Below are 141,138 nucleotides of genomic sequence, written 5' to 3'. Positions count from 1 at the left end.
CAAAACAGGATGACCCCTGTCTTCATTTTTTCTTGGTCTCTGCATCCCACAGCAAGTTTTTCTGTACTCATTATAGACCAGCTGAGATTCCCAGGTCCATCGATAAAATTGTTAAATAGTCAGGAATACTCTGAAGCAGTTGAAATAGGCCATAGTGGGAATATTTACACCATAGAAATTGGCATATGCTACAAGTAGGGCTCCGCTGACTGTGGAGAGCTCATTGTGAAAGCACACCCCTGGGCAGGTTCTAGCCTCTGATAGAGATTTCTGTCAGAAAGTGGCAGGGGGATGACTGCCCTGACTCTTACCTTACCATCCCCACTTCCATGGAGGAATGCTCTAGAGAAAACTTCATTGCTCTGGAGACTGTCATCTGGGAGGAAGAGGCTCCCACAGGCTGTAATGACAACTGCTATCATTTAGTGAAGACTAACCATTGTCAAACATTGTTCTCAGTGCTTTACATGTAGCACCCGCTTCATTTTCATAACAACCCTATGTGGTATATATTATGCATGCATGCTAAGTGGCTTTAGTCATGTCTGACTCTTTGCGACCCTATGAACTGTAGCCTACCAGGGATACAGTAATCTTTTGTCCGTGGGATCTTTTGTCCGTGGGATTCTCCAGGCAGGAATACTGGAGTGAGTTGCCATGCCCTCCTCCAGGGGATCTTCCCGACCCAAGGATTGAACCCACATCTGTTGTCTCCCGCACTGGCAAAAGAGTTCTTCACAACTATCACCACCTGGGAAGCCCAGTATATACTATATTCTTACCATTTTCCAGATGAGAACACAGAGGTTCAGCAAGCTTAAGTAACTTGCCTAAGATGATGCAGCAAATGACAGAAGCAGGATTTGAACCCAGGTGTCTGGCTTGCCTTTTCATACTGTTCATGGGGTTCTCAAGGCAAGAATACTGAAGTGATTTGCCATTCCCTTCTTGGAAGAAAAGTTATGACCAACCTAGACAGCATATTAAAAAGCAGAAACATTACTTTGCCAACAAAGGTCCATCTAGTCAAAGCTATGGTTTTTCCAGTAGTCATGTATGGATGTGAGAATTGGACTATAGAGAAAGTTGAGCACCAAAGGATTAATGCTTTTGAACTGTGGTGTTGGAGAAGACTCTTGAGAGTCCCTTGGACTGCAAAGTGATCCAACCAGTCCATCCTAAAGGAAATTAGTCCTGAATATTCACTGGAAGGACTGATGCTGAAGCTGAAACTCCAATACTTTGGCCACCTGATGTGAAGAACTGACTCATTAGAAAAGACCCTGATGCTGGGAAAGATTGAAGGGGGGAGGAGAAGGGGATGACAGAGTATGAGATGGTTGGATGGTATCACCGACTCAATGGACATGAATTTGAGTAAACTATGGGAGTGGGTGATGGGCAGAGAGGCCTGGCGTGCTGCGGTCCATTGGGTCGAGAAGAGTTGGACACAATGACTGACTGAACTGAACTGATCTGGTTCGCAGGTCCACTATTCTCACCAGAGGCTTTTCCTTTGGTAAACTTGGGTCCTTTCCAGAAGGCATACTCAGCATTTCAGGACTGGAAATCTGCTTTGTCAGGCCACTTGGAGTGACTACATGTCGCTTTGTGGAAGACACTCACAGACCAGGTCACAGGAACCAGAACATCTATGAACACATTTGCAGTGAGAAACAAAAGGTCAAGGTCAGGAGGCTCTGGTCCATTCATTTGCACATTCTGTCTTTTACAGAAATTTTGCATGGGGGTGGGGGAGAGAGTGAAAGAGAGATTGAGGCTCTCCCTTATGGGAGGCCTACCTGCCCCTCTTATGGGGCCTGGGGACACTTTGTCCTGTAGACACAGAGCCATTTGGTGTCCCTAGACCTTCTGTTCTAAAAGAGCTTCCTCAGGAAATACACTTATCTTCAGAGACGGCTGCAGAGATTCAGAAAAGCACTTTGAATCCAGACCCTGGAAAGACCAACCTTGGGATAGAGGTGAGGCCCCGAAGTTTTTCAGGGAATCCTGACCCAGAACTGTGGTTGATGGTACCAGCTGGATGAGTAGAGTCAGCCTGGAAAGTTATCCTTCACTTCTGCAGTGCGATAGTCCAGTTCCTCCCACCAGAACCAGCTTGCTTATCCTCCTTAAGATGCCGAGGCCCAGAGGAAGGTCAAGCATGCTGCCCAGACCCAGGGAGCTACTGGTCCCACGCCTGCTGTTTTTCACAGGCCTAAGCTCAGCCCTGAAGGCCGTTGCATCCACAGTGGTCATTGCTCTCCCCCAACTCTTGCCCGTAGGGGCTGCCTGCAGAATGGCTTCTGACAGTGAGTGGCAATGTGCTGGAAAAGGCTGAGCCAGTGCAGCGGTCCTTTAGGCAACCAGGCCTGCTGTTGGCACTTGCAGCCCCAGGATGGGAAGTGGAAATAGGTGAGTGAAAAAGTGAAGTGCTAGTCGCTCAGTTGTGATTGACTGTTCGCAACCCATGGAGTATTGTCTGCCAGGCTCCTCTGTCCATGGAATTCTCCAGACAAGAATACTGGAGTGGGGAGCCATTCCTTTCTCCAGGGGATCTTCCCAACTCAGGGATCAAACCTGGGTCTCCTGCATTGCAGGCAAATTCTTTACTGTCTGAGCCACCATGAAAAATCTTAGTAAAATGCCCCTTCAGGAGATCCAACTAGAAAAGGCAACACTTCTGGCCTGGCACCAGGAAGTCTGTCTAGGAGAAAGCCTCACACCAAGGGCACTGAGCTCACAGAATGTCTGGATTTCAGGCCCCGCCCCCTTGCCTGCCCAGCCCTTGTGCAGTGTACAACTTGTACAGCCTTCAACTCTGGCCCCAACTGGTCTGAGTTTCTGCCAGGCTCAGACAGATTCTGCCAGTGGTGACAATTGGGAGAGAAGTTCCTACAGCATCACGCAAGAGGAAGTGGGGAGAAATAAACAGGGGTAAGGATGGGATGTGCAATGTCTGGAGACTTCCTGGAAGTGGTTTGGGGCTTGGCATAAATGATTTGGGCAAGAGGAGGTGGATGGATCATTGGGAACAGGTGTGTGGAGGAGACGTGTAGGGCATGCTCAAGGACTAGGAGCCAGTGTGACTGGGGCTTAAAGGTGCCAGGAGGGGAATGGAAGTAGGGGAGGAGAAACACTGCACCCCATAAAAGGGGCAGAGGTGAAGGCCTGGTGAGAAGTGCTGAAGCAGAAAACACCCCAAAGAAGGAATGGAGGCCCTCAGTGTGGAGCATAGGCTCTGCTGCCCACCTGAGAGGGTGTCCCTGCCACAGGAAAACTTTTTGGCAGGTATTGGTGGCAGCAGCTCTTCCAACCCATGCCCCATGCCCTCTGCCCCCTGGGTGGAGCAAGCCTCCTGGAGCTTGGGCCCACATCCCACACCCCAGCCTAGTTCTCAAAGCCTCTTTGTTCCATTGGGCCAAGCTTCGGCCAGCCCAGATCTGATAACGCCAGGTAGAACAGATAACGGCCCCACCCTGCAAGCCTCAAGCCACACCCAGGCTGCCTCGCACGCACACATGCACGCACATCTCTTCTGCCCCAGAAGGGCCTAGATGCAGGGACCTTCCCACCCACACCAGAGTTGGGGAACCTCAACCTCTGGGCTGGCCTCCTCCTGCAGTCCATTCAAGACCCCTCTCATATGCATGCGTAAGCAGGATAAGCGAATTACCTCCCATTTCAGAGAGAAATAAATGAAATGTCCCAGAGGGAAAATGATTTGCCTGCAGTTATTTCTTCCACAATCAGGAGCATCAATTGCTAGCTCTGCTCTTTATGAAAGTGAAAGTGAAGTTGCTCAGTCATGTCCAACTCTTTCGATCCCATGGACTGCAGCCCACCAGGCTCCCCTGTCCATGAGATTCTCAAGGGAAGAATACTGGAGTGGGTTGCCAACCACCCCAGGGACCGAACCTGGATCTCCCGCATTGCAGTCAGACTCTTTACCCTCTGAGCCACTAGAGATGCCTCTGCTCTTTATATTATTTTTTAAAACCCTAACATTATGTGAAGTGAGGTTATTCTCAGTTCTTTTCTGGCAGAGAAGAAACAAAAGCCCAGAGAGGTGAAGTTACTTTCTTAAGGTCACACAGCACATTCCAGAGCAGAATTCAGATCCCCTGCAGCAGCAAACTGAGAGAGATAGGAACTGACGAGTTACCCACCCCAGAAGGAGAGGCATGCACTCCCAGCCTTCATCTAAAAGATCTGATGGGGCTGGGGGTGGCCAAGAATCTCCAGGAGGGTGGTCCTGGAAAAACAACACTCTAGATGCTATGTGTGTGTGTGTGTTAGTTGTTCAGATGTGTCCAACTCTTTGCAACCCCATGGAGAGGATCTCATTTTTATGCAAGTGGCAATGTTTAAAATATGTCCATGAATTATTTGATACTCGTCTCCCCTTGAATCTGGCCTGAGACTAAGGTAGGAAAGACCATATAGCTTCTGTCTGGATCTACCCTGAGCTTGCCAAGTTTGAAAGGCTATGGATAGGTGTTCCCAGCCCTCACCTAGCTGAGCTCCCAGCCAACAGCCAGTATCAATTGTCAGCTGTGTGAGTGCACCATCTTGGATATCCAGTCCAGTGGAGCCTTCAGGAGGCTGCAGCCCTGGCCAACTCCTAACTGCAATGGCATGGGAGAGTCCAATTGAGAACTGCCTGGCCAAGCCTGTCCTGAATTCCCAACCCACAATATCACAAGCAAAATAAAACGGTTGTTTGGAATCTTGGTGTGCTTTCTTACACAGCAATGGTAACCAGAACAAAATGCAAAGAGGAAATGGGATTTGGTGAGGACAATTTTGGAGGCTTTCCAAAGCCTTTAATACACTTTTACATGAAAGCTTTTTAAAAAATGAAGTGTGCATGAGGCTGGGAGAGGGGCAGTGCTTCTCCATCTTCTAAAGGGGCAGAGTGAGAAGACATACTGACGGGATAAACTCGGAGCAGATAGAGACAAAGGGAGGGGCTGGATAAGCTCATCTCCACACTCAATTGGTTGAAAGAATGCTCCATACCTACTCTGGTAGCAGGTCTCTGGTGACAGCAAACTTGGAGGAGTGGAGAGCCTCTGGAAGGAAAGGAGTTTCTGCATGTGGGCTAGTGGGTAGCAAGGAGTCATACACAATTATAAGGAAGGCTACTAGAAGTTTTAAAAACCCAAATGTTAGATGCTGAAGAAAGTGCTCAAAGTTTGGGGCCAGACCTGAGAGAGGGGCTGGACATTCCCATGGATGGTTGGACGCTTACAGGGCCTTGACAAGAAGGTCCATGAAAATGAACTGAGAGGTGCACTGTTACCCTCATCAACTCCCCCTGTGTCTGCATCTGGTTTTTAACATATGCCTCTGAATGCCCAACATAAGAAAGCTACTCTGGGCATTCCCTGGTGGTCTCTGCATTTTAGGTGGTTAGAACTCTGCCCTTTCACTGTTGAGGGCCTGAGTTCCATCCCTGGTCAGAGTACTAAGATTCCACAAGCTGCATGGCATTGCCAAAGATAAAGAAGTAAGTAAAGGTGTGTGTGTAAAACTCAGAGGAAGGTGACCAGGCAGGTCATAGGGAATGGTATTTCTCCATGGAGTGATTGGAAGAGTATAGATGGATAGGTTTCTTGGTTCTGAACGCTTAATTCTAGAGAGGCAAAAGATAGGTGTGTTCAGAATCTAATAAAGAGGAGGAAAGTGCAGTTTATGGTACAGAATCCTAGCAGACACCACTCTAGTCAAGTGATCAAGCTCATCACCAGTAATACATGTCGACAAGGTGTACCCTCTGATATTATGCGCTGAAAAGGGCTTATAACTCTGTTATGCTTCCCAATAATGCACATCTTACTCTAATCACAAGAAACGAACCCAGATTGAGGAATATTCTACAAAATAATTGACTGTACTCTTCAAAAGAATCAAGATCATGAAAGACAAGGAAAGATTCAGGAAATGCCCAAGGTGGGATCCTGGATTGCATATTGAAACAGGAAAAGGACATTACTGGATGAACTTGTGAAACCCAAATAAATTCTATACTTTTCTTAATCGTATTATTATATCAATGTTAATTTCTTCTTTTTGATAAGTGTCCTATGGTCATGTAAGAGGTTAACCTAGGAGGAAGCTGGATGAAAGGTTTTAGAGAACCACCTGCACTATTCTTGTGCATGTCTAAAATTAACTCAAAATTTTTTAAATTAAAAAAAAAAAAACTAATAAAAAGAGAATCTCATGGACCAAAAAAGGTAGGCTTCCTTACCATCTCTAAGTCCAAGTCAACTTCCATAACCAAAGGAAGCCAGTTACACTAAATTGGTGGTCATGCTATAACATCTTTACTTGAGAGAGGGCTCTAGTCAGATAGGGATTGGAAAAGGGTTTGAGGAATTAAATAGGGTGGAAAGTCACAGAATAATGGTGTTCTTCATTTATTCAAAACATATAATGAGTCAGGCTCTGTGCTAAGTTCTGTAAACCTTTTATCCCACTTAAACCTCATGACCTTTGAGGCAGCTGTTAGAAGTTCTTGCTGTTTACGGAAGAGGAGGCTGGATCTTACAGAAATGAAGGAATAAGATCAGACAGCTGAGGGCTGATGGAGTTGGGGTTTAAATCCAATCTGATTTACTCCAGAGCTTGCTCTGAACCACTCCACTGTACTGTCTTCTCAGCTATTATCTGCATTCAAATCATGCCTCAGGGTTTTGCACTGGTGTGGGTGGGGGAAGAGGAGAGAGGAGGCAGGAGGAAGGGGATGACCTAGGATGGAGCTGTCCATGGTTCTGGACAGAAGGACGTGGAGCTGGGGAGCCTATTCGGAGACGGTGCTGAGGAAGACAGCTGGGAGATAGTGCAGAAAAGGAGCCTGCTCAGACTAGAGGGAAAGAGCAGTCAGACATGGTGGTAGCTACCAACAAGGAGGAATGAGAGACAGACTCCAAGCTTTGGCTTAAAATAAATAACCACATATACAATAGCTGGTAAGGTAGGATTTATCCTCAGGTCTCACTTGCAGCCAATACACCAGTATTATCCTGTGTAGCTCTACTGGTTGTTAAAATCTGGAAGTACTGTTAGTGGGTGCCCTCAGTCGTGTCCAACTCTTTGTCACCCCATGGACTGTAGCCCACCAGGCTCCTCTGTCCCTGGGATTCTCCAGGTGAGAATGCTAGACTGGGTTGCCATTTCCTTCTCCAGGGGATCTTCCCAACCCAGGGATCAAACCTGAGTCTTCTGAGGCTCTTGCATTGGCAGGCAGATTCTTTACCACTGAGCCACCTGGGAGAGACCCACTTTGTTACTAGTTAGCAGATAGTCACTGACTTGAGTTCTCCACTACTGTGGCTGCTCTCCACACTTCACAACCTAACACCTGAAAGGTTAAGGCTGGCACAGTATGGGTTCTCAGGACCCAGCTCTGGCTCTAAGGCTCCCTGGTATCCATTCTCATAGGTCAGTATGCATACTGTACCAATTGTATTTTGAATACTGCCCCTGTTTGCCCCCTTTTACTGATGGGGAAAATGAGGCTCTGACATGTTTAACCATTTGCCTCAAATTGTTCAGTTCTTAAATGGTAGAATCAGGACTTGAACTTAGTCTTCTGGGATTGAGCCTCATATCCTTTTCCCTCCATCCCCCCTACTGTTGGCCTTGTGCCTATTTACCACTTGGTATGGGGTCGCACAGAGTAGGACACGATTGAAGCAACTTAGCAGCAGTAGCAGCAGCAGCAGCAGCAGCGGACAATGAGGGAGCAAGTTGAACAGGTTTTTTGGGTTGGCACAGGAGAGTTAGAAAACCCTATGGGGTCCCAGGCTCTTTCCTTTGAATTGTATTGCCATGTGGCATCTTCCCCAGCCCCTGACAATGTTGTATCCTGGAAGCCCTTTCAGGATGGGGGTGTCATCAATCTCGATGCTCTCTCTCCACACCCAGCAACTTTAGGGGGCCATGGCAGCTTAAGTGAAGAGGAGCTAAAAAGCCTCTTGATGAAAGTGAAAGAGAAAAGTGAAAAAGATGGCTTAAAGCTCAACATTCAGAAAACAAAGATCATGACATCTGGTCCCATCACTTCATAGGAAATAGATGGGGAAACAGTGGAAACAGTGTCAGACTTTATTTTTCTGGGCTCCAAAATCACTGCAGATGGTGATTGCAGCCATGAAATTAAAAGACGCTTACTCCTTGGAAGGAAAGTTATGACCAACCTGGATAGCATATTTAAAAGCAGAGACATTACTTTGCCAACAAAGGTCCGTCTAGTCAAGGCTATGGTTTTTCCAGTGGTCATGTATGGATGTGAGAGTTGGACGGTGAAGAAAGCTAAGCCCTGAAGAATTGATGTTTTTGAACTGTGGTGTTGGAGAAGACTCTTGAGTCCCTTGGACTGCAAGGAGATCCAACCAGTCCTAAAGGAGATCAGTCCTGGGTGTTCATTGGAAGGACTGATGTTGAAGCTGAAACTCCAATACTCTGGCCATCTCATGCGAAGAGTTGACTCATTGGAAAAGACTTTGATGCTGGAAGGGATTAGGGGCAGGAGGAGAAGGGGACGACAGAGGATGAGATGGCTGGATGGCATCACCAACTCGATGAACATGGGTTTGGGTGAACTCGGGGAGTTGGTGATGGACAGGGAGGCTTGGCGTGCTGCAGTCCATGGGGTTGCAAATAGTCAGACACGACTGAGCGACTGAACTGAACTGACAGCTTAATGCAGAGAATGCTACATGCCTGCTCCTAGATGCCCTCTTATCCATAGTCTTCTCTTCACCTCTCAGGCTGGGCTTATAAGATTTACCCTACTAATTTTGGAGGTCAGGAGCTTCTGTGGGAGGACCTACCACTTCATTTCCTTTCCCAAATGTAAATACATCTTCTGATTTCAGAAGCAACACTGGAAACTGAGTCGGAGTTGTAGGTGAAGAAAAGTGGGAGAGGGCTCTTCAAGTACTGGAGCTGGCTGCTTTGCCAACTGGACAGTAGATCATCCTGGCATGTCTTTCTGTCTTTCTCTACCCTAGAGCCACAGGCAGCCTCCTTCTTGGAGAAACAAAAGAGGAGAATGTGGAGAGGAGACAACACTTTTGACCTCTCCTGTGTGCAGCAGAGAGACTGGGAGATGGGAGGAGGTGAGGATGCACAGAAAGCTGAGTAGCAAAATTATAGGGACCTTCCACTTAGCAGGGAAGCCCTAGTGGCTCAGTGGTAAAGAACCTGTCTGACAATGCAGGAAACACAGGAGATGCAGGTTTGACCCCTGGGTTGGGAAGATCCCCGGAGGAGGAAATGGCAACCCACTCCAGTATTCTTGCCTGGAGAATTCCATGGACAGAGGAGCCTGGTGGGCTACAGTCCATAGGGTTGCAAAGAGTTGGGCACAACTGAGCAACTGAGCACACACCCACTTAGCAAGTGACCTTCCAGTGTGTGTGTGTATATGTGTGTGTGTGTGTGTGTGTCTATCTCTGTTGACAAAGTATGCATCAAATACTTTACATAACTGACCACTCAGTCCCTATGTGGGCCTTTTGATAATTATCCCCAGGGTAAAAGATAAGGCTCAGAGAGGTCATGGGACCTGCCCAAGGTCACACAGCCAGTAAGTGGCAGTCAGTCTGCCTGATGAATTTATCTCAGATCTGTCTGATTTCTCAGCCTGAAGTCTTCTGTATTTCACGGGAGGGATATTGGGGGGAAAAGCTTAGAAAAGATATTTTTGTGTGTGCTGAAGCCCAAATCACCGAATGTGCTTTATCTTTATCACCCTTGGCTTCTAGCCAGGAGGATTGGAGTCTTCCCATCCTCCTTCCTCCCTTTCTTCCACATCCTGGTCTTCATCCAGGTACTGAATCATCACCTACCCTCGTTCACAGCCTTGAACAAAACAGCGCCCACCCTGTCATCTTTCTTGAGTCCACGAAGGAGATGGTCCCCAGGACCCAGCACCCATTGTTCCCCACAGGTTCTGGAATCCTGAAATGAGGGACTTCTGAGGCAAGCCCAGCTTCCTCTCCCCTTCTCAGTTTCATCCATTGCCACACCCCTTTCCATGCTATTTGCTTCCTGGAGCTAAGTTCAGCTTGGGCCTTTCCCTGGGAGTCCACCATGCCGGTCAAGGTCACTCATCAGCAGAGTTCCCAGGAGGCAGGCAGAACCTTGTAGAAGTAGAGCCCATAAGGGACCAACCAAGAATTCCCTCTCACTGTCCCAAGCCCAGAAGCCACCACTGATTGGACAGACCAGCTCTGGAGGGACACTCCTTCAGTGAAGAGGCACAAGGGTGTGTGGCTCCTAGAATAAGCTTTTCTAGCTCTAGTCTCCTTAGGGTTTTCTCGCTGGGATTTCTGAGGCTACCACCGAGCCTTGCCTCCAGAGTTACTGCTCCTTATTTTTTTCTGGCCTAAGAATAGACAAACAGGTCCCTTTCCCTGTTCTTCAGGTTCAGCTGAGTCAGGCTGACCATTTCAAAAAGAGCTTAAAGGAAAACAAAAAGGAAATCATTATAGAAACCACAAACAACATAGAAGTGGTAATGTCCAAAGTGCAGGTTTCCTATTCTGAGAATAATGTTAAAACCAGTGAAAAACTCACCGGGTTCCACATTCCTCAATCCCAAGAAAACTCCAGACCTAATTGTGCTGGCATAACGTAATAGGCCCCTGGCCTGACCCTTCATTTCAGCCTCTGGCCATGTGATCTCCCAGGCCAATTAAGGCAGCATTGTCATCTAAGTGTATCTTTTACCTTTAAACTCCAACTTTCCCAAAATGAGAGTTTATTTTCTGGGTTTACCCCTAGAGTCTCTCCCTCTAACACCCAGCCTTCAGCACTGTCCTGGGTAGTGAAGCATCTTTAATTGCCCATAAATGATCTCAGATTTTCAGCTTCAACCACCTAAGGAGTCTTCACCAAATGAGACTCTTCCCTTCAAAGGACAAACGAACAAATGAACCAGTGGGCTTCCAAAAATCCATATTATGTGAAATAATGCCTTCTTCAAACATCCACCTTCAGATCCCTTCAAAAGCGTTAGCTTTGTGCTGGGCTGGAGGAAATGCCAGGAGAAAATGCCTAGGAGACATTCCCTTCCACCTGCAAAAAGAATTCATTTGCAATGCAAGTAAGAAATAACTACTGCTTTTAAGTTAACAATTGTAATCACAGAACGAAGTTCTCGGAGAGATTCTGACTCTGTCACCAAGGGGTATCACAAAAGAACAGAAACGACTCCCACTGCTCTGACAAGTCCTTGGATTACCCTCCTCCGAATTTGCTCGTCAACTAAAGCCAAGATTTCGGGGACGTCCCAACAACTGTTGCAACTGGTAGAAGACAGTTACAGCCAGCAGGGAAGTTGGAGAATAAAAAATAAGGGTGAACGTTGAAGTTGGGCGGGGTCTTCGCTTTCTCTGATCCATGACTCATGAGGGTAGCCGTCGTTGCCCTGGGAAACCAGGAGACGCCATGACGCTTGCGTCTTGTATCTATAGAAACGACAACATGGCGACGGTGTGAGTTCTGAGCGTTGGTCCCAGCGACCCGGCGAGCTGCGCGAGTGGCCAGAGAAGGTATCTGTCTTAGGAGACTGTCTCCTTTGGGAAGTCGTGACGGGGTGCCCTCAGTGTCCGTCGGAGAGCCCTGAGGTACTAAGACTTGGGTGAGATCAGCCTGGAGATCTCTTAGAGGTTAGTGAAACCGCTCTAAGTATATTTTATTTCTTCTTGGCAACCCGCCACTTTTTACACTGGTCATCTTAGGAATTTTTAGGTTGGAAATTAGGCAAATAAAGGAAGCTGATGATTTTTTTAAGGTTCTCAAGATATAAAAAAGAGACGAAAAAAAACACCTCCCTTGCCCAGTGTCCTTGCAATGATCGCAGTCTTTGGAAGAGTAGCACATGCTAGTGTGGAAATTATCATTGTTAGTTATAGTAACATAGGTTTGCCTAGGGCTTTTTCAAATTCTCTGTTTCTTTCAAACTTAGAGTCAATTTTGTGAAATAGGATAACCTTCATTTTACAGGTGAGGAGACTGAGGCTTGAGGAGATGGAGAAACTTGCCCATTTCAAATGAATCGGAGCAGATGCTGGAACCCAACTTTTCTTGCTCCAGGACCAGTGCTCACTTCCCTAAGCCCTAAGCCCTGGTCTGGACCAGGGTTTTACCCTGTTATCTCTCTTTTTTTTCCAGAAATGTTGATCAGAGATTTTTTTTTTCAGAGTCCAGAGGCAGAGGCTGTTTGTAGAATGCCCTATGGTTACAGCCATTACTGAGCCAGGGAAGTACTACAAAGCCATCCAACAGCAGAAAAGTAATGGGGCCTTCCTCCCTGTCTCACCATCTTGCATCTCTTTGATTCCATCTGAATGTTCACTTCCAATTGAAGGTAGGAGCCTTACCTGTCCTGTCTGGGCTAGCACTGGTACATAGCAGGCATTCAGTAAATGTCTTGTGAATGAATGAATGAGTGAATGTAAGATAGTCCCCTGCAGAGGGTTTGGTTGCTATTGTTTAGTTGCTTTGTTATGTCTGACTCTTTTGTGACCCCACGGACTGTAGCCCACCAGGCTCCTCTGTCCATGAGATTTCCCAGGCAAGAATACTGGAGTGGGTTGCCATTTCCTTTTCCGGGGGTTCTTCCCAACCCAGGGATTGAACCCACATCTCCTTCTTGGCAGGCAGATTCTTTACCACTGAGCCACCAGTGAAGCCCCTAGACGGTTTGGACTTGTTGCCAGTTAGGAAAAGAGTACATCAACAGAATATTTTGGTCTGGATGAATGGTGAGAAGGGTATGGGAGAGTGTCTGATGGAAGTGTGGAAATTTCTAAAGGGTGACCATACAATTGTTTCCTAAAGCAAACTATGTTATAATAAGGGGCTGAACCCCAGACTTGAAAATAAATAATTTCAGGCCAAATAAAAGATGACTCACATCTAATCATAAATTGTTATAAGGATTAAAATACATGTGAAGGACTTACAGCACTGCTTGGCACATGATAAATTCTCAGTAAGTTTTCTTAGAAGTTGTTATTATTTTGGAAATTGTTATTCAAAGAGGTGGGGGAAGATACTGAGTAATCTTAAATATGCACATATGTTCAAAAAAGGAGTACATTAATGCTTTCAAATATGGTAGCCACACCAGGGTGTATGTGCAGAAGGAAGGGGGATTTGAGATGGAGCCAGAGCCAGTTTGGGACCCTTGTGTGTCCAAAGCAGGGCCAAGCACCCTTTTGAGCATTTGTTGAAAGCTGTGGACACTCTCCCTAGAAAAGAGCACATGCCCATACCCATGAAATTTGCATATAATTTGCCTATAACATTTGTATATAATTTCCAGACACAGACTATGACTGGATCCCTCTGCTTTAGAGGTTGATTCATTTGTCCTTGGATTGAATCATCATTTCAGTGAGTTCAGTTCAGTTCCGTTGCTCAGTCGTGTCCAACTCTTTGTGACCCCATGAATCGTAGCATGCCAGGCCTCCCTGTCCATCACCAACTCCCAGAGTTCACTCAGACTCATGTCCATCGAGTCAGTGATGCCATCCAGCCATCTGATCCTCTGTCGTCCCCTTCTCCTCCTGCCCCCAATCCCTCCCAGCATCAGAGTCTTTTCCAATGAGTCAACTCTTCGCATGAGGTGACCAAAGTACTGGAGTTTCAGCTTTAGCATCATTCCTTCCAAAGAAGTCCCAGGGCCGATCTCCTTCAGAATGGACTGGTTGGATCTCCTCGCAGTCCAAGGGACTCTCAAGAGTCTTCTCCAACACCACAGTTCAAAAGCATCAATTCTTCGGCGCTCAGCCTTCTTCACAGTCCAACTCTCACATCCATACATGACCACTGGAAAAACCATAGCCTTGACTAGACGGACCTTTGTTGGCAAAGTAATGTTTCTGCTTTTCAATATGCTATCTAGGTTGGTCATAGCTTTTCTTCCAAGGAGTAAGCATTTTTTAATTTCATGGCTTCAGTCACCATTTGCAGTGATTTTGGAGCCCAGAAAAATAAAGTCTGACACTGTTTCCACTGTTTCCCCATCTATTTCCCATGAAGGGATGGGACCAGATGCCACGATCTTAGTTTTCTGAATGTTGAGCTTTAAGCCAACTTTTTCACTCTCCTCTTTCACTTTCATCAAGGGGCTTTTGAGTTCCTCTTCACTTTCTGCCATAAGGATGGTGTCATCTGCATATCTGAGGTTATTGATATTTCTCCCGGCAATCTTGATTCCAGCTTGTGCTTCTTCCAGCCCAGCGTTTCTCATGATGTACTCTGCCTAGAAGTTAAATAAGCAGGGTGACAATATATAGCCTTGACATACTCCTTTTCCTATTTGGAACCAGTCTGTTGTTCCATGTCCAGTTCTAACTGTTGCTTCCTGACCTGCATATAGGTTTCTCAAGAGGCAGGTCAGGTGGTCTGGTATTCCCATCTCTTTCAGAATTTTCCACAGTTTATTGTGATCCACACAGTCAAAGGCTTTGGCTCATTTCATTGAAGGCTTCCTTTAAACCTGGATTAAAAGCAGAGACATTACTTTGCCAACAAAGGTCCGTCTAGTCAAGGATATGGTTTTTCCAGTAGTTATGTATGGATGTGAGAATTGGACTGTGAAGAAAGCTGAGCACCGAAGAATTGATGCTTTTGAACTGTGGTGTTGGAGAAGACTCTTGAAAGTCCCTTGAACTGCAGGGAGATCCAACCAGTCCATCCTAAAGGAGATCAGTCCTGGGTGTTTATTGGAAGGACTGATGTTGAAGCTGAAGTTCCAATACTTTGGCCACGTAATGCAAAGAGCTGACTCATTTGAAAAGACCCTGATGCTGGGAAAGATTGAGGGCAGGAGGAGAAGGGGGCAACAGAGAGTGAGATGGTTGGATGGCATCACCAACTCATAGGACATGAGTTTGAGTGAACTCCGGCAGTTGGTGATGGACAGGGAGGCCTGCGTGCTGCGATTCATGGAGTTGCAAGGAGTCGGACACGACTGAGCGACTGAACTGAACAGGTTGTGTACTGATAAGAGAAAACTCAGAAGCCCAAGAAGCCTTCAGTCTCATTTGCCTTTTCTTTGTTCCTTATTTCTCTTCTCAGAGGAGGCCAGCCATGTTCAGAGGCAACAAGTAGAGAGTAAAAGCCAGGTAAAAGCAATGCATATGCTTCAGTGACATGCACTGGGAGTTTACTGAGAAATGCCACGTGTGGCTATGGAGGGCAGTGCTGCATGGGCCTCATCCCCAGTTCCCTTTTCCAAATGGCCTTTCCTGAATGGTGAGCCTCTAGGCTCCCAGACGAAGCCCTGGGTCTTGTATTCAGGCTCGTTTCTCACGTGCCACTTCACACCTGTTGCCAGAGCTCGGAAGCAGGCAACTCTCCATGATCACAGTGCCCATGGTGAGTCTTCTCCATTGATGTCTCTCTCATGCCCCTCCTGTCTCCTCTCTGGTCTCTTTCCAGCTCCTGACTGGCAGGAACTCTTGGCTTAGCCAGAGAGCTTCCTTCGGACTTGTGTTCCTGGCACCCAGTGCTCATTGAAGCAGCCCTCAGCCTCCTCATGAGGACTAGGGACAGCGGGGACTGCACCACGAACTCCGGATCATGCCTGAGTGCCAGCACGGTGGCCTTTCCCACCATCACTGGCAGCAGCATGGCCATGAGTGCCTCCAGCAGCAGCAACGCCAGTGCCTTTGTGAGGACGCCTGTGGGGCCAAGTGGGGTGGATGGGCAGCAGGGCAGCAGGGGTCGGAATCTGGGAGCACCCCTCTCTCCTGTCCCAACCCCATTACTAGACGCTACATACACGGAGCCCCAGGCCAGCTGGAGCGGTGGCAGCTGTGAGCATGACGACGGAGAGAAGAATGTTGGGGAGATGGGAGTTTGCGGCTGATAAGAGTAGCCTGTAGTTCTCTCTTCCTTCGAAAAGCTCTTCTGATCTTGATGCCTACCTAGGGCCTTGCATTTGTCCAGTGGGTGGATGTTTGCATTTTTGCAGCTCTCAGGGTTCTCTCTGTGTGACAGCAGCGGGTCAGGGTGGCCAGTGCTCGTCTAGGGAGGTAACGTAGGGGTCTGACTGCGTTTTGTGCAGCACATGTCTGTCATGTGGGAGTTCTTGGGTTGCCTTAAATGTGATGGTGGTTGCATTTGCCTCCCTGTGGACCATGGTCATCTCTCCCCTGCATCTGTGCCGTTCCAGGCCAGTTTGCACACAGATTCATTCACTGCCCTTCCCAACTCTGCTCTGAGCTGGCTGAGAATAAAGGTGGGAGGAGGGGAGAAGCCCAGATACGTCTCTTCTTCCCTCCCTGCTTTTGACAGTGTCTCGGTCGGCTGTGTCTCGCTGTCACTCCCATCGGCACCAGACAGTGCTCTGGGTTCTGAGACCCCCACCTACAGCAGCACCTTCTTTTTAAAATTATATTAATTAGTTTATTTTTTTTTGGCTGTGCTGGGTCTTTGTTGCTGCACGTGGGCTTTCTCTAGTTGCAGTGAGCAGGGGGCTACTCTTCATTGTGGTGCACGGGCTTCTCACTGCAGTGGTTTCTCTTATTGTGGAGCCCACGTTCTAGGTGCACGGGCTTAGTAGCTGTGGCACCCGGGCTTAGTTGCTCCTCGACATGTGGGATCTTTGTAGACCAGGGATCAAACCCATGTCTACCGCTTTGGCAGGCTGATTCTCAACCACTGGACCACCGGGGAAGTCCCTGGTGGCAGCTTCTTGATGTTGTTAACTTTGAGGTTACTTCACTAGCCCCTCGTTGTGCATTGAATTCCTTATTTTAAACACCCAGAGGGGCTTATGTTTTTCTGGTTGGACTCTGATCAATGCATCAACTGATGTTTATAATAAATGACCTTCGGCCACCCATGTCACCTTTCCTCCGTGGGCAGTTCAGGCCATCTGACATTCTGTATATTTTGAAACAGATGTAAGCTCCTAGAGAGAAAGGATTTGATGGTCTCATTCACTATTATAGGCCTGGCACTAACCTCTACAGTGTCTGGCGCATCATAGGTAGTGAAGCACATATCTGTTAAACACATACATTTATCCTCTGTTGTTGCTCAGCCATTAAGTCGTATCCCCACGGACTGCGGCATGCCAGGCCCCCCTTATATAATGATATAAAAACAACCCTTGGTCAAAGCTAAAGGAAAATGGCAGTGAATGTAAATTCACTGCAATGAATGGTATAAAGAGACACCTGGTTCCTCCTCCCTCCATCTTGCTGCCCCAGAAGTTGTCCATTCCCCTCCCTCCTCAGATAGTTAAGGGTTAGGGATCAGCCGGTGAAAAGATTTGCTGTTATAGACAGGGAGTGTTGGTACAGTAAACCTCTAGCATCCTTAGGAGCAGTGGTTGGAGTGGCCTCAAAGCCAAGGCATTGGGTGTGGGTTGGCCCCAGGCAAGTTGGCTCTGTCCTTTGCTCCACCAGCTAGGTGAGGGATGGGAGAGGAAATGGTGGAATATCCCTGTGCCCTGGAGAAGTTCCAGTGAGGGACGTCTTAGAGAAGTTCTCTACAGGCTTCTGTAGAGAAGGGGTAGGATGGGGAGGATGAGAAGGCAGCATCTGAATAGAGCAGTGTCTGAGGGCACACGGGAGACAGAACAGGCCAGCTAAGGCTGCTGAGTGTGCTGGGCTAAGGGGCCGATAGAGCGGTCCAGGGACGGCTTCAGGGGCAGTATCTCAGTGAATCTAGTTGGAAAACCATTCGAGTGACCTCAGAAGAGGTAATATCAGACTCCAGGGCCTCCCTGCCTCTCACCTTCTCTCTCCAGACCATCCCCCATGGGGCAAGAAGTGGTGTAATTCATTACCTTCTGGAGGTGGGGCGATCCTAGCCCATTCTCTGGGTCTTTGAATTCTTCTCTCCTTTCTCTCTGCCAACCGGACAGCCTGCCAGCTCCATGGACACTCAGTTGTGCTTCCCAAAGAAGCAGGACAAAGTGAAGAAGAGGGTCATCTGGGACATTGAGGTGGCTGAGGAGCTACAATGGAAAGGCTGGGTGTTGGGGAAGGAGATCACCAAAAACCTGGTTCTGAAAAATCTCTCCTTGAAAATCCAGAAGATAAAATACAGGTACCAGTATGAGGGATCAGAGACTAAGTCCCTGAGCCCTCAACCCCTCAAAGCAGCCACTTTAAAAAATAAGTCATACAAAACCAAAAGAGTGTGTAGAACATGTATAGTTTGAACAATTGTTGAAAGTGGAACCCGTGTGACCAGGTTAATTAATGGAGTAATAACAGTGTCTGAAGCTCACCTTCTCTCATCATGTGTCCCCCCAGCCTTGGAACACCTTCCCTACTGATAAAGGTAACCACTGTTCTGACTTTCATGATAATGATTTTCTTGTTTTTCTCAAAAGGGCTTGCCACTTATGTTTGCATCCCTAAATGATATAGTTTGTTTACCTTCTTATGAGCTTTATGTAAGTGAGATAACACGATATACTTTTGTTGTTGTTGTTCAGTCACTAAGTCATGTCTGATTCTTTGCAACCCCATGGACTGCAGCATGCCAGGCTTCCCCATCCTTCACTATCTCACAAATGCTCAAACTCGTGTCCGTTGAGTTGATGATGCCTTCCAACCACCTCATTCTCTGTTACCCGCTTCTCCTCCTGTCTTCAATCTTTCCCACCATCAGGGTCTTTTCCAGTGATTCAGCTCTTCACATCAGGTGGCCAAAGTATTGGAGCTTCAGCTTTGACGTCAGTCCTTCCAATGAATATTCAGGATTGAATTCCTTTAGGATTAACTGGTTTGATCTCCATGCTGTCCAAGGGACTCTCAAGAGTTTTCTCCAGCACCACAGTTCAGAAGCATCAGTTCTTCAGTGCTCAGCCTTCTTTATGGTCCAACTCTCACATCCATGCATGACTACTGGAAAATCCACAGCTTTGACTCTACTGAGCTTTGTTGGCAAAGTGATGTTTCTGCTTTTTAGTATGCCGTCTAGGTTGGTCATAGCTCAGTTATGTTCATAAGACTCATCCACACGCGTGTGTAGTTTATCCTCTTTCATCACAGAGTAATAGTTCAACGTATGCTTCTGTGTGTTTATGAATTCTTCTGCTGAGGGACGTTTCGGTTGTTTCAAGTTTGAGACTGTTATCAACATTGTTCAGCTATTGCACAAGTTCAAGTTTTTCTAGGGTAGCTACAAAGGAATAGAACTACTGTGACTTAGAACATGTACCCGTTTGCTTCTTACAGATGTTTGTACATGTTTGCCAAACTCGTTTCCAAAGTACTTATACCCATTTATATTCCCACCAGCCACATATGAGTATTCCCATTCATCTTTACCAACAATTGATGTTGTTTAAACTTAAATTTTTTGCCAATAATGCTAATTTGTTGTAGGTTTAATTTTCATTTCTCTGATTACTATTACAATTAAGTGTTTTTTTCCTGTGTTATTGGCCATTTCATTTGTGAAATTCCTGTTTAAGTCTGTGCTCATTTTTCTGTTAGATTATCTTTTTTCATTTTTCAAAAAGAATTAAAATGTAGCTGATTTGCAATATTATATTAATTTCATCTGTATAGCATAATGATGTAGTACTTTTATAGATTATACTCCCTTAAAAGTTATTACAAGATAATGGCTATCATTTCCTGTGCTATGCAGGATATCCTTGTTGCCTAACTATTTTATTTTATTATTTTAAGTTTAGGTTTGTTTATTTATTCTATTCTTGGCTGTGCTGGGTCTTTGTTGCTTTGCATGGGCTTTCTCTAGTTGCGTCGAGCGGGGCCTACTCTTCCTTGCAGTGCTTGGGATCCTCATTGCAGCGGCTTCTCTTGCTGTGGAGCGCAGGCTCGAGGCACATGGGCGCAGTAGTTGCGGCTCGAGGATTCTCGAGTGTGGACTCAGTAGTTGTGGCACAAGGGCTTAGCTGCTCCTCGGCATGTGGAATCTTTCCAGGGCAGGGATGGAGCCTGTGTCCCCTGCATTGGCAGGCAGATTCTTATCCACTGTGTCACCAGGGAAGTCCCGCTTATCTATTTTAAATTTGGTAGTTTGTTTCTCTTAACCCCATACTCCGATCTTCATCTTGCCCCTTCCCACTTCCCTCTCCCCACTGGTAACAACTACTTTGTTTTCTGAATCTTTGAGTCTGTTTCTGCTTTGCTATAAACATTGGTTTGTTTTAGATTTCACATACAAGTGATATCATGTAGTATATGTCTTTGTCTGACTTACTTCACTAATTATAATATTCTCCAGGTCCACCCATGTTATGGATTTCATTATTTTTTGTGGCTGGGTAATATTCCATTGTGAGTGTGTGTGTGTGTATGTGTGTATGCCACATCTTCTTGACCCGTTTGTCTGTTGATGGTCGCTTGGGGTGCTCCAGTATCTTGGCATTGTAAATAGTGCTGCTATGAACATTTGGGGTACGTGTATCTTTTCCAATTAGTATTTTTCTTTTTTTTTTTCCTGGACATATGCAGAGGAGTGGAATCGCTAGATCATATGGTAGTCCTATTTTTAGTTTTTTTGGAACCTGCATACTGTTTTCCAGGATGGCAGACCAATTAACATTCCCACCAATAGCATACCAGGGTCCCCTTTTCTCCACATCCTCGCCAATGTTTATTTGTAGACTTCTTGATAACAGTGCAAGGTGATATTTCATTGTTATGATTTGCATTTCTCTAATAATTAGCAATGTTGAGCATCTTTTCATGTACCTGTTACCTATCTTTACATGTTCTTTGTAGATTGTCTTTTTTTAATAAATGTTCTTATTGAAGATACTAATTCTTTATCAGTTATGTGCTGTGAATATTCTTCTCCCACCTTGTGATTTGTCTTTTCTTCTATCATGTATTTTGAAGAAAAGGCATTCTTAATTTCAAAGGAATCGAATGTACCAATATGTTTTCTTTTATGGTTGATATTTGCAAGTTCTTCTCTACCCTTATCTAGTTCATGAAGATTTTCTCCTATAGTATCTTCTAAAGACATTATAATTTTGCCTTTCATATTTGTCTTTTATCTACATGGAATTGATTCTTGTGAATGGTTTGAAGTACGGAACCAATGACTCTTTTCCCCTCAAATCAATGTCCAGTTGTCCCAGCACCATTTATTGAAAATTTGATACTTTGCCTTATGATCTCCCTACCACTGATGTTTATCAAGTGTCCATACATGTAGGAACCATTTCTGAACCCTGTTTTGTTCTCTTGCTCTATTTGTCTCTCCCTGGGCCAATAAATATCATCCTGAATTGATTATTAAAGCTTATATATAAGTCTTAATTATCTTGTAGTGTAAGTCCTCCAACTTCACTCTTACTCAAGATTGTCTTGGCTCTCATTGGACCTTTTAACTTTCATAAATAGCTTCAAATCAACTTAAATACATACAAGTAGACAACTTTTTGGAGAAGGCAATGGCAACCCACTCCAGTACTCTTGCCTGGAAAATCCCATGGGCAGAGGAGCCTGGTAGGCTGCAGTCCATGGGGTCGCTAAGATTTGGACGTGACTGAGCGACTTCACTTTCACTTTTTGCTTTCATGCATTTGGAGAAGGAAATGGCAACCCACTCCAGTGTTCTTGCCTGGAGAATCCCAGGGACAGGGGACCCTGGTGGGCTGCCATCTCTGGGGTCACACAGAGTCGGACATCACTGAAGCGACTTAGCAGCAGCAGCAGCAGACAACTTTTTAAGATTTTGTTTAGGATTTAGTTGAACATATAGATCAATTTAGGCTTTCCAGGTGGCTCAGTGGGGTAAAGAGTCCGCCTGCAATGCAGGAGACACAAGAGACACAGGTTTGATTCCTGGGTCGGGAAGATCCCCTGGAGGAGGGCATTGGCAACCCACTCCAGTATTCTTGCCTGGAGAATCCCATGGACAAGAGGAGCCTACAGTCTATAGGGTCAAAGAGCTGGACATGACTGAAGTGACTGAGCACACGGGCATACACACATAGATCAATTTGGGGAGAATCGACATCATTACAAATTGAGTCTTTCATGAACATGGTGCCTCTTTATATTTCTTTAGGTCTTCTTTCATGTCTTTCAATAAAATGTAACATTTTCTCCATAGATGTCTTACACATCTTTAGTTAGATTTATACCTAAGTGTTTAAAATTTTTAATGATGCTGAGTATGATATCTTTTAAAGTTGTTTTATTCTTCTGCTTATTGCTGGTTTTTTAGAAAGTCATTTTTTAAAAATATAGATGTTTTGTCCACACCGTTGTGCCCAGCAACCTTGACAAACTTTCTCGTTAATTCTAATGATGTGTTTGTTAATTCTGTTTTCCATGTACATGTTCATACCTTAAATGAAAATGGCATTTTTTTTCCTTCCTTTCCAATCCTGTATCTTTTCTTTCTTTGTCTTTCCTTCCTGCACTATTGAAAAGGAAAGTGCTGAACAGCAGTGGTTATAGAAGGCATCCTTGTTTTGCTCATGATCTCAACGTGAAAGATTCCAGTGTTTCACCATTAATTTGCATGTTTCCTGTAGTTGTTGTTTTTCTTCTTTTTTTAGACTTTATCAGGTTAAGGAAGTTCCCTTCTATTCCTAGGTTGCTGAGAGTTTTTGTCATAAACATATGTTGAAGTTTATTTAATGTTTTTCTTTATTGAGATGGTCATTTGTTTTTTTCTCTCTTAATTTGTGAATACAGTGAATTACATTAAATGATTTTTAATTTTCTTTTTTTTGACTGTACCACAGGGCATGTGGGATCTAACCTGTGCCCCCTGCAGTGGAAATTTGGAGTGTTAACCACTGAACTGCCAGAGAAATTCCCTGATTTTTAAAAAAGTTAATTAATTATTTTTTGGCTGTGCTGGGTCTTTGTTGCTGCGCATGCACTTTCTGTGAGCAGGAGGCTTCTCTTGTTGCAGTGTGCAGGCTCTGGGGCTCAGAGGATTCAGTAATTGTGGCCCACAGGCTTAGTTGCCCCGAGGCATGTGGAATCTTCCCAAACCAGGGATTGAACCCACGTCCCCTGCATTGGCAGGAAGATTACCAACCACTGGATCATCAGGAAAATCCATCCCCACTTTTTTTTTTTTAATGTTAAACCAGTGGTGTATTCCTAGAATAAGCCCCGCTTGTTCATGATTGAGTGTTCTTTCTATACTCATTGCTAAATTGTTTTTGCCAATATTTTGTTTATGGCTGGTACTGGCCTGTAATTTTCCTTTCTTCTCATAACTGTCAGGTTTTGATAACAACATTATGATAGACTCACAGAGTATTTTGGGGAGGGTTTCCTTGTTTTCTGTTGTTGGGAAGACAAGGCTAGAATTATCAAGTGCTCCATACTACTTGCTGCGAAGCCATCTGGCCTGGTCTTTTCTTTGTGGGATGATTCTTTGACTATTTATTCAATTTTTTGGATAATTTTAGGTTAGGGTGGCCACAAAATGTATAATTCTTGAGTCACTTTTGGTCAATTATACATTCCTAGAAATGTGTTTATTTTATCTCAACTTACTGGTATAGAGTTTTTGGCAGTATTGTCTTTGTCTCTTTTTTTTTAAGTAATTCTGTTTATTTATTTATGCACTTTTGGCTGTGCTGGGTCTTTGTTGCTGCGCGGGCTTTTCTCCGGCTGTGGCGAGCAGGCGTCACTCTAGTTGTGGTGTGTGGGCTTCCCCTCGCAGCGGCCTCTCTCGCTGCAGAGCGTGGGCTCAGTAGTTGTGGTGCTCGGCCTTCGTTGCCCCACAGCATGTGGGATCTCCCCAGGCCAGGGATGGAACCCGCGTCCCCAACGTTGGCAGGTGGCTCCTTAACCACTGGACCACCAGGGAAGTCCACTCCTGTATCTTTCCCTTCAGTGCTCTGACATCCTGGAGTGAAGGTTTGTAAGAAAAGGGGTGGCATGCAAGAGACAGTTCCTACTGGGGCATAACCCCTGTGTTTCCCCTTCCACAGTCCCACCAGCTGCTTAGCTTACCAGGGTCTCCCCTAATCCTTCTGTCTCTTCTAGTTTTCTGATCCCAAAGTGTTTATTCCTTGGCTCCCTCCCACAGGCCCCCCAAGACCAAGTTCTTCTTCACGGTCGTCCCCCAGCCCATCTTCCTGAGCCCAGGCCTAACCCTCTCACTCCCTGTCATCTTCCGCCCTCTGGAGAAGGTAAGGCCTGCCGTGGCGAGTGAAGGACAGGGAGGGACATGGGCACAGTGACCTCGGAGCAGAGGGCCAGGCCAGAGGAGTGAGGAGCCCCCACAACCCAGCCACCACACCCACATCCACACCCACAAACTTGGAGCCAAAACTCATTGGACAGAAGGGGCTTCCAGTTGGATGTGTGGGGTGGGGAGGGTGGGGCAGTGGGGAAAGCGGTGCTACTCTGTTAGCCATCAGAAAGCCCTGTATTCCTTGGCTTCCTCCTGCTCTCAAAATATTCTCCCCAAACTTTGCCCCATATCTCTGAGACCAAGATGGCGCTAGAGCTCAAGGAACTGACTTTGTCTTCAGAGACTGAGATGGAGGAGGGCCGTGGCCCAGCCCAGCCCTCCACGGTTATGTTGGGGGGATGGCCAGGGCCAGGGTGAGGTGGGTACCACCCGAGTACCACTGATCAGTCACTGCCTCTGCCTCTCCCCCCCACCGCCGCCTCCACACACCACAGAAGGAGTACGTGGACCAGCTGTGGCTCGAGAAAGCAGAGGGGATGTTCTGTGTGGACCTGAGAGCCACCCTGCCCTGCCACAGTCTGATCTGCCCACCGTCCCTGCAGTTGCCCATGTGCGCCATGGGGGACATGGCTGAGGCCTGGTTCTGCCTGGAAAATGTGGGGTGAGGGCAGAGGCTGAGGCTTGGAGGCGGGAAGCGCGACAACTGGGAGGAGGATTCCTGGGAGCAGAAGAGACGGGCATGTGGGGTGTGGGAGTAAAGGGGGCATCTCTACCTGTCTAAAGCAGGGGCAGTGGTCAGAGGGGGCAAAGTGGCTCTGATCCGCATCCCCCCTCCCCTGCGCCCTACCCCCAGAGACCTGCCTACCTTCTTCACCTGGGAGTCCCCCAGCCCATTCCAGATGCTGCCGCCCATGGGGCTGCTGGAACCAGGCCAGGCCTGCCGGGTCAAGGTGACCTTCCAGCCCCCAATGGCTGTCATCTATGAAGCCCAGGCCACGTGCTGGTATGGGGAGGGCAGCAAGCAGAAGAGCAGCATCCAGCTGCAGGCTGTGGGTGAGGCCCAACCTCTCACCTGTCCCCAGAGCCCCCTGCTGCACCTCCCTGGGAAACAAAGCCTCCAGTGTGCTCCCCCCACCCCTGCCCTGGCCTGGCCCCCAAGGGACCTCCATCAGCCTCCCGCCCTTCGCCGAGCCCCACAGGCTTTGTCATCTCTTTGTTTCCCTTGGTGCCGCAGACCAGTGTTCCCCTGGGGACCCATGTTTTCCTTGAAGGGGCTATTCAGTTTGGGGCCACAGAGGCCCTGGTGGGTTTCTCCCCAAGGCTGTCCACTCTCTGCCCAGCCAAATGCGCCCAGCTGCTGGTGAGCATAAAGCAGAGGCGCCCGGAGGACCAGGATGCTGAAGGCTTCCAGAAAGTGCTGCACTTTGGCTCTGTTGCTGTGGGCTGCACCGCTGAGAGGCAGATCAAGCTGTATAACCCGTCAGCAGTATGTGTCCTGTGCCTGTGGGGGGAAGTGGGGGCAGGGCTCAGGGACCACAGCCCCGGGTGCGCCTAATACCCACCCCTGTACAGAATGTTGCAAGCCTTGCATACCTATGTCTGTTGATACACTCATGTCAGCAGGGGTCCCCCCATCATCTCAGCTGGGGGCTGGGCTGGACTATCCCTTGACTTCCCCCCAGAACAACCCCAAGAGCAGCCCTCAGGTGTCCTGATGCCAGGACCACTGCTAGCCTTCGTGGTACCTTTGGGACAAGGCAGAGGTACCCACTCTGGGCAGTCCCAGTGCAGGGCACATGGCTCAGCCCCTTCCCTCCTCTGGGCCAAGGCAGCCTTGCTCCACAATCAAGCTGGTGACTGAGGCAGAGGCAGGGCTTCAGCTGGGAACCTTAGTGATGACGGACCACCCCACCCTGTAACCGGACCCTTCCTGGCCCCGCAGGTGAGCGCCCCCTTCAGGATCGAAGTGGCCCCAGACATGCTGGTCAAAGACCAGGCCTTCTCGTGCCCCACGGCCCATGGCATCGTGCCCCCTGGAGAGAAGAAATTCGTGTCGGTGTTCTTCCGCCCTGAGACCTTGGACGTCAGGACCATGGACTACTTGTCCATCGTGCCCTCTGGCTGTGCCTCTCAGACCCTGCTCAAAGTCGTTGGTTTCTCTAGAGGTACTGGCAGTCCCAGCTCACTGCACTGCCTCCAGAGACAGGAGCAGCCCCTGCTTACAACTGACAAGCCTCTGCTGCTAGACGCCTGGGGCCTCCTTACCCTCAGCCTGGGTGTCTGCTGCCCCCTGGTGGGCTCAGCTAGGAATCAGTTAAGGTCACCTGGAGATACTGTCCCCATACTCACTCTCCGACTCCCAACCCCCCACCCCCAACCGCTGCCCCTCTACTACCCAGCCTGGTGGTCTGCGCAGGCCGCAGGCCGCTGGGGCGCCAAGCCTTTCCAACCCAATCTTCTGTCTCCAGGCAGCACCACCTCCCATCGGTGGGACCCTTGGAGACCCACCCAGGTGGCCAGGCCCACTCACAGCGACCCCCCACCCCCGCCTCCTCCACCCAGGTCCTGCCCTGTGGCTGCAGCACCACTGCGTTGACTTCAGCTGGGTCAACCTCGGGACCCGCTCAGAGCAGTCCCTGCGGATGGAGAACAAGTCGGACTGCACAGCCTACTTCCACTTTGACATCGACTGTCAGGAGAGCGTCTTCAGCATCAGACCTGCCTTTGGGACCCTGGTGGGCAAGGCCTGCATGACCCTGTGCTGTGTCTTCCAGCCCACTCAACCCATCATCTACTGGCGGCGGGTGGCCTGTCTCATCCACCACCAGGTGAGCTGTTGGGGAGGAGCGAGGCCGGGCTCCCCTAGGAGATGGAGGGGCCAATCCGAGGCCCAGTCATGAGGACAGGGCTCGGTGCTCAGTCACCTGTATTCTGGAACTTGCAGGATTTTCTCCTCCAGGGCCCCCAGCCTGGCTTTCGGAGCCAGAGGTTGGCTAGGGGCATGCAGAGGCTTGTTTTGAGCTAGGTGGGCGGACCGGTCTTGCTCTCACTGCTGCCAGCCCGGGACTTTGGCCCTCACCCGACGCAGCACGTGGAGGGCAGAGAGCCTTGAGGTGACAACCCCCACCCGGGCCCCCGGACCGGGTGGTACACACTGTGCCCTGACGAAGCCAGTCTCTGGCCAGGGTGGTGAGTGGAGGCTGAAATCTAGCCTCACACAGACAAAATGTTGTAGGACCCACTGTTCCTGGACCTGATTGGGACATGCCACTCAGAGAGCACCAAGCCAGCCATCCTCCGGCCTCAGCATCTCACGTGGTACCGCACGCACCTGGTGCGGGGCCTGACGCTGTACCCGCCTGACATCCTGGGCATCATGCTGAGGGAGAGGAAGCTGGAGCAGGATAAGAATGGCGCCCTGATGCTCCCCATCGAGGTTCGATGTGTCCCTCTGGGACCCAGGGGGGCCGTCCACCCTACCAGGTTCACGCCCCCCCTTCTCTAGCAATCCTTGGGCAGTCCTGCACTCCGCAGTGCCATGGGCATCGTTCGTAGTCAGGGGGTGTGACATGTGCGGAGCTCTTGTAGCCTTTTCCGGAAAGGAGCACAGAGATGAGGGGCAGCAGCCAGAGAACTGGCCCCCACCCACCCGTCTCTCCCCACGCAGGACTCAGAGGACATACCGGCCCCGCAGTATCCCCTCATTCCCCCGATGACTGAGTACTTCTTCGACGGCACCAATGACGTGGCCATCTTTCCCCCGCCCGTCAGCATTGAGCCCGTCGAGGTGGATTTCGGTGCCTGCCCCAGGCCCAAGGACCCCAGCCCCATTCCCCTGTGCCTCATGAACCACACCAACGGCAAGATCACCGTGGCCTGGACACGCAGGGCTGACTGCCCCTTCTGGGTGACCCCAAACACCTTTGATGTGCCCCCTCTCAAGTCCACAGCCCTGCGCCTGCACTTCCAGCCGCCTCACCCCAATGGCCTGTATGCTGTGGAGCTTGAAGCCTTCGCCGTCTATAAGGTGTGTGTGGGCAGACGGGACAGGGGAAGGTGGATTCTCTGCCCTGGAGCCTGAACGGCAGGGTGCGGGGTCGGAGGGGAGGGTGGGGTGAGGTAGGACCTGTCCTCTCTGTGCCGGGCTCTGCTCCCTCCTTTCCTTGTCCCCTTGGCTGGACTTTGGCCTTGGTGGTCTGTCTTTCTCCCAGGTTCATGGCCTGCCTTGGCTGAGGGGCTTCTTGGCCCAGCTGATTATGTCTCCCTCTCGTGTGCCTCCCACCCTCTCTGGAGGGAGAACTCAGTGGGGCTCAAGCCCTTTGGGAAATTCTGGTGCACGTAGTTTCCTGGGCCTCCTGGCTGGGGGGCTCCTGACCTCTCGCTGGTCCTTGAGGTAGGAAGTGGTCCTTCTGAAAGAGCTGAGGGCAAGAACTAGGCCCCAGGGGGACAGAGCCTGGGGCACCCAGTAATTACGTGCATGTAGGAAGGGGCTTCTTGTCCATCTTCCCTTGACCAGGTGGTCAGTCCAGCCTATCAGCCCCAGACATGTTGCTCCCTTCACATTTCCAATCCGTCCTCCCCTTTCCCTCCTTCTCTGCTCTGCCCACCTTGCTGTTCTTGCCCAGTGGACGAGTGCTGGGGCTCAGGGAAGAGCAGAGCTGTGCAGTCAAGATCAGAGTCCCTGACCAGCTCCCTTACCTTGGGCTCCTCCCTTAATGTATAGACCCCTGAGCTGTCTTTTCATCTATAAACTTGGGAGCATATCCAAACCTTTGAGAAGTTTTTCCAAAGCTGAGTCTTTAGTTGCCTCTGTTCTAATATCTTGGCTGTGCAGGAACTCAAAAGTTTGTAGGAATGAGGTTGTGGACATCTGGCTTGGCTGAGCTCATCAGACTTTTAGGCTACATCTTGCAGTCGTAAGCTGTCCAATATGCCAACCACTAGCCACGTGTGGCCACTGAGCACTTGAACTGTGTCTAGTCCAAACAGACACGCTGTAAAGGGAAGAGACACACTGATTTCTAGGACTTAGCACAAAAAGTATGCAAAATGCCTCCTGCCTCATGTATATATGCACCATATATGGTGATGCCATCATGTGTGTGCATGCGTGCTCAGTCACTTCAGTCGTGTCTGACTCTTTCTGACCCCATGGACTGTATTCCACCAGGCTCCTCTCTCCATGGATTCTCCAGGCGAGAATCCTGGTGGGTTGCCATGCTCTTCTCCAGGGGATCTTCCCAACCCGGGGATTGAACTCACATCTGCCTGCTTCTCCTGCATTGCAGGTGGATTCTTTACACACTGAGCCACCTGGGAAGCCCAATGCCATCGTCTATATGCATCATATACATATATATGTATATGTATGTATATATATATGTATATGATGGCATCACCAATGCAATGAACTTGGGCAAACTTCGGGAGATGGTGAGGGACAGGAAGACCTAGAGTGCTACAGTCTAGGGGGTTGAAAAAAGTCAGATGACTGGGCAACTGAACAAGAATACATACACACACAGATATATATGGGCTTCCAAAGCGGTGCTAGTGGTAAAGAACCTGCCTGCCAGTGTAGGAGATGTAGAGAGGTGGGTTCAGTCCCTGAGTCAGAAAGATTGCCCTGAAGGAGGAAATGGCAACCCACTCTAGTATTCTTGCCTGAAAAATCCCATGGACAAAGGAGCATGGTGGGCTACAGTCCTGGGGTCTCAAAGAGTCCAACACGACTGAGTGACTAAGCATGCACACACATATATATGCATGCTTAGTCATTCAGTCGTGTTGGACTCTTTGAGACCCCAGGACTGTAGCCCACCATGCTCCTTTGTCCATGGGATTTGTGTATGTATGTGTGTATATTGGAGAAGGCAATGGCACCCCACTCCAGTTCTCTTGCCTGGAAAATCCCATGGACGGAGGAGCCTGGTGGGCTACAGTCCATGGGGTCGCTAAGAGTCGGACACGACTGAGGGACTTCACTTTCACTTTTCACTTTCATGCATTGGAGAAGGACATGGCAACCCACTCCAGTGTTCTTGCCTAGAGAATCCCAGAGACAGGGGAGCCTGGTGGGCTGCCGTGTCTGTGGTCGCACAGAGTCGGACACGACTGAAGTGACTTAGCAGCAGCTGCAACATGTGTGTATATATATATATATATATATATACACACACACATACATATATAATGTTGAAACAATACAATTTTGGATCTACTCAGTTAAATAAAATATACTGTTGAAATAAATTTTACGTGTTTTGCCTTGTCGATGTGGCTACTAGAACATTTAAAATGATGTTTGCGGCTCGCACTTGCGGCTTGCATTCTGTTTCTATTGGCCAGTGCTCTGTGGGCACATTCCTGCAGGATGAATGCTGCTTTCACTTCCCAGCCCCACCCTCGTCCTGCTGGGAGGATTAGAGAGCGTGTTTGCTGACTGCTTGGTGCTGCGTGTTCAGTGCGGGGCCTGGCGCACAGCAGGAAGGGCTGTTATGGCTGCGGTTCCCCCACTGTCTTCCCAGGGGGCCCCGTCCCCCTGGGCCCCATGTAGGGTTCCTGCAGTACAGGGGGCAGGCTGGGGTGCCCCACCAGGTCAGACACTGCGGTCATGGGTATGGTTGTCCCACAGGTCCTGCAAAGCTACAACAACATCGAAGAGGACTGCACTGTGTGCCCGTCCTGGTGCTTGACACTCAGGGCGCAAGGCCACAGCTATTGCCCTGGCTTGGAGCACCACATCCCTCAGTACACCCTGCACGCCCCCAAGGTGAGCATGGCCCCAGCCGCAGGGGAGGTGGGACAGAGGGCTTGGCTCTGCTGTCAGATCCCTCTCCCATCTCTGGTGGCCTCAGAAGCACTTCCAGTGCTCTCCCTGGCCGTCCCAACCTCCCCACCATCTGCCCCTGGGGCTCTGCACCCATCCTGAAGGACTATCTCCTGGACCGCTGCAGTGGCACCGCAAAGAGTCTGGGGCTTGGACCACTGGCTCTGGCCTGCTCCATCTGAAGTAGTTCCCCGGCCCTCTCAGGCTCAGCCTTAAAGTCTCCAGCTCCTCTGTGTGCATGTTAACTGAGTGCCTGCTGGGAATAGGACCTCCCAGGCCACGAGCCCCTGCCCTCAGGGATCAGCCAGCCAGCAAGTGTCTCAAGCCTGGCCCTTCAGCTTAACCCTGTCCTGAGGGAGTCATCATTCCCAGGTCTCTCCAGCAGGGCCCTTGGAGGCCCTGTCTGACCTGAGCCCCGGGATGACATAAGGTTGAGAAACACAGACTCTGGAGCCAGATGGCCAAGTGGCAGTTCTGGTTTCCCCTTCGATGCCTCTTCCCAGCTTCTGTTGCCATCATCAGTCTTTTCATCCAGCTGCTGCACCCTTCTGTCTCATGCTTGCTGGAAAGACATTATTTTTGCGCTGTGTGTTTGGGGGTGATCTTGCCCCCTAACTGTTACACTGCTGCTCAAGGGCACCCCTTCCCACAGCCCTCCTGACTTCCCTGGGGTCTCCTCATTGACCACCCCCAGCCCCCGCCCCTTTCCCTTGGCTGGTTCCTTACAGTCTGTGGCCTTTACTGAAATCCAGCAGAATTCTGGACCCATGTTGCCCACGTACCCCTCGCCCCCACCTCAAGCACCTGTGCTCTTTGTCCCAGCTGGAGGGGGCCCCCCGGGCCAGCGATTTCGGCTATCCATTTGGTAGCCAACCCAGCTCTTTGCCTCCTGCTGGCCACACCCTAGATGCCTGAGGGATGTTTGGGACTGCTGGGGCTTTCCCTTTCCCAGAGTGGGGCTCCCCTCTCCCCACTACCAAGGCTGCCTGCCTGAGAATAATCTAGAAGGGGCTGCTTACCCCAGAGCTTCTGCACCTGCTTCTATGAAACGGGGATCTCCAAAAGATTGTGGGCACTTTCAGAGCCCTGGTGGCTCAGGCGGTAAAGAATCCGCCTGCCAATGCAGGAGATGCAGGAGATATGGGTTCGATCCCTGGGTTAGGAAGATACCCTGGAGGAGGAAATGGCAACCCACTCCAGTATTCTTGCCTGGGAAATCCCCTGGACAGAGGAGCCTGGAGGGCTACAGTCTATGGGGTCCCAAAGAGTCGGACACAGCTGAGCAACTGAACAACAGATGAAAGAAACTTGCGGTGGTGGGGCCCGGGGTCCTCAATTTCCTGGAGCCAGTCCCTGTGGCCGCTCCATCTTGCCTGGAGGTCTCTGGAGATCAGAAGCATTCTGGGGGGCCCAAGCTGTGTCCCTCCATTCCCTGCCCCCAGGGTACTGACCGGGTTGTGCAAGGGCATCTTGGGCCTCCTGGGAGACGGCTTCACCCATGCCCACACAGACCACCTGGAGTGTGCGTGTGGGGTGGGGCTGGGGAGGGCGTGCAGATCTGAGCCAGAGCCCCTCCTCTCGCACCCCAGCTCTTTCCTGCAGTGCCCCCCAGCGAACCCTCCTACCGCAGCCTGCTCCTCGTCAACAAAGGCTCCATGCTGCTCACCTACAGCCTGGGCCCCAAAAGCAGCTTGGACATCTCCCTGCGGCCCTGCTCGGGCCTCCTGGGCCCTGGGGCCCACAAGGTCCTCCTCACCTATACCTACCCTAAGGGCAGCTCCTGGAAGCAGCACATTTTTTACCTGCAGTTCAATTCCTGTCCCCAGTATCTCAAGGTAGGTGGTGGGCGTGGGGACTGGATCCTTGGGAGGGGGCCAGAGTCTGGGGCTTCCCTTTTCAAAGCCGCATACTGGGACTGGCCTTTAAAGCTCCCCTAAAATAGCTCAGGGGCTGTTCCCCGTCCAGGCAGTGGCACGGCAGGGAGAGGATCCCTAGGCCATGTCTGGGAACAGCTCTCCCCAGGACCCTGCCTGTCCACTTATAGGATCCGGAGCAACAAAAAGGTGTGCAAAGGTCCCCAAGGAAGGAGTGAGGGCAGCCCAAGACTCATGACTACAGATGGTAGAAGGGTGTTTGGGGCCAGGCCAGGGAAAGGGTCTGAGGTTTTTAGACTCACTTCTGGCCAATGAAATGGTCTGTACATCCTTTTTCGGTCCCTGACGTCTTTTCAAGAACCATCTCCTGTTCAGTCACTACATACGTACTCTGCCTTTGACAGAACCTTGCCTGTACCCAGGGCCCAGGGTGGGGCACCTTTTGCTGCTCTCTCCTAGGGAGCAAAGCTGCCCACCTGTGATCTTTGGGGGAGCCAGGGCTGCAGGGTGATGTCAGGGCATTATCCTCCCTTCACTGGCCCCAGGAGGTGACCATGCAGAGCCGCGAGGAGCCGCTGCAGCTGAAGCTGGACACCTGTAAAAGCGTCTTTTTCAAGCCCACCTGGGTGGGTTGCTCCTCCACCAGCCTCTTCACCTTCCGAAACCCCTCCCGTCTGCCACTGGAATTTGAGTGGAGGGTCTCCCAGCAGCACCAAAAGATGCTGGCTGTCCAGCCCGCCAGAGGGATTATCCAGCCCAATGAGAGCCTTGTGAGTGCCCTGCCAAGACCAGTGACCCCAAGACTGGAGGGAAGGATACCCATCATCCTCACCTTCGCAGCATCTCTTACTCACATCTCTCTGGGGCCAGGCTCACCCCTCCATCTAAGCCACAGTCATTTCTTCCAGCTTTATGCGTAGCTATGACTGTTACCATCATCTTTACCCCCATTTTACAAAGAAGAATTGAGACTTGGGTTGGGGGAAAACCATTTACTAAGACTGTGAATTAAGAGGTGCAGAGCTGGGACTTAAACCCCGGTTTCTGATGTCAGTGCCCAGGGGCAAGTCCATCCTTCGTCCTCAATCCCCCAAAGCTGGGAGGTGGTGCGGAGCAGCTGGATTTGGGGCTAATGGGTGGCTATCATTAAGGAGTGAGGAAGGGAGCTTCTGGAGGTCAAAGTCGTAGGTCCTTGGAGCGGGGCATAGGTGAGACCCAAACTAGCAGAGCCCCAGCCCTGGTTTAGGGTCTTCTAGTCTAGGAGGCCAAGCTTGAGCCGAGAACCACCAACGCATGACGTCTGTTAGAGCCCAGGGATAGTACTCTGTAAGGCGAGTGACCACACAGACTCTGGAGTCCAGCCTCAAGAGTTCACATCCCCAGCTCCCCCCAAGTGCCCTCGTCAGCTGTGTGACCTTGGGGGAGTTACCCGGCTTCTCTGCATCTCCAGTTTCTCATCAGACAATGAGACACTAAAATAATACCACTTACCTCTGGGGATAAGTGGTTGAAGGCCCGAGGGAAATGACAGAGTACACAGTGCGTGTAAGTGCCTGGCTCAGGGAAACACTCGGAAAGTTTTTCTATAGCTTGATGTTATGCAGTGAGACCTCAGACATCCAAGAGCTGGGCGGGGGTTCCCAGAGACCCCCACGTAGGGATAATGTCTGTGACCCCAGACGCTGACCTGGACCTTCAGCCCCCTGGAGGAGACCAAGTACCTGTTCCGAGTCGGGATGTGGGTCTGGGAAGCCGGCCTGCCCCCAAACACCAAGCCCTCCGCCACTACCCACTACATGCTCCGGCTGGTGGGCATGGGCATCACCAGCAGCCTGTCCGTGAGTGGGAGGACCCTGGTGGGTGCGGGGAAGAGAAAGGGAGGAGGGGCAGGGCCCAGATGGGAGGGAAGGCCCCGGAGTACCTGACCCCAGGGGATGGCAGTCTTCTGGCCCCCTGGCTCTCCTTGCTGGATCCGCTCTTTGGGGACCCTCTGAGGCTGGAGTGGGGGGCAACATATGGGGCCGTGGGCCTGGGGGATCCCCCACCCTGGGCTGGCTGACTCTGGCCCTCAGGCACAGGAAAAGGAACTGGACTTTGGGAACATGCTGGTGAATGGCAAGCAGACCAGGATGCTGGTGCTCCTGAACGATGGCAACTGCACCCTCCACTACCGCCTCTTCCTGGAACAGAGTAACCCCATGGCTGTCGAGAATGGTCCCCTCGGTACTCAGGCCTGGGCAGGACTGGGCCCCCGGGGCAGGAGTGAGGGGCACGGGTTAACCGGACCATTGTTTGGGGACAGGGCTTGAAACTGGGTGCTTCCACTTGCTAGATGTGTGGGGTTGGAGGGTGATTGTCCTCTCTGAGCCTCAGTTCTCTCATCTGTAAAATGGGGCTACTGGTGGTGCCTACCTCCCAGGGCAGCTGGGTGGAGCAAAGTGCTTAGCAGGTGCCAGTGACCCCAAGACTGGTCCCCACTGTCTTGGTCTGGAGGAAGCTCTCTGCTCCCCATTTCCTGGCTCAAAGCCTGCTTTCTAACCAGAGCTCTGCTGGCCCAGAGGAGAGTGTCTGGGACTGGGTGAGAGGAAAGGCCGGGCCTCTCTAGGCTGCACTGGGGGCCTCCTCTGCTCCTGACCCCACCCGGCCGCCCCTGACGGCCACCCCTGAGCAGCTCTGCAGCTGGACCGCACAGAGGGGAGCATGCCGCCCCGGTCCCAGGATGCCATCTGCCTGACTGCCTGTCCCAAACACCGGTCCCAGTACTCCTGGACCATCAGTTATGCTCTCGTCTCCCACAGAGGTACCTGGGCCATCTGCAGGGATGTCAGGGCCAGGGAGGAAAGGCGGAGGGCTGTGTGTGCAGGACTTGGGGTGGGAGGATGCCAAGGGTCCAGACAGAGCTGGCAGGATGGATGAGAACGTGCTAGGATGTGCTTTTGGGTGTCTAGTGTACATGCTTCATACCAACCACATCTGTCTATGTGGGTGTCCACATGTGCGTGCCTGAGCTGTGGGGGACTCAGTGTGAAGAGTTGGGCACTGAGTTTACCTATTGAGGGATCTCAGGTAACTCCTCAGCTGCCTTGGGTCTCAGCTTCCTCCCTCATAAAACGAGGTTGTTAGCAGCCTGCCCCGGGGCCACTTGGTGGGAGTCCAGGACAGTACAGTCAGGGGAGCACAGGAGAGTGAGTGGCTGAGAGTGTGGGGTCCCTGGAATTGGATCCTGGCCCCAGCAGGATGTAACCTCAGCAAAGTTGTTTAACTTCCCTATGCCTCAGTTTCCACATCAGTAAAATGGGGATAATAATGGTGCACTGGCGAAAAATAATAAAGCACAGACGCATGTTACCACAGGGGCAAACCTCGAAAACATTATGCCGAGTGAAAGAAGGCGGTCACCAAAAGCCACACATTGTATGATTCCATTTATGTGAAATACCCAAAATAGGAAAATCTAGAGACAGAAAGTAGATGAGTGGTTGCCAGGGGTGGGGAGAGGGGTGAATGGAGAGTGACAGCTACTTAGTACTGGGTTTGTTTTGGGAGGACTGAAAATGTTCTAAAATCAGTGATGATGATTGTGCAACTCTGTGAATATACAAAAAAAAAAATCGCTGAATTGTGTGTGTTGAAAGGGTTAATTTGGGGGACTTCCCTGGTGGTCCAGTGGTTAAAGCTTTGCACTTCCACTGCAGGGGGCACCCGGTTCGATCCCTGGTTGGGGAACTAAGACCCCACATGCCACATGAGGCAACCAAAAAATTCTTTTTAATTTTTTGGCTGCACTGCATGGCATGTAAGTTCCTATTTCCCTGACCAGGAATCGAACCGATGCCCCCTGAAGTTGAAGCACAGAGCCTTAACCACTGGACTGCCAGGAAAGTGCCCCCTAAAAATGTTTTTAAATGGTTAATTTTATGGTATATAGATTATATCTCAATAAAGCCATTAGTAAGTTTGAAAATGAATAAAAACACACATTAAATGCAGTGGTGTTTGCCAAGCGCTTAGGACAGTGCTTGGTTCATGTAGAAAGTATCAGATAAGGTTTGCTGTTGCTGGAAGCGTCCCTGGAGTCTGCTCCTGACTAGGGTCCTGGGGCAGGTTCCCCAGGACCCCTGCACCCACAGTGTGCACTCCCCTCGCCAGGGGAGCTGGGAGGTGAGCCCACCCCTCTCTCCCATACCCCCACAGATAACAAGGCTGGGGAGAAGCAGGAACTGTGTCACGTGTCCCTGACGGCCGTGTACCCCCTCCTCTCCATCCTGGATATCTGCTCCATGGGCAGCGCCGAGGGCATCACCCGGAAGCAACTGTGGCACCTCTTCTCCCTGGACCTGCTCAACAGCTACTTGGAGCGTGACCCCACACCCTGGGAACTCACCTACAAGGTGCCCACCCGGCACAGGTGAGGTGGGCCTGAGGGAGAGGCAGAGCCTGTCTGGGAATGTTCTTGGAGCAATGTTCCATTCATGCCCCCAGCACCAGGCCCTGTCCAAGAAGGGGCTCCCTATCTGCCCCCCACCAATGTCTGCCCATCCTTGGTGGGGCCTGGAGAAGGCTGAGATTGACTTGAGGTCTCAAATGCTGACCCACCCCTGTGCCTGAATCCCAGGTTCTCCAGTTCCCCACCGTGGGGAGATGGGTGCCAAGCCAGCCACCCCTGGACTCCAGCCTGTCCTCAACCCTGTCCCAGACCGTTTTTCTGCTCCACACAGCACCAGCCAGATCCCCCCTGTCTTCACCGCTCTGAAGCTCAATTTCAATTTTGGGGCAGCACCGATAGATGCCCCACCCTCCGTGGTGCTCCTGGCCCTGAAGAACAGTGGCATGGTGCCCCTGGACTGGTACGGAGTGGGGTGCTGGGGGACAGGGGCTGGAGGTGTTCTCTTGTTGGTTGTAGCCCTGGCTGCCTGATGTCCATGAAGTGAGCCCCCGACCCCGCGCATCGATTGGATGTAGACGCCAGGGTGGGACTAGGGTCGCCCAACAGGACATCAGATCTGGCTGAGTCGTGTCCATAGGCTCAGAAGTGGTAGACTCACCCTGATGGAGACTGGCAGTTGTTTAGTCACTAAGTCGTGTCCGATTTCTTTGCAGTCCCATGGCCTGTAGCCTGCCAGGTTCCTCTGTCCATGGGATTTCCCAGACAAGCATACTAGAGTGAGTTGCCATTTCCTTCTCCAGGCGATCTTCCCCACCCAGGGACGGTACCCCCATCTCCTGCATTGGCAGGCAGATTCTTTACTGCTGAGACTGGCAGGGGCATCATCATAGTTTAGCGAGTGAGAAGTAGCCACCACGCATGCGCCACAGCTGGCCACTCGGACCCTCTTCTCCGAGTCTCACACCAAGCCTGTGAAAAAATCCTCCTCCACTGACTGTCTCACAGATGGGAGGCTAAGGACTCAGCCAAGAGCTCTCAGCCGTTAGAGGCAGAGCCAGTTCCCACCCAGATCTGTCCAGGTCCAGAGCTCCCACCTACACAGGTTAGTCAGCAAGAAGCTACAGGGTACCCTGATCTCTGAGCTAGATAAATGCTCGGGCAGCCCTGACAGAGCCCCAGGCCAGTGGGGGCCGGGCCTGCATGGGGCGAGTTGAGGGTCTCTGGCAGGCTCTGCTGCCACCGCGTCAGTGTCAGGGAGATGGCTGAGCTGAGCAAAGCCACGTGGGGCTGCAGGAAGAGTCGGGGCTGGACACAGAACAGCTGCGCTTCCCGGTCACATGGGGCCCAGGCCTGGAGACCGGAGTCTGCCATGCTGGGCCCCTCCTGTGCTTGGCTTAACTCCCACGGGGGCCCCAAACTGGTGCCCAGTTAGCATCCTGTCTCCGTGCCAGCACCATTTCTTTCTTTCCTCCTGCCTCTGCCACGCGCCTTCATTTCCCAGTAAACTTCCTTTTGATGACTTCCAACTTTGCTTGGCTAGACGGAGGTGAGAAAGAAGTGTCCCCATCCGGGTCAGGCTTGGGAGGGGTGGGAAGAGAGCCAGGGGCCCAGCCTGGGCGTGGCAGTGGGTGGATGAGAGTGGACATATGCCTCTGTGATCTCAAGAGCCTTGGGGTGCATGTGGGTGAGACTAGCGGGGGAGGCTGTACTGTCCCCGGTGCAGCGGCCTCCCCTTACTCTCTGGGTTGTCCTGTCCCTCCCTGTGGTGGAGGAGGGGGAGCTGGTTCATTAAGCAGCTTTTGTCTGAGAAGGGCCGAGACTGTGAGTAACTAAGGGCTCCTGGCCCTGAGTGACTGGGAAGCTTGGCAGGCTACAGCCTGGTGGGGAAGGCCCGGGGCCTGCCTGGAGCACTGCGTCAGCCATCCACTGAGCTGTTTGAGTGGCCAGGAGCCAAGGCCCTGCAGGGCTCAGGAGTAGGGGCAGGAGAAGCGGCCTTGGCTGGTGTCCTGGTGTGGAGCAGTGTATTTTGGTGGACTGTTTGTGCAGGAGCACGCCAGCTCTCACTCTCAGTGGAGAGGGTCCAGGTGGCTGGAAATCGGGCAGGAGGAAAGCCAGGCAGAGTGCCCACTGAGCCAGGCCCGTCCATCAGGGGATCGTCTGAAGTTCAGGAAGGCAGTCCGTGCTTCTTCCTAGATTCCAAACGCAGGGAACCTTCCTAAGAACACTTGACTCTCCTCGGCTTTTTGCGTTGTTGTGTTTCCTTTCAGTTTCTTAGAGGGCTATTTTTGAAAGTTCTAGCCGAGTCTCTGCTAAACTCATAAGGAACAGACTGAAGGTTTTATTCCTGCCAAGATCAGTAAAAAACGGGGAGTGTGGGCTTGGCCTGGAGGCAGCAGCAGGCAGGACAGAGAACCCCAAGTGGGTTTGGGGGGAGCATTGGTGGGGAGCTGGGAGCCATGCTGCTGCCATGCCCCCACCAAGCCTCCTCTGCTGCCTTTGCGCTTGGCCCGGGGAGATGTTGAGCCGTGCGTTTCAAGGGTGATCTGTCACAGGTGTCAGGGGCACAAATTAACGTCGTCTGTTCCCTCATTCATTCATTAAGCCATTGGCCAAACGTGGACTGGGGCTTCCTTGGTGCAGGCCTCAGGCCCGGAGCTCAGAATAGGAAAGCTGACGAGCCTAGGCCCTGCCCTCCCGGTGGGCAGACCGGCCTTGTGGTGCATGGTGAGTGACATGCTGCGAAAGACCCTTGTGCAGCGTCAAGAGCTACTTCCCTCGGATTTAGAAGTGGTGGGAGGGTTTGCGCACCTCAGAAGCACTTCCTGGAGAACGCTAGACCTGTAGGCCAGGGAGCAGAGGCAGAGAGCCTTCAGAGAGCCTTCTAGATGGGGGCCTGGTGCAGACATGGGTAAAAGAAAAAAGCACAGCGTGGCTGTAACGCTAAGGACGTGGGCAGGGCCTTGGAGTCCTCTGGTGGGCATGTAATTCTTCTCCTTCTGAGGAGGATTAGCGGTTCGAGGCAGGGGGACAGGCTGGCAGGTTTCCACAGTCCCAAGTTGGGGGCCCACACCAGAGGACGGGCAGGGATTATTTGGCCGGAGTTGGGGTGAGAGCCGAGAGGGAAACTCTGAGCAAACCTGAAGTAGCAAGGTCGCCAGCTTTACTGCAGATCAACATCCTGCAGATAAAACGACAGAAGCACGTAACAAGTCTGGTAACACGTCCAACGACACAAGGGTGATGGAAGAAAAGTAAGAACCCCGACCCCCACCCCGCCAGCTCCCTCTCCAGTCGGCCCTGGTGGGCTTGGCATGTGCTTCCACTCTCAGCACTGGTACAAGGCAGGGACACGTGGACACAGTTGCTCTTTCATTTTTTATTACGATAATGGCATGATGTTACATGTATTACTCTATGTTCAGCATTATAACAATAACATTGTCACTCAGCCTTATGTCAGTAACATTCATTTTTAGATCAATAAAGATCAGTATTTAGAGATGTAACTCATTCATTTTAATAGTTGCATAATATCCTGTAATATGAATGGACCTTATGTCTATTTTGGTTTGTTAATTTTTTAATTGTTTGAGCATGCCACATGGCATGTGGGCTCTTAGCTCCTCGACCCAGGATTGAACCTGTGTCCCTTGGACTGGAGGTGTGGAGTCTTAACCACTGGACTGTCAAGGAAGCCTTTACGTTTTTAAACCACTCCTTTCAGATGACACTAGTTGTTCCCAGTGCTTTTGAATGTTGTTTTTGCCATCACTAACAAAGTTGTAATAAACATCCTTGTGTGTGTGTGTGTGTGTGCGCGCGTGCGTGCTTACATTTTTACCCCTGCAAGTTAATTCCCCCAAATAGAATTTCTCAAAGGGCATTTTCTACTCTATGCACTTTCTATTCTAAAAGATGCTATCAAAATTCCTGCAACAAAAGGTGGGAGCAATTCCTTCTCTCCCTGTATTCGAGGATGTCTGTCCTTCCTAAATTTACCAGCATTGAATGTAACCATTTTTCACGATTCAGATGTGAAAATACTTAAGATTGATTTGAGGGAATTTTGATTTGCATTTTCCTGAGACTCTTCTTGAGTCTTTTCAGGTGTGATGCCCATTTCCCCCCACTTCTGGCTATTCCCTGTTCATATACTCTGCCCAGTTTGAGGCCAGTTCATCCCTCTGAGAGTGGATGGAGCCTTCTTTTCAGATTGTGATCTTGGAACCCCTTTGTCACTTATTTGGGCACCTTTTAGAATGCAATATCTGCTTTACTGGTGCACCTGGCATCACAGAGGCACTGATTCTATGTCCAGCCTTGCTTTGGACTCAAAAGTGCCAGTCTTCTTGGGGCCCCCTAGTTGGTGCTGCTGAGATTCCTAGGTGCCTCAAATGGCCCTCCCTAAGAGCTTTGTCACACAGACCCCTCCAGGGTCACTGCCAAGCTCAAAGTGGCCACATATACAAGCAGCCCCTTGACCCCTGGTACCCACAATGGGAGCCCCAATTTCCAGTCTCCATTTAGTCACTGCTTCTGTTCCTAGGTTTGGGGGCCATTTTTAAATGAGAATCCACAACCTCAGTGTTTGCTCAGCCTTGCATGGGACAGCTTGCCTAATGGGGGAGAAGAGGGGGAGGGAATAGAGGAGGCCTCCACGCATCCCAGCTGGAGCTCAGAGCTCCTGCCTCTGGTCTGACCGAGAGGCTCCTCCACCCCTTCTGTTTTGCACCCCTCCCCCAGGGCCTTCCTCTTCCCGAGTGACCAGCAGATCGACCTGGAGCTCTGGGCAGAGAAGGCAGAGTTTGACTGCACCGAGCTGCACCAGATGCGCGCACAGGACAATTGCATCTTCTCCATCAGCCCCAAGGCTGGGAGCCTGAGTCCCGGGCAAGAGCAGATGGTGGAGCTCAAATACAGGTGCTGCCCCCACCGCTCACCCCGCCCTTCCAGTCCTGAAGACCTCCATTCCCCCAACTCCTGGAGGAGCCTGGCCTTACACTGTGTGACTCCAGGGTACCCTGAGTGGCCACCACCCTGAGAAGGTGTTGCCTTCCCACCTGCAGGGGAGGTTTAATTTTCCTCTTGCCTCATCCCAGCTCAGGGATTTCCACATAGCCAGCCCAAAGCCACAAGCGTGCCATGACCCTTCATTCTTCCACCCACACCAAGGTTCAATAAGTCATCCTGGACTATCTCCTCCCTTCCAGCCATCTGTTCATCGGCACTGATCGCCTCCCAGTGCTCTTCAAGGTGTCCCATGGCCGGGAGATCCTGGTGAGGTCCTGCCCTTGTCCTGTCCTGGAAAGCCTAGAGAGCGGCACAGGGAGTGCCGTTCCCCAGGGAACTGGGGTCCACATCTCTCCACTGGGTACTTCAGTTCCTCCCAGGGAAGGATGCTACTCATGGGCTTTCTATTTCCAGCTCAATTTCATAGGTGTGACGGTGAAGCTGGAGCAGAAGTATGTGCACTTCACCTCCACCAGCCATCAGTTCATCCCTGTCCCCATTGGCGACACATTGCCCCCAAGGCAGGTCAGTGGTCTACGTTGTCCTGGTCACCAGGATGCTTAAGTGTTGTTCTCTGTGTGTCTGCATCAGCCCATGACAGGATGACAAGGCCCCTGTCCTCACTCAAAGAGGTGGGGTTGAACCTCAAGATTGGGCAACTGGGAGAGACCCAAGGCGAGAGGCTTCAGCTTCTAGGGACTGGTGCTAAGCCCTTTGCCAGGCCCCACTCCTGTGCAAAAGCAGGGGGTTCCTTCCTCTAACACAGGGCTTTTCAAACTTGACCATGAACCATAGTATATTTTGGAAAACCCAGTTCATACATACACATCTAACTGAAACAAAAGTATCACAAATCAGTACGTACACCACTACATGCTGAGTGCTCTGATGTTTTCTTTTTTATTCTGTTCTACTTTTTAAATGCTGGACATGACCTGATAAACTGGTTTCAGTACACCTGCTTATTGACGGTCACATCTTGAAAATCACTGCTCCAAAAAGGGCATCTCTCTGGAGGCTGAAATGCTAGAAAGTGAATCCTCATGAAGCTACAGAATTGTCTTTATTAATTGGAGGGAACCAGGGTCCTTCATTCTGAAAATGTACACTGGAAATCTCCCAGAGGGAGATATAGAATGTTTCCAAACATTTCACAGCTCTGAAATTTCTAATCATTTAGAATCCCTTGTGTTTCCGGGCAGGGGCCTCCAGCCACTCAGCCTGGAGCAAATTAAAAGGGCTTCCTAGACCTGAGAGAGGTTCTCATGGTCCCAGGCTCTGCTCACTTCCTTATACAACCCCTCTACCCACTGGCTTCCCAGAAGCCTCACCCAGAAGCCCAGACCCTTGAAAAGAAAAGCAAAGGCTCATATGCTTCCTGGAGAGCTTTCCAGAGAGACCAGACCACTCCCCTGTGACACTGAACACAGTGGAAAATGGACAAAGGAGAAGACCAACGTGTACCTCCAGCCAAGCCACAACTGCAGTCAAGCATCTCCTTTCATTCATAAGATGATAACAGATGGTGGCCGGAACCTGTAAGAAGGCAGCAGAAACAGAGTGAATGAACAGATTTAATCTACATTTTGAAGACAGAATCACTGGGACTGGCTGAGGATTAGATCTGGAAAGTAAGAGAAGGGGATGGAGGAAAATGTATTGGATTCCTACTTTGAACTCCTGGGAATATGTAGGTGTCATTTGCTGAAGTGAGATACACTAGGGGGAGGAATAGGTTGTAAAGAGTTTGGTCTTGGCCAAATGTAAGATGCCTATGAAACAACAAGGAGTCATCAAATAGAAGTTGGATACCAGGTCTGAATCTCAGACAGCAGTCCATACAGGGAAAAAAAGCACATTCAGGAGTGGGTGCTGAGAAAGATGAGGGGGCTGAACCTAAATCCAGATAAACTCTTTATTCTCACTGTCTTCTTTCTCTCATCTCTAACATGGAGTCTTGGACCAGAAGACCTCTGGTTTCAGGCAGGATGTTCTGTGACTCCCCAACTTCAGGGTTAGTCTTGGGGGACCTCATACCTTCCTTCTGTTCCCTTTTCTGCCTTTAAGCACAACTGCCTCTAATGGCAGAGGTGGAAAGTGGCAGCCTCCCAGGTAATTAGAATGAGAGCCTAGAAAACCATGAAGGGTCCGGTTGGTGAGTGCATGGACGTTTCCCTAAATTCCAGCAGTATGGACACAGGCATTAGTGTCCCCTTACGCTGAGGGTCGGACGCAACTGAGCGACTTCACTTTCAGTTTTCACTTTCATGCGTTGGAGAAGGAAATGGCAACCCACTCCAGTGTTCTTGCCTGGAGAATCCCAGGGACAGGGGAGCCTGGTGGCCTGCTGTCTATGGGGTCGCACAGAGTTGGACACAACTGAAGTGACTTAGCACCAGCACACTTAGGTATGTTAAGAGCAAATAATATAAAGATTACATATTATACTAAAATGTTACAGGCTGAAAATACAGTTGTATACTTCTTGGGTGATCCAGCCAGAAGGGAAATCAGAAGTTTTTTAGGGGAACTCTGGGACTATAAGGGTGACATCATGGAGATCAACCCACCCTCCCACAGTGAACACACAATCCCAGGCTCCCTGCGTGGTGGCCTTGAGCAGGTGTGAAGATTCCTCAATTCCTTCCCTTGCAGATTTATGAGTTGTATAATGGTGGCTCGGTGCCCGTAACATATGAGATCCAGACCAACATCCTGTCACAGGTTCAGGAAAAAAATTTTGATCACCCCATCTTCTGCTGCCTCAACCCCAAAGGGGAGATCCAGCCAGGCACAACTGCCCAGGTCTTCTGGATCTTCTCGCCTATTGAGGCTAAGACCTACACGGTGAGCAGAAGCCCCAGCTCACACAGGGTGGGGGTTTGGAGGTGGCTCCCTCCCAGCAGGCCTTGCTCTAACCAGGGCCTGCACCCACCTTCCTAACCTCCCAGGTAGATGTGCCCATACACATCCTGGGATGGAACTCAGCCGTCATCCGCTTCCAGGGAGTGGGCTATGACCCCCACATCCTGGGGGACGCGGCCCCATTCCACAACCTCTCCTTGTGGGACAACAATGCCATCCACTCAAGGCTGATGGTACCTGGACAGGTAAGGCAAAGGGAGCTGGGAAGGCCTGAGGCCTAGGGGGAGCCTGAGGGCCCGGGGGGCTGGTGCAGTGGACGAGGAAGCTGAGAAGGAAATGACACAGAGTTGAAAAAGGAAAGGGATACGGAGGTGAAGTCTGGAACCGACCCTCCTCCATATTTAGGTTGCGGCACCAGCTCCATGAGAGGCTCACCCTGCCACCTAGTGCCCACAGGTGTTCCTGCTCAAGGCGCTCCACCTGCTGTGAGGCCCCCATCCACCCTCACCTCGGGGCATTTGGGGGGCACTGGGAGGGGTAGAAAGAAGCCTGTTCTAGGGCTGAGATATTATCTTCATACAGAACAGCCTCTCCCTTGGAACTAGATGGATTTTGCTGAAAGATACCTAGGGTCAGTAACACTACCTTTAGTTCACACACTTCTCACTGTTTTGAGGCCTGCCACATTCATCCCTCCACCATCCATGTGTTTCCCCACTGACCCACATGCCCATTTACTCATCCCCGTATCCACCTATCCATCCATCCAGCCATCCATGCACTCGTCCAGTCACTATCCACCAATACATCTGCCTGTCTACTCTTCCCCTTCCCCCCTATTTGGACTCTTACTGAAGGGTGAGTACCATGGAGGACACAGTTTTGGGGATACCGAAAAGTGCCAGACAGAGTCTCAGCTCTGGAGGCACTCAGGGTCTAGACCAAGAAAATGCCCCTTCCATGGCCTTGCTCTTTCCAGACACCCCTACCACACAACTTCTGCTCTGTGCCCGGTGAAGATGCCAACAGCTGACCACCTAGTAGTCCACAACTACCCTTCAGAGACTCAAATTATATTGGCCTTGCTTCTGCTTTTTCTAAGCAAATTCTGATTTCTGAGTCCTTTCAAGCCTGTTTTTAATGGTCAAAACCATAGGCTTTAGAGTGATACTGTCTGGGTTTATCCTAGAGATCTTTGGAAATTATTTATACTCTCTGAACATCTGTAAAGTGGGGACAATAGTGGTGCCTGTATCCTTGGGCCCCTGAGAATTAAATGCCTGTCAGTTGCCGGCAATGGTACCTGGCCTGTTGAAAGCACTGTGACTGGTACTGGTGGCTAGGCTTAGTATTTCTTCACCTCCCAAAGTTGCTGTTGCGTTGTCTCCACCAACAGAATGTCTTCCTGTCCCAGTCACATATCTCCCTGGGAAACATTCCTGTGCAGAGCAAGTGCAGCCGCCTGCTGTTCCTTAACAACATCTCCAAGAATGAGACAATTGTCTTTGCCTGGCAGCTGAAGCCTCTAGACTTTGGGGAGGTGAGAGTTCCCTGTGTTTGCAGGGAACCAGAACCTTCAGAGGGCCTCTAGATTTATCCCATTCCACCCCATCCCATCCCACTCCATCCCATCCCACACTACTCCATCCCATCCCACCCCATTCCACTCCATCTCACTCCATCCCATCCCATCTCATTCTACTCCATCCCATCCACAGTCCTTTCTACTCCATCCCATTCAACCCCACTCCATCCCATCCCATCCCACTCTACTCCATCCCATTCCACTCCATCCCATCCCATCCCACTCCATCTCATTCCACTCCATCCTACTCCATTCCATCCCCACTCCATCCCCTCACACCCCACTCCACCCCATCCCATCCCACTTCATCCCACCCCATCCCATCCTGTGCTATCCCATCTTGTCCCGTCCCATCCCTGTGAAGCTCCAGAGAGACTCCTTCCCCAAATATAAACAGGTGTCCGTGAGTCCTATGAAAGGAAAGGTGGCTCCCGAGGAGACAGTCCCATTCATGGTGACCCTGAAGGCCTCAGTGCATGCCAGCTTCTATAGCATGGACCTGGTATGCAAGGTAGGACCACCCTCAGAGAGAAGCTGGGATGGCACACAGCTCCCGTCTTGAGGGGGTGCAGTGGTTTGTGAGATCCCCAGATTCCCCCCAAGGCCCCTCTTCCAAGGGCCAAACTCAGCACAGGCCCAAGCCAAGGCCCTCCAGACCTTGCCTTCTCTCTCCTTTTCCTGAGCCACAGGTGTACCAGCAGGAACCCCTGAGGCAGTATCGTAAGGAACTGCAGGAGTGGAAAGACGAGAAGCTGCGGCAGGAAGTGGAGTTCACCATCACAGATAGGAAAGTGAAGGTGAGGAGGGCAGGGCGGGCTCTGAACGCCACAGAGCCTTCTGATTAGCCTTGCCATAGGGGACAGAGGTGGTGATCCGAGGTGGTCCTAAAAGCTGACCAGCCTGACATAAGAGATGAGATTTCTTTTATTAGACTAAGCATAGCCCCTCCCAAGAAACTGTGGATACAGAAAGCTGGCTGACCACTCCCTGCCTCATGTTGCCTGTATTTAATGAGTGGCTACTGGGTGGCCACTGGGGATCTGGGGGAAACAGGCAGAGCTCACCTTCTGGTGGAAGGGAAGGTGGCATAGTGTTTTCAGGTGGAGGCTCTGGAAACAAGTGTCTGGCTTAGTTTTCCAGCTTCGACGGATCTTAGCCAAGTTATTTAACATCTTTAGTTCCCTCAACTATATAATGGGAGTCATATGACATCTGAGATTGGCTTCAAGATAGTCTAGATGAGAAGATTGCCATAAACTGCTAATTGTTGAAGCTGGGTTGGCGGTAATGGAGAACTCTTTGTAGCATTCTCAGCACTTCTGTATACTTTTTAATAATATGTATTTTTATTTATTTATTGGGCTGCACCTGGTCTTAGTGCTAGCACATGAGATCTTTGATCTCCATTGTGGCACATGGGATATTTAGTAGTGGCATTTGGGGTCTAGTTCCCTGACCAGGTATTGAACCTGGGCCCTCTACATTGAGAGCATGAAGTCTTAGCCACTGGACCGCCAGGAAAGTCCACTTGTGTATACCTTTGAAATTTTCCATATTAAGAAGTTTTAGAAAGGGAATTCCCTGGTGGACTCATGGTTAGGATTCTGGGCTTTCACTGCCATGGCCCAGGCTCAGTCTCTGGTTGGGGAAGTGAGATCCCACAAGCTGTTCAGGGTGGCCAAAAACAAACAAACAAAAAAGGTTAAAAAGAAAAGTTTTAAAACTTTTAAAACATAAATGATCCACTTTGTGGCATTGGTGGGAGGATTAAATGAGTTGATGCTTATAGATTACCTACAACAGTGCCTGGTACCCAGAAAGCCTCCACTCAATATGGGCTAATATTAGTATTTATGCAGGGGGGCTGGTAATAAATGAGTCAACATGTCCACCTTGCTTCCTCCTCCCTATGGTGGCACTCTTGCACCTTGATCACCCCTGTGTCCTCCACACTGAACCCCTAGGGAGGCACTGCTCCCCTCTGAGGCTCTGGCCCAGCTCTGAAGGCAAATCATGTTTTGAGGGCTTTGGGAGAAGGGATTTCTCCCATAGGAGAATTAAGGCTTAATATGGGAGGCTGTTTCCTCATCCCACTAAACGACAGCGTTCCTGGGCACCAGGGACAAGTGGTGTTGGAGCAGCCTGCACTGTTTGGTGGCATCTCCTTTCCTTCCCTTTAGCTAGGTAGCCAGATTTTCCTTGTCTGTAGGCAGCACTTCCTTGGAATGCTCTGGAAGAGGGTGTGGCTGGGAGTTGTGCAGGACCAAGAGGGCAGCAGGTGGTGGCGCTGACCTCAGGCCCTCTGTGGGTCGGCAGGAAGGGCAGGATGAGGGGAATCCCTCTAGGCCTCTTGCATCCTAAGCAAGGGTCTCTTTGCTTCCACAGAAAAGGGCGTATTGTACAGCTTGTGAGCCTGCGAGAAAGTACAAGGTGAGGACATAAGCCCAGGCCCATCTCCTTGGGATGCCTTGAAAGGATCCTTGCTTGCTCCCCAGAGATACCTCCAACCCCCAGTCCAGCCTCCTGGAAGGGAGGGATGAAAGTACTGATGGGTGGGGATGAAATGCCAGAGGTGTCGCCAAAAGCCTGGTTGGAGGACTAAGCACCCATCAGTGATGGGAGTGCAGTCCCCAGCCCCTGTCGTCCGTGCCTCCACTTTTCCAAAGACTCTGCCTCCCATCAAGAACCAGCAGGATCTCAACCGGCCGACCAGCTGGAACCTCAAAATGGCAAAGGAGGAGACATTCTGGCCATGCCCCCAGCCGCCGTCGCCAGGCATGCTCTGCCTAGGCCTCACTGCCCGTGCCCATGCCACCGACTACTTCCTGGCCAACTACTTCTCTGACTTTCCCCGCCACTTCTTGCACTGGTGAACTCTCAGGGAGGGAGGGAGGGGTCTCCTTTCTCTGCTCTCTGCACCGCCCCTCCCCCACACACTCCAGAAGAGGGGCTACCCAGACCTAACCCTTGCTGAGGGCTTGGAGCATGTGCAGCCATCAGCGGGACTACTGGGGCCCTGCTGGCCCCGAGATGCCCCCACTACCGTCAGGCCCTTATGAGGAGGGGCAGAAAGCCAGAGCCCCCCTGGGGAACCCACCTAGGCCTCTCTGCCTCCCCTCCTCCCTTCTCTTTCCACCTTGGAGCGTCTCCAAGTCCTGTGCTGACTCTGAGAGTTGGACTTGATTCCCAAAATGCAGCAGCACTATGTTTGGATTAAGACTAGAGGCTGCTGCAAGCTCACCTATGTCCTCATGACCGGGCAGCCACCATCACTGCTCCTGCCCCTGACCCCAGTATGGGGGCTTGCCCAGGCCACTCAGAATGCTATGGCCTGCCCCCCAGGGAGCTGCCAAAGAGGTGCCCCAAGGTGGCGTCGGAGGCTGGTGAGGAAGAATCCCCTGACAAGTGGGCCTCTGTCTCCAAGCAGGAGAAGCAGCTTCTGATTGACTGCCTCTCCGCCATCATCAGGTGAGCACCCTTCCCAAAACCCTCACTCCTCTGTCTCCCTCGTGAGTTCGGTCAACTCTGGGTCCACCCAAAGCCCCGCAAGTCGCAGCCCTTCCTTTCCCCAAAGATAGAACTTCTTCACAAGATCCTTCCACGGGTTGCTCCAGGCCCTTCTGGAGGGTGACCTGGCTGGAGGGATCCTCAGGGCTGGGTCCCAAGTTCTGCCTTGTTGCGGCTGGTAGATGGGGTCTGGAGCTGGGCCACTGTTTTCCAGGGCTCCCACCCTCATCTGGGTACCTCTGATCTCCTGGCTCTTCCACTATCATATAATGATCACCTTTAAGAATCTGAGGGGGAGGGGGACCAGAGGTGCCTTTTTCTAAAGAAGGAACGGCAGGAAAAGCAACTGATCAGCCCCCCTCCAGCACCTGTTTGTGGCCACAGTAGTCAAGAACCACCCCTCGGGGAACCCTGAAACCAGAGTCCCCCGCAGGGGGCTGCAAGACCTCTCAGTGAGGACCTCCTCCTCCTCCTCCTCTGCCCCCCCCAGGGGCCTGCTGGAAGACAAGCTCTTCCATGAGGCTGTGGGACAAAACCTGGTGGAACAAATGCCTTACTTCGGCCAGTTCTGGAATGAGCAGTCGGCCAGGTTCGTGGCCCACAACAGCAGTCTGCACATGGTGCCAGCCCTGTCTCAGTCCTCCAAGAGCTCAGAGTTCAGCAAAGAGAAGGAGGAGGAGGAGGAGGACAAACGGAGGCTGGGGAGTAAGGAGCAGGAAGAAGAGGAGGAGAAGGAAGAGGAAGAAGAGGAGGAGCTGGAGGAGGAGGAAGAGGAGGAGGAGGAGACGGAAGAGGAGGAGGAGATGGGTGAGGAAGAGCTGCGAGAGCAGGAGGGGGAAGACAAGGGGGAGAAGTTGCCCTGGACAGAGGTGAAGCCCACGCTGCAGCCCACATCCCAGGAGTCCCTGAAATGGCAGTGGCAGCAGCAGATGAAGGCCTTACTGAAGGAGAGGCAAGAGCAGGATGAGAAGGAGGCCATCAGCCGGTGAGCAGCCAGGCCCAGGTGAGGGTTTGGAGAGGGGGCTGAGTGCAGAAGGGTCCTAGGAGGCAGTGGTGTGGGCTGCTACCTGTGTCGGCTTCTCTTTCCAACTCCGGGTTCATTGACAGCGCTGCGGGAAGCTTAAGGCCTCAGGGGGCGCTATGTACAGAATGGCGATCTGAGCTTTTATTTTTCTTCTCCAAGAGCAGACTATTAACATTTACCATCACACCACTTCCAGCAGGGTGATTATAGTCGTCAAAGCCACTTAAGTGATTTTCTAGAGCCAGGAGCAAAGTACCACCTCTTCTTGCACTGCCGTTTCCCGGGGCTGCTCTGTGGCTTTGTGTCCACGGTGGGATCCCTAGGAGCTCCTTCTGTGCAGTCTCATCGCTCAGTACCTTTCCCCAACCCTGGTCCTGGGATGGGAACCCGGATTGTCCGAGTTCGAATCCCTCTCCGGTACCAACAGCATGACATTTAGCACCTTGGTCTCTTTGAGTTATGGTTTGAACGTCTGTAAAATTGGAACGTTTCGTAGTGTTGGGAGGGCGGGGACTTAAGTGAGAATCCACCTAAAGCTCGGGGCAAACGGTACAGCACAGAGGAGGCCAGTGGAGAAGCCCAGCGCAAGTCGGTGACGGCGCTGACCCCGGCGCTCCCGCCTCCCGCCTCCCGCCGCGCAGGCTCCCGGCTTTCGCTATCCTGCAGGAGGCGCTGCTGGAGAACATGATCCAGAACATCCTGGTGGAGGCGAGCCGCGGGGAGGTGGTGCTCACCTCGCGACCACGCATTATCGCCCTGCCGCCGTTCAGCGTTCCCAGGTGGGGGCGCCGGGGCCAGCGGCCGCCGGAGGGCGCGAGGGGTAGCACGGGAGGGCAGGGGCGCCGGGAAGCTTCTCCTCCACTTCCCCTACCTGGGGCTTTCTGTATTCCAGGATTCTGAGTCCCGAGTCGCTGCCGGCAGCGGCCCCGGGGCCGCAGCAAGCGGAGATGCCCGGCTTGTTTGAACCGCCCCCCACCGACTGTTTGCAGACGCAAGCGCCCACCTCCTCCGACTTGCATCTGTAGATTCCTCCCTGCCTTTTCTCCATCACCCCCCAGTAAAGCATCTAGCTCCCCCCCCCCCACACACACACATCTGCCTTCACTTTATTTCCTCGTAAACGACAAGAACTCGCGCGCAGTCTGAGAGGCACAGGCGGTGGAAGCGGCCAAGGTGGACCGCACTGACTCGTTGGAGCTGGGAGATTGAGTCTCTCCTCTCCACTAGGCAGCTGGGCGAGAGTTCTGCGGTTTGGCCAGTGGAGGGCGCTCCGGATGGTTTCTGGCCGGCTTTTGCCCTAGTAGAGCCGGGTGGCCTGGTCTGCACAGCAGGTGGCCGCAGAGCAAAAGGGGCCATCTCTTCCCTTTCTCCGCCGCACCTACTCCGAGGTTCGGCCCTTCCACTGCTAGCTTTTACTCAGCATCTGCCGGGCTCCCGGGGCTCTGCGGAAGTTGAGAGGAAGGGAAATCGAGGCACGTCGAGGAAGGTCAAGAATTTTACGCTGGGAGGGGGACGGAGCGCATCGCTGGGCCGCGGTCCACAGACCCTATTAAATATGAATCCGAATCCCCCAGGCCAGGGGATGCCCCAGTTTCCCTAGGACACCCAACCTCCCGCTCCCCCTAACCTCCGCCTGGTAGCCTCTGTCCTCGGCTCCTCCCCACCCCCTCCCCGAGGCAGGTGGGTGGAAAAGTGACATCTGGTGTTGTTCCAGAGGCGCCCAGGTCCCCGACACCCCCCTCCACCCCCACCGCCAAGGCCTCGGAGGAGCTCCGGCCCCGAAGCCTGGGCGAGGGCGGGGAGAGGGGTGAGGGGGCGCTCCGCCTCCTCTGAGTCAATATTTGCCCCGAGCAAACGGGCGCCAGGACAGGTGTGAGTGTGTGTGTGTGTGTGTGTGTGCGTGCGCGCGCGTGTGTGTCTCTAGGGGCGGGGACTGAGTAGGCCGTATAAAGCGCGCTGAGCCGGGGCTCCCGCACAAGCTCCGCGGTGTGCGCTGGGGACCAAGCCAAGCAGGGCCCGGCCGGGTGGAGGGTGGCCAGGAAGGGAGGGGCGGACCAGGTGCGCACCTGCAGTGGCCGCCGCGGCCGCCGACGTGTCAGCCGCAGATGCGCGCAGGTGAGGGCGGCTCTCGGGCGCGGGACAGCACGGCGCTTGCCGAAGACCAGGACCAGGAGACCGCAGAGGGCCACAGCCAGGCCCCGGACCCGCCGCTCCCGCCCCGCGACGAGCCCCTCGCACAAACCGGACCTGAGCGTTTTGTTCGTTCGGCTCGCGTGAGGCAGGGGCGGCCTCTCAGCACCCGCCCGGGGGCCCGGGCCGATCGCCACGCAGGCACCTGTCGCCGCCGCCGCCATACGGGTCGGAGAGGCTGTGCGCCGCTCCCCAGGGACATCCGGCTCCCATCCGGCCCCTCCCGCCCTGCCCTGTCCGGCCCGCTGCTCAAGGGCTGCCCGCTTCGATTCCGGATAATGCGGGCCAGCAGAGCCAACTCCACCGGGTGGCGTAGGGGGTCTGGGGGCCAGCTTAGGCGTTCTTCCGGGAGGTGGAAACCCGGGTTTCTAGTCTGGCTCTGTCCCAGTGACTTCTGTGGTCTTGGGCAAGTCATTTCCCGGCTTCTCCTCGGATTTTCCCACTTGCACAAGGAGAGGGGGGTTAGTCTGGCCTCTAGTGTGGAGCCCACCAGTCCCTGTGTTCTGGTTTCTGGGCTTTCAGCAATGATTTTGAGCCCCTTGACCTGGGCAGTTGGAGGCTCGCGAGGAGTTGGAGCAACAGCTATGAGGTGTGGAAAATCTGGGTTGGGGGAGGTAGGGTTACACTGGACCAAGTTCAGTTCCTCCTCATCTCTTTGGTGCTGACATTCTGAGGGTTCACTCCCTGCCATCTCCTTGGCCCATCTTGCAGTCTCCCCACCTCCAAACAGATTGCTTGAGAAGGACAAACACAGGGTCTGGTAGCCCTTGCCTGCTGGGGGTCCCAGGCCCTGAAGCTGACCGCCTCTCCCAGACTTGATAATCACAAGGTCTCTTGTTTCAGTCAGCTGAGTGTGGGGTGGGTCTAAGTGGCCCTCAGATTAAGTGGGAGTTCGTGGGTCATTAGCTACAACCCAAACCTAGGACAGGCTGCCCCCTTTTCAGTGACTCAGAGTGTTAAGATCTGACAGGAGGGAGAAAGGCGAAGATTGCACTAGACCCCCGCCCCCTGCTTGGAGAACCTAGAACTCAGGCCTGGGGTCAGTTGAGTCCCTGTCCTTGATTCCTGGTGTCTCCCGTTCCATTCTTCCAGAACTGATGTCAATGCTAAGTCAACCCTAGAGAGAGGGGCTAGTTGTAGGTCAGAGGTGGAAGGAAGGTTCCTTGGACAGCAGTAAGGAGCTCCCCAATTTCTCCTAAAGGTGAGGAGACATCGTGAGGAGGGACTGCACCCCCACACATCTAGGCCGAGGAAGCCCCGAGGGGGATGGGAATGAGGGTCAGGAGTCGCTGGTCTCTTCCCACTCCAATTTAGAGGTTCCTGGGGGTGCTGGCTTTCCCCCTCTACCTCCCCTCCACTTCACTGCCACCCCTCACCCAACTACCCGCAGGTGCCACAGGCTCTGCTGAGTCTTGGCACAGAGAAAGGGAGGGGGAGGGGACGAGATGGTGCTGACAGATCCCAGGCAGGGCTGGGGAGAGGGCGGACTGCAGGCTGGGTCTACGTGCAGCAACCCTGGGGCAAGAGGGTGGGGGGAGGCCCATGCATGGGTCCCGGGCTGGGTGTGCACGGCTCCCATCCCGGCCTCCCTGACCAGGCTTCTGTCCTGGGCCCAGCCCTCTGCTCCTTGCCTGGCACTGATTGATCTGCCTGTCAGGGGCCTGGTCTGGCCCTGGCACATCTTCCCTCTTTCTTTGTGGGCATCCTCTCCCCTCCCCCAATCATGGAAGTGGCTCAGAGCACTGCCCCCCTTCCTGGGATTCCAGGCCCTAGGGCTGCAAGACAGAAAGGTCTCCCCTTGGAGTGAACCCCGCCCCCCCACAACATACAGTGTTTCACCAGTGGACTGGGGTCTGCCCCTGTGACAGAGAGCCACTGACTCTTCCCCTGCTCCCAGGGAGGGGGGACGGTGTCCGCAGACCTCCACCTCCCCATCCTCCCAAGACCCGCATTTCCTGGATGTGGCTGGGATCTGGCCTCTCCTCCCGGTCCCTCCTCCCCTGCTGGCCCAGGGGTGGAGTCTCCAGGCGCCAGGCAGGCCTGCAGGTGCTGGGCTTGGGGAGGGGGGTGCTTAGCAGCTGGTGTTCGAAGCAGGGGGGGCACCCCTCCCCCTGCCTGCTCAAAGCCGGAGCCTGCTTCCTGTCATCCCTGTCAGCACCCTGGGCGGCGGAGGGGACAGGTAATGGAGGAAGTGGAAAAAAGGAAAGAGCACTTGGAGTGCGGCTGTAGGGGGAACTGGGAAATCACCGATGAGAAAGGGAGAGGGGAGAAGGATGCGCAAGAGATGGGGGAATCCAAGCAGGAGCACTGAGGGACAGACCATGGGTGCAGCCCAGTGGGTGTGGAAGATTTCAGAGTCCAGAGAGGCTGTATCCACCACCACCACCCCCAACCCCAGACTTGTGAAAGTGAGAGCTGGAGAGAGGCCAGAGACACAAAGAGGCAATGTGAGATAACAAGGGATGTACACTCCAGAGAGATGGAGGTATTTGAAGATGTTGGGTCAGAGGTCAGGGTAACCAGGGATGGAAGCTACCGTGTGTGTGTGTATGTGTGTGTGTGGGAGTGTGTGTGTGTGTAGGAAGGGGAGCTATATGAAAACAGCCTCCATCCCAAGCTGTGTCATCGGGATGGGGAGATGCTACCCACAGCAAAGGAGAAAGAGGTGACTTCTACCTGAGCTGCAACTGTGATCCAGGGCTGGGGTGGGGGGAGGCGACACTCCTCTCTCGGGGACACCCGTATTGCCCCAGTAAAGGGCAGAAAGTGAAGAAGGGCAAAGCTCAGGCCACAGTGAGGAGTGAGGGGTGTGGGTCTGACTTTATCCCTCCCACTTTCTCTCTTGGCCACCGCTGGATAGACAGCTGCGGCAGCTGCCCCTGGCCCCACTGCCCACGTGTGGGTTCTGCCCAGCCTTGGAACTTCTGGGTGTGGAGGCCGCCCAGGGTCTGTGTGAGGTGTGGGGACCCGGAGTGGAGGCTCTGGGTGGGTGGGGGGGGGGTGTTGTACACAAGCGCTAATCCCCAATCGGGCCAAGGCAGAACCAGAGCCTCACTGACCTTCTAGGAGATTAGTCCCCATGACAACAGTGGCAACTCGCCCCCTCATTCTGGCTAGGCCAGGTGTGTGTAAAGGGTGGGGAATGGAGGGGCAGGCAGAGGCTGGGGGAGGAGGGAAGGGAGTCTTCCTGAGGCCTCACAGGATCACAGGAGTAAGGGTTGGGAGGCCCCTCCAGGATCAGCAGTTAGCTTAGTTTTCAGGTACAAAACTGTGGCCCCAAAAGGGGAAGTGACCCACCCAAGACCACATATGGAGCCAGGAAAAGCGCTGGGACCACAAGTCAGGTCTCTGGTTCCATCTGGAGAGCAGAGGACTGAGCAAAACAAAAGAAATAGGTATATCCCCCACCCTCCCCCCACTCAGCCATCATTAGAGTGGCTCTAATGGGGTGAAGCAGGAAGGCTCCCCATTCTGAGAGCCAGGCTGCCTTCCACAGGGCATGTATTGGATGGGGGACATATATGGGATGCAGAGGGGGATGCAGCTAGGCTCGCTGCCCTGACTCCTCCCCACAACCCAGCCCCCCCAGGAGCAGGGGGCACGGAAGGGGAGCAACAGGACAGCAAAGCCAGTTATAACCACAGCCACCACAACGGGAATAGTGAACATTTATTTGATACAGGTCAGTGCTGGGTTTTACATGCATTTAAATCTTCACAATTTTAAAGGGAAAATTTGAGAAGTACAAGTTCATCCAGCTTATTAGCAGGGGAGCTTGGATTTGAACCCAGGACACTGCCCACGCTCTTAACCCTCCAGTATGATCATGACAGGGTGACTCTGATGACCGTGGAGTGGGTGGTATGCACAATGAAAGTCTGGGAGGCACCCAGCACGGTGGCTGAAACACCGTACATTTGACTAAATATTTAAGGAATAAAGGAGCGAACAAAAGTCTGCCGTCTGCCGGTAAATGAGCATGACTGTTGAGCCTAGGAGAGACTGTTCACATGGGACGCATGTGGGATCCGTCTGTGTGAATGTGTGCACGTGTGTGCCCTCTCCCTGCAAGCCCCGCGGTTCTGCTTCTGGGTGAGTGGGTGGTGGTGAAAGCTGCTTCCCACCTCCCTGGATGGGGCCAGTTCTCCCATCCCTCTGAGGGGTAGAGAAGAGGCGCTCTGCTTATTGAGGGACAGGATGAGGAGTCTGTGTGGGAGGGGCTCTCACCCCTTCCGGGCCCACCTCTTTCAGGCCCAGCTGTCAGACCCAGCCTGAGCTGCGCTAGTCTCTCACCCATGTTATCTCTGTCTCCCAGGAGACTAGCCCTCACAGCCCCGGGGAAGGTGCTCATTGCCTGTTCCCTGCTCCCTCCCGATCTTGGGTGGGGGTGGGGAGTGGAGGAGCAGGGCTGCAAAGGAGGGGCTGGTGACAGGATAGGGTGGGGGAAGGCACCATTCACAGAATTTGCATCTGCAGTCACCAAAGCCCTGGCTGATTTGCCAGGGAAATGAAGGAAAGGGGTGGGAGCAGGCAGACTCGAGGACATTGGCCACCGGGCAGGGGCCCTCTAAGCTGCCCAGCAGTACTGTGAAGTGGGGCTGTTCAAGGGATGGGGCCCTATGTGAGGAGGGTGTCACTTCTCCAGGGATTCTCAGCACCTTTACCTGGGATGGAGACCTCAGTGAGAGTCCAGGGTTGCATTTGAGGGTTTCTTCGTCAGATCTACATTTCCCTGTATGGGATGGGCATCTGAGTGGGATCCAGGACCTCACTGAGGATACAAAACTGAGTCTTAGGGCTTCTCTGTGGGATCTTAGGGTGCTTCTGAGATGAGTGCTTTAGTAGAATCATGGAGAGGAGGAATCAGGAGGATTTCTTTGTGGGACCAAAGAAATGAAGGACTGGATAGGGTGGCAAGTTCTCGTTAGGTAATGAGATCCTGATGAGATCTTGAGGTCTCTTGGATGTGTATACCTGAGGACACTTTTTTTTTTTTTTTGTCTACCTAGCTCCCTCCTCCACCCCTTCCCCATGAGAGGCTGTGGATGTGGAGGAGGTAGGGGTGACGGTGCTGAGCTGGCAAACAAAGCCACCTGTGCATCCATCCTTCAGGAAGCCCTGAGCACAACTGATCTGGGAAAACAAACAGGACCAGCTGCTGGGGGTGGGGGTGGGGGGCGGGGGCGGAAGAGGCTAGGAGAGGAGTGGGTGGGGGAGGCTTGGGAGGCTGGAGATGGATCAGCTGGTGGAGGAAGCAGGAAGGGGGTCCCCAGTACCAGAAAGGGACAAGGATCCCAGAGCCCCATTCTAGCACTCCGGGCAGGGCTGCCCGACAACCCTTTTTCCTCAGGGGTTCATTCTTCCCTTTCTTGATGACTATGAAGACCACCAGAACCAGAGAGGGGTCTGGAGGGACATGAGGAGCCTGAGAGAGGTCTAGAAATCCAGGCAAATGGCTATGGGCGGTGTTGGTAGCTGTGCCCATTTCTGAGAAAACCGGTGAGGACAGGTAGAACTGAAAGCCATTGACTATAGTGTATCGGTAGTGGGACCTATACACCATTTTCCTGATGAGAGAACTGAGGCAGAGGAGGGAAGAAGCCAGCTAGTGCCTCACAGCCACTTAGTGCAGATCCAAGACTAGATTTTAGGACTAGGAGAGAAGCCATGACTATTCTCACACACAGGTCTCCATCGCAAATTCCAGCTGGAATTCTAACTTGGATCTCAACTGTGTTATCTCCCCCCAAGCCTTTGGACACACACACACACACACACACACACACACACACCACCCATCTCCTGTGGAATATGGTGATCCCACCAACACCTGGACTGGAAATTGCCCTCCCAGCCCCAGCTCCTGAACACACAGTGACTGGCCTCTGACAAACACCCCCGCACCCTCGGGACTAGCACTCACCGTCCGCGTCACTGACCAGCGCAGACGCACAGCCTGACGCACTCGCCTCCCTCGCCTGCTGCGCCTCCAGACCTCAGCCTCCCATCAACTCCCACTTCCATTGCCCGCGCTGCTCCGGCCTTTGCGCGGGCGTTCCACCCAGCGCGGCCCGCGCACGCCCCCTGGTGGCCGAGTCCAGACTTGCTGGATAGAGACCGGGGAGGAACAGAGAATGTAGAAGAGAGATTCTTTCGATCCCTCGCGTGTCACCATTGCGACAGCCCCACTTGTGAAACCGAGACCAAGTGCTTGGAGACGAAGAGTCTAGGACTGTTTCTTGCCTCTTTCGATAGTGTGCGTTTCCGTTTTCTTGGCTTGGGAAAAGTATACCCTATTTGACCACACCCCCTCTAGCACAGGAAATCAGGGGACTGGGCATGGTTCTGACCTCACCTGCAATCAAATTGGGGTTGTCCCTGCTCTGATTCCAAAACTTCCAAACTGGACTTTACTCCCTGTGTTTTAGGGTCTTTTGCTTTTGGCCTTCACCTTCACACGCATCGGGATCCTGGACAGCAATTTCTCAACAGTGAAAAGAGAGACTCAAGGGGGACCCCAATATCCCCGTGCCTGTTCTCAGCACGCCAGAATTTCAAGACTGAGGAGGTCGGCAGAATGGGTGAAAGATCACCCCCAATTCACGGCAGCATTTCCTCTACACAACTTTCCCCGGGGACCTTTGGCCCAACCTGAGCACCCTGTCCACTCACTCATTTGAGACGTTTTATTGAGTGACTTCTATGCATCCTGCACTGTGCTAGGATGGAGAGAAACAACTGAAAACAAGAGTTACACAGCCCCTGCCCCTTTAAATGGAGCTTACACTCTAGTACAAAAGGAAACACTCTGTATAGCCATCCACAGAAGATGAAAAAGACAACTTTACAGAATAATAAATGCTATAAAGAAAATAGGGTGATGTGAAGGACAGTAAATGTCAGGAACAGCATGACCCAGGTGATGAAAAAGGAGCAGCAAAAAAGGAGCCAGCACACCAAGACCTTGTGACTAAGACACTCCAGGTAACAGGAACCGCCAGTGCAGAGGCTCTGAGGCTGGAGTGAGGATGGCAGTTTTGAGAAAGCGTGGAAGACAGTGTGGTTAGACTTCTGGATCTGTAGCATCGGCATCTGGCCTGTGAGCCCCTTTAGCCACCAGAAGTTGGGTGGCAAAGCACTCCAGTCTTATGCTCTGACACTGGCTAGCTGTGTGGATTTGGAAAAGGCCCTGTACCTCTGGGAGCCTCTTCCACATTTCCACATGGTAAGTTCATCCAAACTTACCATGTTGGACTGTTGAGCCTATAAGGGAAGCACTTGGTTCATGAGCAAAACGAAGTATTAGTTCCCTTCTTTCTCACCCCTACACTTCTTCTGGCATATCCACTTCATTAAGGAAAACACAGTTTTGCCAGAAACGTTTGTGGCTCGACAGCCATGGTGGTTAGGAAATTCTGCTGCAAGTTGTAAGGAAATTTCTTCCCTGGAACTTGCCTTGGGGCTCCAAGCCTTTCCCCTTAAATTTCTCCCTCCCCAGACCCTACCTTTCCCCTGCCACCCTCCCACAATGCAGTGGGTTTGGGGTTAACAGCCTAGGAGGCCTAGTCCGTGCCTAATTCCTGGAGTCAGACTCTTTGTGACCCCTCAGACTGTAGCCTGCCCGGTTCCTCTCTCCATTGGGATTCTCCAGGCAAGAATACTGGAGTGAGTTGCTATTTCCTACTCCAGGCGATCTTCCCATCTTAGGGATCCTACCCTATCTCTTGTGTCTCCTGCATTGGTAGGTGGATTCTTTACCACTGCGCCACTGGGAAATCAAGAGCCTAGGATCTATAGTCAAAACGGAAACCCCAGGGTCACACTTCAGCTGGGCCACTTCTCAGTTGTGACACCTCCTGGACTGCGTCCAGGTGTTACCCTCTGGGCCGCAGGATCTTCTGTGAAACGTCAGCCAACAGCAGCGTCTGCCTCAACAGATAGGTGCGAGAATTAGTTGAGATCACGCACGTAAAAGCTCTGAGCGGAGGGTGTGACCCGACCTAGGCGCTCAATAATCAGCGGCTGGCTCTCAGGCTGAAGTTGGGGCCGGGGGTCCCAGACCCAGAAGCTCTGCCTGGTGGCGGGCCGCGTCGCAGTTCCAGCCGCGCATCAGTCGAAAGCGTTTTTACCTACCTACTGCAGCGCATCACTAAGCAGGCAGCATCACTAGGAACAAAGCTCGTGGAGATCGTGATGGAATTCCAGCTGAGCTATTTCAAATCCTAAAAGATGATGCTGTTAAAGTGCTGCACTCAATATGCCAGCAAATTTGGAAAACTCAACAGTGGTCGCAGGACTGGAAGAAGTCGGTTTGCATTCCAATCCCAAAGAAAGGTAATGCCAAACAGCGTTCAAACGACCGCCACTCCCTAAATGTTGTGTAAATCCGTGCCTTCCCCCGGGCGCTTCATTCCCTTCGCTCAGCGCCGTCTTGCGGCGAGTCTTGGTCATCGTCTCTTCTCAGCACCATCCTGCAAGAAAACTCTGAGAGCTCTGGCGCGGAGTCTGGGAACTCAAGCTTGAGAGGAGCAGGGCCGCGATGGCCCACCTTCCAGGGAAAAGAGGGCTGAGCGTCGTAGGAAGGTCGCTTGTGGGGAGACTTGTCTACTTCCTCCCTAGCGTCGCCCGAAAGAGAAGCCTCGACCTAGGGCTGAAGAAAAGGTGGAGTTTAGACGCTGGGAAGAGCTTCAGCATCTCTAGTCGGGATAGCGCGGTTTTCGCGGGATGGTCACAGGGTGGCCTGGCACCTCTATCCCTGAGGGTCTGGGCCAGTGAGGGTGCGCCTTGCCTGGCTCAGGCCCCCCAGAAAGAAAAAGCGGAGTCAGCCTCGGCTGTGGCGGGCCCCGGACGTGTATCTCAGCACTTTCTATTGTCATCCCCGAGGGCTGGGGCCAGGTCAGCGGCTGCGGGAAAGGCCTCGGCCCCACCCCCACGCCCGGGGACACCAGAGCTGACCGCAGCCTGCCCGCTGACTCAGCTCCCCCCACCCGGGCGGGAGAGGATGCGGGGAGGGGATGAGGCCTGGTATAAAGCCCCGCACGCCCAGCCCTCGCGCAGCCTCTCCATTTCCGTCGGTACCGCGCTCGCCCACCTACCTGGTGAATATTCGGAGCTGGGGCGGGGTCTATTCGGGCGGGGAGGGCGAGATGGAAAAGAGCTGCTAGCAGCTCGGGTCCAAACCGCGGGTCCTTCACCTCCCACCGGGATCGGGCGGGTCTGGGCCGGGAGGGGGCTCTGGGGACGCTGAGCGCCTGGTCCCGTCCTTGTCCACAGCGCCATGAGCAGCGCCCCCGCGCAGGGTCCCGCGCCCGCCAGCCTCACACTCTGGGATGAGGAGGACTTCCAGGGCCGCCGCTGCAGGCTGCTGAGTGACTGCGCCAACATCGGCGAGCGCGGAGGCCTGCGCCGGGTGCGCTCGGTCAAGGTGGAAAATGGCGCGTGAGTGATGCCCCCGGCATGGTTGGGCTGGGTTGAGAGGCGCCAGGCTCCCCTGGCCCAAGCTCCGAAACTGGGACCTTGACTCCCAGCCCTCCATTCCCCAGACTGTAGAGAAACCCTGCCTGAGAGAGACCCACCAAGATAGAAAAACCCTAGGTGTCCTCAAAACTCCCCACCAGCCCCAAGACAAATCACGAGACAGACTGTATCCTCGTGCGAGCCAAAGGGATAAAGGCAAGAAGCAACACTTGGCAGGACTCCGTGAGGCCAGCTTGAGCCCTGAAGGGGTTAGTTCACAGCATAGTTTTGTCCTCTCCAAAGTTAGATGTCTCTAAGCTTCTTTTAACAACAACAACAACAAAAAGCCAAGTCCCTTCCACTCCCCCCACCCTGGCTTCCTAGAGACTGGGGCCCTCGGGAAAGCTGAGGTCCCAGAGCTATTACAGTTTGTTGCTATCACAGGTTGCTACCACAGGTTAGGGGCTTCCTACACCTACATTTGCAGGGACCTATCCTTGAGGTAGACATGTTTGTTCGAGTGATTCTCATAGACTGGAAAATTCTTTCCAGCCTGGGAGCCTTGAGCTGGAATCCTGGACCCCTCCAGCCCCAGATAGCAGCCGGCTTTGGGTTTCTAGCCTCTAGAGGGACTGAGTTGCCTTGGGATGAGAGTGCCCGGGGAGGGGCCTGGGGTGGAGGAAAAGATTGGTTTTCCTAGCAAGCAAGCGGGTGTGAGGCTGGGAGGTGGGGGTTGGGGAGAGAGGAATGAATGAGGCTGGAGCAGAGGCCTCCCAGCTTCCCTTATCTTCCCCCAGTTGGGTGGCCTTCGAGTACCCTGACTTCCAAGGACAGCAGTTCATTCTAGAGAAGGGTGACTATCCTCGCTGGAGTGCCTGGAGCGGCAGTGCCGGCCACCACAGCGACCAGCTGCTCTCCTTCCGGCCAGTGCTCTGCGCGGTAAGCACAGCCCTCCCCCTCCTCCCCTGCAGCCTAGCTCCAGGTCCTGGCTCCACCACAGCACCTGGGAAAGACCATCCACTCACTGTACAGGGGTGTGTAAACACAACTCCTAGACGGGTAGTAGCGGCATTACTTCTCAGAACCAGAGAGTTCTCCAAAAGTTTAAACTGTGGGCTAAACCAGGCGTCAGAAATCAGCACCATGGACAGTGCCACAACCGTGACCATCTTGAGCTCCATTTCTCACTTCCAGTCGTCCACACTCATCAGCGAGCGCTTTTGTTTTCACACAGCCCTGTGAGGTTGGGGTAACTGTTGTTAACCTTATACATTGGTGTGGAAATGGGGCTCGAAGGGCAAAGTGGTTTACCTCTGCTCACAAAACTTAACATGCAGACAAGACTAGAACTCAATCAGGGATCAAGGTTGGAAAAGGGATGGTCTGGGTGTGTATGTTTCGGGGAGGGGGGGAAAGGGTTGTTAATGAATCAAATATACTGGAGGGGAGGATCTGGGGCTGTGGGGTGGAGGACAGAGAGCAGGTACTGACTCAGGCCAGGTTCTCCATTCCAGGAAGCAGCCAAGGAGTCCTGCAGGGAGAAGGTCCTGGGACAAGGGGAGCCCAGACTCAACAAACACTGATGATTCTGCCATCACTCTTCGCTGGGTCCTACCCTATGAGTGGCTATGCCCAGGGTCCTGGGCAGGGGAGTGGATAGTCAATGAGACCTTTGGGAAACTGTCTTGCATAGTGGACCAGATTTCTCTTAGGACCTCTAATTTTCCTCCTGCAAAACAGGCCCATGTCACAAGATTATTTATTTTTGACCTGGAAGGGTCTCTGGAAATCCCCCTTCTAGTCTCAACACCCCAATCCAAAGCCATAGAAGGGACCAGGCTTGGGACTTCTGAGCACACCAGCTTCCCAGACTGATATGGAGCTGATGGAGTGAACTCTGGGTGTGCTTGTAGACCCTGTCTTCACTGCTTGTGTTGGGCAGGAGGACTGGAGGAGTGGGGCTGAGAATGTATCCATTAGCACCTCTTTGGAGGGTCTGACCTGTCCACTTCCCCTTGTTGTTCCTCAGAACCACAGTGACAGTCGTGTGACACTGTTTGAGGGGGAAAACTTCCAGGGCTGCAAGTTTGAACTCAATGATGACTACCCATCCCTGCCTTCCATGGGCTGGGCCAGCAAGGATGTGGGTTCCCTCAAAGTCAGCTCTGGAGCGTGAGTCCTGGGACTGCAACAGGGGAGTAGAGCAGGGAGGCAATGGGGACCAGGGAGGAGGGTGAGGAAAGGTGACAGTGCTAAGAGACACATGAACATACATGTTGGGGGATGGGGGATTGGAGGAGTGAGGTCGTGGGAGACTTAGAGGCAAGGGGAAGTGAGATGATGGAGAAGATGGGGAAGGCGGGGGCAGGTAATAGGAGACTAGGAGTCAGGGGAGCAATGTGGGGTAGAGGAAGGAATTGAAAACCTGAGTGAGGAGGCAATGGAGGGTGGGAATAGGCAATGAGATGAGGAAGGTGTTAGGAAGACCTGGAGCAGTAGACAGGGCAGGGAGAGACCATGTAGGGAAAACTGAAGCCATGATTTTGGAGGTGGGAATTGGGAGCTGAGAGGACCGGCAATGGAGACATCACTGGGGGTGGGGGCAGAGCCTACTTATCACCCCTGTGCCTTCACTCATCTAGGTGGGTGGCCTACCAGTATCCGGGCTACCGGGGCTACCAGTATGTGTTGGAGCGGGACCGCCACAGTGGGGAGTTCCGTAACTACAGCGAATTCGGCACACAGGCCCACACCGGGCAACTGCAGTCCATCCGGAGAGTCCAGCACTAAGTTTCACAGCCCCAGCACCTCCCCTGAGGACCCTCAATAAAGGCTCCTGAACCTGCCTGCCCCTCTTGCCTCCTTCTTGGTGTCTTGCTTTGTGACCTTCACCCTCATCTTTCTAAGAGTCTTTCTCTGCCATAGTAACCATTCCCTTGGGCTCCAGGATCCTTGACTATGGAGCCTACACTGGCTTAGGATCTAAGTGGCTGAGATGGGGCTGAGATGAAACTGCTGCTAACCATCCTGAGGAACTTGTTAAATGCAGCCAGCCCCACACCTCTCCATGATAGAGACCTATCAGCTTGGACCAGGGGGTCCTGCTAGCCCAGATAGTGCCTTTGCCATCCCCTGGTTTGAGTGCACACCATGCCATGGCAGGGCTCATAGCTGAATTTCAACCTTCACACAGTCCCCCTGGGCCAGGCACCATCATACAGGGCAAGGCGTCCTTAACTCTGCGCAGGAACCCCTTTGGGCTCCTCTCTAACCCCCACCCCTCACAGGCATTTCCAGCCTTTCTCTTCATCCTGGCTCCCTATCCAGCCTGAGGGAAACTTGCACCCACTTCCCAGTTATGTAGAATCTCCGCCAGACAGAGGAGCAAGGGTGTGAGAGGGGTAATTGGTGGGAGGTCCCACTGCCTTCTAGGGGAGACATCCTATCTCTAAGCTGAGCCTCAGACCCTTTGAATAGCAATCCTTCATGTGGTAGTGAACTCAAGCATTTTACAAAACATCTTCATACCTTGCCTCTCGGCTGTCTCAAACAACTCCCTTCTCATTCTTCCTTCCCACTCTTCAGAAGACCAGTGAGCTGGAGAGACCACCCCCAAGTCACTGACTGCAGCAGGCCTGCGTTCTGGGGTAGATGGTAGAAGCTCATAGCCATGTTTTTGGGGCTGAGTGTGGTAGCAGCCATTAGAGTCCATGGCACCAGTATAGCTTCTTCCTAGTTCCTTCTTTGACCCAGTTTATGATCATCTCAGCCCCATATAGGCAGGATATTCAAGACCCTTGGGATGCCCTTCATCCTGTCCCTCAGGGATGCTTGAGTTTTCAAGCCCCTAGTGGATATAGCCACAGGGAGGGTTGGCCCAGATCATTGCCTCTGTCTGGGAGAGTCAAGGCAATGTTGAAGAAAACTCAGACTTGGACCTGGGCAGTTCCAGGGGCCCAGCTGGGCAAAGTTAGGCATCTGCTCCCTTGGGAAGACTCCCCAGACCAGAAGTCAGAACACCTGGGGCCCAGCCACATAACATCCCCTAGCCTCAATTCCCTCACTTGGAAACTGGAGCTACAGATTCCTGCCTTGTCTCTCTCACAGGACAAGGATTGTGAGGATTCAAGGAGAACCCCCTGAAAATGCTTGTAATTCAGAAAAGCACTAGGACAGTTACCATAGACCCTGCCTTCCCCCATGGATCTCAAGGTTGGGTCAGAGGACCAAGGACAGAGTTCTAGATAGAGTATGAATTCTGCTTTATACCTGGATGGGTTTGAGAGTCCATGGCCCCTGTTGCATTTAATCCTCCTAACAGCTTCCATTCTTCACCAATTTCACCAATGCAGAAACTGGAACGCCTCAGAGAAGGAGAAGCCTTAAATGGATGAGGTTATCTATTTAATTGGTGACAAAGCCAGGACCTGAACACAGGGCTTCTGACCCCAAATCCAGGCTGTTAAGCGGAGGCTGATCTGAGCTGTGGTCAAAAGCCTCAGGCCTCAGCAGAGCCCCAAACCTCTGTGGCCTCCAGAGGAGTCTGGGGTTCCTGCATGGTCACAGGCTCCTACCTGTGACCTATTACCTCGGGGGTTGGTAATAGTAACAGCTACATATATGCAGCTTTATCTGAGCACTCAGCATGTTATATAAGCCTAATAATTCTGTATAGTTTGTATTCTAATCCCTATCTAACAGATGAAGAGACTAAGGTACAGAGGTGATGTAACTTTCTCCAAAACCACACAAACTAGAAAATGGAAGAGTTGAGCCCAGACCCAGGCAAACTGGCCTCATGGCCCAGCAAGTCATCTCCCCCACCACCTGCTTTGGGGCAGGTAATGGGCAAAGGGAGATCTGGTATCCTCCATCAGTTGAACTGCCCTCCCTCCAGGAAGGTCCATGGTTACCAAAAACACCCAGCAAGATGCCTTCGGGAACGCAGTGTGACACTGATCAGGGTGCACCCTGTCTCTAGGTCTCAGTGTCCCCACCTGTACAATGAAGGAGTTGGGGGAGCTAATATTTGTTGCAGCCTTTGCCAGCATGGATGGACCTTCTAGGTTTTCTTAGACCTTGGGGTCCAACTCTGCCCTCCACACCAGCAACTAAAGAGAAAGAGGCACAGATGCCAGGCTGGGCCTGGGTGTTTTCATCTTGCGTGCTTAGTCCTTCGGTCATGTCCAACTCTTTGAGACCCTTTGGACTGCACCCTGCCAGGCTCCTCTGTCCATGAAATTTTCCAGGCAAGAAGAGTGGAGTGGATTGCCATTTCATTCTCTAGGGATCTTCCTGATCCAAGGATTGAACTTGCATCTTGCAGGGATCCATGTCTGCCATGTCTCTTGCATTGCAGGCAGATTCTTTACCCACAAAGCCATCAGGGAACCACCTTCCCATCCTCCTGTTCTGGGCAGGCTGATGGGATGTGCAGAACCCTGTGGGACCCACACCCTGTCAGGTGGGAGGTGATGGTGGAAGCTGCCTAGACCTGCTCATTGGTTGCACTCAGCCAAAGGTCAAAGGGGATGGAAAAAGTCATCTCATTGCTAGGGACGCGGCCAAGATCCACATGAGGTCGGGGCTCACCCCTCACTCCCTCACAAACTCTTCTGAGAGCCCACCCATGCCTTCAGCCCCTCAGTCCTCAGGGAGGTGAGGCAGAGCCTGAGGTGTTGGTTCTTCACCAGCTTGGACCTGGGATGTCTGGACAGACCTCCACTCTAAGTGCCTCTCCTTTCTCCCTCAGCCTTCTGCTGAGACCATTAAATGAGTGAAACTTTCTGCCTCCCCACTCTTGCAACGCTGGTCTCCTGCTTCTCATATTCTATCTGGGGAAGTGACAGAAGGCTTGAAGGAGAGGGAGTAAGACTTTGGCCCCACCCTCAAGATGCTCTGCTCCTTCGAAGCCCTGAATTTTGTCCCCAGCCAGCATCCCAGCCGCTCATCTTTTCCCCACAGGATTCCACCTCCACATCCTGAAGCCTCCATCCGTATCCCTTGAGGATCCTCTAGGGTCCTGGGATTCCCCCATTTCCTCCCACACTCCTCCTTGGCTCCTTCTGATTTTTGTACCCTCCACCAGGAAGGAGGAACAACCCAGCAGTCACAGCAAGTACAGAATGCACAGGGTCCCCACCTCAAGCTGGACTTCCCAGCCATTCTCAGTCAGGCATCCCAGGAAGGAGGAACAACCCAGCAGTCACAGCAAGTAAAGAATGCACAGGGTCCCCACCTCAAGCTGGACTTCCCAGCCATTCTCAGTCAGGCATCCCAGGACCAGGGATCTTACAGGTAACCTGCTCGCTCCAATCCAAGTGCCCTGAAGTCCAGGCCTCCTGTCTCCTCAAGTCAAGCAGTGGGAAAGAAAGGCTTTGCGTTTACCAGTTCTGCCTGGAGTCACCAGGTGCTGTATGGCTGCAGGTGGTGCTCCGGGCCCAGAGCCTCAGTTTCAGCCAGCATCCCTCCAGATGCACTTCTCCAGAGCCAGGAAGCCTCACCTGTACCCAGAGACTCCAGGCCACCACCTGGAACCACATACCCGCCTTTGTCCCTTTTCCAGAGTGGATTTACTTCCACTTTCCCCGGGTTGGGGGCCTTGTACAGTACACCTGTTTTCACTCCTCTTCTGCTAGAGCAAGGTGTCAATTGTAGCCTAGTTCAGGGGTAATCAGGAGTAGTTGTTAGGGTGGATGGTTAAGCTGGGATGACAAGAGATGGGCAGAGATAGGAGAGAAGTGGTTATGGTGGGTGGGAATGGAAGGAAGATCACGAGTCTACCATATGCCATAAATTAGTGGGAACAAATCAATGAGAAAAGGAAGGGAAAGAGGTAGAGAGGAGACAGAAGGGGGGATTGGGAGAGGCGGAGGAGAGACTCGGTGAAAGAAGGAAAGACTTAGAAAAGGAGAGGAAGGGCAACCCACTAAAAGTTGTAAGGGAGACACCCCAGTGATGGCCCAGGGGCCTGGGAGCCCTGGAAAGACAGGAAACCTGGGGAAACAAGAGGGAATCAGTGAAGGAGATCGGGTCTTTAGGGAAGAGCAGAGAGTGGAGGAGGAGGAGGCAGAAGAAGCGAGGATGGAGGGGGGCAGATAAAGAGAGCAACGGCTGCCGACCCGGAGCGCAGAGACAGGCGAGAGGGAGGGAAGCGGAAATTTAAAAGTGAAGATGCAGATAACGCAGCCTGGAGACGGGAACCCGGGTAGGGGTGGGGGGAGGAAGGGGAGGAGAGTGGAGCAGTGAGGTGGGGGGAATGGATGAAGAGGAGTGAGCCTCCTCCTCCCCGCGTTGTGGCCCCGGGGGTCCGAGGTGGGGCCGGGGTAGTCCACCCCGTTGCTGTTTGCTCAGAGTCAGGGAGGCGGAAAAGAAATGGGCTCCTGACCCCTATCAGAGCGCCAGGCCCAGGCCCATCCCCCGCGCGTCTCCCGGGTTGCGGGGTGCGGGGGGCTGCCTGGTGCGCTTGGCTGCCGCGCGGCACGTTGGAGACTTTATTGCGATGGGGCGATAAGAGGGGCGGGGGCGGGGTCCGGGGGGCCGAGGCGGCAGCTCTTTAATTAAAACGGAAATTGCGGCCCCTGCCCGCGCTGGGGGCCGGAGGGTTCCGAACAGCCTGGTAGCTGGGAGCGTCGCTCCAGGACCCCCCTCCCCCGCACCCCATATCCCCCGCCACACTCGGGCAGCCCCCTCCCGCCCGGCCCTGCTGGACCCAGCGCCGCCTTCTTCTCCCTGCCACCTCGGTCGCCTCGGGCGGGGATCTGTGCCCCGGAGCTCAAAGCCTGACGCGATCCCCCCCCTCTCCCATTCCCACCCCCCCCCCACCTCCCACCACCCAGTTCCTGGCGGCGATGAGACAGAGCGGCGCCTCCCAGCCCCTGCTGATCAACATGTACCTGCCAGGTACCAGGGACCAGCTGGGGGCTGGAGGCACCGGGACCCGGGGCGGGAAATCTGGGTTAGGGCTTGGGACGGGGATGCTGGGGTCCAAGGGAAGGGGGCGCGGTCCAGAGACTCGGATCGCTGGCAGAACTGAGCCAGCTAGGGCATCAGGAAACCTTAAAAGCAGGTGGAGCGCTTTGAGGTTTAAGTGTGAGGTCTAGAGGACTTGAAGTGAGCACACTGAGAGCCTGGAAAGCCAGGAGCTCCGGCTGGGGGCTGAAAGAGCCTGGTAGGGGAGCAGGGGTCTTCAGTGTAGCAAGGGACTGAGTGTGAGTGCAGTGTTGGGAGGCTGTGGTCAGCCGGGCGTGGCCCGAGCGCCCTCGTGGCTCCTCACCTCCGTGCTCCGAGCGTTCTCACCAGCCCAGCCTTCCAGGCGTCCTCTCATCTCCGGTGGGCTCTGCGCGCTCCAGATCGGCTGGCGCAAACCCCGCTCGGCTTTATAAGGCTCCCGCCGGCCCGTTCGGAAAGCGGATTTCCTTTTTCCTGGACGCGTTTCCTGACTTGGGCGTTATGGAGGGGCTCCGCGCGGCGCGCGCCGGGGCCAGGCTCCGGGAGGAGGAGCCGGACGGATAGGGCCCCCAGCCTCTCGCCCGGGAACCATGGCACGCCCCACTTCCTCCTTGAGCCTTGGCCTCGGGGTCTTTTGGTCAAGTCGGCAACCTCCGCCCGGATCCGCTTGACTCTTCTCTCTTGCTGCCACAGATCCCGTCGGAGACGGTCTCTTCAAGGAAGGAAAGAGCCCGGGCTGGGGACCGCTGAGCCCAGCGGTACAGAAAGGTGAGTTGGCCGCCGGAGTGTACGGGCAGAGTCGAGGATGGGGTCCCGGGGCACCCACCGCATACAGACAGGCGCCACTGTCACCCCAACGGCGGGTGGGAGCGATGTGGAACGCTGGGCTTTGGGAAACGGCGGGTTCGGGCCTGGTTGTGGGGAGGCTGGCGGGGATGGTGGTGAACATTCATTTGGCCTTTGGCTCTGGTACCTTCTGAGACCCAGTGTTGACTCTGCGGTCCAGGGCAGGCTGAGAAGATCCTGCCGCCCCCACCCCACCCCGCCCCACCCCTTTTCAGCTGGGAATATTTCTCTCCTGCTCTGGTGCTTGGTGTCCTTTCCCTACTGGCAGCAGGAGCACAAGGCTTGGACACCACCCAGCAAGGTGACCCCGGAGAAGTACTCTCAGGTCACTCCAGGCTGAGTCACCATTAGCACCAGGGCCAGCGCCCACCTGCCTCACTGGCCTGGCCAGCCGGGCTCTGTGAGCCAAGTCCTCTAGGCCATTTCAGTTGATTTCCAGCTTCCGCCACCCGCCCTTGGCTGGTCGCTAAATTACCCTTGGCTTTGCCATGTTGGCAGCAGGACCTGGCTGACCTACCAGGTAAAGCCTCCCCACTGGTCCCTGCCCAGTTGGTACCCTGTGCGTAGTCACTCAGTCATGTCTGACTGTTTGTGACCCTTTGGACTATAGCCCGCCAGGCTCGTCTGTCCATGGGATTTTCCAGGCATGAATTAGTGGAGTGGGTTGCCATTTTCTTCTCCTGGGGTTCTTCCCGAACCAGAGACTGAACGTGAATCTCCTGTGTCTCCTGCATTGCAGGCAGATTCTTTACCAGGGGAAGCCCCACAGTTGGTACCCTAGATCTCATCAAGTGACCAATAATTACCATGACCAGAAAAACAAGGCCAGCGACTGCTTTATCTAAAAGGGAACACAACACCCAGCCGGAATGAGTTTCCAAGCCTCTACATCTCTCAGTACCAGATGCACATTTCCCCCACCCCTTGCCATGCTTCTGACCTTAAAATTCAGTGCTCCTGACCTGGAGCCAGGGAGCCCCTCCCAGAGCTGGTGTGGAAGGATTGGGGTCGAAATTATGTGGAGGGCAGCATCTGGGTTCTAAGGAAGTCACTGAAAAAAGAAGAGAGCTTCACCAGGCTCAATTTAAAACAATAACCAGACAACTTCAAGGAAAATCCATTTTATTCTAAAACTGTGTGTGTGTATATGTGCCGGTAGGTGCAAGGACTGGGGTGGGTGGGGGTGGGCTGGTGGTGGGGGGTTAATTCTATCAAGATTTTTCTCTGCTTGTCTGACTGAAGCTCCAAGACAGAGAAACAGGAGTTCTCACTACCCACTTATCTGGGAAAACCTCCTGGCCCTTTCTAGCAACCCTGAAAATCTGGACAGGGCAGAAGGGCCTGGAGATTGGCCAAACATGGGGCGGAGGCAGGGAGCCAAGCACAGAAGCGTCTGGGTCTCCTCTCTTGAGAGCTGTGTATCATGTCCCCAGGGAACTGTGACACCTTGGTACCCTGGGAATCCCGCCTGTTTCGAAAAAAAAAAAAGGCTGAACTGGAGTAGCCCCAGCACCAGATGCTGGCAAGGGTGGGAGACTTTAGAGGCTGCCGTTCCTCTCACACTTAGGGAGCCACTGTCCCCATCCCAGTCTGACATGGTATGGCAAGGAAGCCAGACATCACCTCTTCTTCACTTCAGGCAGAGGGTCCAAGTCTCTTGGGCCGAGTGATCCTGCTGCAGGCTGACTTCTTCCCTTTGGATCTCTGGACGTGGTCCAGCAGGATGTGGCCAGCTAACCGCCTATGTAGGCTACCCCGAGCGGTTGTGCAGGCTCTGCACCGAGTAAGGGCTCTCAGGCCGAGGGTCTGACATTCCGCCTTCACTTACCTCCAAGAGTCCCTGTGCCTTGGAGTACCGCTGCCCCCACATGGAACAAGTGATGCTCTCCCTTCGCTCTCTAATTCTTACAAAGCTGTGCGCCCTGGGGTTGTGTTTCCATTGTGCAAAAGCGCGGTACTGCCTAGGGACGGCTTTACTGATCATCTCCTCCCTGGTCAGCCACTCAGCTGGACGTGCCCTTTTCCTCCCTGACACCGGTCCCCACATCCGACTTGCGGGGGAGGGGGGGTGAATGGTGGGTTCTCACACCCCACCTCTTCCCCGCCGCTCGCCTCCCTCATTCCGCCTGTGGTTGACCGCCCCCTTCCCCACAGGCAGCGGCCAGATCCAGTTATGGCAGTTTCTGCTGGAGCTGCTGGCTGACCGCGCCAACGCCGGCTGCATCGCCTGGGAGGGCGGCCACGGCGAGTTCAAACTCACCGACCCGGACGAGGTGGCGCGGCGCTGGGGCGAGCGCAAGAGCAAGCCCAACATGAACTACGACAAGCTGAGCCGCGCGCTGCGCTATTACTACGACAAGAACATCATGAGCAAGGTGCACGGCAAGCGCTACGCCTACCGCTTCGACTTCCAGGGCCTGGCGCAGGCCTGCCAGCCGCCCCCCGCGCACGCCCACGCCGCCGCCGCCGCCGCCGCCGCGGCCGCCGCCGCCCAGGACGGCGCGCTCTACAAGCTGCCGGCCGGCCTGGCCCCGCTGCCCTTCCCTGGCCTCTCCAAACTCAACCTCATGGCCGCTTCGGCCGGCGTTGCGCCCGCCGGCTTCTCCTACTGGCCGGGCCCGGGCCCCGCCGCCACGGCCGCCGCCACCGCTGCGCTCTACCCCAGCCCGGGCTTGCAGCCCCCGCCCGGGCCTTTCGGCGCGGTGGCCGCGGCCTCGCATCTGGGGGGCCATTACCACTAGACCAGGCGCCCCGGGAGCCTCTCCCAGCCGCCGGGAGCCTCGCTCAATCCCACCCGCATACGGGAGAGGGGGCCGGGGCCTCCCCTCCGTTCTTTCCAGCTCAGATTTAATTCCACCCTCTGCACCCAGCCCCGGGGGGAAGGGACTGACGTCGCCTTAGTCTTCCTTTACCACGGGATTTGCCCCCGCCTCGTCCCTCAGCCCCCGAGGGAGGGTGACTGTGCCCCCACTTCTAACCTTCTAGACCCCAGGTCCCTGCGTCTCTCCGGATTTTCCCTCCCCTCCGTCTGTGCTTCCCTCTGGCTCCTGAAAGCCCCTTCGATATGACCCGTCTCTCGAATTCCAAATCTTTTCTCATGCCAACCCCCTGCCCCGGCCCCTCGATGCCCGGCTCAGTCCACCTTCTCCTCTCCCGGCACCTCACACACTTCTAGGTAGCTTCCAGGCCCCCTTCCTCCCCACCCCCAACCCTCCCGCTGGACCTGAGGTGTTTCTATTCCCTTCCAGACCTATTAAAGCTCCGAAGCTCCCCGCTGCCTCCTCTCTCTGTTTGTAGCTGCCCCAGAAACTTGGGTGGGGGGGCGGATAGGGGCAGGGGTAGGGGCAGGAAGATAACCAGACGCCCAGCTCAGGCGTGCGCAGAAAGGCCTGGCAAGGAAAAGCTCCAGAGAATGGGGGCCGGCAGGCTTGGGTGCTACTGAAGGGAAGTGCAGAGCTCCTAGTGAGTGGGTTCCAGCTGCAGCCCCCCTCCTCCCTCGCAACTGACCCCTCCTCCGCCTGCCTTGCCCGGCCTTCCGCTTGCCCCTTCTCACCTTACCCCATCCTGACTTCTCCCATCGCACCCGTCCTTCCACAAGTTCCTTCCCTCATTCTAACCTCCACCCCAACTTATCTTGTCGTCTTCACATCATCTCAACCATCCCTCAGTCACCATTTCATCCCCTTCCCCACCTCCCCTCTCCTCCCTATCCTACCCTCACTCAGATTTGTTTTCTCACTCCCACTCACCACCCCCCGCCCCCGCCCGCCGGCAGCATCTCCAACGTTCTGTTTTTCTCTGGATCTGCATTCTTTTTCAGAGGGGAACGTCCCCCTCTGCGCCGGTCTCTCCCCTCCGGGCTTGCGGCTGCAAACCTCCTTCTCGCGGGTGGCGCGCGCCCTCTGCTGGTCCGAGGAAGACAAGCCAGAGCCGGGTTTTGCAGCTAAGCTGAGGATCCGACATGCGTGCGTGCGTGCTCAGCCGCTTCAGTCGCGTCGACTCTTTGCGACCCTATGGGCTGTAGCCCGCCAGGCTCCTCTGTCCAGGGGATTCTCCAGGCAACAACACTGGAGTGGGTTGCCATGTCCTCCTCCAGAGGATCTTCCCGACCCAGGGATCGAACCCTCGTCCTTTATGACTCCTGCATTGGCAGGCGGGTTCTTTACCACTAGTGCCACCTGGGAAGCCAAATTTGGCTTTCAGAGAGGAGGGCAAAGGAGCCCTGCATCCCAGGTCCCACCTCGAGAAACCTGAGAAGTGGATCAAGTGGATGGTCCTCCTGGCTGGGCCATTTTATTCATCACCTGAGGCTTTTCTGAGTACTGTGCCCACCGGGGCCCACAGCTCTTACGCTTTCTTCAGGCCTTTTACAAAACGTGTAGGCAGGAAAGCTGCCTTAAATGCGTTCCCTTAGACGGAAGCAACACAGAGGGCAAGCCCTTCTCCGTGGTCCTGGTGTTTCTTTCCCAGGGGCCATATCCCTCCTGGACCAAAGGTTCCTCATTTGTTGCCTGGAGACTGCCTGGGCTCCCACAAGGCAGCTGAGGAGATTTCCCTGTGCCCTGTGGGCAGGAAATGCAGGTCAATTATTAATAGGTACAGGGAGAGCCTGAATGCCCCTTCCCAAAGGTAATGAAATCGAGGTCCATCTAGGGAAAGAGTATTTCTTTTCATCTTCACTTTATTTTTTTCTGGTTTTCTAAATAACACACTCAGCATAGAAAATTTGAAAAATAGACAGCAAGGCCTCCATTAAATACTAGTTGAATGAAATATGTAATGAAGCATGGGGAAAAGTCACCTACAGTCTCATTACACAGAGGTCACTGTTTATAACCCTTTGTCATAATCACCTTCCTTTTTCTCTATGCCCTTTGGAATTAAATGGTGCCTGCTTTAGTCCCTTTCTGGAGAAGGAAATGGCAACTGGCTCCAGTATTCTTGCCTGGAAAGCTCCATGGACAGAGGAGCCTGGCAGGCTATAATCCATGGGGTTGCAAAGAGTCGGACATGACTGAGCAACTAACACACACTTAGTCCCTTAACATTCTGGCATCAGCACGTTCCATGTTGCTATGCTCTGCAGACCTCATGAGGTGGATGGGTGGGATCATGTATTTCAGGCAGCAGATGGCCAGGGGAGGAGTCTAGCCTGGTGAGGAGCTCAGTGACTCCGGGGGAGAGGCAGAGGGCCTCTCTGCAGAGAGTAGAAGCTGGGGGGAAAAGAATACACAGGGGAGACAGAACCAGGTTCCAGAAAGATCTGGGCTGCTAAGAATTATGGGTTGAAGGTAAAAAGGTGAAATTTCCTGGCAAGGAGCGTGAGATCCTCTACTTAGATCTCTAAAGGCCAGAGTGTGAGATATGAAAGGGTGGGGCTCGGTAGAGCCTATGTGTAAATGAGTGGTGTCTTAGTTACAATGTTACATGGGAGACTGTAAGCTAAATGCAGAAGAACCATTGTAATCTGAGGATGCATTGATGCAGCTATGGACACACTAGAATGAAGGAAATGATCCACTTGCTGTAATGATTGTGCCCCCAGGACTTCCCTGATGTTCCAGTGGTTAAGAATCCACCTGCCAATGCAAGGGACATGGGTTCCATCCCTGGTCCAGGAAGATTCCACTTGCCGAGGAGCAACTAAGACCCTGCATCACGACTACTGAACCTGTGCTCTCGAGCCCACAGGCCACAACTACTGAAGCCCACGTGCCACAGAGCCTGTGCTCCACAACAAGAGAAACCACGCCAAAGAGCAGCTCATACACCACAACTAGAGAGTAGCCTCTGCACGCTGCAACTAGAGAAAGCCCACATGCAGCAACTAAGATTCAGCACAGTCAAAAAATAAATTAAAAAAAATGATTGTGCCCTCAGCATGTTGTACACGGTGTTATTAATAGATAACACTTTCAGGAGAAGATCAAATGGAGAACAGATAGAATAGTGGACCCACCAAATGAAGAAGGAAGAATGTTGGAAAACCAACCATGGGAAACATGGTCTGGGAAATCACAGTAAGGAATGAGGCACAGAAGCTGTCCTCAATTATTCAGAGAGCTTCTTGTGGCAGAGCACCCAGATGCATGTACTGGGAGACGTGGTGGAAAACTACAGTGAGGCAAATATGTCAACTTGATCTCATGAAGAACCTTCTGCCATGGACCTTGATGAGGAGTGCTTTGTCACTGGACTACTAACCTTCCTTGGAAGGTTGAGAAGGGAGGTGGGTTAGCTGACTTTGAGATTCAAAGTCCTGTGAGTGAGTTGGTAAAAGAGGGATTTGGGCATCATTGGGAAGCCAGGGGAAGTGTTAGATTAGATGGTTTTCTTACCTATGGCCTTCTCTGGTGGCTCCGATGGTAAAGAATCTGCCTGCAGTGTGAGAGACCTGGGTTTGATCCCTGGGTGGGAAGATCCCCTGGAGAAGGAATGGTTACCCACCCAGTATTCTGGCCTGGAGAATCCCATGGACAGAGGAGCCTGGGTGGGCTACAGTCCATGCGTTCGCAAAGAGTTGGACACAACTGAGTGACTTTCACTTTCGCTTTCACTTTTTCTTACCTATGACATCACATCCTTAGAGCTCACCCTGCCCCTCTATTCTTTCCTTCACACAAGCCAGTTTGGGAAGCTTATAGGATTGGGCATTAGAAAACCTGAGTTCTGGTCCTAGATTGGCAACTGACTTACTATTTAATTCTCAGATAATTCTTCTGGGATTCCATTTACTGTGGTCTTGGATTGATTCCATCCCACCCAAGCCCTGATGGAGCCACACTCAGCTTCCTGATGACCCAGGCCTGTCCGTACTGACCCTTAATCCCTTGGCCTTTGGCTCTCCAAGGTATTGATCCCACTATTGCTTCTCTCTCCCAGTCCAGGGTGCAGCCCCTCTTTCATTCCCTGAAGGTCTGAGCCTTTTCTCTCTTTCTTCACTCATGTCACTGGTGAAAATATGGCTCACTCACCACCCCAGCCCCTGCCATGCACTTGCGCCTTCACATGCATTGATTTATTGATCCTGTCCAGGGTCAGGGAGGAAGACAGAGGGGCAGGGATGGCTTTATCCACTTGGAGGATAAGTAAACCAAAGCCTAAGATGTTGAGAAACTTGGGCAAAGTCTCAGGGCTTGTCCCAGGACCAGGTTCCTCACCAGGCCTTCTCCCAGTGCTCTGAGTGGTTTCTCCATAGTCCCAGGTGGCCTTGGTCACCGTGTTGTAGGATCACTCCCCCATCCTCCCAGGATTACACAGATCGATCCCTGAGTCAGGAAGATCCCCTGGAGAAGGGCACGGCAACCCACTCCAGTATTCTTGCCTGGAAAACCTCATGGACAGAGGATCTGGGAAGGCTACAGTCCATAAGATCACAAAGAGTTGGACATGACTGAAGCAATCAGAAGATGATCGGTTATAATGGACAAGTTGATGACTTGTCTTATGAATGTCTTTGGTTACTGAGGGCCTTGGTCTGATTAAAAAAACACATCAGACTGCTTGGTTGCCCCACTGTCTTTTGTAAGCCTTCACTTCCTTGTGTTTCTACAGCCTTTGAGCAGATCACTGTATTGTGGGGTGGGGCTAGGGTCTGACTACAACTTGACTTTGGTGGCAATTCCTACATCCGTTTGTCAGTTAAATTTCCCCTGACACTCCTCTGTCCTGGGATGGCAGATTGGGAGGCCAATGGCCCAATGTCCCACTGACTGAGTTTGTTTCTGTTTCTAAGACTTCTCTCCCACTGCATTTTCTTTGCTATCTCCTCTTTTCCTTTCTTTGTAAACGAAAGGTGACATAGCACAGTAGTTAAGTGGCAAGGGCTCTGAGGCTGGGATTCCTAGCTTCCAGTGCTGGCTGTGTCACTTACTAGCTTTGTTACTTACTTCTTTGTGCCTCAATTACTCTATCTGCAAAAATGGATATGAAAATAACAGACCCTCCCTCATAGGGTTGAAAGAATAAATGATCATGTAAGAAACTTTGTACACGTATCCGTGTTAAAAAAAAAAAAAAAAAAAAAAAAAACAAAAAAACTCCAAACAAAGAAAGCTCTGGCTCTTCCTCTCCAGTCCCAATCAGATGCCCTCCACATACCCTGGGAAGGAACTTGAGCGGCTACACCTACTTTTTGAGGCCAGTCACCCACCTGGTGAGCTTCACCAAGAACCCGTCTCTTGAATGGTTATATGGCCATAACCATCACACGGGTCAGCCTTCTATACTTAGTGCATCCTCCGTTTCTTTATGGGGCAACTGGACAACGTACTGAACTTAAGATGACAGGGTCTCAGCTAGTTCCCAGCTGTGTGACTTCCCACTGGGAAGCCTCCTGGGAATTCACCTGCTATGACTAGATAAGTGGATGGAGTACACCTGATCTGGGCAGGCTGCAGGTCACCTCCACACGAGGAAGAGGCTTTCCAGGAAGGCCCAGTGAGAGAGGAGCTGGTGTGATGGGTGAGGACTTGAGCTATGGGGTCACAGGTTGAGCCAGTCACTCAACTTCTCAAAGCCTCAGTTTCCTCACCTGAAAGTGGAGATAACCATCCCCACCTGGCAAGGTGTGGCCAGGGCAAAGAAAAGACCACAGGTAAGACCACAGATCCACACCATTCAGAGACTTAGCTTTCTCCTTTAAAATATGGGCAATAGTAATGTTTATTTCCCATGGTTAGTATGTGGATTAAATAAAAATAATATTAATAATAGCACTTAACATATTTCTTGCACTTAATAACACATTTGATAATATCCTAATAGTTCTCTCAGTGTGGTAGACACAGGCAGCTCTACCCCTCCCTGCAGCCTACGCTGCTCCTCACTTCAGGCAGTGGAGCTGTCAGTGAAAGGTGATTGCCCAACCAGGGACTAACTTTCCAGCCCTCCTTGCATCTTGGTGGGAGCTACATGCCTTGTTTTAGCCAACAGAATGTGAACGAAAATGGCAGTGTATCTTGTGCCCAGGCCAAGGCATTTAGAAGTGGGTGTGCCCTCTCCGTGTTCTCTTACTCCCTTTGTACCACCTGTGGTCCACCAGAGGACCGCTAGTTCCTAAGAGACGGCAGAACTCCATGATGAAGGGATCCCAGCCCCTTAAACATCACATGGAGAGAAATCACTCATATATTGGTCTGTTACTTTTAATTTGGAGGTTTTCTTGTTACAGCAACTAACATTACCACAACTAATATTTAAATCACATTTAATCCTTACAACAATCCTCTGAAAGAGAGATTATGATTTCCCCCATTTTATGATATGAAAACTGAGGCACAGAGTATGCGTGTGTTAGTCACTCAGTCGTGTCCAACTCTTTGCCACTGCATGGACTGTGGCCCGCCAGGCTCCTCTGTCCATGGAATTCTCCAGGCAAGAATACTGGAGTGGGTAGCCAACCCCTTCTCCAGGGGATCTTCCTGACCCCAGGGATTGAACTCGAGTCTCTTGCATTGCAGGCAGATTCTTTGCTGTCTGAGCCGCCAGGGAAACCCACTGAGGGGTTAAGTCTGAAGTCACATGGTGAGAAAGGGCAGAGCAAAATCTGAACCCAGTCTGATTTCAGAGGCTTTGAGTTCTCTTAACCACTAGGGATGTGAAAGAGCTTTATATGCTAAGGTGTCCTAGAAGTAATAATAATAAAGGCTAATACTTATTGAACATCTATGTGTCAGGCATTATTTAAAGAGCTTTACATTCATTCGGTCCTCACAACCCTTTGGAGTTGGGTTTAGTATTATTCCCATTCTATAGATGAGGAAAACTCGAGACACAAAATATTAGATAAATTGCTTGCAGTCGCCGTGCTGCTAAATGGTAGCAAGGTGATTCAAGCCCAAGAAGCCCAGTTTTCACTTCCTTCCCCATCCCTTATTCCCCTGATCCTTTCTCATGGAAAAATGAGCAGATTCTGAGAAGCCCAGGAAGTGGCAGGACAATTTCCCCAAATCTCAGCCCAATCCTAGGCTAGGTTCCCAATTTCAGTACTCGCCTTGATTCCAGACAGATTACAGAGTGAGAAATACATTTTATTTTTGTTTTATTTTTTAACACCAAAAACATTTTGTATTGGGGTATAGTCGATTAACAATGTTGTGATAATTTCAGGTGAACAGTGAAGGGATACATATACATGTATCCATTCTCCCCTAAATCCCCCTCCCATTCAGGCTGGCACATAACATTGAGCAGGGTTCCATGTGCTATACAGTAAGTTTTTGCTGGTTATCCATTTTAAAAATAGTCGTGTATGTACATGACCTTGCCAAAGTCCTTAAATATCCCTTCCCCCCAGAAACCATGAGTTCATTTTCTAAGTCTGTGGGTCTCTGAGAAATACATTTTGGAAATCTGTGGCCAATATGACCCTTGCATTTATCTCACATGGCATGATAGAGTAGAGGGAGTCCAGGAGGACATGGATTCAGACGCAACTTCTGCCTATCCCCTGTGGGAAAGAGAGGGCTACTTGCTCTCTCTGAGCCTCAGTGTCCTCATCTGTAAAATGGAAACACTGGTTATATCCACCTTGTTGGTTTGCTGCCATGGGCAGAGCATTTGCCTAAAGATCCCAGCACTGAGGACCATTCCATAACTACCATCTCCCAGCACTGACCAGCCCAGAACAGCCCCCTGCTCTGGGGTCTCAAACCACCTCCTCCAGTCTAGTCCCCACAACACTGCACCCAACTTCTTCCATGAGTCAGAGAAGCTTCTTCTGTGAGGTTGGGGGAGGAGGAAGTAGCTGAGGGAGGCTGGAAGGCCAGATCCTGGGTTCCTTTTTCTGGGAGAGGAGGCCAGGTTGCTTAGCAACACAGCAGGAAGTTGTCAGGGAGGCTCCAGGCAGGGCTATCTTCTTCTATTCCGCAACATAGAGAATCTGGGGTGACATTAGCTGGGGAGATGAATGGGGAAAGCGGGGAAGGGTCCCAGGCTCTGATAACCTCTGGGCTTCATTCTCCGTTTCTATGATCACCTTTCCAGTTCTTCAGTTCATTCCCCCTTGTTTTTTACCGTTGACAAGCAGAGACAGAGAAACAAGTTCTAGGATCCATCCCGTATACATGTCTGTCCACTGGCCATGTCTGTAACCATGTGCCAAAAGGGATCACTTTATATGTGTACTGTGCTTTGCAGTTAACAAAGGACATCCATATATATGATTTCACCAGATACAATAGCCTCTTCAATTCCTATATGACAGACGAGGGGGAAAAGTCTGAAGGTCCCCCCCTGAGGAAACAGCAGGGCCCAGATTTGTTGCAAATCTCAGCACATTTCCACTACATATCGCAGCACGGATGTTAGTACAGGCATTGGCACCACTGTTGTGCCCGCTATACCATGTGCTCACAGTTTGAAGAGTCTTCATGCCAAGTGTCCTGAGGTGCCCTCAATGAGCATCTTTCCCCACCCTTCATCAGAAAGCAGGTGAGTGGAGGAGGCAGGACCAGCTGTTCTTCCCTGCTGGGGCAGGGGGCATCCTTGGAGTGGAGAGTCCCATGAGAGGCCTCCTAGCCCAAATGCCTAGACTCAGGAATGCTGCTGGGCTGGGCCAGGCTGGCACAGGCATCTACACGCCAGCAGCTGTAGCAAGTCCCCTGGCTGGCATTCTGGAGAGAGGCATGTGGGTCCACTGGGGCCGGGGCCTGGCAGCAAGGAGTAAACATATATCACCCAGGTCACAGATTGCTCATGGGAGGCCCAGGTCTCTAGGGCTCCCTACTGCCTTGGGGGCCAGCAGAGCTGGTCAGAGCAGCTCAGGGTTCCCTTCCGGACCCTGTCTTGGTCCCTTGATCCCTCTGTCAAAATGTATTAATAGTGCTGACTACCATAGCAATGGTTGTTACCCCCAAAACAGTAATACTATCATTCTTATTATAGCCATTTGATAAGACATCACAAATCTGAGTTTCTTGTTTCTATCTGATAGATGAGAAAACTGACATTCAGAGAGGTCAAATAACTGTCTTAGATCAACTTTTAGTAAATGTAGAGTAGGCACTCAAACCCCTGGCTCCTAGTCTTTTGTTCTGTACATCATATAACACTGCTTTCAAATGTCAGGAGGGAAAAAGCAGTCCCACAGGGGCATTCAGCCACTTTATCCTCTGTCCCCAACTTGTACCTGCCCAGGATCATGGCTCAGTTGGTGTTCCACAAAGAACAGGCAATTTGAAAAATTATTTTGATTAAAGCTTTCAGTTCAGTTCAGTTCAGTCACTTAGTTGTGTCCGACTCTTTGCGACCCCATGAATCGCAGCACGCCAGGCCTCCTTGTCCATCACCATCTCCCGGAGTTCACTAAAACTCACGTCCATGGAGTCGGTGATGCCATCGAGCCATCTCACCCTCTGTCATCCCCTTCTCCTCCTGCCCCCAATCCCTCCCAGCATCAGAGTCTTTTCCAATGAGTCAACTCTTCGCATGAGGTGGCCAAAATACTGGAGTTTCAGCTTTAGCATCATTCCTTCCAAAGAACACCCAGGGCTGATCTCCTTCAGAATGGACTGGTTGGATCTGCTTGCAGTCCAAGGGACTCTCAAGAGTCTTCTCCAACACCACAGTTCAAAAGCATCAATTCTTCGGTGCTCAGCCTTCTTCACAGTCCAACTCTCACATCCATACATGACCACTGGAAAAACCATAGCCTTGACTAGACGGACCTTTGTTGGCAAAGTAATGTCTCTGCTTTTCAATATGCTATCTAGGTTGGTCATAACTTTTCTTCCAAGGAGTAAGCGTCTTTTAATTTCATGGCTGCAGTCACCATCTGCAGTGATTTTGGAGCCCAAAAAAATAAAGTCTGATACTGTTTCCACTGTTCCCCCATCTATTTGTCGTGAAGTGATGGGACAAGATGCCACGATCTTCATTTTCTGAATTGTTGAGTTTTAAGCCAACTTTTTCACTCACCCTTTCACTTTCATCAAGAGGCTTTTTAGTTCCTCTTCACTTTCTGCCATAAGGATGGTGTCATCTGCATATCTGAGGTTATTGATATTTCTCCCGGCAATCTCAATTCCAGCTTGTGCTTCTTCCAGTCCAGTGTTTCTCATGATGTACTCTGCCTAGAAGTTAAATAAGCAAGGTGACAATATACAGCCTTGACATACTCCTTTTCCTATTTGGAACCAGTCTGTTGTTCCATGTTCTGTTTTAACTGTTGCTTTCTGACCTGCATACAAATTTCTCAAGAGGCAGGTCAGGTGGTCTGGTATTCCCAGCTCTTTCAGAATTTTCCACAGTTTATTGTGATCCACACAGTCAAAGGCTTTGGCATAGTCAATAAAGCAGAAATAGATGTTTTTTCTGGAACTTTCATGCTTTTTCCATGATCCAGCAGATGTTGGCAATTTGATCTCTGGTTCCTCTGCCTTTTCTAAAACCAGCTTGAATATCTGGAAGTTCACGGTTCACATATTGCTGAAGCCTGGCTTGGAGAATTTTGAGTATTACTATACTAGCATGTGAGATGAATGCAATTGTGCGGTAGTTTGAGCATTCTCTGGCATTGCCTTTCTTTGGGATTGGAATGAAAACTGACCTTTTCCAGTCCTGTGGCCACTGCTGAGTTTTCCAAATGTGCTGGCATATTGAGTGCAGCACTTTCACAGCATCATCTTTCAGGACCTGGAATAGCTCAACTGGAATTCCATCACCTCCACTAGCTTTGCTCGTAGTGATGGTTTCTAAGGCCCACTTGACTTGACATTCCAGGATGTCTGGCTCTAGGTCAGTGATCACACCATCGTGATTATCTGGGTCGTGAAGATCTTTTTTGTACAGTTCTTCTGTGTATTCTTGCCACCTCTTCTTAATATCTTCTGCTTCTGTTAGGTCCATACCATTTCTGTCCTTTATCGAGCCCATCTTTGCATGCAATGTTCCCTTGGTATCTCTAATTTTCTTGAAGAGATCTCTAGTCTTTCCCATTCTGTTGTTTTCCTCTATTTCTTTGCATTGATCGCTGAGGAAGGCTTTCTTATCTCTTCTTGCTATTCTTTGGAACTCTGCATTCAGATGCTTATATCTTTCCTTTTCTCCTTTGCTTTTTGCTTCTCTTCTTTTCCCAGCTATTTATCAACTTCCAAAAAAATGATTTGAGAAGACTTACTATATAGCAGTATACACAAAACAGAATATTCAGTTCTAAAAGACAAAAAAGCAATTGGTGAAATACGAGAAGCATTCCCATAAGTCTGGGACAAGGTAGTGGTGTCTTTTTTACCCCTTCTAACCTTGTCATCATTGCTACTACTGAACATTCTACTGGAAGTCCTAGGCAACACAATAAGACAAGAAAAGTTATCTGCTATACGCAAATATTAGATAGGAAGATTTCAAAATGTCCTAGTTTGCAGACAATATGATTGCTTCCCTAGAAAATCTAAGAGACTCAACTGGAAATCAATTAGAACTAATGAAAATAGTATATCCAGTAAGATACAAGGTTAATACACAAAAACTGCTTTTTCCATACTGTGTAGAAATAAGGAAAAGAATTGGGAATGACAGATTGACAAGAGCAATAAAAATACATTCCCAGCTAGACCTAGTGAAATACATGAGAAATATCCAAATGGAAAAATAAAACTATAAATCTTCACTAAGGAATATAAAAGAAAACCTGGATATATAGACTACTTAGCATGTTCCTGGGTGGAATGACTCATTATTGCAAAATGTCAGATCTGTCCAAATTCATCTATAAACTGTTAAGTCTCAGTTGAAGTCCCAAGATTTTTTTCCAAAGGAATTTTATGGAAACTGACAGTTTTGGCTCTAAAGTTCTTCTGGATGATGTGTTTGGGGGACTTCCCTGCTGGTCCAGTGGTTAAGAATCTGCCTTCCAATGCAGGGAATGTGGGTTCAACCCCTGGCTGGGGAACTATGATCCCACATTCTTTGGGTTAAGTAGGCCTGCATGCTGTAGCTACTGAGCCCAGTGCCTCAACTAGAAAGCCCACAAGACATAGTTAGAAAGAAGCCTGCATGATGCAATGAAGACCTGACACAGCCAAAAATAAATAAATATTTTTTTAAAAAGAATAGCCAAATTGAAATACATATAGTATCATATATGAAATGAGTCGCCAGTCCAGGTTCGATGCACGATGCTGGATGCTTGGGGCTGGTGCACTGGGACGACCCAGAGGGATGGTATGGGGAGGGAGGAGGGAGGAGGGTTCAGGATGGGGAACACAGGTATACCTGTGGCGGATTCGTTTCGATATTTGGCAAAACCAATACAATATTGTAAAGTTTAAAAATAAAATAAAATTTTAAAAAAATAAAGGAAAAATAAATAAATAAATAAAAACAATAAAAAGAATAGCCAAGACAGTTTTGGCAAAAGAACAAGGAGCCACAAAACTACAGTTATTTTATTAGAGGTGTGGTTTGGCACAGCAGTAGTCACATAGACCAGTGCAACCCAGGAGCGTCTTGAAAACAGACCCATGGACTTGTGAAAATTTCATAAAAGATAGAGATGGAATACACTGTAAGAAAAGGAAGACTGCTCAAAAGTTGGTGCAACTTGTTATTCGTTTGGGGAAAATAGTTCTCTCTCCTGGTGGCTCAGAGGTTAAAGCGTCTGCCTGCAATGCAGGAGACCTGGGTTCGATCCCTGGGTTGGGAAGATCCCCTGGAGAAGGAAACGGCAACCCACTCCAGTATTCTTGCCTGGAGAATCCCATGGACGGAGAAGTCCAGTGGGCTACAGTCCACGGGGTTGCAAAGAGTCGGACACAACTGAGCAACTTCACTTTCACTTTCTCCTTCTCACTACATACAAAAATAAATTCCAAAATAAATTAATGAAATAAAGACACTATAAAACATACTATAAAAATACCAGAATAAAATTCAAAAACAGAACAAATCCTCATCTCCAAATCCAGCATAAAACAAGAACATTCAAAAAGAGAAGAGGAATATTAAACATCTGGGAGGAGTTATAGTTACCACAGTTGTGTTCTAAAATATATTTAATTGTATACTTGTTGACAACCAAAGCAAAACATGGAAACTGTCACTATTTTTGTTCATTTAGCCATTTCCCATTTATTGAGATCTACTGTCAGTCCATTTCAGTTCAGTCGCTCAGTTGTGTCTGACTCTGCAACCCCATGGACTGCAGCATGCCAGGCTTCTCTATCACCAACTCCCGCAGCTTCTCAGACTCATATCCACTGAGTTGGTGATGCCATCCAACCATTGCATCCTCTGTCGTCCCCTTCTCCTCCCGCCTTCAATCTTTCCCACCATCAGGGTCTTTTCCAATGAGTCAGGTCTTCACATCAAGTGGCCAAAGCACTGGGGCTTCAGCTTCAGCATCAGTCCTTCCAATGAATATTCAGGACTGATTTCCTTTAGGATGGACTGGTTTGATCTCCTTGCAGTCCAAGGGACTCTCAAGAGTCTTCTCCAACTTTACAGTTCAAAAGCATCAATTCTTCGGTGCTCAGCTTTCTTTATGGTCCAACTCTCACACCCAAAAATCATAGCTTGGATTAGATGGACCTTTGTTGGCAAAGTAATGTCTCTGCTTTTTAATATGCTGTTTAGGTTGGTCATAGCTTTTCTTCCAAGGAGTGAGTGTCTTTTAATTTCACGGTTTCAGTCACCATCTGCAGTGATTTGGGATCCCAAGTAAATTAAGCCTGTCACTGTTTCCATTGTTTCCCCATCTATTTGCCATGAATGATGGGACCAGATGCCATGATCTTAGTTTTCTGAATGTTGAGTTTTAAACCAACTTTTTCACTTTCCTCCTTTGCTTTCATCAGGAGGCTCTTTAGTTCCTCTTCACTTTCTACCATAAAGGTGGTGTCATCTGTGTATCTGAGGTTATTGATATTTCTCCCGGCAATGTTGATTCCAGGTTGTGCTTCATCCAGTCCAATATTTCACATGATGTACTCTGCATATAAGTTAAATAAGCAGGGTGACAGTATACAGTTTTGAGGTATTCCTTTCCCATTTTGGAACCAGTTCATTTTTCCATGTCTGGTTCTTTATTTATTCATTTATTTATTTTTAAAATTTTATTATTACTTTTTTTACTTTGCAATATTGTATTGGTTTTGCCATACATCAACATGCATCCGCCACGAGTGTCCATGTGTTCCTCATCCTGAACCCCCCTCCCACGTCCCTCCCCATACCATCCCTCTGGGTCATCCCAGTGCACCAGCCCCAAGCTTCCTGTATCCTGCTTCGAACCTGGACTGGCGATTTGTTTCTTATATGATATTATACATGTTTTAACGCCATTCTCCCAAATCATCCCACCCTCTCCCTCTCCCACAAAGTCCAAAAGACTGTTCTATACATCTGTGTCTCTTTTGCTGTCTCACATACAGGGTTGTCTTTACCATCTTTCTAAATTCCATATATATGCGTTAGTATACTGTATTGGTGTTTTTCTTTCTGGCTTACTTCACTCTGTATAACAGGCTCCAGTTTCATCTGTCTCATTAGAACTGATTCAAATGTATTGTTTTTAAAGGCTGAGTAATACTCCATTGTGTATATGTACCACAGCTTTCTCATCCATTCATCTGCTGATGGACATCTAGGTTGCTTCCATGTCCTGGCTATTATAAACAGTGCTGCGATGAACATTGGGGTACACGTGTCTCTTTCAATTCTGGTTTCCTCAGTGTGTATGCCCAGCAGTGGGATTGCTGGGTCGTATGGCAGTTCTATTTCCAGTTTTTTAAGGTATCTCCACACTGTTCTCCATAGTGGCTGTACTAGTTTGCATTCTCACCAACAGTGTAAGAGGGTTCCCTTTTCTCCACACCCTCTCCAGCATTTATTGTTTGTAGACTTTTGGATCACAGCCATTCTGACTGGTGTGAAATGGTACCTCATTGTGGTTTTGATTTGCCATGTCTGGTTCTAACTGTTGCTTCTTGACCTGCATACAGATTTCTCAGGAGGCAGGTCAGGTGGTCTGTTATTCCCATCTCTTGAAGAATTTTTCACAGTTTGTTGTGATCCACACAGTCAAAGGCTTTAGCGTAGTCAATGAAGCAGAATTAGACGTTTTTCTGGAATTCTCTTGCTTCTTCTATGATTCAACAGATGTTGGCACTTTGATCTCTGGTTCCTCTGCCTTTTCTGAATCCAGCTTGAACATCTGGGAGTTCTTGGTTTATGTACTGTTGAAGCCTGGCTAGGAAAATTTTGAGCATGACTTTGCTAGCGTGTGAGATGATCCACTGTCAGGTGCTGCGCTAATTCTCATTGTTTAAAGAAAAGATAGGAAGAAGCTAATGTGAAGATTAGCTTTATTGTTTGTATAAGTAACAATGGGTGTTCCTCAGCACTTATGTGAAAGATAGAGAAATGTTCTTTAAATGGCCTTGGATGGATCCTTGTAAGAGTGTGCACGTGTGCATGACCATGCTGTGTGTGCTGGTACTACACATGTGTTGTGCATGTACACACACCCATGCCTGCTGGGATAGATGGGGGTCTCCCTTCTCTTGTCCAGCAAGGGACATTCTTAAATCCTAGGGATCTGGAAATAGCTTGAAGAGGAGGAAGGGAGTGAAGTGACTTTGGAGACATGTGAAAGAGGGGGTGGGCAGGGCTGTAGCTGTGTGCTTCTCCTTTCCCAGACATGGAAAAGGAGGGTCACTTTTTTTCCCATTTCCTTCCTTCCTTTCATTTATCATCTATCTCTTTTTCTTTATAATTTTTCTTCTTTTTTTAGGTAATAACAATAGTTTAGATTGTTTTAATTAACTAAAAAGCTCAGAAAAGTATAAAGAAGAAAGTAAAACTGGTCTTTTAAAATCCTCCCACTTATTGAGAACAACTATTAAAATTTTAGGCTTCCCCAATGGCTCAATGAGTAAAAAAAAATCTGCCTGTAATGTAGGAGACACAGGTTCAATCCCTGGGTCAGGAAGATCCCCTGGAGGAGGAAATGGTAACCCACTTTAATATTCCTGCCTGGAGAATCCCATGGACAGGGTCACAAAGAGTCAGACACAACTGAGTGACTAAACAGACAAAAATATTCTAAAACTTGGCATTGCTGCACATATACATACACACAGATTCAGTATATATCTGTTGATTGAGGGCAGGAAGAGAAGGGGGCAACAGAGGATGAGATGGTTGGGTGGCATCACCGACTCAATGGACATGAGTTTGAGCAAACTCCAGGAGATGGTGAAAGACAGGGAAGCCTAGCATGTTGCAGTCCATGGAGTCGCAAAGTCAGACACGACTGAGAGACTGAGCAATAACAATTGATTGCCTACTGCCAGGTGCCAGGAATCTAGCAGCGAAAAAGATAGGCCATTTATTGACAGGATACAAAACAAGTAACAAAAAATTACCAGGCAGGAAAAAATGTCATGAAGAAATCAATCTGAGGTATGTAATGAGGGGTGACTATGGGGCAGATTGAGATGAATTCATGCAGGAAGAGGTAGCTGTTAAGTGGAGGATCTGAATGATAGGAAAAGAACAGCTATTTAAAGATCTCTCTCTCTCTCTCTTACACAAATGGGACCACATTATATTGTTTTCAACCTGCTATTTTCACTTTGTCATGGTCATTTCTAATATAGATTAATGTACCATTTTTAATGGTTCATAATATCTCAATGAATATTGATTTGTCACAGTTTACTTCGTCTCCTACTGATGCATCCAATTTTTTATTTTTATAAACAATGTTATGATAAGTATCCTTGTATCATGTCTTTTTCCACTTATCACCTTAGGGCAAATTTCTGGAAATGCAGTAGTTGGGACAATAAGTATACTGCCTTCCACATTTTGATCCACAGCCAAGTAGCTCTCCAAAAATACTGGACTAATGCATATGGCGACAATAGAGCAAGGAAGTGCACATTTCCCCATTTTTTTTGTCATGGTTGGGATTTTCTACTTTTATGATCTTTGTCAGTGATGCAATATCCAACTACTGTTTTGACTTGAGTTTCTTTAGTTAATAGTGAATTCAAGTATCTTTTTTTTGTGCTTATTGATTATCTATATTTTGTGTGAATTACCTCTTCACAGTTTTAACTATCTTTCTATTAAAAATATATTGTGTTGCAATTATGTTCTCTCAGATTGTCACTTGTTTTTCAATCTTGTTTATGGCTGTTCTTTTTCTCTGTATCTCTAACATTCAACTTAAGTGGAATCAATCTTTTTCTTTAAGATTTCTCCATGTCTAAAAAGATGTTCTCTACCCAACCCAATCATGAGAAACGTGGGGCTGGAAGAAGCACAAGCTGGAATCAAGATTGCTGGGGGAAATATCAATAACCTCGGATACACAGATGACACCACCCTTATGGCAGAAAGTGAAGAGGAACTAAAGAGCCTTTTGATGAAAGTGAAAGAGGAGAGTGAAAAGGTTGGCTTAAAGTTCAACATTCAGAACACTAAGATCATGGCATCTTGTCCCATCACTTCATGGCAAATAGATGGGGAAACAGTGGAAATAGTGGCTGACTTTATTTTGGGGGGCTCCAAAATCACTGCAGATGGTGATTGCAGCCATGAAATTAAAAGACGCTTACTCCTTGGAAGGAAAGCTATGACCAACCTAGACAGCATATTAAAAAGCAGAGACATTACTTTGTCAACAAAGGCCCATCTAGTCAAGGCTATGATTTTTCCAGTAGTCATGTATGGGTGTGAGAGTTGGACTATAAAGAAAGCTGAGCGCCAAAGAATTGATGCTTTTGAACTGTGGTGTTGGAGAAGACTCTTGAGAGTCCCTTGGACTGCAAGGAAATCCAACCAGTCCACTCTAAAGGAGATCAGTCCTGGGTGTTCACTGGAAGGACTGATGTTGAAGCTGAAACTCCAATACTTTGGCCACCTGATCCAAAGAGTTGACTCGTTTGAAAAGACACTGATGCTGGGAAAGATTGAGGGCAGGAGGAGAAGGGGACAACAGAGGATGAGAGGGTTGGATGGCATCACCGACTCAATGGACATGAGTTTGGGTAAACTACAGGAGTTGGTGATGGACAGGGAGGCCTGGCGTGCTGCGGTTCATGGGGTTGCAAAGAGTCAGACATGACTGAGCGACTGAACTGAATTGAACTGACCCAACCCAAGATGCAATAATTATAAGCACATGTTTTATTCAAGTATTTTATTTAATATTAGATTATTATCACATATTAATTACTATTTTCTTATTATGCAAATAATATACTAATACATTTTTGTTGCAAAACTTAAACTCCCTTAGACAACATCAATCCCAGTTCCTTCCCAGAAGTCACTTAATAAGAGTGATCTGTATCTTTCTTAAGCTTCTATTATACACACACATACACACAGAAATTAGTTTGTTTTGCTTTTGCATAAATTATATGGTACTATGTATATTGCTATGCAACTTTTAATGACACTACATGTTTTGGAGATCTTTCACATTGGTATGTACAGTCCAGTCCATCCTTTTAAACTGAATGTTATATCAAAGCATTTTAAATTTCTAACCTACTGGTGGATATTTAGGTTGAGTTTTATTATGTCTGTTTGTACATTTAAGTACTTCTCTAGGGTTAATACTAGAAATTGGAATTCCAGGGTAGAAAATATATGCATCTGAATTTCTAATAGGTACCTTCAAATTGTTGTCTCTTCTAAGGCTTTTATAATTTCTTAAAAATGTTTTCATCAATTTGGAATTTATTTGGGGGCTAAGAATGAGAAAGGATTGATCTTTTTTCTTCTTATAAATGACTATCCAGTTGTCCTGAAAGCATTTATTGACTAATCTATCTTTTTTCCCAATGGATCTGAAATGGTGCCTTTATCATCTATTAAATTCCCACCTCTGCTGGAGTTTAGTTTGGGATTATCTATTCTGTTCTATGGATACATCTGTTCCTACATCAGTGCCTTATGCTTTAGTGACCTTAGCTCTTTAGTAAATTTTAATATATAGTAGGGCAAGCCTTCCATCATTAGTCTTATTTCTTATGCCTTTCTTGATGTCCTGTGGTTTTCTGGGATAATATGTACATTTTTTAAAAAGGTGTAAAATGTAGAAAGGTTATAAAGAAATATCCCTTTTCATATTTACATTGTTTATCATCATCCCTCCTTCCTTTTAGATTGTCATATATAAAAATGCATGCAGAGAGACAAATTTTATGATGTATGATCTTGAAGCCAAATATCAGTCACAGGAGATTATGATCAAGGGAGGTGAAGAAATGGGGCAGGGGAAAGTTGTAAAAGGGGAGTGACTATGGTGGGCAATGTCACCAAGTAGAGAGAGATCTAGGGAGCAGCTATCTGCTAAAGAATTAGAATCCAGGGGAAAAGAAATCCCCTGGAAGCCCAAAATCAGTTGGGAGAATTTTAAGCCAGAAACTAAGAGGTTAAACCTGAATGCCTAGGAAAAAAAGGAAAGTGGGGTGCTAGAGTACAAAGTCAGACAGCCAGTCTGCAAGTGTAAAAGAGAGATCGCTTCTAAAAACCTTATCAAAATATTAAACTCAGGTCAAAGGAACTTGAATCCTGAGACTGTGCTCTGCAGTTTATCTGTCTTATACCCAATCTTTAATCACACTGAACTAAAACACTTTTTGTATGCCTTAGTTACACACCTAACCTGTGTGAGTATAGATGATCTTCTTGGATGTCTGACAAGATGCTGAAAGGGAAGGTAATGGTCTTTGTGTGTGTGTGTGTGTGTGTGTGTGTGTGTATAATTTATTTATTTGACTGTGCCAGGCCTTAGTGGTGGCATGTGGGATCTAGTTCCTTGACCAGGGATCAAACCCTGGGCCAGCTGCCCTGGGAGCTTGGAGTCTTAGCCACTGGACCACCAGGAAAGTCCCGGTAATGGTCTTAAAAAGGTCTTTAAAGTTTAACCTCTGTTGTCTTGAGGCCACTCATGGCAAGTGCTGTTTATGTTGTATAAAGGGGTCAGGAGTTGCACTTAAAGTGGGACATATGAAGGAGGCCAGGCCCCCAGACCTGGCTACCAGATGTCCCTGGTCATGGTGGCATGGTCAGAGGGGCTGCTTTGGCAGCTTCTGTAGTAGAAATCTTCTGGAGATGCCCATCTGGTGCCTATGGCAGAGTCCCAGAGGGTAGAGGCCACAGGATGTCCCCTTGGATACTGCCAGATGCTCTGGTTGCTGAGCACCCTGCCTGGCAGGCAAAGCAGTTACCATGACAACCACCACCACACACACACACACACACACACACACACACACACACCTGTGATTTTTTTGTGTTTCTCCTTTCCCATTAAGTACTACGGTATTCCAGGGAGAGGCAAGCATAGCTCTCAGAACAGAACGTCCTCTGCTCCAGGAAGCAGGGCAGGGAAGGAAAGTGGAGATGTGTTTATGTTATGATTGAATGATACTTCATCAGTTTAAATGCCTATGTACCTGCTTCTGTGTTCAAATGTGTTGTATAACAATGTATGTATCAGCATGTATCATGCAAGTGGTGAGATCACAGTTTATCTGCCCATTTTCTTCCTACTCCCCTCCCCTCTCTGTTGCCCCTGTGAGGTAAGAATCACCCCGCCCTCCAACCTTTGCTGAGCATAAGTGCTGAGTCATGGCTCCATCTGGGTTTCTGTCTCCTATCCTCCATCTCCATTCTTTCCTCAGCCCACCCCTCCCTCATTCCTGCAGAACTTTCTAGACCTCTGGGCCCTCTTCACCACCTCTGTCCTAAGCCTGGACTTATTTTCCCAGAGGTTCACTTCTGGGCAATCAAGAGAAGGTACGTCACTCTGTTTCTGCATTTACTCCCTTCTCACTTTGCCTTCTCAAAAGACTGCTCCGAGTCCTTCTCTTAATGACCACCTTCTCCCTGAGAAAACAGGAATCTGACCAAGTTTGACCCAGGAGGCTAATTCTTCCGTGTATTCATGCTGATCCTCCTCCAGTCCCTCACTACTTAATCGGATTATGGCAATGTCTCATGCCTGGGGCGTGGCAAGGAAAGTGAGATTTAATTTGCCACCAGGCCCTAAGGCTTTTTTCTCATTCTAGGTCTCCAAATGCCAGACCACAGGTTCTTGGAGGTAAGCGTGCTGTCGCCCACCTGTATGTGTGTGTGTCCCAGTGCGCATAGGAGTGTAGTAATAGAAGGGCGCTGTGTCTATGAGTTCTGGGGCAGAATCTAGAGCCCCCTCCCCCAGGATGTTTGAAGGTCTCTGTAGGAGTCTCTTTTCCATCCCCGTTGGGCTCTTCTAACACAGAAATCCCACTCAGTCTCGATAACTAGTTCCAAATAAGAGGGACCAGGATTGTTCTCTGCAACCTCCCCGCCAGAGGGGAGAGAGTGGAAAGGGCACCCTCCTCCCCTGCCCCGCCGCACCCCGCCTGTTCAGTCTGGTTACTATGGCGACAGCCGCGGGGTGACCCAAGTGCTCCTCCCTCTCTCCTTCCATACCTAGAGAGATGACGGCACCGCGCTGACTGCGCCAAATTCCAGCCAATGGGCGACTGCTCCCGCCTTTCCTTCCACCAGCTCTCCCCACCTCCCTCCGGCAACTCGATTCACAAATCTGGACTGGGGATTTCCGGCTGCAGGCCGGTTGAAGAGGGAGCTGGGCAGAGTCCGGGGAAGAGTTGAGATCTGTCTTCCTATGAGGACAGTCTTCCTGAGTTCTTGGGCCAGACTCCTGTGACTTACCACCAGAAAGGATCACATCTACTCCCAAATTATCCGGAAAACCTGACTGAGGCCGTCTGCAGCTCCTCCTACTCCAGCATGCCCTCCCTCACCCTTGTCGAGTGCGCCCCGTCAGTACCACGGACAGCGAACCAGGGCCTTTCTAGGTGGGCTTCTCCCTCTTCTCTCTCCGAATGCTTCGGAGGTCTCCGTGGAGACCAGGGTCACAGACGCCAGCGCTCCACTGCAGCCAGGGCCTCCTCGGGCCAATGAAAAACTGAATGGGGCGCTTAGCTAAGTGGTTAAGAAGGCAATGGGGACCAAAGAGGAATCTCAGGCTAAATAGCTTACTTTTCCTCCTTCAACCCCAAAGAATGGCTCCTGTCTTCCAGACTGCCTGTGTACTAGCCTCCCTGGCGATTAAGGGCTAGGTCTGAATCTCAAGCAGGGATGGACCTCCCAAAGCTGCCCTGGGTAGGCATGTGGCTGAAACAGTCTTGAAGCAGACCCATGGGTAGGGGAAAGAGTATGGGGCTAAGTGTGGCATTCGGGCCCCACCTGAGAGTGGTGAAGACAGACTTAGTCAGGCCTGACTGAACTCTTGACAGAATGAATGGCAGGGAGAGGCGGAGGAAAGAGAGAAAACAACAATAATTAACTGATGCTGCCTCAATGAGCCACTCTGTAAAAGGAGAGCAACTTCCGCTGTCCTCATCACTTATCCCCTAAATGGCCTGGGCGTTAATGCGCAGGTGGTCAGAAAAAATGAAGGCAGGGGTGGCGGAGGGTGGGGTGGGGGGACGGGGTGGGGCAGAAATTCAGCCTTACCACCAGGCCTCATCCTTTGGCTCCCTCACTTTGCTCTCTGTAAGATGGAAGTCAGTGGGGGAGGGGTGACAGAAACAGTAGCCGTTCTCAGGGACTCGACCCTCCCCACTAGGCCCATGGGGGCCCGCGTGCCCTGCCTGTGATAGTTCCACTCCCGCTCCCTCCCTCCCAAGGCCCAAAAAAAGGCTGGCGCAAAAACATCTGCAGGCGCTTCCAGCGCTTTATAGTTCTCTCCCGGACAGACGGACAGACAGACAATGCGGCCCGCACCGTCGGCCCGCATCATTGGCACCTTGGACACGGCACCAGGCCCAACCCAGTCCCTGGTACCCTCCCAGGAGAATTCTGGTCCGGCCTCAGATCAGCACCTCAGACAGTTCCGGGCCCACCCTGCCCCTCCCCCCTCCCTCCGGAAACAACCAAATAAATTAAACCTGGGGAGTGGGGGGGGGGGGGGGGGGGGGACAAAAACACCTAAGGGCAAGGAAGAGGGGTGCTCCTCCCTCAGAGTAAGAAGAGTATTCTGTCTCCTCCCACCCTTCTGCTGAGGCGCCGCCGCCACCGCCGGGGTGACCTCCTAGGTTGATTTTTGCTCCCAAACCTCAGCCTCCAGTAGCTGGCATCCCCCTGCCCCCAACTCCCGGCATGCAACACGTTGGAAAAGGTGGGGAGAGGTGGTGGGGATGGGGCGAAGGACCAGCCTGGTGATTATCTGGGCTCCCGGGGCTGCAGTTTTTGCTGTACCTCAGCCGATCCCAATCAAGAATTCATGTTCCCTTCGGTCTGGGGAGGAGAATACGGGGTCGCAGTCGAAGAGAGAAATGCAAGCTAACACAGGCGGAGAGGGGGGAAGGCAGATGGGAGGGGGAAGATGGTGACACATGCCAGGAGCGAGGAAAAGAGAAGAAGGGGAAATGGGGACAGAGGTGCAGAAAGAGAAACGGGGCAATGAGAGAGAGTCAGGTAGTGGGTAAGATGGAGACAGAAACACACACCCAAGGAATGGAAAGTGGAACTCCAAGGAGGAAGGTGGGAAGGCAAAAGATGAAGTAAGGAGGGAAGGTGAAGATACAGGAAGGAGATGAAGAAATGGACAAGTCCAAGGGAGACGGACTTACACAGAGAAGGGAAGGGGGTGACCCGGGCAGAATTGGAGAGATGAGGGCGCAGACAGACAGATAGGGTGAGGTTGGGGGTTCCTCTCCCGCGTTCATCCCCCACCCCCACCCTGCGCCCAGCAAATCCAAACGCCGAGGCCTCTGGCATCCTGGCCTCCACCTTCCCCTGCGGGGCAGGGGCGGCTCCTCCTCCGGCCACGGCGCGGAGCGGCGGTAGCAGCGGCGGCGGCTTGATGGTCCCGGGGGCTCCGAGTGTGTGTAAGGGGCTGGGGCGGGGGGCGGGCGCGGCCCTGGGTTATCCCTAGCGGTCCAAGTTCATAGTCCAGTGCTTGGCTCCAGTCGCGCAGCTGTCCCTGGAGGCCGAGGAGGAGGAGGAGGTGGAGGGGGCCGCAGGCGCGCCCCCGTTGGGTGGACCCCCGGCGCTGGCGGAGGCCTCGCCCTCGTTCTTGAGGTCTTGGAAGACCTGCGTGAAGAAGTGGGGGTCGGCGTTGAGCCGCAGCATCTGCGGGCTGAGCCGCTGGATGAGGCGCAGACAGCGTTGCCAGAAGCGCTCCTTGTCGGGCTCCACGAGGAAGGGCTTGAGCGGGTAGGAGATCTCGTTGCCCATGTAGGAGTAGGCGAGGTAGAGGCAGGTGAGGAAGGCGGCCTGCAGCTCGGCGGCCGACGCCAGCTCGTCCCCGCGCAGCGACTCGCGGCACAGCAGGTACACGAACACCAGGTTGGCGGGCGTAATGAAGGCCTGGTCTTGCCAGCCCTGCAGCAGCAGCGAGCGGTCCACTCCGCGGAACCAGCCCACCAGCTCGCCTGGGCTCAGCTCCTTGAGACGGTAGCAGCGCCGGCACACGAAGTCGCCCAGGCAGCGCAGCAGCTCGCCGGTTGAAGCCTGCACGATGACCCGCCGCGGCGAGCCACCAGGGACCGGCGGCGCCGCCTGCGGGGCTGGGGGCGGCGGCGGCGGCGGCTTCCCTCCGCCCGAGCCTGGCGGCGGAACGCCGGCGCTGCTCCCCGACGGCGGCTCGCAGGTAGCGGCGGCCGCGGGCACAGTGGGCACGGGCACCGCCAGGGGCTTGGCGGCGCCGCTGCCGTCGGGGGGATCCCGACCTTTGCGGAGAAGGTTCTCGCGGTTGCGTTGCTGGACCAGGGGGTCGGGGCCGGTGGACGCTGGCTTGGGCGTCACCTTCTTGCTGCCTTTCTTCTTTTTGGCGGACGCGGCCACAAGGCGCTTCCAGGTGAGCGCGGAGATGAGCACGGACGGCCGTTTGAGCCGGCTCTCGCCTTTGCCGCCCTTGCCCGCTGGCGGCGCCCCGTAGCCCCCCAGCGCCTCGTCTCCCGCGGGCGGCGCCTTCTTCTTCTCCTCGGGCAGCCCGCCGGGCCTCCGGCCCTTGGCCGAGGAGGCGGGTGAAAGAGACAGCACCGTGCCCATCCTGCAGAGCGAGGCCGGCGCCCGGGCCCCGGCGGGAACCGCGGGCGGTGCCCCTGTCCGCCGCGCCGCCGCCGCCTCTGCTGCAGCCCCCGGGGACCCGGCGGTGGGGGCCCAGCCCCGGCCCGGGCGCGGGAACGGGCAGTAGAACGCGGCTGCTTTGGCTTTTCTGCGCCGGCTGCTCCGGGTCTGAGCTGCGCCAGCTGCAGCGTCAGCCCCACCCCTTGGGCCCAGTCTTCGCCGCGCCACGCCCCGTCTCACGCAGCCAATCCTTGCCCAAGCTGCCCTCCTAACCGGCAGCTGCGCTGACCAATAGAATCTCTCATGCCAATCTCAAGTTCCGCCCATCCCCATGCCTTGGTCTCTGGTCCAGTCCCTTCACAAGAAAGGCGAGAGGAGGAGGAGGTGGCTGGTTCGAGGACCTCCTCGGGGTCAGAACCGTGGGTGGGTGGGTGTGGGAGGCTGCTCCCACCTACCCCTACAGGTCCTAGGGCCCTGAATCAACTTGTTTTGATGCATTGGTTCGCGATAGTAGAGATGCCATGGGAACACCCTCCCTCCCCTTTTGATTATGTGCTGGGGTGGGGGCGGGTAGGCAGCGTGGGCAGCTGCTTCATCAAGGCAAGTGCCTTCATCAAGGCGCCCAGGCCCCAGCTGGGTCGCACTGCACCAGCTCCTCCAATCTAGCAGTCGGTGGATTCCCTCTTAACTCTCCTCCCCTCCCTTCCCCCATGTGGTCACCAGGGAAGACTGCAGCAGGTATATTCTTGCTCTGCCTGTGATGAGGTGTTGGCTGGGCCCCGGTCTGCCTGAAGGTCGCGACCCGCTTCCTTAGAGGCCTTTACTCTAGGGGTGGTAAGACGCTCAAATTTGTCGCTGAAGCCACGGTTTGCCGACCTGATTCTCTGCTGCTGAGTCTGTGGTAAGAGGCCCTGAGCTCTGGTCCCTGAGCGACTGCTCTTGTGCTCTTTGCCCCTCTCCCCTCCAATCACACACATGGATTCCCCTCCCTGATTTCACACTTGGGTGGATGATGGGTGATTGGTCCCTGGGGAAAGTTTGGAAATTGTTCTGTCCAGCCTCAGATAGCAGACCGGCCTTCTGTGCAGAGGGTTGGTCCCACCATGGCCAGTCCTGGGTCCAGGCTGAGATGGGTTTTTATTGTCACATACTCCCTTCCATTCAGGTCCTAGCTGACCCCATTCCCAGCTCCAGGCTATTAGGCTAGGTCCTACCCATTTCTCTCTGGGTCTGTCTGTCCTCTCCTCGGCACCCATAAGGCCTTTGTCCTGGATTTGGTATTCTCTAGGCCTTACCTGCAGGTCTGGAGCCCAGCTGGTTTTGGGCTGTTCCATCTGCCTTGAAGGACTGTGTCCACCCTTCTCCTGGCCTGCTCTCTGGCTCCCCAGCACAGGAGTCTTCTGGCTTCTTAAGTGGACTTTGGAGGTAGGTATGGGTTTCATGGAGGAGAGAAGCCTTCACCTATCCCTGGTGGGTCAGATAATAAAGAATATGCCTGCAATGCAGGAGACCTGGGTTTGATCCCGGGTCAGTAAGATCCCCTGGAGAAGGAAATGTCTACCCACTCCAGTATTCTTGCCTGGAAAATCCCATGGACAGAGGAGCCTGGTGGGCTACAGTTGATGGGGGGTGCATAGAGAACACACACATGGATTCAGCAGAATTCTCAGACTTTGCCCCAGAGTCACCTCTATGCTCCTCAGAGACCACCAACCCAGCTCCAAGGATCCACTGCTGTCGGGGCTTGTGTGTATGCACGTGTATACCTAGTTCATTGCAGAGAGGCTATTTCAGAATCCCCTTGGGCTGCCAACAGAGGCACCAGCTTTTCTCAGCTATCCCACAGGCCCACCCCCACCCCACCCCTGTGGGGGCCTGTGGTCTAGCTGTATTGATTCCCTACCATACACCACCTTACACAGGCCAACTTGTACCCTTCCCTGACTCAGCACTCAATTGTACTTTCTCAGTGGGGTCTCTCCTGTTCCCTTAGATCTGATCTTTGTTCTCTCACAGCTCAAGCTGACCTGCCCAACCTCTCATTCTCCCCATAGTTACTGAAAAATGTTCCCTCTTTTCAGTTTCTGTAATTGGTCCTACTTCCTCCTACAAGGCTTTCTGAGTCAGCCTTTATCTGACACCCAAGGAACAGTTGGTTCACCAGTAGTTAAGGACAGGCCCCATAGAGACTGAGTTGCACCAGCAGAAACACCAGGCACATGGATCTGAATGGCACGTGGATCCTCTGCTCCCAGGAGTCCCTCACTGACGTAAGGCCTGCTGCTGGTGTCATTCAGGACAAGAGTCTATGCAGCCCCTACAGATGTCACCACTATGGGATCCCCATTCCAAGCCCAGAAGTGACCTGCTGTCCTTTTAGAATTGAGAGTTCCCTCCTCTGCTTCAGGTGCCTTAAAACATCTTATTTCCCCTTCTCATCTTCATCTTGCCCTGCCTCAAACCCCCTCTCTTGGGTTCACATGATCACCACCCTCGTAGTCTGGTCATCCCTCTTGAATCTCTGAGCTCCTATCACTGGGCCAGGACCCTCCCTCAGACCACCAATCTGCCTTTGTCAAGCTCTTGAAATTCCATCTCCTCCAAGAAGCTTTTACGGACTGACTGGGAGGGACCTGATGCCCTTCCTAACACCAATCTTTCTAACCTCTTCCCCTGCCAGCAGCAGCTGCTACATAACAACTCGGTTAAGGGCTGGGCTCTGAGTTCTCAGTCCAAGATGTGCAAGAAGAATATGGATGGAATTTTAAAGGACAAGAAGACAAAATAATAAAAGCAAATCTATAAAGAGTGATGGCATTTCTGTTACCAAAAAAGCTTGCACTATTAAGGGAGGAAAGAGGGAGTTTATGTCTCTACAGGGTGGAGGCCAAGGAGGATAACCACAGTGAAATTGGAAAGACATTCTGAGAAGGTGGGCTTTATGGAAAGACAGTGGACCACCAGGGAATTCCCTAAATGAGCCCCATCTTTAAGGGAACATCCAAAGGCAATGCTGTTCAAACTCTTCTGCCCTTTGGCTGCTTTTTATCTTTTTATCTGATAAGTCATAGTCTAGGATGCAGGAGTTTTTAGTTCAATTCAGCTCAGTTGCTCAGTCGTGTCCGACTCTGTGACTCCATGGACTGCACGCCAGGCTTCCCTGTCAATCACCAATTTCCGGAGCTTGCTTAAACTCAGGTCCATCAGGTTGGCGATGCCATCCAACCATCTCATCCTCTGTCAGGAGTTTTAGTCCACAGCTTATTAATTGTATGAGCTGGGGAAGTCATTTCAGCTCTCCCTTCATACTACAATGCAGGAATTCTACATATTTTTATTATCAGGCCAAAAAAAAAAAAAAAAACAAAACCACTGAAGGAGGAAGATATTATCTTGGGATTGAACTTAAAAATGGTTCTTAAAGCCTCTTCTAGCTCTCCGAATCTGTTTCTAAATAAAACCTGCCCTGTGAATCTGTTTCACTTTCTAGCTCCAGTCCTGTCTGGTTCTCTGTGTTTCTGCCTGATGGGCTCAGGCTTGTGTGCACAGCATCTATGTGAGGCCTGCCCTTCGGCAGTTCTACCCAGGAGATGAAGGGGAGGGGTGCGCAGGCTCTCAGCAATGTAAACGTTCCTACGTCCCTCCAAGCTTTAGGGGAGGGGAGCCTGAAAGATGGTACAACAAAGGACAGGATGCCAAGATGGCCAACTTCCAGGGTCTCCCCAGTAAACATCAAGGCGGGAGGTCCTGGAACTCAAGGTCATTGCATCCCATGTCTCCAAGAGGCCCCTACAAAGGGGCTGATGACAATGTAGGTTCTTAAAACAGCCAGAGAAGAGACTCAGCCTGGACATCTGAACGCCTGGATCCAGCTGCCCCCCTACCCTGATTCAGTCCTCCCACCCGGAGGCCTCGGCTCCTGAGGTGTGCAAAGGGAGAGCATATGCACCAGCCCTCCCTCCCTCCCCAGAGGACCTTATCCCGGGGGAGCTGGAGTGGGGAGGCCTTGGAGGGAGTAGAAACCCTGCCTCCTCCCAGGCAACAATGGGGAGTGTAGAAAGAGATGGAGCAGAGAGAAGAGATGGACTTGACAAAGGAGGTGCTGCTAGCTGCCAAGAGGGAAACCCCATGTTCTCATGCCTTTCACTTTCCAGCAGACCCCTTGCTAGGAGGACTTAATTGAGGAGCCCAAATAAAGGACTTATAGGAAAGAAAATAGGGTTGATAGCACAGTTGCGGAAGTGGTGCTCCAGGACAGGAAGAGAAGAGACCAAGGCTGAGAGGCTGGAAGGCCCAGGATTAAGGGTCAGGGGAGGACAAGGGCGAGGCTGGGGCTCTTTTTCCTTGTTCTAAGCTCTGCTCCCTTAATAAAGCCTTGGTCTACCCTCTAGGTTACTGATGCCAGCCCTCAGCCCTCTCACATCCTCATACTTCTTCATACTTGGACCTTCTCTCCCTGGCTCTCTGGCTCCTGCTTTCATCTCCCTTTGTTGCCCCCTAAAAACAGTTCTCTCTACCCAATCCTCCCAGCAATATATATATATACTCTCCAATTGCTTTATTTCTCAGTTCATCTTCTGCCTCCACCAAGCCCATTTTTTTGCCTCCTCTCTTTCACCCCCCAACCCCAGCCACAAGCATCTCTGTCTCTTCCCTGCCCTGCTGGAGCCCAGCATAGCACTCCAGATGCAGGAGCAGATCAAGAAGGGTGGGGGTGGTGGCTGTTGCTTTTCTGGGATATTCTTAGCCTGTCTGGGGGCTGGAGCTGGAATCAGCGTTTCCATCTCAACCAGGCAGGTGGCTGCAGGAAAGCTGCTGCTGTGACTGGGTCTTCATGTAGCTGCCTGTCTCCTTCCCTGTCTCTGTCCTCTATCTTGATTCCACTCTAGGAGCCCTACCTTCCCATCTTTGTGCCCTGGGATGGGAGAGGGGTTCTCTCTGCCCTGGCTTGAGACCAGGGAGGTTTGAAAACCCTGTCTTGGAGACTCTCAGGGAAAGAAAAGAGGCTTTGAGAACTCTAGCTCAGATATTCCCTGGGTTCCCACACAATCTTTGCCTCTGCCCCACTTTCATCTGCCCCAACAACGCCTGTTGTTGTTCAGTTGCTCAGTCGTATCTGACCTTTTGTGGCCACATGGACTGCCAGGCTTCCCTGTCCTTCACTATCTCTCAGAGTTTGCTCAAACTCATGTCCACTGAGTCTATGATGCCATCTGACCATCTCATCCTCTGTCACCCGCTGCATGGAACTTGATCCCTGAACTCTAGGGATGTTCAGATCCCTAAACTCATGATCACGAGAGCCTTTCTAATCTTGACTTAAATTCAACCTGGAGTTCGGGGGCTGCTTCCTGAGAGAGGCTGAGCCTGCGTTACAGTCCTTCTTTTTTTTTTTTTTTTTTTGGAAAGTTTTTTTCTTTAATAGACATAAGTCAAAAGAATGTATTTTTACACACACACAAAAACAGAATATTCTTGTTTTAAGTACTAAATAATAATTTTCTAGCTATGTTATAAATTTTAAAATGAATTAAAATAGATTGTCTCAGTTCAGTTCAGTTCAGTTACTCGGTCGTGTCCGACTCTTTGTGACCCCATGAATCGCAGCACGCCAGGCCTCCCTGTCCATCAACAACTCCCGGAGTTCACTGAGACTCACGACAATCAAGTCAGTGATGCCATCCAGCCGTCTCATCCTCTGTCGTCCCCTTCTCCTCCTGCCCCCAATCCCTCCCAGCATCAGAGTCTTTTCCAATGAGTAAACTCTTTGCATGAGGTGACCAAAGTACTGGAGTTTCAGCTTTAGCATCATTCCTTCCAAAGAAATCCCAGGGCTGATCTCCTTCAGAATGGAACGGTTGGATCTCCTTGCAGTCCAAGGGACTCTCAAGAGTCTTCTCCAACACCACAGTTCAAAAGCATCAATTCTTCGGTGCTCAGCTTTCTTCACAGTCCAACTCTCACATCCATACATGACCACAGGAAAAACCATACCTTGACTAGCTGGAACCTTGTTGGCAAAGTAATGTCTCTGCTTTTGAATATGCTATCTAGGTTGGTCATAACTTTCCTTCCAAGGAATAAGCATCTTTTAATTTCATGGCTGCAGTCACCATCTGCAGTGATTTTAGAACAGTCTTACGGACTCTGTGGGAGAGGGAGAGGGTGGGAAGATTTGGGAGAATGGCATTGAAACATGTAAAATATCATGTATGAAATGAGTTGCCAGTCCAGGTTCGATGCACGATACTGCATGCTTGGGGCTGGTGCACTGGGACGACCCAGTCCTTCTTTAGGACTGAACAAGGAGCTCACTGTCCCAGACTCCTTTGTTAGCAGAGGGAGGGGCCAGGAAGAGATCTGATTCATTCACAAATAGCACTGAAAATATTTGTCACCTTAAAAAAAAGAAAGACAGTGTGGGGGTTCATACATGAGTTCTAGAGTCATGCAGGTCTGGATTCAAGCCTAGCCCCTCCACTTATGAGCTGAGGGACCTTGGGCAAGTTTCTTAATTCTTCTGAGGCCTGTAAAGGTGGACCATCATAGGGTTGCTGTAAGATTTTATTTAATCTCACAATGCTCCACAATGCTTGTATATTATATGTGCATGGTGCTTGGTGTTACAAAATGTAAGTTATTACAGAATTCTCCAGTCATTGTTTTTACAGGGCAGGAACAGTTTGTCTGACCTGTACCACTAGCATTTTTTTTCTCTCATTAGAACATTCTTCATTAAAGGGCAGGGGCTGTACTATCATTTCTTTTTGTTTGGACTTTGAGACCTGAATTTAGAGCTATCTTTTCTTCTGGGCCATTATGCTGGCAACTATTGCAACTCAGACTGTTCCTGGGTGGGGGGTTATTTGATTTGATTCCTGAGGTCACAAAGACCTGCCAGCATATCAAGCACTGGCCCCTTCTCCAGTCCACTGTGGGCCTCATTAATTTTGTGAAGCTGTGTGTGCCTGCCATGTGTCCAGCACCATGCTGGCCCTGCATTCTGACTGCACTTTTCAGAGGGCATTCTCTGGCTATTCATCTCACACCCTGCTGTTTCTACAAAGCTCCAGAGACTCCATGGAGGGTCAGATCTTCTTTTCAAGAGTTCTGAGAAAATGTTCTGCAAAATTATAAAATCCATGATAGCAAATACTATTTGAGAAACTGTCAGCTATAAAGTACTGGGTTAGGGGCTGGGAATAGAAAACAGAATTGGGGCAGGGGTGACCTCTGGCCTTCAAAGAATATACAACAGAAATTACAGAGAGATGAAAATAATAATAAATAGTAGTAAGTTGATCCATGTCCTCTGGTGAGTTACAGAGAATGGGACTGAACCACTTGACCAACCCTGCCCATCCCCCTTCTACCTTTGCAGCTAAACTAACTCCAGTTTATCCTGAAGTCTCGCAGCTAAGCAACCACTGGCAGGGGGATAAAATCAATTTTAAACTGAGGTCCTGTTCCTCCATCTGGTATTGTGTCCCCTCCAGTCCACGGCCTTTCCTCTCCACCCTCAAGCTGTGATAAATGCTAAGCACCTTTCCCAAGGCAGAGCCAGGCCTCAGCCACTGCCTGCAATGAGGGTTAGTGAGTAAATGCTTGTAAGAGGAGCCCTGGTGGACCTGCTTAAGACTCAGCACTGGAGAGGAGCCACTTCCGTTTACCTCCTATTTGTCCAGGATTAGGGGCTGAGGGGGGATGGGGTTTGTAACAGATTCGTTAATTTACGCTTTCATCTCTGTGGTCTCAAAATATAAGATCAACCTTTTATTTTTATTTCCTTTAAGTAAAAACTCAATCCTGATTTTATCACCTAGAGCTGCACGCACACTTACTTTTTAAAAAATATTTTTTTATTTTTGGTTGCACTGGGGTTTTGTTGCTGCGCATGGGCTTTCTCTAGTTGCAGGGAGTGGGGGTTGTTCTCTAGTTGCAGTGTGCAGACTTCATTGTGGCGGCTTCTCTTATTGCAAAGCACAGGCTCCAGGCTCATGGGCTTCAGTAGTTGTGGCTTGAGGACTCCAGACAGCGGGCTCAGTAGTTGTGGTGCAGGGGTATAGATGATTCATGGGATGTGGAATCTCCCTGGACCAGGGATCAGATCTGTGTCCCCTGCATTGGCAGGTGGACTCTTATCCACTGTACCACCAGGGAAGTCCCAAACTCACTTCTGATTTGGGGTAGGGAGTGGAAAATGGCAATCCACTCCAGAATTCTTGCCTAGAGAATCCCATGGACAGAGAAGCCTGGTGGGCTACAGTCTATGGGGTCACAGAGTCAGACATGACTGAGCAATTGAACAAAAAGGCAGCGGAGAAGTGTAAGGAGGTTGTCTGCTAGGTTAACTGGTAGCTTCTAAACTACTCTGCCTAGCAGAGTCATCTGAAGGAACTTTGTAAAAATATAATTTCTGGGACCTATCTCAGACCCATGGAATCATAATTTCTTTGGGTGGTCTTAAGAGAAAGAGGAAAACTTGGGGAGATGGCTGGGTCTCACCTGTTTCTTCTGTTAAGCACCACTGCTCTTGCTGCCAGAAGAGCATCCAGCCTCCCTGTAAGAATACCCTAACTTGTTTTTGGGAAATTAATTCTCCCACACTCTCAATTCATGTGGTTTACGTGGGGCAATGGGCATGTCTTTTCCATATACCTAATGGCCAGACCTGTACTGAATACTGTGCTTTACAGCTTACAAAGCACATCCTTAGACAAGATCTCACCTGATACTTCCAACAGCCACGTTAATAGTTATGTATCTGACCATCTACCTCCCCAGTCACAATGGATCAGAGATGGGCTGACAACCAAAGCCAATCTTAACAAGATGCAGTTCTCGGAGTTTTATTAGAACTACTGAGAATGAGATGATTCAGTTCTTGGAGTTTTACTAGAACTACTGAGAATCAGATGTTTTTCTTCCTCTGAGGCTGCTAAGCATTGAGATGTTGGTGACTCTCTTGCCCTCACATGGAGAGAGGTCATCTGAACTAATACCCATGAAAACAGAGGCAACATATGGAGGGACAGATTCCTCATGTAATTTTAGCCCCTGGATCCAGCTGGACCTAATGCAAGTCTATGACCCAATAAATATCCCTCCTTCCCACTTCTAATCTTAAAGTAATTTGAGTAGCAAATTTAATATTTGCAAAGGAAAAAAGTTCCAATAAATAGAACTTCCTGCCTGAAAATTTTCCTTCTGGACATTTGTTGCTAACTTCAGAGAAGTACGCGTTGGGTCTTGATGACTGAAGGGGGTGGTCTCTCGCATCTGGTTGTCAGCGAAGGACTGAATCTGGATGAAACACTGTAGACCACAACCTGGCTCCTGACCCCAAGGCTTATTTCCTGCTGAATTTCTCAAACCTCCTTGTGCAAACTGTAGCTGCTGATTGGTGTTTATTGAATCCCAGTAACCCTCAAAGTAAAAGCCTTGGGACAAGAAAGCCATTTCCCCACAGCCTGCACAATTGCAAGTCTTCTTTCTGGGCAGCTGCCAGGTTGCATTCCTTGGATATCAGCTTCCTGCTAAATAGGAAACTTGATGCTTTACCCTCCATCATGCTTCTGAATCAAGTTTGCCCCCAACCAGTGTAAGAGGCAGCTGTGGCCACACAGAACCATTTGTTATCATCAGGGCCATTAGCACAATGTCTCTGAGGAGTGGGGTAGGGGTAGATTTGAGCTTTAAGCTGCCCCAGGGTTCTCTTCCAGGGCTTCTGTCTGGCCTGCCCTTGGGGGGCTCTCTCAGGAGAGTGGCCAGGGCCCCAACAAAACCACAATTTTGGGTTACAACATGGTTCATCTCTCTCTCTTAACTCTGAGGCTGCTTACTTTCAAGTAGCTTCTGGATTATTCTGCAATAGGACAATATTTTCCTATCCTACACTATGATCCAAATACACAGTCTTGATAGTGATTGTGTGACTACCTCAGCATCCATTCAGACTTCATCTTTCCATTCATTCACTCAACACAAATTGATGAACAAGATACTTTGTTTCTTTTTTTTTCCTTTGTCAGATCAGATCAGTCACTCAGTCGTGTCCAACTCTTTGCGACCCCATGAATCGCAGCACGCCAGGCCTCCCTGTCCATCACCAACTCCCAGAGTTCACTCAGACTCATGTCCATCGAGTCAGTGATGCCATCCAGCCATCTCATCCTCTGTTGTCCCCTTCTCCTCTTGCCCCCAATCCCTCCCAGCATCAGAGTCTTTTCCAATGAGTCAACTCTTCCCATGAGGTGGCCAAAGTACTGGAGTTTCAGCTTTAGCATCAGTCCTTCCAAAGAAATCCCAGGGCTGATCTCCTTCAGAATGGACTGGTTGGATCTCCTTGCAGTCCAAGGGACTCTCAAGAGTCTTCTCCAACACCACAGTTCAAAAGCATCAATTCTTCGGTGCTCAGCCTTCTTCACAGTCCAACTCTCACATCCATACATGACCACAGGAAAAACCATAGCCTTGACTAGACGAACCTTTGTTGGCAAAGTAATGTCTCTGCTTTTCAATATGCTATCTAGGTTGGTCACCATCTGCAGTGATTTTGGAGCCCCCAAAAATAAAGTCTGCCACTGTTTCCACTGTTTCCCCATCTATTTCCCATGAAGTGATGGGACCGGATGCCATGATCTTCATTTTCTGAATGTTGAGCTTTAAGCCAACTTTTTCACTCTCCACTTTCACTATCCTCAAGAGGCTTTTTAGTTCCTCTTCACTTTCTGCCATAAGGGTGGTGTCATCTGCATATCTGAGGTTATTGATATTTCTCCCAGCAATCTTGATTCCAGCTTGTGTTTCTTCCAGTCCAGCATTTCTCATGATGTACTCTGCACAGAAGTTAAATAAACAGGGTGACAATATACAGCCTTGACATACTCCTTTTCCTATTTGGAACCAGTCTGTTGTTCCATGTCCAGTTCTAACTGTTGCTTCCTGACCTGCATACAAATTTCTCAAGAGGCAGATCAGGTGGTCTGGTATTCCCATCTCTTTCAGAATTTTCCACAGTTTATTGTGATCCACACAGTCAAAGGCCTTGGCATAGTCAATAAAACAGAAATAGATGTTTTTCTGGAACTCTCTTGCTTTTTCCATGATCCAGCAGATGTTGGCAATTTGATCTCTGGTTCCTCTGCCTTTTCTAAAACCAGCTTGAATATCTGGAAGTTCACGGTTCACATATTGCTGAAGCCTGGCTTGGAGAATTTTAAGCATTACTTTACTAGCGTGTGAGATGAGTTCAATTGTGCAGTAGTTTGAGCATTCTTTGGCATTGCCTTTCTTTGGGATTGGAATGAAAACTGACCTTTTCCAGTCCTGTGGCCACTGCTGAGTTTTCCAAATGTGCTGGCATATTGAGTGCAGCACTTTCACAGCATCATCTTTCAGGATTTGGAATAGCTCAACTGGAATTCTATCACCTCCACTAGCTTTGTTCATAGTGATGCTTTCTAAGGCCCACTTGACTTCACATTCCAGGATGTTAAATTAAATCTGACTCCTAGTCTGATTCTGTTGGGGTGGAGGGAAATTCAATCTCAGGTGTTATGGGGACTCTATCCTCCTCCCAAAGGCTGCACAATATGTCCAGAAATCAGAAGAAGGTCTCTAGCACAGACCTGTGGGAGAACTCATTGTCCAAGCCCAAAGAGCCCCTCAGTGTCTAGCACCTCTACTGTTTCTAGGCTATGATTGAGGGTTGGGCATCTTTAAAATCACTATGCAATAAGTGAAAAATACAAAAAGTTATAAAAAGTAAAACAATAAGGGTGTGCATGTGTGCTATGTTGCTTCAGTCTTGTCTGACTGCAACTCTATGACAATAGCCTGCCAGGCTCCTCTGTCCATGGGATTTTCCAGGCAGGAATACTGGAGTTGGGATGCCATGCAACCAACCAGGGGATCTTCTTGATCCATGGATCAAACCCGTGTCTCCAGCAGCTCCTGCACTGCAGGCAGATTCCTTACTGCTGAGCCACCAGAGAAGCCAAAACAACAAACCTGGTTTAAATAATAAAATATTGCCTATAGTTCCATTTCCTCATCTTCTACCCAATAGCCTTCTTTTCTCTATCACTAACTGCCCAATGAAATAACCAGTGTTCCAGATTTGGTGTTTATCTTTTCATATATTTCCTTATTCTCCTACTACATATATAGATCCCAATTGAGCAAATGTATTGTGATCATTTTATATTCTATTTCCCCTCTAAAATGAGCTTCTTGAAAGCAAGGACCATTTCTCATTTGTTGTTACACCCCAATGCCTAGAACACTGGCTGGCCCAGTAAATCATAAAATGGCTAATGTGTATTGAGTATTTACCATGGGGTATGTCATGTTCTATGTGTGTTACATGTATTATGCAACTTATATGTATCGTGTCACTTAACCATGTTAATAACCCCATGAGGTAAATAGTGTTTTTATCATTTATATTTTACAGAGGAAGAAACTGGGGCACAGAAAGCTTAAGTAACTTGTTTGAAGTCAACAGCCAGGTAGTTCTGAACTAGAATTTGAACCCAGGCCATCTGACTTAGTGCTTGGCTTTATAACACTACACTGTGCCTCCCACCTGTAAAACTTATCATTTATAAGCTTCAGGGACTCTCACTTGGCCAGACCCCTTCCAATGTCTTGGGAGGGGCCCTATTCATGTATTCAGAGTTTTATTATTTTTCCAAAATTTGAAGAACTGGTATTTTAACCAAAATTGGTTAAGATGCTGTTTCCATTCCAACTCCCCCTTTGTTACCTGTTTCCTTATGCAGAGGGTGTTGAAATGCTATGACAGTTCCTGGGGTCAACATAAAATTGGGATAATATTTCATTTGGACTTAGTGGCTGTATTAGTTTTCTGGGGTCACTGTAACAAATTACCACAAACGTGCTGGTCTGAAATAATTAAGAATTTCTCTCATAGTCCAGAATCCAGGTGATGGCAGGTTTTGTTCCTTTTGAAGGCTCTGAGGCAGAATCCATCCCATGCCTTTCTCCTAAGCTTCCGATGACTGTGTCAATCCTTGGAACTCCATTGCTAGTATACATATCACTCCAATCTCTGCCTCTATCTTCATATCACCTTCTTCTCTGTGTCTCTCAAGTCTGCCTATAATGCAGGAGCCACTGACTTTCTCTTAGGACACCTGCCATTAGATTTAGGGCCCATTCAAAACACAGGATGATTTCATCTTGAGATCCATATCTTAATTATATTCACAAAGGCCCTTTTATCAAATAAGGTCATATTTGTAGGTTCTATAGGTTAGAATATGGATATAACTTTGGGGAGGGGGAGGCAGAGGTGGGGAGCCATTCAACCCATACAGTGGGCTGTAGTTCTGTAATCTGCAGGCATTTTCATGTATAGCTATAGCATTCATTCTAGTTGTACCTCTTTTCATATTTATAACTTCTTTCTCTAACAGTAAGAAATCTCTTTCCCACTTTCCTCAACATATTTCCTGACTGTATTCAACCCTTTGTATGTTATCAATCTCCTATAACCTCCACTTCCCTTCCTCTGCAAATCTTCCATAAATGTCTTTCTATCTGAACTAGGGTTCTGATACCCTGTGCCAGGCCATCCCTTATGTAAAAGTTCTCCTTACCCTTTGGGGGTCTAATACCTCTCACCACATGTAGACCTTTGCCTCCCCCTATTGGGGCACCAACACACCACACCAGGCTGCCTAACATGCCCTCCTTAGTCTTCCTGGGCTCTGAAGCCCCGTACTGTACCACCCTTCTACTGCAAGATCCTTCTCACCCCATTCAGGCTCCAATGCCCCAGGCTAAGTCATTCTCTTTATCGAGATGTTCTCCTCAAAGAATCACACAACTGTGCAGGACCCCCACCACATCAGATATTATAATTACTAGTGAAATACTAAAAGATTTCCTCCTGATACTAAAACCAAGACAAGAATGTCTCTATTGTTACTTCTGTTCAACATTATACTGGAGATCTGAACTGAAAAGGAATAAAAGGTATAAAGATGGAAAGAAAACTTTATTTAGAGATTACAAGACTGTACATGAAGAAAAAAAAAATGTATGAAACTAACAAAAGAGTTCATCAAGGTCACCAGATATAAGGGTCAATATTCTAAAATCAATTGTATTTCTATATATAATTGTATTTCTATATATATAATTTCAATTAGAATTGAAATTTTTAAAGTGATGTCATTTATCATACATCAAAAAAGCATCAAATACCAAGAAATAAATCTAATGAAAAATATTCAAGATTCTACATGCAAAACTAGGAAACAGTAGTAAAAAAAAGAAAACCTAAATAAAGAGAAAAATATATACTAATGGATTGTAAAACTCAATAGTGTGTCTACTTCTCCCAGATTTGTCAAAAGATTAAATGCAATCCCAATAAAATCCCCAGTAGATGTTTCAATGGAAATTGATAGGCTGACTCTAAAATTTATATGGAAATCAAAGAGCCAAAAGAGTAAAGACAGTACTGAAGAAAAAGAAGTTGGAAGGTTTATCTACCCAATAACCAGATATCCAAACTTATTATAAATCTATAATATCTAAAACAGCATGATATTGGATAGACAAATGGAGCAAACTCCATGAACAGACCCCTAAATTTATGGTTACTTGATTTATGATGAAGTTCTAATACCCAGGGGAAAGGATGATTTTTTTTCCCAATAAAAGGTGCCAGACAATTAATCTCTACCTCACACTATACACAAAAATCAATTCTATACACAAAAATCAATTCTAAATGGACCATAGACTGAATACAGCTTCTTGATGATAACTTAACAAAATATTTCCATGATTTGGAGTAGACAAAGATTTTGTAAACAGGACATAAAATTTAAAATAACTAACCAAATGAAAAAAATTGATAAACTGGACTACACTAAAATTGAGAACTTATATTTATCAAAAGTCATCATTGACAGAATAAAAAAGGAAACCCAGAAAATGGAAGAAGAAATACTGAGTTAGCCAAAAAGTTTGTTTGGGTTTTCCATAATGTCCATAATATCTATCGGAAACCCAAACAAACTTTTTGGCTAAACCAATATATATCTGCCAAAGGACTGGTTATAGAATATAAGATGAATCTCAGAATCATAAAAATGAATAAATCAATAAGGAAAAGAGAGACAACTCAATTTTTTAAATGGATAAAAGACTTGAACAGGTGTTTTATAAATGGGAACTCTAAATGGCCATTAAGCTTTTGAAAAAGTGCTAACCCTCATTAGACACCAGGAAAAATGTAAATTAAAACCACAGTGAGATTTCACTATAGTCCATCAAAATGGCTAAAATGAAAACAGACAGAAAACAGCAAGTGTGGGTAAGAATATGAGCAACAAGAACTCTTGCACACTGGTTAATGAGTATACATTGATAGGCTGTTGTTGCTTAGTTGCTAAGTCATGTCTGACTCTACGACCCCATGGATTGTAGCCCACCAGGTTCCTCTGTCCACAGGAATTCCCAGGCAAGAATACTGGAGTGGTTGCCATTTCCTTCTCCAGGGGATATTCCCGACCCAGGGATTGAATCCATGTCTCCTGCTTAGCAGGTGAATTGGTTATCACTGAACCACCAGGGAAGCCCCCAAATTGATAGAAGCACTGTGGAAAACACGTTACAGTACCTACTAAAGCTGAACGTATGTATATCCTGTGACCCAGAATTTTAACTCCTAGGTTTACAACCTACAGAAATATATAATATATATATATATATTCACCATAAGGCCTATACTAGGATGTGCTCAGTGTGTGTGTGTATGTGTGTGTGTGTGCGAGCTCAGCTGTATCCGACTCCGGTCAGAGTGCATCTCCTAAGTTCAGAGTTCCCTTTTCTGCTATTCTTATGTAGTAATAAAAAATGTGGCAGCATGCTTTCTAAGGTTTCTTGGCTCTGCTCCCCTCCCCATTCTTGTCTGAGCCTTGTCTTGTCTTTATCTTTGTTGTACCTATCCTGCCCAGTTTTGATTCTTCTCCAAGTACTTTCTTCTTAGCGTGGGCTCCTGTCCTGGCAAAGAGCCCTGATGGCCGGCCCATCTTGAGAGTTCACTAGGGCTAGAGTACTCATTTACATCAAACCTTCCTGGAGACTGCTTGCTGCTGCTGCACCACTCAGGGATTAGGTAAAACCCCTTCCAGTTTCTGCTATAAATTGACCCACCAGCACCTATCAGTTATCTTTATGTCCCTCCTATTCTTAGGTTCATCAAAAGCTCACTGCTTCCTCTGCTTGCTTCTGCACACGTGCCAATTCTGGGTCTTGGTGCCTTGTCCTCACCCACTTATATTTTGGGTTTCATGGGGGATATCTTGCCATCTAATTTTGTTGTAAATGTTATCCATGGGATTGTAGTTTTGCTGATTCTTATATCTGTTTTTACGTAGGGATTTAGAGTGAAACACTATGCCTTTGACACAGCTACCTTCATGGAATTCCAATGTTCTATATCTTCTTGTGGATGGTGGTTGAATGTGTTCACTCTGTACAAAATCAGCGATCTGTGCCCTTCATAATTGTGCACTCACTATTATGTATATTATAAATTGATAGAAAGTTTACCCTTTATTAGTCAGAGTTCTTCAGAGAAACAAAACTAATATGGTGTGTAGATAGACAGTTCAGAGGGGGGATTTATCTTAAAGGATTGGCACATTCATCTTAAGGAAAGATTTATTATGGAGGTCCAAAGTCTCTGGGGGGTAAGACGGCAGGCTGCCGACCCAGGGAAGAGCTGATGTTGCAATTCAAGTCTGAAAGCCACCTTAAAATTAACCATATAGCTCCTACCCTACAGAGAACCTCAATTTGTATTTATAGATGAGACTCAGAGATGCTAAGTAACTTGCCCAAGGTCACAGCGACAAAGGAGTGGCTCCAGGAGCAGAACCTAACCATCCCTGAGAGCAGAGTCTATGCTCTTTCCACTACACCAGCTGAAAGGTGTTCTAATAGACTCCAGTACAATCTTCATAGCTATTTTGCAGGTCCAAGACACCGTTCTCCTTGACAGGGGCTCCAGTAGTTCTGCTTTTGCCTTCCACTCAGCAGCCAGAGTGATCACTTCAAGACAGAAATCTGATTCTGTCACGGAGAACACTTCAGTGGTGTGTCACTGTCTTAGTCCTTCCAGGCTCCCATAACAAAAGTCCCATAGGCTGGTGGCCTGAATAACAAACATTTATTTCTCACAATTCTGGAGGTTGGGCAGTCCAAGACCAAAGTGCTGGCAGGTTCAGTGTCTGGTGAGAGCCCCCCTCCTGGCTCACAGATGTGTTCTCACTGTGTCCTCACATGGCAGGAGGGGCAAGAGTGCTCTCTGGAGCCTCTTTCATAAAGACACTAATCCCATTCATGGGAGCTCCACCCTCATGACCTAATCACCTCTCAAAGGCCCTGCCTTCTAATACCATTGGGGTTAGGATTTCACCATATGAACTTTGAGGGGACACAAACATTCAGTCTGTAACAGTAAATAAGAATACAGGTGTAACTTTCATGATAAAGACTATATATATATAGTTTAAACAGGTTAGAAATTTATCAGTAAGTAAGTAAAGTCACCCAGTCGTGTCTGACTCTTTGTGGCCCCATGGACTGTAGCCTACCAGGCTCCTCTGTCCATGGGATTTTCCACGCAAGAGTACTGGAGTGGGTTGCCATTTCCTTCTCCAGGGGATCTTCCTGACCCAGGGATGGAACCTGGGTCTCCAGCATTGCAGATAGATGCTTGACCATCTGAGCCACGAGGGAAGCACCAGAAATTTATCAACATGTCACATATAGTCTGAGTTTAACAGCCTGGGGCTGCAATGGATGCTTCATGATGATGGGGATCTAGTTTCTGTTTTCCTGCTTTGCCATCCTCAGCATATGGCTTCCATCTCAAGGTCTAGGATGTCTCCTCCAGTCCAGCGAGAAGATTTCAGCCGATGAGAAGGAAATAGGAGGAAATGGAAGCCTGTCCTTTGCTCACAACCTGCTGATCAGAACTTGGTCACATGGGCAAATCCATATGCAAGTGAGTATGGAAAGTTATCTTTTAAATGGGTAGCCAAAACTCTAGGATTTAAACACTGAAAGAATAGAGGGGGGGAAAGGATATTGAAGAACAACCAATACTCTATACCACAAATGGTATTCCTTGGCTCTTACAAAAATATATGTCTCTTGGTTTTGCCTTTCCAGTCTTTAGTCTCACCTCCCAGCAACCCCCACCCCACCTCTGCCCTCTAACCACACCAGCCTTCTTCCAATTCTTTGAGTGTTCTATTCTACCCCAATCCCAGGGCCTTTGCAGGAACTATTTGTTCTGCTGGAACACTTTTCTCCCACATCACCTAATTATCTCACTCATTCTTCAGATGTCAGCTCAAGTATCATTTCCTCAGGTAGGCCTTCCCTGATCCTATTCAAATACAGGTATCTTTCTTAACCACTTTTATCCACCATGAACACTTCCTTTACCATATTTTGTTCAGCTACCATTGTATACCTATTGGATAATATTCAACTAATGGCCATCTCCTCCTCCAGACAGGAAGTCAATAAAGGCAAGGCCAGTTCAGTTCTGCTCACTGTTGTATCTCTAGCACCTAATAGAGTGCAGGGGACAAATAATTTTCTTGAAAGAATAGATGAGTGAGTGACAGTGAGTCCTTGAAATTTTCTGAATGACACTGAGAGGACACTTTCAGCTATGTGGACAAGTTCTCAGATCACATGGCTTGGTCCAGAGACTTCTCAGCTCTACAGTCACTGTGGCAAGGCAGGACTATCTGGATCCTTTGGCAGGCAAAATGGTTGGATGGCACCACCGACTCAATGGGCATGAGTTTGGGTAAACTCCAGGAGTTGGTGATGGACAGCGAGGCCTGGCGTGCTGTAGTCCATGGGGTTGCAAAGAGCCGAACCAGACTGAGCAACTGAACTGAACTGAACTCTGCAGGCAGAGAATGGCTTGTCTAAATTCCACATTATAAGGTTTGATTTTAGCATCCAGTGCACTACCCTCTTGCCCCTAACTGCACACACATTCTTTCAGGCATTCAGCATTTTTTTGTTTTGATGAGGCTGTCTTTTAAAAGGAGGCAGGTTGAATTCTCCAGATTGCGTCTCTGCACTGAAGCCCCACATCTGCATCATGTGAAGGACTGGCTGCCCAGAGATCCAGAGCTCAGCATACCCAGAGGGAGAAGGCACTTGGGGATGCCCATTGGAGTTAAAATCGAGTCAACTGGAGAGTTTCTGCAAATCAAAGATTTCACTCTTCTGCATTATTCCTGGTCCAAACATAAAGATCTCTACAGACCTCAGAGTTGTAACTGGATGCTTTTGGCTACAAGTCACAGAAGACTCCTCAGCTGACCTTTCTTATGACATATCACAAGGAGCCTGGAGGCAGGGCAGCCCAGGGTTCTTTGTTGGAACATTCCACGGAAGACTTGAATTCTCTCCATCCCCAATTTATACAAATGGCCTGCTTTTTGCTTTTTCCTTCAGCAATGTATCATTCCAAACAGTACTATAAAGAACTACCTTATGCTTTGTTTTCTTTTTAAACTGACTAGTAACCCATCTTAAAGAGATACCATACTTTATTTAACCAATCCCCTCTTGATGAACTTTTAATTTGTATCCAGTCTTTTGCTTTCAGATCAGATCAGATCAGTAGCTCAGTCGTGTCCGACTATTTGCGACCCCATGAATCGCAGCATGCCAGGCCTCCCTGTCCATCACCAACTCCCAGAGTTCACTCAGACTCATGTCTATCGAGTCAGTGATGCCATCCAGCCATCTCATCCTCTGTCGTCCCCTTCTCCTCTTGCCCCCAATCCCTCCCAGCATCAGAGTCTTTTCCAATGAGTCAACTCTTCGCATGAGGTGGCCAAAGTACTGGAGTTTCAGCTTTAGCATCATTCCTTCCAAAGAAATCCCAGGGCTGATCTCCTTCAGAATGGACTGGTTGGATCTCCTTGCAGTCCAAGGGACTCTCAAGAGTCTTCTCCAACACCACAGTTCAAAAGCATCAATTCTTTGGCGCTCAGCCTTCTTTACAGTCGAACTCTCACATCCATACATGACCACAGGAAAAACCATAGCCTTGACTAGATGAACCTTTGTTGGCAAAGTAATGTCTCTGCTTTTGAATATGCTATCTAGGTTGGTCATAACTTTCCTTCCAAGGAGTAAGCGTCTTTTAATTTCATGGCTGCAATCACCATCTGCAGTGATTTTGGAGCCCAGAAAAATAAAGTCTGCCACTGTTTCCCCATCTATTTCCCATGAAGTGATGGGACCAGATGCCATGATCTTCGTTTTCTGAATGTTAACAGTAATGCTTATTTAACTTATATGCAGAGTACATCATCAGAAACGTTGGGCTGGATGAAGCACAAGCTGGAATCAAGATTGCTGGGAGAAATATCAATAACCTTAGATATGCAGATGACACTACCCTTATGCCAAAAGTGAAGAAGAACTAAAGAGCCTCTTGATGAAAGTGAAAGAGGAGAGTGAAAAAGTGGGCTTAAAACTCAACATTCAGAAAACTAAGGCCATGGCATCTGGTCCAATCACTTCATGGGAAATAGATGGAGAAACAATGGAAACAGTGACAGACTTTTTTGGGGGGCTCCAAAATCACTGCAGATGGTGACTGAAGTCATGAAATTAAAAGACACTTGCTCCTTGGAAGAAAAGTTATGACCAAACTAGACAGCATATTAAAAAGCAGAGACATTACTTTGCCAACAAAGGTCCATCTAGTCAAAGCTATGGTTTTTCCAGTCGTCATGCATGGATGTGAGAGTTCGACTGTAAAGAAGGCTGAGCGCCAAAGAATTGATGCTTTTGAACTGTGGTGTTGGAGAAGACTCTTGAGAGTCCCTTGGACAGCAAGGAGATCCAACCTTGGATCCTAAAGGAAATCAGTCCTGAATATTCATTGGAAGGACTGATGCTGAAGCTGAAACTCCCAATACTTTGGCCACTTGCTGAGAACTGACTCATTTAAAAGACCCTGAAGCTGGGAAAGATTGAAGGCAGGAGGAGAAGGGGACGACAAAGGATGAGATGGTTGGATGGCATCACTGACTCAATGGACATGAGTTTGAGTAAGCTCCAGGAGTTGGTGATGGACAAGGAAGCCTGGCGTGCTGCAGTCCATGGGGTTGCAAAAAGTTGGACACAACTGAGTGAATGAACTGAACTGAACTGAAACAACAATGTGATGCATAAGTTATTCCATGTGTGAGTGAGTGCTTCTGAAGATATAGTCCTAGAAGGGAAACTGCTTGGTCATAAGACATATATACCATTTGTAATTTTACAGATAGTGCAAATCTGCTTTTCATGTGGGCCATACCAATTTACACTGCCCTCCCCAAATATGAACGGCGGCGCTTTAAGCTGAAGACAAAGTGGAGAAACTATGATGGATGCCTGAATGGTTTCTGCATAGAGAAACAGTCAGCTTAAACACAAAGTGGAGAAACTATGATGGATGCCTGAATGGTTTCTGCATAGAGAAACAGTCAGTGGGTTGTTTATCAACTCAGTCATTTAACAAGCCTCAATCCTCTTTTCAATAAATCATTAACCCTGTGGACTAACCCATCCCACCATTGTCTAAGGGATCCAGACTGTCCATGTACAGGCCATGTTTCAGAACTCAGCACCAGTCCCTTCGTCACTCTATCCACAAACAACTCCTCCCTAGATGTCTTTTCTCTCCATCTCCATCTGGCCATCTCCTATCCTCCCTTAGACCCAGTTAACATGTCCTCTCTTTGGTTAAACATTAGCTGACACCCTCAGGCAGGATTAGTCACTATTCTCTGCTCCTACGGAATTCTGTTCATACCCCAATCATAGCACAAATCATCAATAATATAATTATCCAATTACCTGTCTGTCTCCCACACTGCGCTTCTCAAGGAGAGAAACCTCATCTTCATCTTTGGGCCAGTGCCTCCACACATGGTACCTGGCACATTAGTGGTTCACAGTAAAGCCTTGCTGAAATCAAATTAGGCAAGGACACAATTTAGTAGCACAGTAGCAAATGTAACAGTTTTTTTCTTTTTTCCTTTTCTGGTGGCATTGATCAGAGGGTCAAAAATACAGACGCTTCTGAATATTTCTTTATATGCTTCTGAACTTTCCTTTTCTCCTTGAGCCTGTTCTGTTCTCTGCTATGTTCTCAGTGCCTAAAACAATACCTGGGAGACAAGAGGCACTTCATAAATAAATTTTGAATAAATAGATATCTCTGATGAGAAAAAACATCTACAGTATAACTAGAATTTTATTTATTTTTTTTGTCCGTTTGATGTGGCTAAAGGGGTACTTCTAACTCTTTCAAAAGCCTCAAGCTTGGTCCCTCATGTGCCAGTTCTGTGTATTTGGGTTTTATTTCACCTCAAATTAATGCATGTAAAGTGCTTAGCCGGGGAAGGCAATGGCATCCCACTCCAGTACTCTTGCCTGGAAAATCCCATGGACAGAGGAGCCTGGTGGGCTGCAGTCCATGGGGTCGCTAAGAGTCGGGCACGACTGAGCGACTTCCCTTTCACTTTTCACTTTCATGCATTGGAGAAGGAAATGGCAACCCACTCCAGTGTTCTTGCCTGGAGAATCCCAGGGACAGAGGAGCCTAGTGGGCTTCCGTCTATGGGTTCGCACAGAGTTGGACACGCCTGAAGCAACTTAGCAGCAGCAGCAAAGTGCTTAGCACTGCGTCAGGTACTTAGTGCACATGCAGTAAATGCTGCCATTTTTCTTCTGGCAGTGTGGTTTATAGGATCTTAGTTCCCTGACCAGGGATTGAACCCAGGCCCTTTGCAGTGAAAGCACAGAGTCTAAATTCTGGGCCACCAGGGAATTCCCTTAATTTTATTATTGCCACAAGCCCAAGCATGCTCCCATCAGCTCACCACCTGTGCTAGTCTCTTCATCTCTCTCCCAGCAGATAATGTGGCCCTGATCCCTGGAAAACCTGTGAAGCAATTTACCAGCTGTGTGACGCTGGGCCAGTTTTTTAATTAAAAAACTCTCAGAGGCTCAATCTCTTCATTTGGACAACAAGCATTATATTAATATCTACCTCTCTGGATTGTTATGAAGATTAAATGAGACAATTGTGGACACTGCTTAGCTCCATGTGGGTCTCACAGTAAGCATTCAGTTACCATCATTACCATCAACATCATCTCTTCTTTTTGAAGGGCTCATTCCCACAGCCCTTCTGGTTGACCATAAATCTTTAGCTGGTTCTGGTGTTTGAAGCATCACCAGAAAGCTTGTCTTGACCATGTGTGAATGAAGTTCCTGCTCTTCCCTTGATGCCCTCCTGTCTGCATTATGTGAAGATATTTATTTCACTCTCACAAAAATGTTTTGCTCCGAACCATTCCCAGGAGTTGGAAGTAGGCCACAGGAACTTCAAATCACAAAATACTCAGCCACTCACTCTTCCTGATCACTTCCCTGCCTGATGGCCTGTATTTGGCTGACACTTCACTGTGCCATGGAGGCCAATTTTGATGAGTCCTATTTCCCATAGACTCACTTGTGCTTTTGCCTTGTAAATTTTCAGGGAATGTGAGGTTACCTCTGATCCAGAGACCATCATTTCACCTTCTCCTGGGGGCCTGCATCTAAAGAGGAACTGTACACTGACCTACTAAACTAGTTTTGTGCATGTTACTGTTTTATGAAGCAAAACAATGTATGGTAGAGGAATATTAGGTATTAGGAATTGTAAGGATAATTATAGAGACTAGAAGATAACTCACATAGAAGTCAGGCAGAGGTTATCTCTGTGGAGGAGGGAGGGGGATATAATTGTGGAAGGGCCCACAGGGAGCATTATGGAATCCTCATAATATACTGTTTCTTAACCTAAATAGTGCGTTTATGAAAGTTCATTGGATGATTAATCTTTAAACTATACATATTCATGTAATGTATTTAAGTGATTGATATATTTCTTAATTTCTTAATAATATGATGTACTTTTTAATTCCTTGAAAAGCAAAAAACATTTTGAAAGAGGAAGGGAGGGAGGAAGGGAGGAAAGCAGAGAGGGAGGAATAGAGTGGGGAGGAAGGCAGCAAGCTGAATCTGTTAATAGGAAAGAAGATGCCAATGTCAAATTCCCATTTTTGGCTGATATTATTCCAGGAGGATCAATTCAATAGTTACTATGTGGATCAGTTTATTAAAATTTTTGAACTGTGTAGTTAATCCATGTTCAAAATCAAACATTCTAAGCTTCTTTCCTCAGACGGTCTTCCAGATCAAGACGTCTCTCATGGGTTTAGGGCACAGAATTTCATAGGGAATCTTAACCTTAAAAGCGCTCCTGCAGCAAAGATGGGACAATTATTCATCAGGCCAGAATATGAATTAACTCTTCAGTTTCACATTAAGTGACCTCTGCTTCCCATCCCCCAAATTAACTCTGTCACCTTCAGTACTTATATTTCAAAAGACACTTTTATTCACCAGTTATGTAAAATACCACTCTCTCAGCATGAGGGTTCTGAACTTGGGCTGGTCACCCCTCCTTAGGCAACCTGTTGATCCTGCACTCCCGGGAGGTCACCATATTGATGCCAAACTTAGTGCAGACACCTAATCAGCATAGCGCACTACAGCCCAGAACTCCTGGGCTTAAATGATCCTCCAGCCTCAGCCTCCAGAGTAGCTGGGACTATAGGCAAATGCCACCACACCTGGAACCAGGGGTCTTAATTTTGAATTACTTTCAATGATTTCTGCCAAAAGTCTTGCTGGAATTTGTTTCCTGAACTGGTCAAAGCTTATACCAGTTAAAATGCTTAGAATGCGTGGTATGACCACAACCCCTTCCTAAGACAGTTTCTTAAATATATTGGTAGATATCCATGCTGTTACCACTTTATGACCTCATCCTCCACTCTACTCCAACCACAGCTATTAGCCCAGGATTGGGCACCTACCTTATGATAGATTACCTGAATGTGAGCCAATGCCCTTTGCATATTTGCTAAATAGGTAAATAAATGAATGATGACCATGATGTGACCTGGCACAAGAGCGTTGCCAACAGAATTGACCATGCCTAAATGAATCAATCAGATTCACTCTCTTGTACAGCTGAAACTGAGATGAATAAGGTGATAATAGGTTGTGAAATTGAGTTAACACAAAAAAGAGTGGGCAGGTTGCAGAGGTTTTGAGGCCACAAAAAAGCAGAAGCCATGAGTAAGCAAAATCAGTGAACAAACAAATGATATTCAGAGAAGAGACTGAAGGGGTTGACTGCTAGCAGGAAGAGTAGGAAAATCAAGGAAAGAAACAAGCTGAGTCCCCATGATGGCAGGGAACTGAAGCACTTCTGATGTTGTGGGCATGATAACATGACCCAGTCACAATTTTACTTAAGGTCCTAAATCACCTAGTTCTTAAGTTATGTCCCAGGTTACCTAAGGATTAGCTGTAACTCTTGGTTTCTTATAAAATACTGACCTTCTTGCCACATGTAGATGGTGATATTACAGTTTGTAGTATACATCTTAAAAGAAGGCAAGAAAAAGATAAAAAGAAACAAAAAACAGTCTGTGATTAATTTTGAATTAATTGTTGTGAAGGTGGAAGGTCTGGGACTAGATTCACTACACTACTAATATTTTACAGCTATAGAAGTCAAAGATAAAGAAAAAATACTGAAAGAAACCAGACAGGAAAACACCTTACTTATAGAGGAGCAAAGACAAGAATTACATCCAACTTCTCAGAAACCATGCAAGCAAGAGGAAAGTGGACTGAAATATTTAAAGTGTTGAGAGAAAAAACTACCAACCTAGAATTCTGTAGCCTGCAAAATTATTCTTCAAAAGTGGAGGAGAAACAGACTCTCTCAGACAAACAAAAAACTGAAGGAATTTGTTGCCAATAGATCTGCCTTGCAAGAAATGTTAGAAGAAGTTCTTTAGAGAAAAGGAAATGGATCTACATAAAGAAAGGAAAAACACTGGAGAAGGAATAAGGATAAGTGAAATAAATACACTTTAGGAACTTCCCTGGTGGTCCAGCAGCTAAGACTCTGTGCTCCCAAAGCAGGGGGCCCAGGCTTGATCAGGGAACCAGATCTTGCATGCCATCTGCAACTAAGAACTTGCCTGTCAACACTAAAAGATCCCACATGCCGCAATGAAGATTGAAGATGCTGCGTACCACAACTAAGATATGGCTCAGTCAGACAAATAATTTCTTTTAAATATACTTTAAATATAAAGACATAACTAGGTAAAAGTAAAAGGATAGAAAAAGACATACCATGCTGGTACTAAAAGAAAGCCAGAGTGGCTATAATAATATCAAAGTAGATTTCAGAGAAAAAATATAACCAACAATAAAGAGGATAATTTATAATGATAAAAAGGTCAATTCATCAAAGGAGCATAACAATCCGAAGTGTTTATGCTCCTAAAAACAGAGCTCCAAGATTCACAATGCAAAAACTGATAGAACTGCAAGGACTAATCAACAATTATATTCAGATTTCAATATTCCTTTGTCAATAATTTATAGAACGTGCTGACAGAAAGTCATAAGAACACAGAAGGCAAGAACAACACTATCAACCAACTTGACCTAATTGCCATTTATAGAACGTTTCACTTAACAAAAAACATACACAGTTTTTTCAGTGGTCTGCAGTTGAGGAGAACCATCTAGGTAGGAAACAGTTGAGTGTCATTAGCTTTAAGTATCGGAGAAGGCAATGGCACCCCACTCCAGTACTCTTGCCTGGAAAATCCCATGGATGGAGGAGCCTGGTAGGCTGCAGTCCATGGGGTTGCTAGGAGTCAGACACAACTGAGCGACTTCACTTTCACTTTTCACTTTCATGCACTGGAGAAGGAAATGGCAACCCACTCCAGTGTTCGTGCCTGGAGAATCCCAGGGACGGGGGAGCCTGGTGGGCTGCCATCTCTGGGGTTGCACAGAGTCGAACATGACTGAGGTGACTTAGCAGCAGCTTTAAGTATGCAATTAAAGTCTTGGCAAGAGGCAAAGAGAGTACAGAGAGTGAGAAGAGAAAAGGGCCTATGACCACAGGAAAAGTAAAGGAAGAGGAACCAGCGGAACAGCCCGAGGAGCAGCCGGGAAGTAGGAGAAGCAGAAGAGTGAACGTTATCAAGACCACATGAAGAGTGTTTCACACAGGGAATGGTCCATTGAGTCAAGTCCACATTTATTCATTCAACAACTCTGAGCACCTGCTATATAGCAGGCACTCTGCTGGGGACACAATGGATAAACTCTTCTGGAGTTTATCATCTAGAGGGAAAGACAATTGAATAAATCTCTCCAATAAATCTGTAATTACAAAAATGGTTTTGTGAGAGCATGCATCAGAGGAATGCTGTCTTCCTTGTGGGAGAACATTTGAACTAGGTCAAGATAGAAGGGCACCAGATAAAACACCAAAAACACTGCAACAAAAGAAAAAATAGATAAATTGGACTTCATCAAAAGTAAAACCTTTCATGCTTCAAAGAATACCATCAAGAAAGGGAAAAGACCACCTGAGCAGAGGAGAAAATGTTTGCAAAATGTATGAAGGATAAAAGGGGCTTCCCCAGTGGCTCAGACAATAAAGAATATGCCTGTAATGCAGGAGACCCAGGTTCGATCCCTGGGTCAGGAAGATTCCCTGGAGAAGGGAATTGGCAACCCACTCCAGTATTCTTGCCTGGAAAATCCCATAGTCAGAGGAGACTGTCGAGTTACAGTCCATAGGGTTGCAAAGAGTTGGACACAACTGAGCAACTAACACACACAAACACACATAAAGGATAAAGGACTTCTTTCTAGATTTATAAAAACAAAAACTTCTAAAACTTAATAATAAAAGACCCATAATCCGATTGAAAAATGAACAGAGGATCCAAGAAAGATATAAAAATGGCTAATAAGCATGTAAAAGTTCAAAATCACCTGCATTAAAGAAATACAATCCAAAACTATGAGATACCACTTCACACCCAAAAGGATGGCTATAATGATCATTTTAAAAATGGAAAATAACTGGGATGACCCAGAAGGATGGGATGGGGAAGGAGATGGGAGGCGGGTTCAGGATGGGGAACACATGTACACCCGTGGCGGATTCATGTCAATGTATGGCAAAACCAATACAATATTGTAATTAGCCTCCAATTAAAATAAATAAATTTATATTTAAATTTTTTTTTAAAAATGGAAAATAACAAGTCTTGGTGAGTATATTAGTTTTCTAGAGCTGCTGTAACAAATTATCATAAACTGAGTGTGTAAGTAGCAAAAATTTATTGTCCCAAGTTTTTGTGGTGTTAACAGATAAACTGAGGCATATATAAAAATGGGTGAAAGAAAACGTGCAAAACCTTTGTATCAGGAAACACGCATGGCCCATTGGAGAAGTAAAAGATCAATGGAATGAATCTGGAGAGAGCTGGGTCTGACCATGCTGGCTGGAGATTTGAGTATTAATTCTAAAAGCAAAGGGGAGCCACTGAAAGATTTTAAGTAGAGGTGGACAGGACTTACATTTGAAAAGAGCATTGGTAGCAAAGGAGAGTCAGTTAGGAGAGAAAAGTTAAATTCAGCAACAAATAAGTTAAGTAACCTGGGATAAAACCAGTTCAGGTGAATAGACAGGATGACTAACTTGGAGAACGGGAAAGGAAGTGGAGTCGGCAAAATTATACTCCACTTAGTAAAGCTTCTTCCTATTCCGGTCTCCAGGGAAACAGATCAAAAATATACTTGGCTTGAGAAAAAATAAAAGACATGTTTGCATGCATATTCACTCACAGCCGGTTCAGCAGCTTCTGTGTCTGTTCAAGGATTCCACACTTACCCTGACACAGAGAGAGGACCCATGACTGCAGTTCTTCTGATGGTTCTCTTTCACCACACTCCGTCCTTCTTTCATTGATGGGAGGGGTGGAGGGAGGAGGCTGCCACCATCCGAGATTTGGAGGCACTTCAGAAACGCAACTGTTTCCCTTTTATCTTTACTGAGTCTCTCATCGGGACTCTGTACAACCCAGAACCCAAAGGCAGCCCAAGTAGACACAATCAAGCCCTAGTCAAGAGAAGACCTACCTAAAAACGCCCCAAGTTGCCCCTGGCTACTTCAATGCTCCCAGACCGGAAAGTCCCAGTGGAAAGAGGCAGTTGTCTTAACAGATGTGGATTAAAATACTGATACCGCCAGTTTTGCTAAATTTATAAAAACATGATCGTGTGGACACGTTGCTAAGATCCATACCATGGCCACAAACGGGACCTGGGCAAGTGGCCCTCCAGAAGGTGAAGTTTGGTTAGTGTCAGAGCAAACCACCCTCCGCGGTCACAAAGGCTCCTTAAAAGGCTGAGCCAAAGGGAGGGAACTTTATTTACGCTTGGAGGTTGGTGTGGAGCGGACAGAGCTAAGCTCTGGGGAGGAAAGGAGGGGCTTCGACACAGTGCCTCACAGCGCGTGGCAAGCCCTGGTAGCTGCCCAATGAATGAAGCTGTGACCGCTCCCGGCCTAACCCCGTATCTAGGTCTCCGTTGACCCAGCTTCCCACTCCAGCGTTGCTCGACCGATTCGCAGAAGGGCCAGCGACCTCCAGCCCACACGCCCCTTCCGCATGTTTCAAAAGGAGCGCGCCCCCTCTGGCCCGCCCCCCACTTCCGGCCTGGAAACCCGTTGGATCCCGTCAGGTCTCGCGATATTGCATTTTCTGGCCTGCGGAGCGGAGCGGGATCGTCGCACTCTGGAATCTGCAGGAGCTAACCTCTTAGGATGTCGTTTGGCACGTAGGCTCTTTACCCGACCCGTTTTCTACGACCGCCGACGGGGCTATAAATGCTCACCGGCTCACTTAAGTCCACCAGGTCCAAATGGTTTAGATTAGGAGCTAAGCTGCAGGGACTCGCCTTCCCACTCCGTACCCATGCCTGACTGTGGCCCGGGTCGAGTTTTGCAAAAATATTAATGACTGCCTGTTCTAGGCGTTCACTGGAATGTGTTTTTTTACGCTCATTACACAGATAGGGGAACAGGCTCAAAAATGAAGGAACCTGCTGAAGGTCACAGAAAAAGGGTGACACCAATATTCGAACCCAGACAAGCCTGACTCCAGCTCTAAAGCCTCTTTACCGTTACTGCAATGAAACAATTTGTGAATAGTCCTCCTACCCCTAGACTCCTATAGGAGAGTGTAGCTCAGTGAAAAGTTTTGGGTTCATGCAGACTCATGAAAATCTAGACACTTTCTTGTTGTGTGACATTGAACAATTTGCTTAACCTTTCTGAAACTCTTTCACTAATAGATGTGGATGAGACTACATGGGATTATTGTGAGTTGTCTGTATTCAGACCCTACTCCAAATAAGCTGCTTAATATGTGGAAGCTACTGCTATTATCACGCTACAGTTTTCAGTGTTTCAGTTCAGTTCAGTCGCTCAGTCGTGTCCGACTCTTTGCGACCCCATGAATCACAGCACACCAGGCCTCCCTGTCCATCACCAACTCCAGGAATTCACTCAGACTCACATCCATCTAGTCGGTGATGCCATCCAGCCATCTCATCCTCTGTCGTCCCCTTCTCCTCCTGCCCCCAATCCCTCCCAGCACCAGAGTCTTTTCCAATGAGTCAACTCTTCGCATGAGGTGGCCCAAGTATTGGAGTTTCAGCGTTAGCATCATTCCTTCCAAAGAACACCCAGGGCTGATCTCCTTCAGAATGGACTGGTTGGATCTCCTTGCAGTCCAAGGGACTCTCAAGAGTCTTCTCCAACACCACAGTTCAAAGGCATCAATTCTTCGGTGCTCAGCTTTCTTCACAGTCCAACTCTCACATCCATACATGACCACTGGAAAAACCATAGCCTTGACTAGAAGGACTTTGTTGGCAAAGTAATGTCTCTGCTTTTCAATATGCTATCTAGGTTGGTCATAACTTTTCTTCCAAGGAGTAAGCGTCTTTTAATTTCATGGCTGCAATCACCATCTGCAGTGATTTTGGAGCCCAAAAATATAAAGTCTGATACTGTTTCCACTGTTTCCCCATCTATTTGTTGTGAAGTGATGGGACAAGATGCCACGATCTTCGTTTTCTGAATTGTTGAGTTTTAAGCCAACTTTTTCACTCACCCTTTCACTTTCATCAAGAGGCTTTTTAGTTCCTCTTCACTTTCTGCCATAAGGGTGGTGTCATCTGCATATCTGAGGTTATTGATATTTCTCCCAGCAATCTTGATTCCAGCTTGTGCTTCTTCCAGCCCAATGTTTCTCGTGATGTACTCTGCATAGAAGTTAAATAAGCAGGGTGACAATATACAGCCTTGACATACTCCTTTTCCTATTTGGAACCAGTCTGTTGTTCCATGTCCATTTCTAACTGTTGCTTCCTGACCTGCATACAGGTTTCTCAAGAGGCAGGTCAGGTGGTCTGGTATTCCCATCTCTTTCAGAATTTTCCACAGTTTATTGTGATCCACACAGTCAAAGGCTTTGGTTTGCTTTGGTTCCATCCCTTCATTCTTTCTGGAGTTATTTCTCCACTGATCTCCAGTAGCCTATTGGGCACCTACTGACCTGGGGAGTTCCTCTTTCAGTATCCTATTATTTTGCCTTTTCATACTGTTCATGGGGTTCTCAAGGCAAGAATTCCCTTCTCCAGTGGACCACATTCTGTCAGACCTCTCCACCATGACCCGCCCATCTTGGGTGGCCCCACAGGGCATGGCTTAGTTTCACTGAGTTAGACAAGGCTGTGGTCCTAGTGTGATTAGATTAACTAGTTTTCTGTGATTACGGTTTCAGTGTGTCTGCCCTCTGATGCCCTCTTGCAACACCTACTGTCTTACTTGGGCTTCTCTTACCTTGGTTTCAATGTGTAGGGGATACTTAATAAACTAAGTGAAAGAGTGAATGAATGGAGGGAGAAATGAAATATATCTGGGCCAATACCAGGAGGTCCTTGCCTCCACCTCACAAATCTTTTATCCCCTCACCTGATGTGACTACACTTTAAAAGGCTTGAAGTGGGAAATGACTGGTTATCTTCCACAGAAGGAGGGGTATGTGTGCATGTGTGTGTGGGAACTTGTTATTGAAATAAGATACAGAAAAGCACACAAATCATAAGTGTACTCAAGTATTATAAAATGAACATACTGGTGTAACCAGCCCCTTGATGAAGAAGCAAAACATTACCAGCTCCCAGAATCCCCCTCATGTTTCCTTCTAGTCACTCCTTCCCCTGCAGGTGTAACCACTATTCTGCCTTCCAACAACATAAATGTTTTTCCTGTTTTTGCATGGGTTGCAGCTGGAATCCCCTGGCATGCCTCTCCCTCTCTGAGGTAGAAAAATATCTGCTGCTGCTTCTCATAAGGGTTCCCTTAGTAAAGATACATGTGTCTGGTAGCCCTTGTCTTTGCCATTATACCCCAGATCTTTCCTTCTCCACCAGGAAGGCCCTGGGAAAGTAGGGGGTGAAGATGCACTGAGCCATTAGATGGTCATGTCTAGCCTCACATGATTCCAAATAACAGTCTTATCTCTGCTCTGTTCAATGCACCCCTTCCTGCCTCCACTGAAACCCCTTTCTCACTCAGGGTGATGAGCTTTCAGAAACTCTGCTGTTATTTCCTGTGGTCTGGCAGTCCTGACCCACTAGGTATGTCCTTTCATGCCTAAACTACAATTGTGGGCGTGGTTTTGTTCACTTCCAAAGGATTCCTGATGTCATATAGGTTAATGGACATGGGTTAAGGATTCTGGGTGTTCCGTCTCAAGGGGGCAGTGTTGCCTAACACCATGAGATAGTCCAGTCCTTAGCCCAGTCAAGAAGCCCCATTACACAGTTACCATCATCAAACCTGTGTCACATAGGAGGAGGGTAGGCTCAAAGAAGTTTAAAGGATTTGTCCGAAACTATGTATTTTGTAAATGAAAAGAATTAGACTTTGGGAATGCCATTTGATGCAGGTCTAGAAAGCTGGGTATCTCCTGAAGATGTCTATTCAATGAGACTAAAATGGACCAGTTGCATTGTTGTATTATATATTTTTCTATCTAGTACTTAAAAGAACTCCAGGAGACAGGCGTTTTTATTTCCATATGGCAGATGCAGAAACTGAGATCCAGAAAAATTCTTTTGCCTAAAGTCACAGGGATGGTGAGACTAAGCTAAGATTCAACACCTTTGAACCCATCCATAGACGACTCCCAAAGCCTGGATCTTTGCTGTGTCCTGAGCCACACTAAGCAGAAGGTTTTTGACAATTGCAGATATGAGTGGTACATGGATAGGGTAGGAGACTGGGGGAACATTCCAGAGAGAACAAAACATGAACCACAAAGGGGCTGATTTGATTCTCCATTACTGTGGAGCAAATCACCTCCAATTTTAGCGACTTAAAATAACAATTTATTATTATCTTCACAGTCCAATAGGACACTCAGCTGGGCAGTTGTCACTGGAGGTCTTTTCTGCAATTGCAGTCAGATGGAGGTTGGAGCTGGAGTCATCTGAAGACTAAATTGGGCTGGATATCCAAGAGATGGCTTTTTACAATCACATGTCTGGCATCTCATCTGAATTATTTCAGATGAGATGAAACAGATGGGGACTAGCCAGGAATTTCTCTCTCGCCACATGGCCTTTGCCTGTGCCTTGCTTAGACTTCCTCATAGCATGGTTGTCTCAGAGCAGACAGACTTCATACATGGTGACTGGCTTCCCCTAACATTCCAAAAGGCTGAGGCAGAAGCTGCAAGACTTCTTATACCCTGTCTTTGGGAGTCATGCAGTATCATTTCCAAAGCTTGCTATCCATGAAGATGAATCATCGGGAAAGCCAAGATTCAAGGACAGAAGACAATACTTAGGTGTGAATATCTAGGAAGTGTGCTTCGATAGGGACCATCTTTAAAGATTAGTTGCAACAAGGGGCTGAGGCAGGAAGGATCAACTCAGGGGATGGCATGTAGTCCTGCTTCAGTGGAACATGGTGTGCAAGAGAGAAAAAACTAGAGGTGATGGTTTGTGGCAGAGAATGGAGGGCTTCAGTAATACACTCAGGAACCGTGTGTGTGGGGTACACACTGGGTTTTTAGGCTGCCTGGCATCTGAGCCTCTTTCCTATGCTGGAGTATCCTCCTTAGTGGATGTCTTAGTGAGAAGTCAGATACTCACTCCCTTGACCCCCAGCAGGAAGGTCACAGAACTATGACCTCAACAGTGTACAACCAAAGCAATGATCCCACTCAGAACTCTGAGTCTTCAGCAAGTGACCCAAGGAAACAGATGACTATTTATGAGTCATTCTAGAGGCAGCAACAGTCAGTTCTCACGGTGGTGGTGGCTATGTGAGAGCGAAGCCCAGGGGAAGCAGCCCCCTAAATCAGGCTGCTCCTGGGCAAGACCTGAATGAGGTTCTGGCTGCCTAACTTCTCTTGGTCCTTGACTATTTCCTGAGCCTGATTCTTGAGGCTTCCTGTCAGTTCTGTGAACTGCCTGATATCATTCCAGTAAATTCCACTTCTACTTAAGTGAACCAGAGTCCATTTCTACTGTTTGCAATTAAGTACCCTAATTGGTACAAAGACCCATTGAAAGCTTCAGCCAAAGGAAATGACATGATTAGAGCACTTTGTGGGAGAGAAATATAGGAAAATCTGATAGAGATGGATCAAAGAGGTTAGTTGGGAGGCTGTCGTGACATCTGAGGTGTGTGATGAACTATGACATTGACAGTGCCAATGAAGGGGGAGAATGGGCAGGTTTTGGGAAGTCATAGAATATGGAAAAGAAAAGAGAGGAGAAAGTCCAAGTTGACAGGAGGTTTGAGCCTTAATAATGAGAAAAAATGATGATGTTACAAAGAGAGGGAGAACTAATTTGAGAGGGAAATGATTCATTCATTCAGTTAACAAACATTAAATGCCTGCTCTATGCCAGGCACTGTTCTAGGCATTAAGAAGTCAGCAGTGAACAAAGTCTCTGTTTAGGTGATAGCTCAGTTGGTAAAGAGTTTGCCTGCAATGCAGGAGACCCCGGTTCGATTCCTGGGTCAAGAAGATCCCCTGGAGAAGGGATAGGCTACCCACTCCAGTATTCTTGGGCTTCTTTGTGGCTCTGCTGGTAAAAAACAAAACAAAACAAAAAAACCCACCTGCAATGCAGGAGAACTGGGTTTGATCCCTGGGTTGGGAAGATCCCCTGGAGAAGGGAAAGGCTACCCACTCCAGTATTCAGGCCTAGAGAATTCCATGGGCTGTATAGTCCATGGCATCGTGAAGAGTCGAACACGACTGATCGACTTTCAGTGAATAAAGTGAAATTTCATTCCTTGTATTAACAAATATATGCATGAGATCATGAAACTGCCTTCATAAAGCTTCAGTTTTTGGTGCCACAAACACACAGCAAAATATGTCTAGCTGGCATCCAGAACTTCAAGAAAGATCCTATGAAGGAAGGCTGGGCCTAAAGACAGATTGGTAGTCATTCCTGAAGACATTCATTCATTCACTTATTGAGCACCTACTATGTACTTAGTACCATTTTTGCCATATTGTTCAACTGCTAAGTCATGTCTGACTCTTTGTGACCCCATGTTCTGCAGCATGCCAGGCTTCCCTGTCCTTCACTATCTCTTGGAGTTTGCTCAAATTCATGTCCATTGAGTCAATGATGCCATCCAACCATTTCATCCTCTGTCACCCGCTTCTCCTCCTGCCCTCAATCTTGTACCCAGTATCAGAGTCTTTTCCACTGAGTTTGCTCTTCATGTCAGGTGGCCAAAGTATTGGAGCTTTAGCTTCAGCATCAGCCCTTCCAGTGAATAGTCAGGTCTGATTTCCTTTAGGATTGACTGGTCTGATCTCCTTGCTGTCCAAGGGACTCTCAAGAGTCTTCTCCAGCACCACAATTCCAGCATCAATTCTTCAGTGCTCAGCCTTCTTTATGGTCCAACTCTCACATCTGTACATGACTACTGGAAAAACTATAGCTTTGACTATATTTTCTTGGCAAAGTGATGTCTCTGCCTTTAATACGCTGTCTAGGTAAGTGGTTGTAAGTACTTTGGCTGTTGTTCTGAGATAGGAAGAATTTTGAGCAGATCAGGTACACTGCATGATTAATATTATGCTTTAAAAGGATCACTCTGGCTGCTATGTATAGAGTATGCTGGCGATGTGTAAGGGCAGAAGCAAGGAGATCAACTAAGAGATAACCACAGTCATTCAAAGCAAGAGACCACAGTGTCTTGCACCATGATGGTAATGATGGAGGAGGTGACATGTATCCAAACTCTAGCTATAAACTGAAGGAAATCCAACAACATGTCCGGATGGATTGGATGTGAGATGTCAGGGAACTAAAGGTGCCAACGACTCCAGTGCTTTTGACAGGAAGATCAGTTGGCATTTACGGAACTGGAAGGATTGAGAATTGCATCTAAATCTTAAAAAGACAGCAAAATTGTTTCTAGCCTTCCTGTCTGCCTGCCTGTCTGCCTGCCTGTCTGAATAATGTGGCTGAAAAGCCATCATGTGGGGGCCAACCAAAGTGAAGCAAGCATGTGGGGGCAGAGTGGACACTGGGTTGGCATAAGTTATCAAGGCCAAGATAGGAGAAGATGATATCTGCAAGGGGAGTGGAGGGAACAGCAGCAGCAGCTAGGAATGGGTTACTTACAAAGGGATAAATCCAACAAGAAGAGAGAAGGAAGTTATGCAAATAAAAAGGGAGAAAATATCATAAATCCTGTAGTGTTGGATGGGAATTAAGGTATTGTGTGAACAAACGGTTTTCTCCACACATTGACAAATTATTGATAGATATATAGATAGATCATATGTGTGTGTTTAATCAGACACAAATTTCATAGCACTCTCTATAAGAGACCCAGAAGCAGTGATACCTCAATAACAATGAGCACGCCTGGCACCCAGGTCTTGTTTTCTACATATCATTCTCCATTAAAAGAAACAAAGGTCCCTTGGAGAAATGGCTGGTTACAGCACTTGAGCAGAGAAAGTACAAGACAAACCTGGAACATCCTGTTGTGCCAGAAAGTAAGGACGTACTCAAAGAATTGTGGTGACAGAAGTCAGCCTGGCAGCTGGCCAAGTCTGGGAAATTCTAAGCATCAAAATAAATAATGAAGCAATGAGTAAAACACTCACATTTGTAATATTGTTGCATAAAGCTGTATAGCCCAAATCTAATCATGAGGAAACAACAAATAAGCCCAAATTGAGAGACATTCTACAATATAATAGGTCTGTAGTCTTCTGAGTCATCCTGGTCATAAAAGTAAAGGAAATCTTAGGAACTGTCTCAGACTGAAGGAGACTGGAAAGACATGACAACTAAATGCAATGAGTAATTCTGGACTGGATCCTTTCATCATTAGACTAACTGAGGAAAGTTCAGTAAGATCTGGCAGTTAGATAGTATTAATGTATCAATGTTAATTTCCTGATTGTGAGTATTGTACTGTATTAGGTTATTATTGTATTGTATTAGGTTATGTAAGAAGGTGAAAAGTATGTGAAAGTGTTACTGTGTTAGGTTATGTAAGAAAGTGAAAAGTTTGTGAAAGTGTCAGTCGTGTCCGACTCTTTGCGATCCCATGGATTCTAGTCTGCCAGGTTCCTCTGTCTGTGGGATTCTCCAGGCAAGAATACTGGAGTGGGTTGCCATTCCCTTCTCCAGGGGATCTTCCCGACCTGGGGATCAAACCCAGGTCTCCCACGTTGCAGGCAGATTCTTTACTGTCCGAGGCACCAGGGAATATACCCTAAAGTATGTACACTAAAATGTTAGGCATTGGCGTGCTGCAATTCATGGGGTCACAAAGAGTTGGACACGACTGAGCGACTGAACTGAGGCAACTTATTCAGGAAGCAGTTCAGGGAAGGGGAAAGTTCTTTGTACTATTGTTGTAACTTTCTTGTTACACCAAATAAAAAGAAAAAAAGACAAGGAAAGAGTGAACGGAATCCCTGAGGCAGTGGAGAATGAGAGGAGGATGAGGCAGTGAGACAGCAAGCACATGGACCAAAGGGTTAAATATGTCTAAGGGGAGGACGTTTAATGATGTATAGTGTTGCAAAGAGATCCAAGAAGATCAAGACTGGGGAAAAGGTATTAAAATTATTTTCTACATTGTTAATCATGACAGCATCTTTATACATATGTATTACAATGGAAAATAAATCAGCTATTTCATTCACAACAATACTGGATATGCATTTGGATTTGAAGACCCTTCTAACAACTTCTCAGTTCTTTAGGCCCTGAAATTCAGAGGTTGGAAGCCTGCTTTCCCTACAAAGCACTATGATTTTAAGAAGAAAATCCCAATGACATAATCATATTAGCTCTTGTCAGGAGGTCTCCCTAATTCCTAGTTTTAAAAGGGTTCTTTTACAATTTAAAATATTCTAATGATGTAATTCGATGGTCACATTTTGAACAAAAATATTCTGGAAATGAAGTTATTATCATGCCCAAGTAATACACGTGCAATAAAGGTAAATGAAAAATGTAGATAAAATGGAGACAAATTTTAAACCACCTATAATTCCATCATCCGAAAATAATTTGTTAGAATTTTGCTGCCTATTTTAGACTTTAAAAATGCAAATCACATCTATAATTTTTTGTTGCAATAAAGGAGGGATCCTTCCTTGTGCTATTTTGCATCTTGCACACCCACCCCCTCCTAGATGAAGAGCAGACAGTCTCAGTCCCTAAATATACTTCCAACCACCTCATTTTTAAGGGCGCAGCGAGGAATTCCATCCAGCAGATGGGCAGCGATTTATGTAATTATGTTGCTATTTGCGGACTTTTATGTTGGGCGCCGAGAGACCTCACCACAGTACTTGCCCTCGAAGCCTTAACGACTGAGATGGGAGGTTGGGTGACAGCTGGGTCCCCCGGACAAGGTTTTAAGCACACAGGGACCGAGGAGAGTCAGCGAGGCAGCGGCCGGCGGAGAGCAAAAAGCCTAAGGAGTCGGATTTGGGAGCGACCTGAGGCAGAGGGTGGGGTATACGCAAGGGCATGGGGCGCCGAATGGGTGGAACCCGAAATCCTTGGAACTGGAGCGAGACCCCAGGAGGGCGGCGGTCCAGGCGGAAAGCTGGTGCGCCGCCGCTAGGCACCAACAGAGGGCGCTGGGTCCACAGCAGTTCCAAGTGGGCGGGTCCCAGCTGCGGGCCAGATGTGCGAAGCTGGACCACGGGAGACTTGAGCTCTCCCCTAGCCCCTGCAGACCCTCAGGCGAGGGGAGAGGGAAGAAGGGATGGCAGGGGGCAAATGTGGTGGCAGAGTCCCCACGTCGCTGCCCTGCAGGCTCCGAGACTGTTTTTCATTGTAGGGGTAGAAGCGTGGGAACCTCCCGCCCAGAGGGGGCGCCATGTTCCGATTCCCAGAAAAACGCGGTACCGGCTGGCTCAGCAGGACAGAACTCGGTCTATCCCGCGGGGCGTCCGGCCAGGAGAGACCCACGCGGCTGTCTGCGGCGGGAAAGAGAGCCGGCCTTGAGGGCTTTGAGCTCTTGCGTCCTCAGACACACCACACACACCCCCTGCGCTCTTTCTGCGTTCGAGGAGGAAGAAACTGAGGCAGAGAAGGACTGAGCACCGAGTAGACCTCTCCTCCCCATATTGTCTGGAGCGGAGAAGTTGCGCATAGGGCCACAGCCCGAAGGTTTAATTAAGGACCCCTGGCCGGGGACTACCCCCTGGGACCCCGCCCTCTTGACCTGCCTGAGGTCCCCACCCCGGGCCGCTTCCAGGACTCCGGAGTGATCAGCTGCTGCGCACTCGCTGTAATTGGCGGTGCAGGCCCTGCCTGGCAGAGGACCGGCGGGCGGCGCAGGGGAGGGCGAAGGGCTTAATTGCAGGGCTTCGGGTCGCAGTCTGGACTGCAGCTCCGCTTGTGGGGGGTGGGTAGGGTATGGACACTTGGCTCGGCGAACCCCTCCCCACCCTGGAGGAAGCCAAAAGACCTTCGGGTTCGGTAGTTGGATCCTTTCCCCGGAAACGGGGGATGAGGGTCTTGAACCCCAGCGAGAGTTTGGGGGAGAAGAGTGGGAAGTCTCCGGAGATCTAGGGTATGGAGGCGGGGGGCAGATTCCAAACTCCCCATCCCAACCCCAAAAGCCCTGGTTCCTCTTGTCCGAGACTCCTCCCTAGTTCTGACCCTCTCCCCTCCCTTTTCTACCGCCCCCGTCACCCCCCTTCTCGTATCCCCAGGGCGCTCCCACCCTGGGGAAGAATGTGCCCTCCTAGCGCACCCTTGCCATGGTAACGGCACACCCCCACCCCCGCGCACCGCCGCGGCCGGGCCTGGCCCGGAGGGCGGCTAGAAAAGGGCGGGGGGCGCCTCCCAGCCCCGCGGACACACCTCAACTGCCCTGGTTGCCACAGCAACCGGGGGCGTTTGGAAGTGCGCAGCCGCGAAGTGGCAAAAGGGCGCTGCTCCGGTTCCGGCACCCCTCTAATCCATCAGCAGATGACCCTGGCTCCTAGGAAAGACTGCAACCCCCCAACTTGAAGGACGAAACCCAGCGAGGGATCATGGGGCGTCCCAGCCTCCACGCAGGACTAGGGAGCAAAGGCAGCCGGAGGGCCCCAAACAGCCTGGAACTTGAAAAGGGATCCCCTTGAGCCAGCCCGTCCCCCTCCCCCAGAGGAGCCCGAGGGGGCCGCTGGCAGCAGGAAGCCCGGGAAGGGCCCGGAGGCGCGCAGGCCCCACAGCAGAGCGGTGATTACAGGGACCTGTCCCTCCCGCCCCCGGCTCGCACTCTCATTAAGTCATTTTTTCCCCTGTTGGAAAGTCCCCGAGCCTTGAGCGCAGGGGTTGGGGCGACCGCAGGCAGCTGCCGGCAACCACATGAGAAGGGGCGGGGGGAGTGAAGGAGGGAGGCCTCAACTAGGGCCTGGCCAAGCTCCAACGTGGAAGGCCCCCTGCCGGGGGCTAGCTAGGGGCGCATTAATTCGGAGGAAGGCAAGGGAGGGCCCGGATGCCCCCGACCTTGCTTCTCATCCACCTGGCCCTCCTACAGCTGCAGAGGCCTCTGCCTTTGCCTCTCCCTTCTTTTTTCTGGCCTAGGGACCTTGGGCGACTGAAAAGCAGGATGCCTAGGTTCTGATCCCCCACTCCAGTCTGGCTGCCTCTCCCTGACCCTTAACCCCACCACTGCTTGCTGATCTAACCACCCCGTTCTCTCTTAGGTCCCTCCCTTCTAACCTTTGGGACCATCCAGGCTCCATGATACTTTTTCCTCCTGCAAGGAGTTGGCCCAGTGTCCATCAAGGTGAA

The 141,138-nt window shown here is 49.6% G+C and overlaps 4 protein-coding genes and 3 long non-coding RNA genes across 23 annotated transcripts; 5 read left to right on the top strand and 2 right to left on the bottom strand.

The window, feature by feature from the left end:
* The first annotated feature begins 11,373 nt into the window (after window positions 1–11,373).
* LOC129646779 (uncharacterized) lies at window positions 11,374–12,907 on the top strand. Its single transcript, XR_008712175.1, has 3 exons — window positions 11,374–11,687; window positions 12,222–12,388; window positions 12,681–12,907. It is a non-coding gene; the product is annotated as an uncharacterized LOC129646779 (long non-coding RNA).
* Window positions 12,908–13,001: 94 nt separating this feature from the next.
* CFAP65 (cilia and flagella associated protein 65) lies at window positions 13,002–52,316 on the top strand. The gene is given in 35 exon segments (XM_055574463.1): window positions 13,002–13,015; window positions 15,109–15,118; window positions 15,120–15,178; window positions 15,505–15,703; window positions 17,909–18,093; window positions 24,040–24,142; window positions 24,642–24,808; window positions 25,001–25,200; window positions 25,488–25,633; window positions 26,090–26,312; window positions 26,710–26,975; window positions 27,383–27,583; window positions 27,815–28,174; window positions 30,782–30,919; window positions 32,566–32,811; window positions 33,396–33,620; window positions 34,530–34,688; window positions 34,923–35,073; window positions 35,522–35,650; window positions 37,045–37,258; window positions 37,569–37,697; window positions 41,981–42,157; window positions 42,448–42,514; window positions 42,662–42,772; window positions 44,903–45,094; window positions 45,199–45,357; window positions 46,509–46,652; window positions 47,095–47,208; window positions 47,387–47,494; window positions 49,083–49,127; window positions 49,364–49,566; window positions 50,040–50,165; window positions 50,695–51,189; window positions 51,870–52,007; window positions 52,121–52,316. Coding segments are annotated over 35 exon segments (5,736 nt in total). The 3' UTR covers window positions 52,254–52,316.
* Window positions 52,317–61,509: 9,193 nt separating this feature from the next.
* CRYBA2 (crystallin beta A2) lies at window positions 61,510–65,708 on the top strand. 2 transcript variants are annotated; one of them, XM_055573502.1, is made up of 5 exons: window positions 61,510–62,079; window positions 62,692–62,856; window positions 63,672–63,813; window positions 64,904–65,046; window positions 65,517–65,708. In XM_055573502.1, the coding sequence occupies exons 1-5, from the start codon at window positions 61,958–61,960 to the stop codon at window positions 65,662–65,664; spliced, it is 720 nt and encodes a 239-aa protein (XP_055429477.1). In that variant the 5' UTR covers window positions 61,510–61,957; the 3' UTR covers window positions 65,665–65,708. The 2 variants fall into 2 exon arrangements, with proteins under 2 accessions (XP_055429477.1, XP_055429478.1); XM_055573503.1 differs by lacking the exon at window positions 61,510–62,079 and adding an exon at window positions 62,370–62,516.
* Window positions 65,709–70,697: 4,989 nt separating this feature from the next.
* FEV (FEV transcription factor, ETS family member) lies at window positions 70,698–74,411 on the top strand. The gene is made up of 3 exons (XM_055573505.1): window positions 70,698–70,776; window positions 71,518–71,592; window positions 73,825–74,411. Exons 1-3 carry the CDS (start codon window positions 70,725–70,727, stop codon window positions 74,409–74,411), a joined length of 714 nt encoding a protein of 237 aa, XP_055429480.1. The 5' UTR covers window positions 70,698–70,724.
* Window positions 74,412–96,606: 22,195 nt separating this feature from the next.
* Window positions 96,607–99,892, bottom strand: CDK5R2 (cyclin dependent kinase 5 regulatory subunit 2). Its single transcript, XM_055573501.1, has one exon. It carries the CDS (start codon window positions 99,697–99,699, stop codon window positions 98,578–98,580), a length of 1,122 nt encoding a protein of 373 aa, XP_055429476.1. The 5' UTR covers window positions 99,700–99,892; the 3' UTR covers window positions 96,607–98,577.
* Window positions 99,893–100,043: 151 nt separating this feature from the next.
* Window positions 100,044–123,991, top strand: LOC129646774 (uncharacterized). Of its 16 annotated transcripts, XR_008712167.1 has the most exons (6): window positions 100,044–100,127; window positions 100,441–100,618; window positions 101,006–101,142; window positions 115,210–115,393; window positions 117,642–117,772; window positions 118,839–119,285. It is a non-coding gene; the product is annotated as an uncharacterized LOC129646774 (long non-coding RNA). The 16 variants fall into 16 exon arrangements; XR_008712168.1 differs by lacking the exons at window positions 115,210–115,393; window positions 118,839–119,285 and adding an exon at window positions 123,350–123,991; XR_008712164.1 differs by lacking the exons at window positions 115,210–115,393; window positions 118,839–119,285 and adding an exon at window positions 122,723–123,368.
* LOC129646775 (uncharacterized) lies at window positions 123,954–129,435 on the bottom strand. The gene is made up of 2 exons (XR_008712174.1): window positions 128,648–129,435; window positions 123,954–124,117 (listed from the first exon to the last, which is right to left on the bottom strand). It is a non-coding gene; the product is annotated as an uncharacterized LOC129646775 (long non-coding RNA).
* Window positions 129,436–141,138: the final 11,703 nt, after the last annotated feature.

This window comes from Bubalus kerabau, chromosome 3 (genome assembly GCF_029407905.1).
Source record: "Bubalus kerabau isolate K-KA32 ecotype Philippines breed swamp buffalo chromosome 3, PCC_UOA_SB_1v2, whole genome shotgun sequence".
Lineage (NCBI taxonomy): Eukaryota > Metazoa > Chordata > Mammalia > Artiodactyla > Bovidae > Bubalus > Bubalus kerabau.
This window is presented reverse-complemented; position numbering and strand designations above follow the sequence as displayed.

Coding starts and splice junctions, on each gene's coding strand:
- CRYBA2 (XM_055573502.1), top strand. CDS start 61,958: ATGGCCCACCTTCCAGGGAAAAGAGGGCTGAGCGTCGTAGGAAGGTCG. Junction 62,857..63,671: donor GTCAAGGTGGAAAATGGCGC/GTGAGTGATGCC, acceptor ATCTTCCCCCAG/TTGGGTGGCCTTCGAGTACC. Junction 63,814..64,903: donor TCCGGCCAGTGCTCTGCGCG/GTAAGCACAGCC, acceptor GTTGTTCCTCAG/AACCACAGTGACAGTCGTGT.
- FEV (XM_055573505.1), top strand. CDS start 70,725: ATGAGACAGAGCGGCGCCTCCCAGCCCCTGCTGATCAACATGTACCTG. Junction 70,777..71,517: donor GATCAACATGTACCTGCCAG/GTACCAGGGACC, acceptor TTGCTGCCACAG/ATCCCGTCGGAGACGGTCTC. Junction 71,593..73,824: donor GAGCCCAGCGGTACAGAAAG/GTGAGTTGGCCG, acceptor CCTTCCCCACAG/GCAGCGGCCAGATCCAGTTA.
- CDK5R2 (XM_055573501.1), bottom strand. CDS start 99,699: ATGGGCACGGTGCTGTCTCTTTCACCCGCCTCCTCGGCCAAGGGCCGG.